The following is a 139,380-nucleotide window of genomic DNA, read 5'->3' on the forward strand; positions in this document are numbered from 1 at the left end:
CCAAGAAGTGTAAACACTTCTTGCCAGAATCGCGCTGTAAAGCGCGGATCCCGATCCGACACGATGTCGAGTGGCATACCATGGTGTCTAAACACCATGTCGACAAACAGACATGCCGTCTGTTTGGCTGTCACCTCGGCTGGTACTGCAGCAAGATGCACCATCTTGCTGAAGCGGTCAACAAAGACCACAATACCAGTCCTCCGCTTGTTGTCTTGCGGAAGACCAAAAACAAAGTCCATTGAAATGGACTGCCAGCACTCCGACGGAGTCGGTAGTGATTGAAGCGGAGCCTGCGAGTTGGGCGCAGGCTTCACGCGCTGGCATACCTCGCAAGCACGAACGTACTTGCGTACCCACTTGTACTGGTGACTCCAATAGAAGTCACGCGTGAGAAGCAAATATGTCTTCTCACGGCCAGGATGTCCCGATGTCGGGGCATCGTGGTACTCGTACGTGATCTTGAGCTTCAGCTCATGATCATCCGGCACGACAATGCGATCTGCGTTGTCGTCGACTGCGCTGTAAAGCAGCAGACCGTTGTGTACACGATAACGGTGTACACGGGCACGAAGGTGTTTGGCCAGCTTCTGACGAGACTTGTCAGAAGGTGTGGAGAAATACTCCACCAATTGCTTCGCATCCGCATCATGTGCGTATGCGGCCTTCACTTCGTCCAGCAAGGACGACGAGGGTGTAGTCGTCCTGACGACGCCAACTGCGTTGGCGTCGGCCTCTTGCACCGCATAATCTGGTCGACGCGAAAGCGCGTCGGCCACGACATTCAACCTTCCAGGTTTGTACTCAACCTGGAAGTTGTATTCAGCAAAGAATGACAGCCACCGTGCCATTCTTTGTGATATGTGCGGCGACTTGATCGCCGTACGCAACGATGCGTGGTCGGTGTAGACCACGAATGGTCTACTCCCAAGTAGATACACTCGAAACTTTGCGAGTGCATACTTCATGGCAAGGAGTTCCTTGTCATGTACCGGGTAATTGCGCTCAGCTGGCTTCAGCTGACGCGATTGGTAGTAAACCACACGATCACGACCTTCGTGATCGAGTTGCATCAGTGCGCATCCGATCGCGAAATCGGATGCATCGCACACCACGTGGAATGGGCGATCTTGGTCGGCCACCGCCAAGATCGGCGCCTCAGTCAAGCCCTTCTTGACTGCTTCGAAGGCCTGCTGACAATCAGCAGTCCATTCCCATGCAGCCTCTTTCTTTAAGAGCTGCGACAGCGGGCGAATCTTGCCCGCGTAGTTGCTCACGTACTTGCACAAGTACGTGGCGAGTCCAAGGAACTGCCGCAGTTCCTTTACGTTTGAAGGCGTAGGCCATTCATTGATCACTCTGACCTTTCCTGGGTCAGGGCGTACGCCGTTCTTCCCCACGAGACACCCAAGTACGGGTATCTCGGTTGCCCCGAAGATACACTTCTTCAGGTTCGCGTAGAGCTTGTGCTTTCGCATGAGCTCAAGCAACTTGCGGAGATGCTCTGTATGCATCTCCACATCCGATTTACCATTCACAACCCGGCTGTGAATGAACACGTCGTCGAAATAGCTCGGTGCGAAGTCGCGCACCGAGCGAACGTCGCTGGGGCGTTCTTCAGACCCTGCGGCATAACGAGCCACTCCCAGAGCATGCCGCTCGGAGTGCTTACCGCCGTGAGAGGGATATCACTCTCACGCATGAGGATCTGATAGAACCCGTCTCTCAGATCCAGAGTACTGAAGATAGTACTCGAGGTCATCGAATCGATGATCACATCTTTTCGAGGTATCGGCGTCTGTGCCGGTACCGTCGCATCGTTCAGCTTGTTGTACGCATGAACGATGCGCCACCCGCCCTGTGGTTTCTTCACACAGAACGTAGGCGCGCTGTGCGGGGACTTCGATTCCCGCACTTGTCCTGCATTGCGACGACTTTCAAAGAAGTCGTCGATTGCCTTGACTTGCTCACGCGGCAGTGGCCACTGTCGCGTGACGCAGTACTTCGTTCCCGGCACGAGATCAATCTCGTGCTGAACACCCTTGTCCTGCGGTAACTCCGCAGGAATGTCGTCCGGGAGTACATCCTTGTACTCACGCAAGACCTTGTAAAAGGGGCTCGCCTTGAGCGAGTCCCAGCCTTGCTCGTCGAAGCGTTCCTTCTTCGACTTCGCGCTGAGGGCGTCCGCGCCCTCAGAGATGAGCTGATTCAGCTCTTCTGCTTCACACGTCATCCTCTCGACGTCCGAGAGGATGCAGATCTGCTCGATGCGTCCATCGTGCAGGTCGCGAGCGAAACGCTTCCAGCTTGTGACTGGGAGCGACATCAACTCCGACGCTAACGTCGGAGGATTATTCAGCCTCATCTTCTTGTATTGGAGACCAATACTCGTACGCGTCAAGACATTCAATGTCTCGACGGTCGTCTCCAACTCCTGTGTCTGCCCGGCAGACACTGCTTGTAGCGTCTCGGTCCCTGACCGAGACTTGCGCAGCTTTTCTCGCTTGCGCCGTTCACTTCTCGTGCGGAGCCCGGCTCCGCGAGTTTCTTCTTGTCCAGGCCCGGCCGTGGACAGTTGTTCCTTGTATTCGCCGGCGGGTTTTACCCGCGGGCGCACGCGTTCAAGCCCGGCTTGATCGCGCACCGCTTCGTCGTGCAGCCCGGCTGCACGCGAGCTCGCAAGCATTTCCGGTGCGGGACGTTTGCAACCGTCCGCACTGCTTGCAGCGTCGGCTCCCAGAGCCGACGCGTCTTCTTTACCTCGACGCCTAACGGCGGAGTGTCTTTTGACCAATTGTGTGTCGACATTACCTGTCGACACTACCGCGTCGCCCCGGACGCTTCGAGACCCTCTCGAATCCGATTGAATCAGGCCCTGCTGATTCGTTTTACATCTTCTTCCAACGACTCTCGCAGTCGTTGGCGTTCGCTTGGGGTGACCGGAGACAGCCGCATTCCGCGCTGTCTCTGATGGAGGGCCGCATGCACCACGTGGTGCATGTGCTGCGCCGACAGGGCCATCGCTCTCTGTCGCGCTGCTGCTGCTCCCGAAGCGCACGATCGTGCGCTTCGTCCAGTCGATCACCGGATCATGCCGTGCAAGCCACGGCATGCCCAACACCATATCGAACTTATCGTCCAGTTCCAGGACGATAAGCTCGTCGACGAACTCCTTCTCTTGATAAGAGAAGCGTACGCGTACGATACGCTTCTCGGTTCTAACAACGACACCCGTTGCTAGCCTCACTTCCAATAGACTTCGAGGTGTTTTCACCTCCTCGAAGTCAAGCCTTGGAAGGCTCTGCAGTCGAACAAAGTTGCTCGACGCACCACAGTCCACTAGAGCACGAAGAGACTTCTCTCTCTTCGAGCTTACCTTCAGGATGACAAGGTTCGGCTTGTCATCTTGCTTCTTGCAGTGAGATTGACTCTCACTGGGGGCAGCGATCTTCATTGCAGCGTGTCCGATGTCGACACGCTCGATCGCATCACCAGCAGGGCGCCCCGCGCCTGCTGGTCCCTTTAGTTTTTTGATTGCCCGTGACGATACCCAGTATCGCCACGACGGCTCCTCGCCGCGTGCACAGGTGCTGTGCACTCGCGGGCGTAGTGACCGATGTTTCCGCAGCGGAAACAACGCACATTCGTTGATCCACGACGCTGCTGGAAACCAGCAGCGGTCGCACTCGAGAGGTCCATTGGTTCGGGACCTCCCGACGGCCTTGCCACCGGTCGTGGCATTAGCCGTGGGGCGTTCACATGCAGTTTAGCCTGCCGCAGGCTAAACTCTTCTTGCATTGCAAGCGCAATTGCAGCCTCGAGAGTATTTGGATACTCTCGGAAGAGATAGGTCTTCACAGGCCCATCTCTAAGGCCCTTCATGAACGTGACGACCTTTGTCGCCTCGTCAATCGGGTTGGTCACGATGTTCGAGACCAAGTACCGTGCCCTTTGGGCGTAAGCATGCACGTCATGCTTGCCCTGTTGCAGATCGAGGAACTCCGCCCTCGATCGGAACTCGTTTTGCGGGGGCTCAAACGCTAGTTTGAGCTCCTCCTTGAACTCTTCGTACGTGCTAAAGCACGTAGGATCTGTGAGTCGGCGTCCGTACGCCCAACTCCTCGCTCGTCCGCCAAGACATGACATGGCGAACGCAATCTTCGACAACGGGTCGACGATACGTCGAGCCGTAATGGCAGTGTCGACCTCGACAAGCCAACGGAGGAGAGGTTCGCCCTCTCTTCCAACGTAGCTGCTTACGTGGAGTTTTAATGACTCCACGCGCGGTGTGGCCGATGGCGACACCGAAGTTCGAGCAGCGGTTTCACGCTGTTCCTTCACGATGAAACCCAGAGCAACACCGTGTTGCTCCGTCGGTGATAGCGTTCGCAACATCGTTGCTACCGCCGCTTCCCCAATGACTGTTGACAGTCGTTGGAGGGCCTCCCACTCTGGTTCCGACAGGTGGGGGCAGTCTGCACGCGCAACATGCGTTGCAGACGTGTTTGGGCTACCCACGGACATGTTACTGTCCGAGGGCAGGTTCTCAGCCCCGCGTTCGTATTCCATACGAACGTGTTAGTCGGTCGTTGGACGGACTACAAAGTGCTACCAGGTGTAATGGGTCTGCTTAGACCCACTACTTAAGCTTACACGTGTGCGCACGTGTAGGAGGAAGCGTAGGAGTAAATTACTTAAGTTCAGTATACTTGTATCCACAAGTATACTTAAACCTAGATAAATGAACCAAACGGAAGCTTTGGTGGTAAATGAGAACTGTATTGATTGTAAATGGGGTTTCCTCCTAAAACTGATATTTCTAATGAGAGGTTCTGCCATTGGATGGCTGGCAGAACCCCTATCTATTGAATGACTCTCATTGGTAGAAAGGTGTTACTTTCTACCAGTCATATGCCTTTTGTTATGAATGTGGACCACCCTGTGGTGGTCACCTGAATGTATGCCTTAGTGCATGTTGCACTAAGGTAGGAGGTGAACCGAATGTGTAGCCCCGCTACACTCTCGACACCCATCTTGGCGATCTCGGCGATCCAGGTGGTCTCGACGTTCATTCGATCTGTCGGGGCGATTCGCTGCGTTCTGACGGGATCAGTATGATTCTCCGCGCTCATTGGACGAGCGGGGTCGATCGCTGGTATTACCAGCGTCGATGTAGTCGGACCCATAGTCAGATTCAGGCTCGTTGAGTTGGTCTTGATCGCTTCCGCCATTCGGCGAGTCGTACAGATCAGTGTCTCTCATTGCTCGGCGATTGTCGAGTGCGGCCCACAGGTCGTTCACAGAAGCATCTGCCAGCGTAACTCGGCGATCACGATCATCCTCTCGATGGCTTCGACGCCCACCGCGTCGATCACGTCTGTCTTCTCGGCGATCGTCGCGTCGGTTATCTCTGCGAGACTCGCTCCGGCGGCTTGGGTCGCCTTTCGGGCCCCCTCGCCGAGATTCTCAGCTACGAGTCGTGCTCAGGCGGTTGCGCCGTTTCTTGCGCTTCCCACCGAGTAGTCGCTGGTTGATTATCTTCTCGACTTTGTGGATATCTGTAATGGGTCTGCTTAGACCCACTACTTGAGCTTACACGTGTGCGCACGTGTATGAGGAAGCGTAGGAGTAATTTACTTAAGTTCAGTATACTTGTATCCACAAGTATACTTAAACCTAGATAAATGAACCAAACGGAAGCTTTGGTGGTAAATGAGAACTGTATTGATTGTAAATGGGGTTTCCTCCTAAAACTGATATTTCTAATGAGAGGTTCTGCCATTGGATGGCTGGCAGAACCCCTATCTATTGAATGACTCTCATTGGTAGAAAGGTGTTACTTTCTACCAGTCATATGCCTTTTGCTATGAATGTGGACCACCCTGTGGTGGTCACCTGAATGTATGCCTTAGTGCATGTTGCACTAAGGTAGGAGGTGAACCGAATGTGTAGCCCCGCTACACCATCCCCCCGTTAGGATTTGACGTGCCGGTCTCGACACGTCAATCCGTATTTTCTTCGGGAGAACACGTGCTCATTCCCAATGAGCACGCCAACGACGTCTTCGTCCAAGACGCCGGCCGCTTCGGCAAGAGCAAGTGCTGTCGTCGCCTCCAAGGCGACGACGGCCGCTGCCTCAGCCACGACCGCTACTGGCATCGCCTCGACGGCGATGTCGACAAGCGTGGCAACAGAGAGTCGCCTCTCTGTTGCTGGATACCACTCGAGATGGCATGAGAAACATGCCATCCGAAACAAGACAGGCAAGATCATTGCTGTCGAAACCGGAGTGGGCATCTACTCTCCGGGTGGAGAGGGAGTTCCCCTCGACTACGGTAGCGAAGTCGAGGAGGGGGAACTCGAAGGAGACAAGGACATCTTGTCTCCGGGCCACACTTACCCCAATGTGGGTCTACGTCGTCCACGCGAGGACGACTCGAACGCTTCGAGCTCGAAGCGTTCGCGCAGCGGCAGTGGAACACCGCTCGCTGCCGCTGGAGCCTTGACGACTCCGCGGGATGGAGATGACTCTGCTCCATCCGCTGTTGTTGCGGCCTCGCGCACTAAGCCAGTGCGCGAGCCGTGGATGCCGTCTCAGTCTGAGATCGGCAGCCGATTCGGTGCGACCGCGCCACCGAATCTGTACGCGCTGTACTCGTGCAACGCCATCGTTGACGATGACGTCGCGAAGCGAGTACACTTTGATCCGTTAACGAATCAAAGGCGCGACTACTACATCGGGCTCTTCCATGAGCTCCGATGGTTTGCGAGCAAGAAGACTTCTCGCAGAAGCAAAGTGCCCGAGTGGCAGGCACTTTGTCAAAGTTGGAGTGCCTTTGTTGAAAACTTCAACAAGAACCCCGCTGGCTATCGCGACCGGATTAGCCAGGCGCGGGAGCGCTACGAGAAGTTCTCGAAGCGTGGTAAACTTGAACGACTGCACCATGGTGCAGTCGGTATTGGACTTCCTTGCGCAGTGCCTTATGACACTGCTTGTGAGTACTGCTACCCCGGAGCAGTACGCATCACCGAGCGGGACGTCAACGGGTACACGTCCATGTGTGTACCTGACGAACTCAAGACCCTGCGCGCCAGTTTTCAGGCGCAGGCGTCTTCTAGTGCTGCGGATAATCGCAGCACTTATCCGAGTGCTGTAGGCGACTACAGCGCTCGCCCGAGTTTTACGCCCTTCGGCGGAGGTGGCGGTGGCGGCCTTCGTACGCCGTCACCATTTCCGGAATGTCCTCCATCAGGACATTCCGTGATTCCCACGTATCGTGTTGGGGAGGAAATCCTCTCCAACGAATACGAAAATGAACCGGACCTCGGGTCTGGTTCCGATGACCAACAATTCGCTGGACGATCCAGCGAGTTGCCCCGCGTGCGTCTCGCAACGGGGGTGGGTGGGGGGGGGGGGGGGGGGGGGGGGGCGGGAAGACGCCCCGGGTTTGGTCAACCAAACCTTGAGTCTCGCCTGGAGGCTGTTGAGCGTCTCCAAGCGTCGCAGTTCGCTGCTCTGCGTCAGGAGCTGAGCTTGTTGAAGGCTCAGCTCGCGGAGGTTGCGCAGACGACCTCGAACGTAAAGGTCGAGGTCGGGACGAGGCTCTCTGGCGCCTTGAAGCGCGTCGCCGCGCTCGAGAGCGCTTTGGCGAGTCACCAGACGTAGGTGACTCGTGCTGCACGTACGGCTTCAGTCGCCCAACGTAAAACGTTGGGTGCAAGCGCATGCTGGACGGTATGTCCAGTGTGTACGCGTTGCCATGCTTCGCCAACACGGTGAATGGCCCAATGAAGCGCGGAGCAAGCAAGCTTGCTCCGAAATCGGAAACTGCATGTTTAGCTAGGTTCTGCGTAGCTAACAGAACTAATGAACCAATTTTAAATTCATTTGTGTTTCCCCTGCCGGAGTTATCGGCATTCAGCTTCTGTCGATCGACAGAAGCTGCTATTGCATCTTGGACAAACCGAATTACGGCTTGTCGACGCTGGACAAAGTCCATTGCATCCGAGCTGAACCCCTGGTTCAGTTCGTGCTCCTTGTTCGCAGCAGGCCCGGCCTGCGCGTGATGTTCGTTGTCGTTTAAAGTGTCTACGCCCGTCGTAGACACTGTCTTGTCGTCGCCATGACTGCGCGCAGTACGTGCGCGGGTCGTCACAGCTGATACATTGCTTGTATCAGCGTGCTTATCCGGTTGTTTTGAAGTAACCGGATATCCTCCCCCACTTAAGGAAGGAGCTACCGCACCGAGTACGCTCGGTACGCGTGGGTGCCTCATGGCATTCACGTAGAACGGTGTGTGTCCTGTCGAGACATGCACCGAGTTGTTGATGGCGAACTCCGCCATCGGCAAGCAGTCGCTCCATTGATGGAACGAGTGCGCGTAGCTCTTCATGGTGTCAACCAGCACGCGGTTGACACGCTCTGTTTGTCCGTCGGTCTGCGGGTGATCCGCAGTCGACATGGACAACTGCGTCCCAAGAAGTGTAAACACTTCTTGCCAGAATCGCGCTGTAAAGCGCGGATCCCGATCCGACACGATGTCGAGTGGCATACCATGGTGTCTAAACACCATGTCGACAAACAGACATGCCGTCTGTTTGGCTGTCACCTCGGCTGGTACTGCAGCAAGATGCACCATCTTGCTGAAGCGGTCAACAAAGACCACAATACCAGTCCTCCGCTTGTTGTCTTGCGGAAGACCAAAAACAAAGTCCATTGAAATGGACTGCCAGCACTCCGACGGAGTCGGTAGTGATTGAAGCGGAGCCTGCGAGTTGGGCGCAGGCTTCACGCGCTGGCATACCTCGCAAGCACGAACGTACTTGCGTACCCACTTGTACTGGTGACTCCAATAGAAGTCACGCGTGAGAAGCAAATATGTCTTCTCACGGCCAGGATGTCCCGATGTCGGGGCATCGTGGTACTCGTACGTGATCTTGAGCTTCAGCTCATGATCATCCGGCACGACAATGCGATCTGCGTTGTCGTCGACTGCGCTGTAAAGCAGCAGACCATTGTGTACACGATAACGGTGTACACGGGCACGAAGGTGTTTGGCCAGCTTCTGACGAGACTTGTCAGAAGGTGTGGAGAAATACTCCAACAATTGCTTCGCATCCGCGTCATGTGCGTATGCGGCCTTCACGTCGTCCAACAAGGACGACGAGGGTGTAGTCGTCCTGACGACGCCAACTGCGTTGGCGTCGGCCTCTTGCACCGCATAATCTGGTCGACGCGAAAGCGCGTCGGCCACGACATTCAACCTTCCAGGTTTGTACTCAACCTGGAAGTTGTATTCAGCAAAGAATGACAGCCACCGTGCCATTCTTTGTGATATGTGCGGCGACTTGATCGCCGTACGCAACGATGCGTGGTCGGTGTAGACCACGAATGGTCTACTCCCAAGTAGATACACTCGAAACTTTGCGAGTGCATACTTCATGGCAAGGAGTTCCTTGTCATGTACCGGGTAATTGCGCTCAGCTGGCTTCAGCTGACGCGATTGGTAGTAAACCACACGATCACGACCTTCGTGATCGAGTTGCATCAGTGCGCATCCGATCGCGAAGTCGGATGCATCGCACACAACGTGGAATGGGCGATCTTGGTCGGCCACCGCCAAGATCGGCGCCTCAGTCAAGCCCTGCTTGACTGCTTCGAAGGCCTGCTGACAATCAGCAGTCCATTCCCATGCAGCCTCTTTCTTTAAGAGCTGCGACAGCGGGCGAATCTTGCCCGCGTAGTTGCTCACGTACTTGCACAAGTACGTGGCGAGTCCAAGGAACTGCCGCAGTTCCTTTACGTTTGAAGGCGTAGGCCATTCATTGATCACTCTGACCTTTCCTGGGTCAGGGCGTACGCCGTTCTTCCCCACGAGACACCCAAGTACGGGTATCTCGGTTGCCCCGAAGATACACTTCTTCAGGTTCGCGTAGAGCTTGTGCTTTCGCATGAGCTCAAGCAACTTGCGGAGATGCTCTGTATGCATCTCCACATCCGATTTCCCATTCACAGCCCGGCTACGTCGTCGAAATAGCTCGGTGCGAAGTCGCGCACCGAGCGCAACAAGTGCGTGACGCACCTGTTGAACGTCGCTGGGGCGTTCTTCAGACCCTGCGGCATAACGAGCCACTCCCAGAGCATGCCGCTCGGAGTGCTTACCGCTGTGAGAGGGATATCGCTCTCACGCATGAGGATCTGATAGAACCCGTCTCTCAGATCAAGAGTACTGAAGATAATACTCGAGGTCATTGAATCGATGATCACATCTTTTCGAGGTATCGGCGTCTGCACCGGTACCGTCGCATCGTTTAGCTTATTGTAAGCATGAACGATGCGCCACCCGCCCTGTGGTTTCTTCACACATAACGTGGGCGCGCTGTGCGGGGACTTAGATTTCCACCCTTGTCCTGCCTTGCGACGACGTTCAAAGAAGTCGTCGATTGCCTTGACTTGCTCACGCGGCAGTGGTCACTGTCGCGTAACGCAATACTTTGCTCCCGGCACGAGATCAATCTCGTGCTGAACACCCTTGTCCTGCGGTAACTCCGCAGGAATGTCGCCCGGGAGTACATCCTTGTACTCACGCAAGACATTGTAAAAGGGACTCGATTTGAGCGAGTCCCAGCCTTGCTCGTCGAACCGTTCCTTCTTCGACTTCGCGCTGAGGGTCTCCGCGCCCTCAGTGATGAGCTGCTTCAGCTCTTCCGCTGCACACGTCATCCTCTCGACGTCCGAGAAGATGCAGATCTGCTCAATGCGTCCATCGTGCAGGTCGCGAGCGAAACGCTTCCAGCTTGTGACTGGGAGCGACATCGACTCCGACGCTAACGTCGGAGGATTATCCAGCCTCATCTTCTTGTATTGGAGACCAATACTCGTACGCGTCAAGACACTCAGGGTCTCGACGCTTGTCTCCAACTCCTGTGTCTGTTCGGCAGACACTGCTTGTAGCGTCTCGGTCCCTGACCGAGACTTGCGCAGCTTTTCTCGCTTGCGCCGTTCACTTCTCGTGCGGAGCCCGGCTCCGCGAGTTTCTTCTTGTCCAGGCCCGGCCGTGGACAGTTGTTCCTTGTATTCGCCGGCGGGTTTTACCCGCGGGCGCACGCGTTCAAGCCCGGCTTGATCGCGCACCGCTTCGTCGTGCAGCCCGGCTGCACGCGAGCTCGCAAGCATTTCCGGTGCGGGACGTTTGCAACCGTCCGCACTGCTTGCAGCGTCGGCTCACAGAGCCGACGCGTCTTCGTTACCTCGACGCCTAATGGCGGAGTGTCTTTCGACAAATTGTGTGTCGACATTACCTGTCGACACTACCGCGTCGCCCCGGACGCTTCGAGACCCTCTCGAATCCGATTGAATCAGGCCCTGCTGATTCGTTTTACATCTTCTTCCAACGACTCTCGCAGTCGTTGGCGTTCGCTTGGGGTGACCGGAGACAGCCGCATTCCGCGCTGTCTCTGATGGAGGGCCGCATGCACCACGTGGTGCATGTGCTGCGCCGACAGGGCCATCGCTCTCTGTCGCGCTGCTGCTGCTCCCGAAGCGCACGATCGTGCGCTTCGTCCAGTCGATCACCGGATCATGCCGTGCAAGCCACGGCATGCCCAACACCATATCGAACTTATCGTCCAGTTCCAGGACGATAAGCTCGTCGACGAACTCCTTCTCTTGATAAGAGAAGCGTACGCGTACGATACGCTTCTCGGTTCTAACAACGACACCCGTTGCTAGTCTCACTTCCAATAGACTTCGAGGTGTTTTCACCTCCTCGAAGTCAAGCCTTGGAAGGCTCTGCAGTCGAACAAAGTTGCTCGACGCACCACAGTCCACTAGAGCACGAAGAGACTTCTCTCTCTTCGAGCTTACCTTCAGGATGACAAGGTTCGGCTTGTCATCTTGCTTCTTGCAGTGAGATTGACTCTCACTGGGGGCAGCGATCTTCATTGCAGCGTGTCCGATGTCGACACGCTCGATCGCATCACCAGCAGGGCGCCCCGCGCCTGCTGGTCCCTTTAGTTTTTTGATTGCCCGTGACGATACCCAGTATCGCCACGACGGCTCCTCGCCGCGTGCACAGGTGCTGTGCACTCGCGGGCGTAGTGACCGATGTTTCCGCAGCGGAAACAACGCACATTCGTTGATCCACGACGCTGCTGGAAACCAGCAGCGGTCGCACTCGAGAGGTCCATTGGCTCGGGACCTCCCGACGGCCTTACCACCGGTCGTGGCATCAGCCGTGGGGCGTTCACATGCAGTTTAGCCTGCCGCAGACTAAACTCTTCTTGCATTGCAAGCGCAATTGCAGCCTCGAGAGTATTTGGATACTCTCGGAAGAGATAGGTCTTCACAGGCCCATCTCTAAGGCTCTTCATGAACGTGACGACCTTTGTCGCCTCGTCGATCGGATTGGTCACGATGTTCGAGACCAAGTACCGTGCTCTTTGGGCGTAAGCATGCACGTCATGCTTGCCCTGTTGCAGATCGAGGAACTCCGCCCTCGATCGGAACTCGTTTTGCGGGGGCTCAAACGCTAGTTTGAGCTCCTCCTTGAACTCTTCGTACGTGCTAAAGCACGTAGGATCTGTGAGTCGGCGTCCGTACGCCCAACTCCTCGCTCGTCCGCCAAGACATGACATGGCGAACGCAACCTTCGACAACGGGTCGACGATACGTCGAGCCGTAATGGCAGTGTCGACCTCGACAAGCCAACGGAGGAGAGGTTCGCCCTCTCTTCCAACGTAGCTGCTTACGTGGAGTTTTAATGACTCCACGCGCGGTGTGGCCGATGGCGACACCGAAGTTCGAGCAGCGGTTTCACGCTGTTCCTTCACGATGAAACCCAGAGCAACACCGTGTTGCTCCGTCGGTGATAGCGTTCGCAACATCGTTGCTACCGCCGCTTCCCCAATGACTGTTGACAGTCGTTGGAGGGCCTCCCACTCTGGTTCCGACAGGTGGGGGCAGTCTGCACGCGCAACATGCGTTGCAGACGTGTTTGGGCTACCCACGGACATGTTACTGTCCGAGGGCAGGTTCTCAGCCCCGCGTTCGTATTCCATACGAACGTGTTAGTCGGTCGTTGGACGGACTACAAAGTGCTACCAGGTGTAATGGGTCTGCTTAGACCCACTACTTGAGCTTACACGTGTGCGCACGTGTATGAGGAAGCGTAGGAGTAATTTACTTAAGTTCAGTATACTTGTATCCACAAGTATACTCAAACCTAGATAAATGAACCAAACGAAAGCTTTGGTGCCAAATGAGAACTGTATTGATTGTAAATGGGGTTTCCTCCTAAAACTGATATTTCTAATGAGAGGTTCTGCCATTGGGTGGCTGGCAGAACCCCTATCTATTGAATGACTCTCATTGGTAGAAAGGTGTTACTTTCTACCAGTCATATGCCTTTTGTTATGAATGTGGACCACCCTGTGGTGGTCACCTGAATGTGTGCCTTAGTGCATGTTGCACTAAGGTAGGAGGTGAACTGAATGTGTAGCCCCGCTACAATATCTCTGAGTCGTTACGGGTACCGCAGGTCCTTGACGTCGTCATCTCCACAGCTTAGCAGGAAATGTTCGACATGGTCTGCGGCGTCCGCGCCCCCTTTCTCATACTGGATCTGTGCTGTCCGGGCGTAATCATTCAATCGCAGCAAGAAGTCGCAGACGTGTTCGTTCTCTCGACGCTTCGTTGAGTAGTAGCAGAACCTGGCGGACTGATCGAATTGCGAACAATAATATTGAGGGTATGGAGGGTTACCGGTTTGGTATCGGGTTGTTGACCGTGAACCGGTCAACCCGAACCGGTCCAATCCGAACTCACGACGATTACGCCACCGATGGTTACGCCACCTGTGGGTACAAGATTGTAGGTACAAGATGGGCTTCGACGTGGTACTCTCTCATTGGCTGAAGTAACTCAGTATCCAGTAAAGAATCAAGTAGCGTGTATCCAGTAGGTCTAGCGTAGCGAGAAGGCTAACGAGCTAAAGACCTCAATCAATCACTTTCGAATCTTCATTCTACCCCTCAAGTGGTTTCCAGTCTCCGCTCCGATCTCGCCCAGAGTGCTGCCCTCCCTCCGCTCCGTCAAGCCTCACGGTGTCCAAGATCCATACCTTCAATCAAATAATAATCCAGGAAAGCTTCGCTGAGTCTGTTTTGGAAGCTGGCGATACCATCCTTTAGCGGCCTTGCCCAGACTCAGCGAAAACGGTAGGCACCTCTCATCTTGCGGCTTGCACGTCCCTCTCATCTCGTAGACGAACCGCATGACCCATTGCAGCGCGTCGTCAGAGCGATAGCACTTGCCATCAAACGTTGCAATCTTTTCGAGCGGCGCATGCGTCTGAATCTCCAATACTTTCTCTCGGCTCCATCAAAACTGAGTTGGTGAAAGTGGTCGAACGGTGACTCGTCGAATTCGCGTCTGCCCGCCTAATTATCATCCTCTCTCAGTTCGTCGTCTCTGCCTAACGCCGCCATTACCGCATCAGCGCGTATCAAGCGCCTGACTTCTGCTTCTTACTCACCGTCAGGAATTCTGCCATCGGACGTCGGCCGCACTGTTCTCTAACCTTTCTGGGAGACGGCATGTGTGAGTCGGCGAAGTACGATGTGCCTTCAGAGCGTCGGAACACCCTGCCCTGGGTCTCGGGGGCCTTTGGTAGCGGAACCTTGGATGGGTCCTCACTGAGTTCCGGGAACACATACGGTTCCGTGACGTACGATTGTGCGGTCGCAAGTGGAGGTGCTCTCTGCTCGCCGAGTGGTTCACTTGCTCGGCGAGACTTCGGCACTTCTCCCTTAAGTCCACCTTGCATACCGAACAAGTTTTCAGCTTGCGCTTCCATCCATCACCTCATCCCCGACCGAACTCACATTTTAGGTCGTCAGCGCAGGTTTGCTGGGTTTGTGGCCGCATCGGTAGCCCATCGCTCGGAGTAGCAACACAGTGTCCTCGACAAGTTGCTCCAAAGTCTGGATGTTGATTGGTTGGCTCAAATCCTAACTGAGTTCCGGCCATTTCGCCTGGCACATGTAAATGAACGCGAACATGTACATCCACCAGCTCCCACTTCTCATTTCTTCGACGGGTCGGGCCAGGACTCGATTAGCTTTAGGAGTCTCGTCGTTCCTCGTAGACTTCGGAACCGGTGGCGGGCGGTCACCCGGGGCCAGGTCTTGTCCATCGTCGGCATCTTCGCCGAGTTTCGCCGCTAGGCTGCGCTCGACAGGTCGAGGGTTCCCTACGCGGCTGACTTGCAGCGACATTTCTTCCACTTCTTCATGGAGTTCGGCGGCCGTATTCACGTCGTCGTACTCCGTCATCTTTCTCTTCTTCATCATCATCTCTTCCATGGTCATCATCATCGTCGAACTCGTCGAACTGGACGGTCCGCGTCCATGGCGGCAACGCTTACTCTCGCCGAGTTCGACTCAACGAGCGGCGATCCTCCGACCGTCGCCGGACTTGCATCGCTCGGACTTGTCGATCCCTTGACCATCTTCTCTCACTTGTTGCTCGAAACTTGGTTACTTGGTACCTACAAAAACAAAGCACAGTTCTGAATCCCGGGTCGCGGCACCAATTGTGGTGTTGTGATTGACAGAAAACGTCGTTAGTGCGGCTTCCACGCAACAACAAAACAATTCGCCGAGCCAGGTCGGCGTTGTTGGGCTTGCACAGGGTTCTGTTGGTTCCCTTTGCGGTTCGGCCCAGCCGAGGCTCTGCTCTCGCTGAGTACCAATCCAAACTCCAGAAGCTCACCTGAGCGGGGCAACTTCCGTTCGTCAAACCCTGTGACCTCTACCAAAGGATGGACGTCGGCGCGCGAGCGCTTTTACGGATCATCGAGCGCAGAGTACGCTCAGCTAGAAGATTGCGGTGTTCTGGGTTGTGCAGACCCATCAACTCGTCGATTAGACGAGATTTGTCTTCGCTGGTAGCGAGAAGTGCCCACCCCGGGCCGACCTTGATCTCTTGGCGCTACCAGTCAATTCCCCTACAAGCTATTCCTCTCGGGGGACGACGGCAGACATAATCCAGCCCACGCAGGGACTTACCGGAAAGTGTACGTTGTTCTTGGACTTAGAAGATTCTGCTCTGTTTTGCTATCTCTGTGTCTTCGGGGGGGGGGGGGGGGGGGGGGGGGGGTCCTTTTGGGTTCCCCCTTTTGGTCTCCTATCAAACCTATACAAATACCTAGTGAAATGGAGTCATTATAGATCTCCCTGCGACTCTTCGCTCAGCTCCCTAATTTATCCTCGCCGAGTTGGGCCGCTATGGATTTCCACCGACTCTTCGCTCAGATCCCTGATTTATTCTCTCCACTTGGAATAACTCACAAATGGAATACGCTCGCGGAGTTCTGTCGCTCACTGAGTCTTGGCACTCGCCGAGTCCGGTCGCTCGCTGAGTTCTTCGCTTAAGTGCGCACTCCGATTAGGTACGATGTACCAAACTGGGCCAGACAAGGTGGTCCACCCAAAATACGAGTTTCCCTACACCACAGAACACACCATTCTGGTTCACTCAGTCCACGAGGCCCAACGCGGCCTCCTGTTGCCGAGATCCAGTGAGCTAATCTCTGCCACCGCTCTGTGGCCTGTGCGGCACTTATGTTCAACCCCGGTGCCGTGTACGCTGTATGACATGATTTCAATAGTCTCGTGCTGCTGGAAGCTGTGTCGTATCCTTCGTGATTCTGTCCATGATGACTGTCTGTTCGGCGAAGACTTCGCCCCCCCCCCCCCTCCTGTAGTTACGTGTTTCACCGTCCAACTTTTGCCTCCAGCTTGGGGTATGGGAGAAATGCAAATAAGTGCCTCTTGACATATTGATTGTCCAGTAGCCAGGGGTAAACCTCGCTAATCCGTCCCGTGCGCTTTTTTGTTGCCGATGCTCCAGTATGCCACCGTGTAGCGTGCACCATCGTTTGAACGCTTCTCGATTTGAAGCCCTCAGCAGAGACCAGTCCGCTGTCTGCACCTGGAGATCATCAGTCGAGCTCAAGATACGCGCGTAGGCAGCCTCAATAGCTGGTCCCGTGGCTGCTTTCCAGTACCGCCTTGGGAGGTCACCACTTTTTTCCTCTTCCTCATCGTCCTCCGTAAGTTCGGTAGCGTATCCGTCTGCCCCGTAAGCTGCGTGGATGATATTCTCCTTCTAGCGTAATAGGTTAGCAATGTCGTGCAATAGATTTTATCTGTCTAGGGTGGGGAACCCTCTCCGGGTGTGAACAACATCCAAACGATCCCGTTGAGGTAGTTTTTTCACAATCAGTGCGGTCACGTCCTCCCAGTCATCTAGCAAATTGACTGATGAGAGTTTGGGGCCCACCTCCTCCGGCCATAATCCGTTGATTGAGTGCTTCCATTCGTATGTGTCAGGCAACGCTACTGCATAACCCTAATCTCCGTCTGCCTGCCAGCGAGCATATAAGTCGCCGTGACCCACTCCATTATAATAACTTTCATTCCAGCGCTACAGGGCGGAGGTCGGTAGCACGTGTAGATCGAAGCAGGTGCGTAAGTACTCACTGACCGCCCAGTCCTTCAGTGATTCGAAGTATCCGCTCTAGTGGCTCTCCCCGCTTTCCAACCTGTAGTCTCTGTACAGGTACCGATGTACTTGCGCATCATTAGATCCAGCACTGTCAACGGCTCTCCCAGGTGCTGGGCCATTGCCCTGAACTCATGGGTTCCTGCCCAGAATTCGACCGGCTGGCAAATGTTCACTTCGCGGTCTCTGGCTTGCCCGTAGTGTACAAAGAGGCCCGCCATGGCCGCCGCGGTGGAAACGTGACGTGGATGCTGTGGGTAGATCCTCGCACACTCCTCAATCAGTCGTACTAGTCCAAATTCCACGTCGTTCCGCAGGTTTGCCTTCATAGTTGCATACATTTTCGCCTTCATATCCATGGTCGTTTCACCGACTTTGTTGCTGTTTGCAGCCGGCCCGGTGAGTGATTTTTGGTGGAGGCATATGATACCAAGAATCCACAGCCCGTTTGCTGCCACCGCAACTTTATGTCCGTTGAAGCTGCGCAGCCACTGCCCTACTTGGATAGGCAAATCGTCGTCTCCAATGTCGGTGCCCGTGCGGGGCCTCCCCATCATGAACTCTTCTTGTGAGTCAGGGGTAGCAGGCACTACATCGTCTAAGGTTGTTCTGCATTCATGCTCCTGCTGCAGCATGTATTTGTCTATACTGGATTATAATTAGCTGCGGCGGTCGGTTGACTCTCAGGCTCGCCCAAACCGTTACGGTTAGCATCATGTTGCATTCTACGCCTTTCCTTCGTGGCCGAGGCCGATTTGGCCATGTCGTCTTCACGCCGTTGCTCTGTTTGCTTCTTGATGGGAACTGCTACGGATTGTCTATTAGTCATTGAGGTGGCAGCGGTGGTAACTGCTCGCTTCATATCCGCTCCTGCTCTCGTTTACTGCTGCAGTTGTAGCTAGATCAGCTCATCTTCGACGTAAGCGTCTCTGCTTTTGTCGTTGATGCCCATCCATGTGCATTGCTCCCCCCTTAGGTCCGACTCCTGCATCTCCTCCTCTCTTCGTCGACCAGCGTCCATTGAGAGATTGTCGTCAAACTCGGCTGCGTCCGCTATGACTCTATAGTACCCCTTAACTTCATCTCTTCGAATCGCTCAGGCTGCTTGCCCTGTTTGCGCTGTCCATGATTTTGGAGCCCCTTTCCTTGCTTCCCTTTGGTAGACGGTTGGTCCGCCTTAGTTTGACCACTGGTCCGTGTAGGCGCCTCGGTCACCACCTTCTGCGCGTCCCGTTGGTCCCTCCTTTCGAACTGTTTCTCCTCGGCGTGCCTGACCGCGTCGAGTTTTCCTTTTTGTTCTTCTTCACTGCATGTTTTGATATTTTGGAGCGATCGGCCGTGGATCCCGCGGCATCCAGCTCCGCAGGTTGTTCCTCCACGATCCCACTAGTAGTTTCCACCACTGCCTCTACCTCTCTCTTTGGGTCCATGCTGTACCCTTACCAGCGGTGCAGTCATCCAGGGATCGCTCTTTGGGCCCGGTGCTGTGTGGTGCCTGGTAAAGTCGGCCTCCGGTGTCTGGGTTCGCCTAATGTGGCAATGCCCTAAGCATCTCAATTAGGTTCACCAAGTTACCGACTGCGAATATATCCCTTGTTACTCCATCCACTTTCGCCATGGCACCTCTGCAAAACCGCGAGTAGTCGCCGTCAGCTGTCCTTCCACCACCGTATATTTTCGTTTGCCGTGGCGAGAGCTGAAGCAGCGCCCACACGGTCTCCGCAGCTGCATTTGGTAGTGATGAAGTGTGATGGCGTTGCCATCCATCTTCACCTGCGTCACGTCGATGAGATTTATTGGGCATCCCGTTTGAGTAAATTTGACGGTGAAGTATCGGTTGCCATAAATTTCCGTTTTTGTGGCGCGTGCGTATTCCGCATCCAAGATGATTGACCCAGCGAACTGGTGAGCGTGTGGGTAAGCGCAGCCAGTCCGAGCGTTTCGGCGTCATACACCCTGATGGCAAACTGCAGTTCCGGTTGAGCCGGCGTGAAGGTTCCATGCCTGTCCGTTCCGGGTCGGTGGGCCGTATATTGCAGCACTACGACCGCTTTCTGGTCGGGCGCTTGGTCCAGCTATCTGTCCCTGCACAGGTGTAAAACACCAGCGCCAGCGCGTGCAACCCGTCGTAAGCGAACCTCTTCAGATCTGCTTGTAGAGTCCTCATCATCTCCAGCCACAACTTCTTGTCAGTGTTGGATTGAAAGAGTTCTTTAATGATGTTGGTATATGGCGTGCCAAACGAACCGTCAGCTGCAGGTTCACCGTCAGCGGATCATTCATGAATCTAGCATGAAAATCCACCATCAGTGATCTGTGGGCACCGATCATGACTTCCTTAACAAAATTGGGACGGTGAGGCAAGTCCAACTTGCCCCGCATATACGCGATCATAGTGTTATTTTCCTGTCCCGTCCAAGCCCAAATGTTGTCGTCACAGCACGCGTTCGAAGGCTTTAACGCAATCTACCGCATATCGGTCTCCTCCTGCGACCAGCTCCTTTCCGGCTTTCCCCCCATTCGGTTATCAGAGTGGCCGTCAGTTGCTTGCGGTGCATTAGGTTCCAGACTCCTTGGAGTATGCGTGCCCCTTTCACGTTTTCCGCCGTGTATCTGGTCGATGTTGTCGGTCTATGCTCTCGCACCTTATCGCTCCAAAATTGCACAGTCGTCATGCTCGGCTGGGCCGTGTCCGGTCGACCCCTTGTTCCAGCCCGCTTTGTTCATCCTGCCTGGTGTGACTGGCTCCCTCGTCTCGTGGCGGTGTATGGGCCAAGGTCTTCATCGCCTGTACGCCTCCATCTCCACGTCCCTCTTGCAGCGCGTTCGATGGTGTTGTCCCTGCAGTTGGTGTGACGGGGCACATAGCACCTTGCACAGAGGAAGTGCTAGAGTGCGTAAGCTCTCGGTGAACAACAAGTTCACGGTTCCCTGCCTAAGGGAATCGACTATGACGTAGACGGTAGGTTTAAAAAGTGAATATTATTTATAGGTGAGCCAAGCTTGATCTTTACAAACTCTAAGTCAACTATAGTAAAAGCTAAACAAGTGCCCAATATTTGGCTCACCGCCAACCGGTACCACACTAAAGAGAGACTTCCCGTCACTCTTTATGTAACATGGGTACACGTCGGTGTATCCCGTTACAGTTGGGCTGGGTGCTCGAGGTGTATCCTGTTCCTCCGCCATATGGTGTGGCCCACATTTCTGCAGACTGGACTTGGTTCGTCCAGGGCTTCGCTCTGGTTCATCCTACCACTCCGTCTCCAGGCCTTGGGCTCGTTTCCCTAGGTCACCTGGTGTATCGCCTTGTGGTCTCCCCACTCAGCGGAAATTACCTCATGCATGCCGCTGGCGGGTCAGTGGCGTGAAGCCACGCCTTCGTGGAGGTCGTCGTTAGCGCCGTTGGCTGACGTTAGTCTTCGCTGCAAATACTCTTCCCAAATCCGAGGTGAATTTGAGAGTGAAGGTCAACCTTTCTGGGCGATTAACTTTGCAGTTGTGGGAATTGAACCCTCACCACTCGAATTAAAACTGAAGTCGCAAACCGGTTGAGCCCCAGAGCCACGTTTTATTGGTACCAAAGTTGTTTTTGCTATGCGCTCTAAATTTACTCTTCGAGTTCTGATTGGTTAAATGTCAGGGTTGGCTACAAATGTCACTCTTTTGTGTCCACACCTTTCGCTATACAATAAAAGAATCTAGCGCGCCACATCTTTCCGTCCAAATCTGTACCTCCGACCGGATTTGACGGAGCTGCGATGGACAAACTGAGCCATTCAAATATACCTCTGGTTGGCCGAAATTCTGTGTCTTTCGTTCTCTTATTGGTCGAAAATTGTGTTCTCATACATATCTCAGTCCTATTGGCCAATATTAGCAATAGTCAATACAAGTATTACCGGAGAATTGCTTCCATTACAAGGATACAATATTAGCGACACAACGTGCGCATTTAGCGAATTTGTGTGCTAGGAAACGTGATGAGCAAATCAGCAACGCTTATCGCCACGCTTTCTGTATTTAATATGAAATCATCACGGATTCTGATATTTGCCCTACGCTTCTGTCGAACTTGATATTGTAGTACAGCTGTGTACACAGTAATTGAACACAGCAATTCCCGCCCGATCTCATTGGGAATCATCCTGTTTTAGTACAATCTCACAACGACGGACAAATCAAATGTATGTCCAGCTGTTGAGAGCTTTTCTCAAAATGAGCACCGATTTGCTTGCTCCCGAAGCTATTATTCTATAATAGTACTTACCACCCAAAAAAGAGTACCAACACGCTCCCGTTTGGCTTGCCTGGTATATTGAGCTTGTTTATTTCTCCTTCATATATTACAAAATATGATGCCTACTTGTTGAAAGTCGTTTAAATAAGTCAAAAAGAAAAAAATGGTTTTTCATAAAGGTAACTCGACGTAGGTGATTATTTAGCTTGACACATACCGAAATTGTCCACCTGCCCACATCGGAATCTCCAACTTCCGCAACACTCACGCTCAGAAAGTGGCAACACGCACAAAAAGAATATCGATGGATTGAGTGGGGTGCGTATTTCGTATCTCAGTCAGGCTGGGTGTACATGTATCAACTATTACCTTGTCGTTGGACGGCACCTTCCCAGACAAAGGCACCTCCACAAATATAAGTAATCGTTAATATTATACTGTATAACGTGGTAGGTCCTGGTGATTGACGTACCTCAGTACTTGTACTCTATTTGAGAAAGGCTTAGATTTTATTCAATGGATCCATAAAAAGAACAATAAACCGTTTGAAATCACTTCACGAGTTCCGACTTTAAAAGAACCTCATAGTTTAGCATCTGTCCATTTCCAAGTGACTTGGAAATGGGATATGGCAGTTGATCAGTTCAGTTAACTGTCCTGGATCGAACAAGTTGACCGGAATTCACAACACCGTATCCAAGTGAGCCACTGATGCATTATCTTTCGGAGCTTATTTGTCTGTATCTAGTCGACCAAAAGTGCTCCAAAATGTCGGTTTATACTATGAGTTCATACAGCTCGATTTCGATCTCGGGTACCTTAATCTCCTGCCTACACGTATTGTGCGTGCACACTTTATACGTGTGTTACATGGAATGTGCGTAAGTAGTGAGCTCCTGTTATTTATAAGGACTCCGAGTGTATAGAGAGAAATTGATTTGGATGCAGAAGTGTCTGTATTGATTTAAATTAACTGATCATACGCTTGCTTAGCCAGAGTGGTGCTAGCAATGCTATATGGTCGATGCGCTGACCTCTGACCATGCATCCTCGCACCACTTCAGTGCGGTAAGGAGGTCTACTTTGTACGGATTATCTAATCCTTCTCCTAGTCTATCTAAAGCAAGCATCACTTTCTCAGATAGTATATATATCGTTTGATGCCATGAATAATACCTTGGTCCATTGGTTGGATTGGGCAACTTTTCCACGCGAACGTTCGTCAGAGAATATTCAAATTCGATTCACTCGAGCGTGATTGGTCAAACGCATCTTGCTGGATTTTTAGTCCAGTACCTTTGCTCATCTCCATATTGTGACGTTGTGCCTCCTGACCTATACTAGTAAATTATACGAGGCTATACTATTATAGTAAGGTTGTAGACCAGTTCACAACTCACGCACATTACTGTACATGTTTTAATATATTGTGAAAGCCATGCAGGATGTCTTATATATTTGCAAATCAACCGATTTACATCGCTATAAAGAAACGCAACCCCCGACTTGCTATATATAAACGGGGTCAACTTAATGTTAGATGTTAATTCTTAGATTTGAAGTCTGTTTTATCAACGTCCTCTCCAGCCGATTTATAAGTAACTCCCTCAGAATGCCCATACTTGGTTGGACATTCGAAGCGTCCACAACATATATAAACGCAGAGAGTCGAAGTAAGAATTGGGAATTTTGACAGAGTAGCAGAACTTTTAATAGGATTGACAAGGAGTGTGATAGCTTTGAGAAGGTCCAGTCAATAGCTGAGGCGAAGGTGATCTCGGCTCTGAATAGCTACTCTACGAAGACGACTCGGCCCGACATGAAACTCTACATGAAGTCAAGCCAATACGCAAAGCAGGCACAGCTGGTAGCAATTAAGCTTAGTGTAGTGTTATTGCTCTGCAGGGGAAATCTGCCGAGAACACTTATGTAGGGTATTTTGAACAATGACTAGTGGCCGGTTGGGGCTCACATCTCTACCGCACTGCTCAAATGTCCTTATTAATGCGTGACTACCCCCGAATTAGACGTTGGATTATATCACGCTTGCCCTTAAGGTCCAATTAAAACGACATATCGGATGGACAAAGCAGCCGCCGATTACAATAATGCTCACTGTCTATAGCGTACCTTTGAGGCACGTTGGTGTTCTGGCTTTGAAATCAAATCTGTTTTCCTGGAACTCCAGCCCATTTTCTGACGAGCTGTAGCCCTCATTAAGTACATGTACATTTACCGGTACGATGCCGTATTTACCAGCATCAACCTAGTGGCAAAAGCACTACACGAAACTTTGGTCTATTGCCTGCGGGTGTTCCATACGAACCGCGCATTTCTAGTAGAACGCACAATTTGGACAAGGAATGTCAATAATAGCAACGTTCAGATACGCTGGAAAAGAGTTTTTAAATTGCACTATTAATAACGTTAGCTCTAAAATCGATAGTAGTTCATACGAAGTATACCGGTATTATACTTGAAGTAATATTATAGTACATGTTTTAAAGCTTCACATTGTGCAGCGACCATTATGTATTATCAACTTGCTCAATACTGTACTAATTCATTATGAATGGGATGGGACTGCGGGAGTGCCGCCGGCAGTTCTCAACATCTGTACACATGTATTGTGTGGTCGTTCCGCCTCAAAATCTGAAGGAGTTGGGTAACGCAATCCTCGGACTCCCAAGTCAGCGCAAAGGCATTTTTAATTGTTGCACCTGCGCTGGCGAGGAATATTCATGCGTCTGAAAGGTCATATCGTTGTGCAAACTGCGAGTACCAGATCGCTCTTCTGTAAGCTCTGTGGTCGTTCCGTACATGTACAGTGTGTGGTCGTTCCGCCTCAAAATCTGAAGGAGGTGGGTATACCCTATACACCTCCTCCACAGCGCTCCTGCTGTCGCAAAAGGATAAACACAGAGATGTGTGATGGTTACGCCGTGCATAATGCACCGCATTTGCCGCAACTTCCACGCAAACAAAGCCTGAAGACTCATCCTAGAGCGAAGCCTATAACGCGTAGGAGTAGCTGTACCTGTATAATACATACGGTACTTGTATTCAGCGAGTCGATATCGCACTACGCAATTTTCTCTGAAGCACTCAAGCCCGCCAAGCTCAAGTGTTCTACCATTCAAGTTCAACCATGCGACTAGGCTTCATTGTGCTTGTCGCTGCAGCAACCCTTGCTGCAAGCAGCGATGCAGCCACCAGCTCGGACAAGTTTTCGTTTGTGACCTCTACTGATGCGCAGTCAGTGGAAGCCACGCAGCTGAAACGCGGTGACAGGAGGTTCCTGCGCACGACCAAGATGGAGCAAGAGGTCGACGATGATGACGATGACGACGATGACGACGATGACGACGATGACAGCCAGGCTGCAGAGGACGAAGAGAGAGCGATACCGGTACTGGGAAAGAGCATTTCGTTGCCGGCGTCGCTTAAGAACTTCAAGTTGCCAAATTCTCTTCTGCAGTCTGCGGATAAGGTCCTGGCAGCCGCTAAAGCTCCAGAGATCAACAAGTCTTGGCTGGCTCTCATGAAGAAGGTGGACGATAACCCGAAGGCTAAGCAGTTCGTTGGTGATTTCACGAAACAGAAGTGGACCACAGAGCAGCTCCTGAATGCAATGAAGATCACAAGAAAGACGCCTAAAGATTCGGACGACATGAAAGCCTTCTCGCTCCTGCTTCAAGTTCGTACGTGGAACAATCGGCCCGGCATTAAATCTCCGCAAATCGACGATGCTGCAGTCAAATTCCTGCAGAAGGTGGACGATAACCCGGTCGCGAAAAAATTTGCGACTGAGTTTATGGAAAATGACTGGACTACGACGCAACTCATGAGCAAGCTGGGTATCACAAGCAAAACTCTGAAGAACTCGAACTCGAACGAGGTGCAAGCCTACTCGCTGCTGATGAGGCTTCGTGGACTAACCAACGTGCAATCGAAGACAAGTGGTGTCAAAACCACTCTGAAGTGGGTACCCAAGACTTCGTAACTCTTTGGTGGAAATTTAACGCAACGAACACGAATTACCAAAGTATCATTCTTGTTTTTCTTCTCTTCTTGAAAAGCTTTGATTGAATTTGGTTTAGCAAGACAATCCACTCTGCCGAATAAATGCATATTGAAAGCCTCCATCATTATTGTACGTCAACAGTACATGTATGTCCCTGAGCATTGATGAAAATGATCCTTGTGCTGATATGCTCTATCTTTTCTGTGGTGCTCTTTTGCATTTTTCAACGGTTGGGGACTGTGTGTTTCCTTGCAATAGGATATTGCAATACCCAGTAGCGATGCAATTGAGAAGACCCACGTTGCAATCTGGCGCTTGAGTTTCAATATGCCTCCGGCGTATAATCCAATACATGCATTAATAATACTTCGAGGTATATATTCCTATCACTGAACTAGTGGTATGGCAGCAACGCCGCTGGTCCCAGCTGTAGAAGACAGCTTCGATCTCAGTTTGCCCGGGCCATATTGGTATCCATCCAGTAGTGGAACGCCTGGAAACGTTTGGCGATAGCTTCAGGCAGCTCGGTATATGCGCTATGCCTGTCGTTAGCTCCTCCACTGAAGCTCTTTTGATTCGAGTGGGTTTGCTGGCATTCGCATATTTCCACTGTGGTGGTCTGCGTGATTTTAAAGATTTCTGCCGAGGATGGAGCCTTTGCAGTGGGTTGCTACAGCGCACAGAGTCTGCCCACCTCAGTAGGCATATCCCAAAAAGAGGGGGCTCCCAACTCGTGCAAGTCGTACCAAACACCGACGAACTTTTCCACCTGAAAGATTGGTATTTTATGTGTCCCACCCTACCGTTTTTCAGTATTTTCGAGCCAAGAAGGAGTCAGCCCAAGACCATGGCGGCGAACCGCACGGCCGACTTCGCACACCTGTGCCAACACTACGCGGCCACGAAAGGCAGCGTCACGCTCCAGGTATACCCCTCTGCCCAACGCGCCCTCTGCCGCCGCTGTACGTCGTCTGTAGCTGACAGTATTCCGTCGTCTATTATAGAAACTTGTGCACTCGCCACTGCAAGAGAACGCGCAGTTCAATGCCGCAGCCTCCGATATTTCCAAAGAAGTGTTCCAGGCCTCAAAGAGGTTGCAGCAGTTGACACAACGTACGTGTTAAGTTGCAGCAATTGCAGGTGGAGATGTTGACGTGTCTGTGGTTGTTATGTGAATGCAGTGGTGCGGCAGAACAACATGTTCAACGACCCGACACAGGCCATCAACGAGCTGGCGGTGCTCGTGAAGAAGGACATCACGGACATCAACATGCAGCTGGACAATTTGCAGGAGTACATGAATAGCAAGCGGCAGTCAGCCACGTCGAGGCAGGCCGCAAAACACTCGGATGCTGTCGTGTCGCTCATGAAGTCCAACCTGATGGCCACGACCAGAGGGTTCAAGGACATTTTGGAGGTCCGCCAGGAGAACATGAAGCTGCAGCAGAGTCGACGCGCCAGGTATGGCAAGACGGCGTCCAGTGCGCTGGGCAAGCCGCTGGCGTTCAAGGCCCCGCAGCCCCCGAGAAGCAACAATAGCCACACCGGTAGCGTGCAGGAAGTGAACCTGTCGAACACACTACCGCGGCCAGGATTTAGTACGGGTGAGTCTCCGAGCAACGGGAACGCGGAAATCCAGCCCCTCATCACCACGATGACACAGGAGCAAATCGTGGCCGAGCAGCAGAACTACACCGAGTCGAGAGCCGAAGCTGTGTCCCAGATCGAAAGTCATATTGTGGATATCGGACAGCTCTTTGGACGACTTTCAACGTTGATTCACGAGCAGGGAGACCTCGTTCGAAGGTACGTCCCCATGTATTATTGTCAAATTTGCTTGCAAGTGCTAACTGTGTTGTTTATTTTGCTATTGTGATTACAGAATTGATGACAACGTGGAGGAGTCGCTGGTGAACGTGAGCAGTGGCGAGCACGAGCTGCTCAAGTACTTCTCCAGCCTCTCGAACAATAGAATGCTGGCGCTCAAGATCTCCGCTATCTTATTGGTCTTCCTCATCTTCTTCATGTTCTTCTTAGCTTAAAATCAAAATAAACCACGAGTGTCCAACTACCGCCATCGGTGTATCCTTCGTTCTGTGCTTCAACGCGGCAGTTGTCTCTCTGCAGCAGCTCAGCTGTGCTTGCTCTTGTGCTCGTCCTCGTCCGGCTTGATGGCGATGAAGCCTCCGAGCGCCATGGCCACGACGGTTGCGCCCTGGGCCGCCACTCGCAGACGCATGAACTTCTGCTGCGTCACGGCGTCGGCAGCGCGGCGGAAGGAGGCCAGGCCGCCAATCAGGACGCCCGCCGTGGCCAGGCAGCCCAATGGTACCAGCGGCTCCTCCCGGCAGCGGCGCTTCATCTTCTGCCAACCAGTCTCCATCGGGAACCCGTTCATGGCGGCGTCAGCGGCAAATTGATCTGTGCGGTCAGCATACCGAGAGCTACGTACTTATGCGACGCCCCCGTTTTTCAGGGACAAAACCTTCATTTGAGCAAGGATACAGATTTGGTCTGAGCGAAATTAAACGGTTTCTTGTTCGAATGTATAGATCCTACGTCCTGAAAAGAATATTATTGGCACAGTTTAGACCAAAACAGAGCGTATGTTTTGGGTGGTGAACGTAACATTAAGTGACACACTCAATATATGAAATATTCGTTTCAACAGACCTCACACATTAACAATTCTACTAACCTCCTCAACTGCATGACAAGCTTTTAAGAGGGATATCGGATAATGCAGTCGCTCGCTCTCCGCCCCTGAATTTTAACGAAGGGGGGCTAAAGGCCGTCCACCCTACCGCTTTACATTAGCCAAGTGCACGAGCCCCTTATCGCCGCTAAGATGCTCCAGCTCCGCAAGCAAGTCGTGCGCCGCGCGCTGCAGACCCGCTCGATCGAGTGGGCCGACATCTCGCAGAAGCTCACGGACCCGCGCGCCCGCGCCGCCCTCGATAGCCTGCGCGACGTGCACGGCCAGATCGCGGCTGAAGCGCGCGCCTTCGTCAAGGAGCCTGAAGCCATTGACTTCGACTACTACCGCTCGGTGGTCAAGAACAAGGAACTGGTGGATGCTATGGAGTCCAACTACAAGAGCATCGCGTTCCCGACCATCACTCCCGAGGAGTTGGATGTCGCCTCCAAGTCGGAGGAGCTGCCGGACGAGCTGCGTCTGAACGAGCAGGAAACCGTGGACAAGCTCGTACGCAGCTGCAATTATTGTGGACTTATTGGTGGAGATAGAGAGCTCATGGTGTTGTTTTTGCTTCGTTGGTGCTGCAGTTCGCCCAGCTGAACGAGAAGGTGACGGACTCCAAGGCCCGCATCGAGGAGCTCAAGGAGCTCATCGGCCTCATGGAGGAGACCCGCACGACGCTGGCTACCACCATGGACGAGGTGACCGCCATGTACCCGGAGGTGGAGGAGGAGATCGACGACGAGATCGCCAACCTCGAGTGGGAGAAGGACACGCAGTAAGCGGTTCCCTTCTAGTCGACGACAGATCTTGGTTGCTACAGGAACAAACAGATGCAACGTGGACGAGGAAGCAAGCGAGCACGACTCTCACGCAAAGGTGAAACAGAGACGTCCGCCTTGGACTCTTAAATGCCAACTCTTCTCAACACGGAAATTGAAGTGGATTTATCTGTATCTCGCTCGCTCGTCTTAGTGTCTGCAGCTCGAACAATGTGCCGAACAAGAAGAAACAATCTATTTCATCGCGCTGCACATGCATTCTTAGACACGAAGATGTTGTTGTATTAGCTCTTTGTTGCGATCGCTTGTTTACTCGCGCGTGCGGTAGGCTTCCGGCACACGGAAGAGCTCCTTGGGATTCTTGGCCATCTCAGTGTCGACGCAAGCGTTGTAGGCGAGCATGACGTCCTTGCACATGTCCAGCGCACGGTTGCCCACCTCTGTGTCGGACTGGCCCTCCGGCTGCTTGCCGTGCTCGTAGAAGCACGCGAAAAACTTGGTCGCCACCCTCTCGCACGGCTTGGGCACGCGCGGGAAGTTGTCGCTCATGCGCAGCTCGTTCGTGTCCGCCATGGCCACCTACAGATCAAGGGGGTCGCTACGATGAAGGGTGGAGGTTGAATTTTGACTCGAAATCGAACGGCCTAGAACGCGTGCATACAAATATCAAGACTAGATTCAGGTCATAGACCGGTGCTCCGAGCCAAGTTGCGATGAAGTATTACTACATGTAATGCTGCCCAATGTGTCTTTGATTGTCCTGATTAGCTTGGATTGGCGTCCAACACGTGGGGCTCTATCTAACGTGTCGTGTTCGCGGTCTCTTGTGTCGCTCTCTCTGGCCAGCGCTTCATTCATTTCTCTTTCTGTTTGCTGGTGTCCTGTATGGCTGACCGGCCTGTTATCTAATTGCACGCAACCACAGCGGATATTAACTGCTCAGTCGTCAGCTCGGCGCCAAACTCGATCAGTAAAAAAAGTCAGCATTTGATGCGCCACGCCAACATCCTCTCCACTCTCTCACGAATGCAACAACAAGCAAGCGATGCAAATGAAAGGCTTCGAGCGTTCAACGTGGCGCATCAATTGCTGGGCACAAAAGACAATTGCAGAGCTCTTACGTTCCGTCGTCATCTTCTCCGTCGAAGAACAAGAACTCCGACGATGTGTTGAACGCGACGCCAGAGTCCAGGAACGTCGCGAGCGCGGCGCCCAACGGCCGACCCACCTGCACAGTCATTCAACTCTCTGTTAGCACAGCTTTGCACGTGTAAAAGTTCATTGTAAGCGGCTCAAACGGTCACGTACGGCGCTGCCGAAGCGGCTCTTGCTACTCTGCACCAGCTTCTCGATGGCGGCGGAGTTACGCTTGCCCGCGGCCGAACGCGCCATTGCCCTGGCCACTGCGCGCGTCATCTTGATCCGCTGCCCGAACCGGTAGTACGTCATGGCAGCCTCCTGTATCGATGATAGCTGCTGGGGCTGCTGGGCTGGATGGAGACACCAACGAATATTGGTGGCCCCATGTTCCCGTACGCCCATCAGGTACCATGAAAGAGGTACACGGGCTCGAATTGTGACACGTCATTGAAGTGATACTCTTAAGCAGGAATGCAGCCGTTTTCACGACGAAAAGATGGTGATGCCAACGTGAAAGGCTTGGGTACTGTATTGATACGGTGTACGTTTAAGATGTCCTGTGTGCTGGTGGCATGTTTGGGACGTATAAATATGACCTGTAGGCTTGAGCTCGACTCTGTGAGTGGTTCCCCGACTTAAGACTTGTCTTGGGACTTTCGCGGCTTACTTAAGTATGTGTTGGTGAAGCATGGGTAGCAGGAGCGAACCATCCCCAAACTGGATCGCTGCAGTGCTCTCCTGGTGGACATTCACCTTCGTGTAAACAAGACCACACCTGATCGACAGCGGGCTCCTGGAAATGAAGCTCCTAGATATCACGGAAAGGAAAACGTTAGCAAAATTGTGCTTGATGAAGCGCAACGGTTGAAAGTACCTCGTGGTAGGCCTTGTCGAAGATGGAGCTGGCACGAGAACGGAGCCCGCCCGAGCTTGCAAACGACGAGTCGGTACTCGCAGAGCTGTAGGCGCTGTGTCGTCGGTTTTTCTTGCTTGTGTCGATTTTAAGCAGCCCAAGGTGCAGAGCCGTCACGGATCGTGCGATCTCGTCGCGCGTTGCTCGTGGGCTGTCGGCAACATTATCGTCATTGTCTTCGTCACTCTCTTCGCTGTCCTCGCCGTACTCGTAGTACTTGGCCACAGAGTAGCTGGTGAGCCCCACCATGACGCCCGCTGCGATCGCCGGGTTCGCGCGCAGCCATCGCACACCGTCGAGCACCTCGGTCGGCGTCGGCAGGTATGATGGCGCTCCTATTTTTGTGAAGAGCTTCTCCATTGTCAGAGCTTCACGCTCGACTCGCTTCTTGTATCGGAGCCGTTGAATTCAGTTGTGAGGCGACTGCAAGCGCCGACTGCAAGCCAGCTGGCTCGGCGCGTGGCCGAGGTGCTCTGTTGACGCGCCGTCCTCGTGATGCAATTCGGTGCTAGAAACCGCAACTGCCCCGGCGATCCGGGTTGCCTATTTCAAGGCAGTCTCCGCAGAAGTTAGCTGCTGCTCTGGGGCACTTCAGCATCTGAGCCATGAAGTAAGCACCACCCAAATAGCTACAACTATAAAGTAAAAACTCACAATGACCGACCACGTTAAAGCCGGTTGAGCGATGACAGACGGTGTTTGAGTCACGCTGCGTGCTTTTGAGCTTGGGTCATGCACCTCATGAGGCAGAATCCCCCACAAGAGAGCAATCCGCACCCTCTCGACCGACGTACCGACCACCAAGGAGACGAGTCCTGCGTCCGTTTACTCGGGTGAGGTCCAACTGCAGCGATGACAAGCGTTCATCAGCGTACCCTACGGCAGATGATCGCTCGAAAAGGGCAACTTGCCCATGTTGAAGTTGAAGTGGTCCTCCAATCACGAGCGGGGGCGGTTGTTGCTGCCTGACTGGTATCAACGTTTGCCAGTGCAGCTCAGCACCGTGTTGAGGATTCGTCAAAGGTGTGCATTGCAAACAAGAGCTGAAGCTATCAACTTCTTCAGGTGCCGTCATCGCTTGTAGCTCCGCAAGCTGTAACGGTTCGAGCAGTCCCAACGCCCATCCTGAATACATACGACTGGCGAGTTCTCGATTGGTAGAGTGTCCTTCATAGCACAACATGCTGGCTGTACACCTGGATGAAAGGGTGGTTAAATGTCATCCCTCACCATTTGTCTCTCGGGTGTGAGCCCCACGGTGAAACTTGGCAGACTGGTTGACAAGCAATCAGAGACAACATGTAGACAAGCACCTGGACCGCCTAGCAAAAAAGAACTTTCGGGTCGGAATATTTCACAAAGCTATAATTCCGAGCACTTCAGGAGAAACCCTCTCGAAGCGGCGTTTATTTGAGAGCTCCTTGTCGCGATGACGGAGACGATAATGACACTCCTCTTTGACGAGGCGAAGCAGCAGACATGTTTTATTACAGAACGGCGGGAGAGTTCGAGAATGACGTTTGCAGATGAGAGTTCGTACTTTATTGACGTTGCTGAATCACTTCATTTCAATACTTGCAGCTATGCCAAAGTGACAGCGTGCAAGATAGCCGTAGAAACCTCACGTGTTATTTTGAAAAATGCACAAAATCCACTCGGATGTGCTGTTAGTTCTGCGTGCTCGACTGGCGTTTGCGTTCACAAAGTTGGACTGGCGAGGATATAAAGGCTAGCTGTTGGTGAAGGAGGCTGTCACGGAGAACAAGGCCAACCACGAGGCAACCGTCGAGACGCGCCATCGTCATCCGAGCAGCATCGTGCTGGACGAGCTTGGTGATGACTCGCAGAACCGATTGCAGGAGACCACGACGGGATCTGATAAAGCCAAGACTAGCCGCTTGGTGGTGATGATGATGGCAACATGAATAAGTGCACGTGGTGCTGATTGCGGCGCTGGGCACGAAGCGTAGGACAGGTAGGCGTTCGCAAGGAGGCACCTAGGAGAGATAGCTAGCGTGATCTGGAGTTTTCCAGAGTTCCAGCTGGGCTGGGTACCAGCTGGCCGTGACGCTGTATTATCACGGTAAGGAGTTCAAAGAGAAGTCAGCATGTCGAGTCGACAGCGAGAGCTGATAGTTCAACCAACAGCTTAACTCACCAAATATATTCTCAGTTTCCAACTAGCCACGTGCTGCTAGCATATCCTGTTGTCGCTTCGCGCGTTTGAGACACAGCTCAACCGCCCTCTCGTCATGACAATGAATGCGTGCATCGAGGAGGAGACGAAGAAATCAATTGCCATGTGGCATTTCGAACGCCATCCTACCCAAGTATCCGAGGACGAATGGGTCGCCTACTTCCTGGAAGCCAACCACCTTGCCTTCGAAGATTACGGGGCGGTCGAAGTGGCGATGAAGAAATTGGCAGTGGATGTTCAGCTTCCTGAAGCAGAGTCGAGGATTAATCGTCTGCAGAGAGATCTTACTCGAGTTTTGGAAGAACATAACTTGGCGGATGTCATGTTCGCCCAGGAGCAAAAACGCCTAGTGAAGTACATGGTGGCGGCATTGGCGCCAGCGACATTCAAGCCTAAGTCGTACAGAGGCTCGATCACGCTCAGAACAAATCGCTCAAGTCACATGTGATCAAGTTCTGCAAATGGATGCAAGATCTTCTCCAAAGTTATATGGTCTGGGAGCGAGTCTTGTCTCGCGAGTCGGGGAAGTCGCGGGGAAGAAACGACAAGCGCCCCTCGGCCCCGGATGCCAATTCGGGATCAGGAAACTCGTCTGGTGGAGGCGGAGCATCGCCCTCTGGTTCCGAGCGAACGCCCTCCGAATCGGGCCGAGAGCCTCAGCGTGGTAATCGAAAACGCGGAGGAGAAGGACGAGCAGCCACACGACAGAAGTACCCGTGTCTCAAGTGCGGTTCGATGGACCATCGTGTGAGATATTTTCCCCAAGTTCAACCTGGAGAGGCGGCGGAGCTCGTCGCAAAATGGCGGGCCGAACACGGCACGAGAGCTCCGGCACCGGCGCACATGCGTCAGTTAACAGGTTTGGCCGTTGATAGTCAAGATGTTTCTGGTATGCAGGGGCTGCTCGCGAAAAATGATACCGGGCGGGTGCCTGGAGTGGTTGAAGGTCTTGAGCTACCCGAAATCCTGCTCGACTCCAGAGGAGACTCGTCACTTGTATCGGGCGGTCTTATTGCAGAATTACAGAAGCAGGGCGCATGGATTCAATTTGCCGTCCCGCCGCAGCCTAAGCAGCTACTTCCTGTCGGCGGAAAGACAATTTTTGCCACTCGTCAGGCCAGGTTCCGCAAGATCGTGTTTGCTACATCGGCAGGTCCACTCGTTCTTCGAGACCTTGCGTGTTGGGTGGAAGAAAAGGATAAGTCCATCGCGTTAAAGATTGGTCGACCAATGATGGAAGCCATGCTATTCGACGGACGGATTGCTGGTGGCAGCCCTCACAAAGCAGGCAGAATGGACGGCACCACCGGAACCTGCTGAAGCCAGTTTGCCGTTTATACGAATGCAACGTCTTCAAGTGAAAGCCTGTTATGAGGATGGCACCGCCGCGGTGACTCATGATGAGCCCCATTTTACTCCTGACCTCAAGGCTGCAACAACGCGGTCCGTGAAGGAGATGTTGGTGGATATGCTGCACGACGCAGTAGATAAGGGCCTGAGTGAGCGAGGCGCGATTCGGCTCAAGGCGTCCCTAGACAAAGGAGAAGACAATTTCCGCATGCAGTTCGGGTCTGATCCACCCGTTAAGGTGAAGCCGCTGAAGGTCTGTTTAAAGCCAGGAGTCAAGCCCGTGCGTTGCACACCCTCCGCTGCATATGCGATTTCTGGAGAAACATTGTGCGGAATTGGCGTCGGCGGGGCTGATCTATCTGAATAATCGCCGTCGATGGTGTTCAGCGCCACGGATTGTGCCCAAGAAGGAGCCTAACGACCCTCGCATGACGGTCGACTCGCGCAAGGTGAACGTGTGTGCGGAACCCATGGTGTGGCCGATGCCGGTATTGGAGATTGCCATTACCCACGTTCAAGGCTCACGACTCTACTTCTCTTGTGATTGGTTCAAAGGGTACTGGCAATTGCCTTTGCATCCTGCTTCTCAGGAGCTCTTTACGTTCATCACCCACCGGGGCATGTGGACTCCGACACGCGTGCCAATGGGAGCTACGGACGCCGTCGCGTTTTGCCAGAGTGTGGTGGAGGAGATATTTGGGCCACTTCTCTATCAAGGGCTGCTTGCATGGCTTGATGATCTCCTTGGGTATGCGTCTACAGAGGACGAACTCTGCGCGCTCTTTGATAAGGTAATGGAGCTTTGCGCCCAGTACGGATTGAAATAGCACCCGGTCAAGTGCGTTTTGTACGCCACAGAAATTAAATGGTGTGGACGTATCATCTCTGAACGGGGAATTACACATTGCCCGGAACGAATCCAAGAAATGGTCGAATTGGCCTCTCCGGTGACCGGGGCAGATCTCCAGCAGTTTGTATGTGCGATAAACTGGATGAGAGCCTCAATCCCCGAATACGCAAAGCTCACGGCACCGTTGTACGTCATTCTGGGGCGTGCCATGCAGGAGACGGGGAGTCGCAAGAAGATCGAGTTGCAACGGTGCCTATTATCCTCCGTTGGATGGGGAACAACCGAGGAGGAGTGCCTTCAGTGTGTGAAGGACGCCCTGGTTAACATGGTCCCGCTAGCCTACCCTCAAGCCGATTGGGATGTTTGCGTTTACAGCGATGCCAGCGACAAGTTTTGGGGCGCCGCAGTTACCCAGTTGCCGCCTGGCGACGCCGATTTGCCACCAGAAGAGCAGCGGCACGAGCCCTTGGCTTTTCTCAGTGGTAAATTCGCTGGAGCGTCCAGTCGTTGGTCCACCGTGGAAAAGGAGGCGTTTGCTATTATCGAAACGTACAAGCGGCTGGACTACTTACTTCTTCGGCCGAACGGATTTCGCCTCTTTACTGCTCATCGTAATTTGACGTTTATCTTTGATCCGTACGGGGCCGACAGCGGTCTGCATCGGTACCAAGCCGATAAACTCCAACACTGGGCTATTGCTCTTTCGATGTTTCGATACGAAATCGAGCATGTATCCGGCGATGATAACGTATGGGGCGATTTATTATCACGTTGGGGTGCATCGTCTGCATCATCTGATTCGTTCCGGCTTCGGAGCGACGATGCCGTTCCGGTACCTAATGGATCTGTCCGCGATGTCCAGGATGAACAAGATGTGGCGGATGCCTCGCCTGTCCGGCTGCACCAACTGGCTGTCGTCGAACGCGTCTCACCTCTTCAGGAACCGGACTTTCAGTGGCCTACGGCAGTACAACTCCAGGAGCTACAAGAATCCGCTTTGACGAGTCACCCGAACCAACAGCCGGCAGGTCTGGCACGCTCTACCGTAACGGAGCTATACGAAACCTCAGAAGGTAAAGTGTGGATCCCGCACCATGCAGCAGAGGATTTGTATAATCGCTCATGCCGGCGCAAGTGGACATCGCGGCGTAGCCGCAACGACGGGTGCTGTCACGGCTGTGTTCGCGTGGCCCATATTGCGGGCAGACGTGGAGTCATTTGTCAAGCAATGCATTCACTGCCTGAGCTCCACCAAAGGCCGCATTCCCCGTCCGTTTGGACCCACGCTTCGCGCAACTAAGCCAAACGAAGCCATCCATTTCGACTTTCTAAGTCTCCCACGAAGTTCCAGTGGTTGCTGTTACGTTCTCGTCATCAAAGATGCAATGAGTGGATTTGTAGAGTTAATCGAGTGCGAGACGGCGACCGCGGAAGACGTGTACGGAGGTCTGTTGGATTGGTTTAAGCGGTATGGCGTGGTTCACACTTGGGTTTCCGATCGGGGGGGGGGGGGGCACTTCAAAAACTCAGTCATCACAAAATTGCAGAAGTTGCTGGGTGTTCACCACCACTTACTGTCATTGGGCTAATGGGACTGTTGAAGTCGTAAACCGACTGGTTTTTCGCTGCTTAAAGGCTCTAAGCAGTGAGATGAAATTACCTATTTCGGACTGGCCCACACTTTTGTCGCTGGTGCAAAACAGTTTAAACAATATGGCCGCGGATCGTCTGGATGGTATCGCACCCGTCACAGCATCCGCTGCTCTCCCCGCGTCCACGCAGCTCAACGCACTATTAGCACCTGGTTCGGTCGGGGATCATACAGAAGACAATGTTCGCCTGGCTCAGATCGAGTATTTGGCGGACATCCGCGCAAGTCTCGACACGATGCATCGTGCGGTCGTATTGGCCAGTGACAAACGCCGTGAGCAACATCGTGCGCGACGCGAGAAGCAGCGCGGTGTGAAGATGCCCCCACTTCGAAATTGGCAATTTCGTATTGGCGGTTAATGTCGTGCCGCGCGGCAATAAGCTGGCCTGCAATGGCGAGGCCCGAAGCGAATTGTGAGCGCTACCAATGATTACACTTTCGACATTCAAGATTTGGTCGCTCCCTTCGGTATCACGACGCACCACGCTTCCCGCCTACAGTTTTTTGCTGATGCCAGCCGGGATGTTACCGAAGACCTAATTGCCCATGTTCACCATGGCGAAGGGGGACATCTGGTGGAGGATTTGCTAGACTGTCGTCTCGGTGCGGACTCGCACCAATGGGAAATACAGGTCAAGTGGGTCGGCATGGATCTGCTAGAGACGTCATGGAACCTGCCCACATTATCTTCGAAGACCTTCCTGCGCTCGTCGATCGATTTGCAGCGGACCGTCCACGGAGCCGTACTGCGCAGTCAATGTGGCAGACACTGCGTCCAGAACCCCCAGTAACTCCGAAGCGTCCGCGTCAACCTGGCAGGTCGTCGCGAAAGAGAGGGGGGAAGTGATCTGGAGTTTTCCAGAGTTCCAGCTGGTCGCGACGCTGTATTATCACGGTATGGAGTTCAAAGGGAAGTCAACATGTCGAGTCGACAGCGAGAGCTGATAGTTCAACCAACAGCTTAACTCACCACATATATTCTCAGTTTCCAACTAGCCACGTGCTGCTAGTATCTCCCGTCGTGGAGGAACTCATTACGACGGAACATAGCGTGAGGACACGAGCTATCTGTTCGATCGATCATTCTACAATTTTCCGCGGGGGGGGGGGGGGGGGGGGGGGGGGGCACCCCGGGTTGTGTGACAGAGGCAAATATCGAAGTGAGTAGATTAACGTTAGCAAAACGTGTTTTACTTGTCCTCCTAAACGCTATCCCCCTCTTGTCCTTCTTGCCATCCGCTTGGTTGTACGTGTGCAAACACGCCGTCTTGCACACCCGATCCAACTAATACCGATCATCCAATCACTGAACGATTCGCCTGAACTGTTCCACGGTATGTGTCCGAGTATTATATAGCAGTGCAGCTTCAACAGAGAACGAGAGAAATAGCCCATTTTAGACTGCTATATTTATAGTTGCCTAGAAATTGTCCTGCAATATAACTTCTAAGTCAACTATATTTTATCCTTTATAGCTTATGCAGGAGTGGCTGTGAGCCACCACTCACGTGTTAGTGGTGTTGGATAAACCATGTACCCAACTCGGAAGAGTGGTGGGCACTCTTCATGTAACTTTGTTACATCCTCCCTCACTTTGAGGCGATTTTTTCGACCAATTGGAGCGAGCGGGAAGTTTCTCACACTTTTCTCGCTCAGTCGAAACCCATAGACAAGCGGCCGAACCTTTCCGCTCGCGTTCTCTCGCATCATTTGGGCATTCCCAAACGTCACCACGTCAGCTCTGGCAAGATACCCTCGTGGAAGACACCTCGCGAAAGCGAAAGCGTCTAAGACTAAGCCCGCAAGGGCGAAGTCTAAATCGGTCAAGCCTCGCGACAAGACCTCTGCGTTGGGGGAAACCCGTGGGTGCGGTTTCCAAGGCAATTGATTTACCTAGCGACGCGTCTGGGTCTGCGCGTGCTCGCGACGCCGTGATTCGCCTGATGTGCCGACGACGACCGTCCAACCCTCGGTTTGCTGTAGAAGTACTGCTCCTTTACGAGTTTCTGCCTACCTTCAAAAGCTTGGTCTTGCGTAAGCCAGTTTCGACCACCCAATCGGTTAACTTCGCGTACTGCAGCAGGTCAGCATCGCGCCACACGGGCAAAAACACAACATGTGAATTGTCATCATCTTGTTTCGCATCGAACTACCACGACGTTCCAAGGAAATGAAAAGGCAGAAGTCCGTTTTTTTCGTCAGCCACTACTTCTTGCTGATGACTATCGACAAAAACGATTGCGCCCTTAACTTGGGCGCGGGCAGCGAATAAACCCTTCGCTCAGAGATTTACTAGTCGTGCGTATGATCCTTGGCCATCTAAAAACATCACGGCGTTCACAATTTCGCTCAAGCGACGTATAACAAGCACTTTGTTTTCTTGATACACACCAGATAGAACGCAATAAGCATAGGAGCACACGACTTTCCGACACCCGATGACCATATTATCACACCGCACTCCGCACCAAGAGTTAACAGGAGTTTCTTGATCAAGCCCAAAACACCACTTATTCCTTCCGAGCGATATAATACGGTGGGAATTCGACAAAAATCCCCTCCAAAACTCGTGCAAGTCGGGAGTCTAAATAACTGGACTAGCATACTGGCGAGATGAACTGACACATCACTTGCACAAAACTTAGCGTAGTTCATTTGAAACTAAGCGCACGATCTCAGCATCACCACCAAAGGAATCGTTAGTTCGCAGGGGTTATAATTTCTTTGCCATCAGTAGCTCGGCGCCATTTCCCTAGTTGTCATGGCACACACTCAAAAACAAGAGAAGATGATGATTGTGCGTACTCACCAGTACTTCCTGGTCGAATCTCAGCAACGGCTGGACCCCCTTGGAAGAGCCGTACGCGAGCGTGTAGCTGAGTATTTGGGGGTACCGTTACACGCGTGGTGGTCCTCTAGAACGCACACGGTGCCGATGCCTTTGCTGGTCCAGTACCCCAAAGAGGTCGCCCGCCCAGGTCCGTAGTCGAAATTATCACGATTATACTACGGATATAATTTTAAAACCCGTAATATATCGGAGAGGAATAAACGGCAACCTCAAGAGCCATCTGTACAGCCATAAAAGATCTGACAGGGGTAGCCATTTCAAATAGGACCATGCGTGACGAGTTGACACACATGGACATTTGTGGCAGAAGGCGGGATCCAAAGGCTGCCTCTAAAGCCAATGTAGCTTTCAGGAACAAGTAACCTGGTCAATAAGGTAAAGAATCTTCCGGTACGTATGTATCCTAAGCTAACGGAAGTCTATTTAGACGAAAGTTATTGCAGTATGAATCATATGGTTGGTTTTACCTGGATACTGAAAGGATCATCGCGCTATGTGGCAAGCGGGGCAGGACAGCGATATTGCATCGTCAGTGCTGGGGCTGTCATGGTGACGAATGGCGGGCTTCATGCGGAGTGGGTGTCGGGGTCGATCCGGAGCTGGTCCTCGCACTTGAAGGGCGACGGCAGCTCGGGCTACTACGGCAAATTCAACGACGAGCTATTCGAAAAGTGGCTCGAGGAACTCTGTCAGGTGCTGCGGTGCAAATATGGGCCGTGTCGCATCTACATGGACGGTGCAGCGTACCAAAAGATCACTGAAGATCCCGTTCCGTCCAGATCCAAATCAAAGACCGTCATGTTGAAGTGGTTGCACGACCATGGCGTGACGGTGGTCATTACGGGCTACGCCAAAAAGCAGCTTGAGCAGCTCATTCTACAAGTAAGCGTTTGTCTATTTCTTTGCCGTGTACAAATGCTAGTTAACTATTGAGTGTTGATCTAAGTGAAACCCCACACCACCACTTACAGAGTCGTCACGCTCGCCCGCCATTACAGCCATGAGGTGCTGTATACGCCCCGTACCATCCCGAGTTGAAGCCGATCGAGATTATATGGGGGGAGGGGCTAAGAACAGGATTGCCATGGATCTATTGGCGTCTGCTGCAGACTTGGGGGATAAGATTTTGGGTGGCCTGCAGGCCATCACATCGCATGAGTGGTTGAGTGCGTACAAGAAGATGCGCAAGCAAGATAAAGCTTACATGGAACTCGCGTCTCCGCCATAGTCGATACCAGCACCTGGCCTCCTCCGAAGCACGTCGTAGGCATGGACACGACGGGAGGCAACGTGAACACGATCGAGGAGACCGACATTTCGTCTAATTACTACATTTTAGAGGATATCAAATGTCGTTTCGTTATGTATTTGGAGAGGCTTTAAATATTACTGTAGCGGGGCTACACATTCGGTTCACCTCCTACCTTAGTGCAACATGCACTAAGGCACACATTCAGGTGACCACCACAGGGTGGTCCACATTCATAGCAAAAGGCATATGACTGGTAGAAAGTAACACCTTTCTACCAATGAGAGTCATTCAATAGATAGGGGTTCTGCCAGCCATCCAATGGCAGAACCTCTCATTAGAAATATCAGTTTTAGGAGGAAACCCCATTTACAATCAATACAGTTCTCATTTACCACCAAAGCTTCCGTTTGGTTCTTTTATCTAGGTTTAAGTATACTTGTGGATACAAGTATACAGAACTTAAGTAAATTACTCCTACGCTTCCTCCTACACGTGCGCACACGTGTAAGCTTAAGTAGTGGGTCTAAGCAGACCCATTACACCTGGTAGCACTTTGTAGTCCGTCCAACGACCGACTAACACGTTCGTATGGAATACGAACGCGGGGCTGAGAACCTGCCCTCGGACAGTAACATGTCCGTGGGTAGCCCAAACACGTCTGCAACGCATGTTGCGCGTGCAGACTGCCCCCACCTGTCGGAACCAGAGTGGGAGGCCCTCCAACGACTGTCAACAGTCATTGGGGAAGCGGCGGTAGCAACGATGTTGCGAACGCTATCACCGACGGAGCAACACGGTGTTGCTCTGGGTTTCATCGTGAAGGAACAGCGTGAAACCGCTGCTCGAACTTCGGTGTCGCCATCGGCCACACCGCGCGTGGAGTCGTTAAAACTCCACGTAAGCAGCTACGTTGGAAGAGAGGGCGAGCCTCTCCTCCGTTGGCTTGTCGAGGTCGACACTGCCATTACGGCTCGACGTATCGTCGACCCGTTGTCGAAGGTTGCGTTCGCCATGTCATGTCTTGGCGGACGAGCGAGGAGTTGGGCGTACGGACGCCGACTCACAGATCCTACGTGCTTTAGCACGTACGAAGAGTTCAAGGAGGAGCTCAAACTAGCGTTTGAGCCCCCGCAAAACGAGTTCCGATCGAGGGCGGAGTTCCTCGATCTGCAACAGGGCAAGCATGACGTGCATGCTTACGCCCAAAGGGCACGGTACTTGGTCTCGAACATCGTGACCAACCCGATTGACGAGGCGACAAAGGTCGTCACGTTCATGAAGGGCCTTAGAGATGGGCCTGTGAAGACCTATCTCTTCCGAGAGTATCCAAATACTCTCGAGGCTGCAATTGCGCTTGCAATGCAAGAAGAGTTTAGCCTGCGGCAGGCTAAACTGCATGTGAACGCCCCACGGCTAATGCCACGACCGGTGGCAAGGCCGTCGGGAGGTCCCGAACCAATGGACCTCTCGAGTGCGACAGCTGCTGGTTCCCAGCAGCGTCGTGGATCAACGAATGTGCGTTGTTTCCGCTGCGGAAACATCGGTCACTACGCCCGCGAGTGCACAGCACCTGTGCACGCGGCGAGGAGCCGTCGTGGCGATACTGGGTATCGTCACGGGCAATCAAAAAACTAAAGGGACCAGCAGGCGCGGGGCGCCCTGCTGGTGATGCGATCGAGCGTGTCGACATCGGACACGCTGCAATGAAGATCGCTGCCCCCAGTGAGAGTCAATCTCACTGCAAGAAGCAAGATGACAAGCCGAACCTTGTCATCCTGAAGGTAAGCTCGAAGAGAGAGAAGTCTCTTCGTGCTCTAGTGGACTGTGGAGCGTCGAACAACTTTGTTCGACTGCAGAGCCTTCCAAGGCTTGACTTCGAGGAAGTGGAAACACCTCGAAGTCTATTGGAAGTGAGGCTAGCAACGGGTGTCGTTGTTAGAACCGAGAAGCGTATAGTACGCGTACGCTTCTCTTATCAAGAGAAGGAGTTCGTCGACGAGCTTATCGTCCTGGAACTGGACGATAAGTTCGATATGGTGTTGGGCATGCCGTGGCTTGCACGGCATGATCCGGTGATCGACTGGACGAAGCGCACGATCGTGCGCTTCGGGAGCAGCAGCAGCGCGACAGAGAGCGATGGCCCTGTCGGCGCAGCACATGCACCGCGTGGTGCATGCGGCCCTCCATCAGAGACAGCGCGGAATGCGGCTGTCTCCGGTCACCCGAAGCGAACGCCAACGACTGCGAGAGTCGTTGGAAGAAGATGTGAAACGAATCAGCAGGGCCTGGTTCAATCCGATTCGAGAGGGTCTCGAAGCGTCCGGGGCGACGCGGTAGTGTCGACAGCTAATGTCGACACACAATTGGTCGAAAGACACTCCGCCGTTAGGCGTAGAGGTAAAGAAGACGCGTCGGCTCTGGGAGCCGACGCTACAAGCAGTGCGGACGGTTGCAAACGTCCCGCACCGGAAATGCTTGCGAGCTCGCGTGCAGCCGGGCTGCACGACGAAGCAATGCGCGATCAAGCCGGGCTTGAACGCGTGCGCCCGCGGGTAGAACCCGCCGGCGAATACAAGGAACAACTGTCCACGGCCGGGCCTGGACAAGAAGAAACTCGCGGAGCCGGGCTCCGCACGAGAAGTGAACGGCGCAAGCGAGAAAAGCTGCGCAAGTCTCGGTCAGGGACCGAGACGCTACAAGCAGTGTCTGCCGGGCAGACACAGGAGTTGGAGACGACCGTCGAGACATTGAATGTCTTGACGCGTACGAGTATTGGTCTCCAATACAAGAAGATGAGGCTGAATAATCCTCCGACGTTAGCGTCGGAGTTGATGTCGCTCCCAGTCACAAGCTGGAAGCGTTTCGCTCGCGAACTGCACGATGGACGCATCGAGCAGATCTGCATCCTCTCGGACGTCGAGAGGATGACGTGTGAAGCAGAAGAGCTGAATCAGCTCATCTCTGAGGGCGCGGACGCCCTCAGCGCGAAGTCGAAGAAGGAACGCTTCGACGAGCAAGGCTGGGACTCGCTCAAGGCGAGCCCCTTTTACAAGGTCTTGCGTGAGTACAAGGATGTACTCCCGGACGACATTCCTGCGGAGTTACCGCAGGACAAGGGTGTTCAGCACGAGATAGATCTCGTGCCGGGAACGGAGTACTGCGTCACGCGACAGTGGCCACTGCCGCGTGAGCAAGTCAAGGCAATCGACGACTTCTTTGAAAGTCGTCGCAATGCAGGACAAGTGCGGGAATCGAAGTCCCCGCACAGCGCACCTACGTTCTGTGTGAAGAAACCACAGGGCGGGTGGCGCATCGTTCATGCATACAACAAGCTGAACGATGCGACGGTACCGGCGCAGACGCCGATACCTCGAAAAGATGTGATCATCGATTCGATGACCTCGAGTACTATCTTCAGTACTCTGGATCTGAGAGACGGGTTCTATCAGATCCTCATGCGTGAGAGTGATATCCCTCTCACGGCGGTAAGCACTCCGAGCGGCATGCTCTGGGAGTGGCTCGTGATGCCGCAGGGGCTGAAGAACGCCCCAGCGACGTTCAACAGGTGCGTCACGCACTTGTTGCGCTCGGTGCGCGACTTCGCACCGAGCTATTTCGACGACGTAGCCGGGCTGTGAATGGGAGATCGGATGTGGAGATGCATACAGAGCATCTCCGCAAGTTGCTTGAGCTCATGCGAAAGCACAAGCTCTACGCGAACCTGAAGAAGTGTATCTTCGGGGCGACCGAGATACCCGTACTTGGGTGTCTCGTGGGGAAGAACGGCGTACGCCCTGACCCAGGAAAGGTCAGAGTGATCAATGAATGGCCTACGCCTTCAAACGTAAAGGAACTGCGGCAGTTCCTTGGACTCGCCACGTACTTGTGCAAGTACGTGAGCAACTACGCGGGCAAGATTCGCCCGCTGTCGCAGCTCTTAAAGAAAGAGGCTGCATGGGAATGGACTGCTGATTGTCAGCAGGCCTTCGAAGCAGTCAAGCAGGGCTTGACTGAGGCGCCGATCTTGGCGGTGGCCGACCAAGATCGCCCATTCCACGTTGTGTGCGATGCATCCGATTTCGCGATCGGATGCGCACTGATGCAACTCGATCACGAAGGTCGTGATCGTGTGGTTTACTACCAATCGCGTCAGCTGAAGCCAGCTGAGCGCAATTACCCGGTACATGACAAGGAACTCCTTGCCATGAAGTATGCACTCGCAAAGTTTCGAGTGTATCTACTTGGGAGTAGACCATTCGTGGTCTACACCGACCACGCATCGTTGCGTACGGCGATCAAGTCGCCGCACATATCACAAAGAATGGCACGGTGGCTGTCATTCTTTGCTGAATACAACTTCCAGGTTGAGTACAAACCTGGAAGGTTGAATGTCGTGGCCGACGCGCTTTCGCGTCGACCAGATTATGCGGTGCAAGAGGCCGACGCCAACGCAGTTGGCGTCGTCAGGACGACTACACCCTCGTCGTCCTTGCTGGACGAAGTGAAGGCCGCATACGCACATGATGCGGATGCGAAGCAATTGTTGGAGTACTTCTCCACACCTTCTGACAAGTCTCGTCAGAAGCTGGCCAAACACCTTCGTGCCCGTGTACACCGTTATCGTGTACACAATGGTCTGCTGCTTTACAGCGCAGTCGACGACAACGCAGATCGCATTGTCGTGCCAGATGATCATGAGCTGAAGCTCAAGATCACGTATGAGTACCACGATGCCCCGACATCGGGACATCCTGGCCGTGAGAAGACATATTTGCTTCTCACGCGTGACTTCTATTGGAGTCACCAGTACAAGTGGGTACGCAAGTACGTTCGTGCTTGCGAGGTATGCCAGCGCGTGAAGCCTGCGCCCAACTCGCAGGCTCCGCTTCAATCACTACCGACCCCGTCGGAGTGCTGGCAGTCCATTTCAATGGACTTTGTTTTTGGTCTTCCGCAAGACAACAAGCGGAGGACTGGTATTGTGGTCTTTGTTGACCGCTTCAGCAAGATGGTGCATCTTGCTGCAGTACCAGCCGAGGTGACAGCCAAACAGACGGCATGTCTGTTTGTCGACATGGTGTTTAGACACCATGGTATGCCACTCGACATCGTGTCGGATCGGGATCCGCGCTTTACAGCGCGATTCTGGCAAGAAGTGTTTACACTTCTTGGGACGCAGTTGTCCATGTCGACTGCGGATCATCCGCAGACCGACGGACAAACAGAGCGTGTCAACCGCGTGCTGGTTGACACCATGAAGAGCTACGCGCACTCGTTCCATCAATGGAGCGACTGCTTGCCGATGGCGGAGTTCGCCATCAACAACTCGGTGCATGTCTCGACAGGACACACACCGTTCTACGTGAATGCCATGAGGCACCCACGCGTACCGAGCGTACTCGGTGCGGTAGCTCCTTCCTTAAGTGGGGGAGGATATCCGGTTAATTCAAAACAACCGGATAAGCACGCTGATACAAGCAATGTATCAGCTGTGACGACTCGCGCACGTACTGCGCGCAGTCATGGCGACGACAAGACAGTGTCTACGACGGGCGTAGACACTTTAAACGACAACGAACATCACGCGCAGGCCGGGCCTGCTGCGAACAAGGAGCACGAACTGAACCAGGGGTTCAGCTCGGATGCAATGGACTTTGTCCAGCGCCGACAAGCCGTAATTCGGTTTGTCCAGGACGCGATAGCAGCTTCTGTCGATCGACAGAAGCTGAATGCCGATAACACCGGCAGGGGAAACACAAATGAATTCAAAGTTGGTTCATTAGTTCTGTTAGCTACGCAGAACCTAGCTAAACATGCAGTTTCCGATTTCGGAGCAAGCAAGCTTGCTCCGCGCTTCATTGGGCCATTCACCGTGTTGGCGAAGCATGGCAACGCGTACACACTGGACATACCGTCCAGCATGCGCCTGCACCCAACGTTTTACGTTGGGCGACTGAAGCCGTACGTGCAGCACGAGTCACCTACGTCTGGTGACTCGCCAAAGCGCTCTCGAGCGCGGCGACGCGCTTCGAGACGCCAGAGAGTCTCGTCCCGACCTCGACCTTTACGTTCGAGGTCGTCTGCGCAACCTCCGCGAGCTGAGCCTTTAACAAGCTCAGCTCCTGACGCAGAGCAGCGAACTGCGACGCTTGGAGACGCTCAACAGCCTCCAAGCGAGACTCAAAGTTTGGTTGACCAAACCCGGGGCGTCTACCCGCCCCCCCCCACCCCCGTTGCGAGACGCACGCGGGGCAACTCGCTGGATCGTCCAGCGAATTGTTGGTCATCGGAACCAGACCCGAGGTCCGGTTCATTTTCGTATTCGTTGGAGAGGATTTCCTCCCCAACACGATACGTGGGAATCACGGAATGTCCTGATGGAGGACATTCCGGAAATGGTGACGGCGTACGAAGGCCGCCACCGCCACTTCCGCCGAAGGGCGTAAAACTTGGGCGAGCGCTGTAGTCGCCTACAGCACTCGGATAAGTGCTGCGATTATCCGCAGCACTAGAAGACGCCTGCGCCTGAAAACTGGCGCGCAGGGTCTTGAGGTCGTCAGGTACACACATGGACGTGTACCCGTTGACGTCCCGCTCGGTGATGCGTACTGCTCCGGGGTAGCAGTACTCACAAGCAGTGTCATAAGGCACTGCACAAGGAAGTCCAATACCGACTGCACCATGGTGCAGTCGTTCAAGTTTACCACGCTTCGAGAATTTCTCGTAGCGCTCCCGCGCCTGGCTAATCCGGTCGCGATAGCCAGCGGGGTTCTTGTTGAAGTTTTCAACAAAGGCACTCCAACTTTGACAAAGTGCCTGCCACTCGGGCACTTTGCTTCTGCGAGAAGTCTTCTTGCTCGCAAACCATCGGAGCTCATGGAAGAGCCCGATGTAGTAGTCGCGCCTTTGATTCGTTAACGGATCAAAGTGTACTCGCTTCGCGACGTCATCGTCAACGATGGCGTTGCACGAGTACAGCGCGTACAGATTCGGTGGCGCGGTCGCACCGAATCGGCTGCCGATCTCAGATTGAGACGGCATCCACGGCTCGCACACTGGTTCAGTGCGCGAGGCCGCAACAACAGCGGATGGAGCAGAGTCATCTCCATCCCGCGGAGTCGTCAAGGCTCCAGCGGCAGCGAGCGGTGTTCCACTGCCGCTGCGCGAACGCTTCGAGCTCGAAGCGTTCGGGTCGTCCTCGCGTGGACGACGCAGACCCACATTGGGGTCAGTGTGGCCCGGAGACAAGATGTCCTTGTCTCCTTCGAGTTCCCCCTCCTCGACTTCGCTTCCGTAGTCGAGGGGAACTCCCTCTCCACCCGGAGAGTAGATACCCACTCCGGTTTCGACAGCAATGATCTTGCCTGTCTTGTTTCGGATGGCATGTTTCTCATGCCATCTCGAGTGGTATCCAGCAACAGAGAGGCGACTCTCTGTTGCCGCGCTTGTCGGCATCGCCGTCGAGGCGATGCCAGTAGCGGTCGTGGCTGAGGCAGCGGCCGTCGTCGCCTTGGAGGCGACGACAGCACTTGCTGTTGCCGAAGCGGCCGGCGTCTTGGACGAAGACGTCGTTGGCGTGCTCATTGGGAATGAGCACGTGTTCTCCCGAAGAAAATACGGATTGACGTGTCGAGACCGGCACGTCAAATCCTAACGGGGGGATGGTGTAGCGGGGCTACACATTCGGTTCACCTCCTACCTTAGTGCAACATGCACTAAGGCACACATTCAGGTGACCACCACAGGGTGGTCCACATTCATAGCAAAAGGCATATGACTGGTAGAAAGTAACACCTTTCTACCAATGAGAGTCATTCAATAGATAGGGGTTCTGCCAGCCATCCAATGGCAGAACCTCTCATTAGAAATATCAGTTTTAGGAGGAAACCCCATTTACAATCAATACAGTTCTCATTTACCACCAAAGCTTCCGTTTGGTTCCTTTATCTAGGTTTCAGTATACTTGCGGATACAAGTATACTAAACTTAAGTAAATTACTCCTACGCTTCCTCCTACACGTGCGCACACGTGTAAGCTTAAGTAGTGGGTCTAAGCAGACCCATTACAATTACTGTTGAAAGTCATCAATTAGCAGCTGTTTGTACATAGAATCCATCGGTTTGTCTCAGCAAAGCTTGTTTCGAGTACACAAGCTTTTCGCTTACCGTATCGCAAATGTCATATCCAGCAACTTGTTGTATCCAACACGTCAAATTATCCAATAAGAATAGAGCAAATGTCATATCCGACACCAAATTAGTGGACAGCAAACCGGGACACTTTAATTGGACTGAAATGCAAGCTCCTTCAGACTTTGTTATCTCGATCTCACTACGCAATGGGCAAGGGAAGACACAAGCCTTGCTGTAGATTGACCACGTCGTCGAACGCTTAGACAACCTGGGACTGCTAAATAAGAAGGTGGGTGAAGTGACGGAGGACCAAGACTGTTGCTAACAGCATTGAATACGCCGACGTTTAGTTTGATACCAACCTTGTTGAGCATTTGATGTCTCCCTACCCACGCGGGTGGTCACATGCGCATGACTCGAGCATTATCTTGTAGGACTTCGCTGGACCCCCCCCCCCCCCCCTTCCTGAATTTAGTGATGCCATTAGACCTACTTCGCCTTGGCCTTTTGTCCGGAAGATCTGTCCCATTTGATGTCTGACTATTCCTCAAATCCGTTGCAAATGTTATTATCATATATGACAGGATAATCATGCAGGCAAGTATCCGTGAATTTGGCTGCTGGATATGACACTTGCGATACGGTAAGTGTATTGATCTTGAACCTTAACTCAGAGAAGAATTCATTAGTTCACTTAAAACAGAAGACGCTGAGCTTTGCGATGATTCCAAGCTTCTACTACACCTTTGCATGTCCAAGTTCGCAGTAGTGTAAGGCAAAATGGTGTGAAGTAGCTAAAGTAACCCATAAAAGTAGAGAGAGATTTCAGAAAAATAGGATTCAGACCAATGTAGATTTAGTGAAGGGCAAACTGGTGGTTAGTGGCAAACATCCTCCGTCGGTACCACGCCGAAAGAACCAAAATACACACTTGCAGCGCGAGCTCGCGTGCTGGATGCATATCTAGACGGCAGAGACTGGATGTTTGTAGCCGACTGCAACGACATCCCTCCCACTACGGGAGCAACATTGTCGATCGAGGGACATCTGAGCTGAAGAAGAAGGGTGGGGCGCGAGCACCAAGTGCACACCGGAAATGGAGGACGTGCTCGTGGAGTATCTGGAAGACAACTGCTAGTATACACTTGCTCAAATGCGGGACATGTTGCACTACGACTTCGGCATACTCGTCAGCACGTCCCTAACCAGCAAGAAGCTGTGCGACTAGCTTTACACGGTTAAGCAGGTAAGTTTTATTGAAGTTATACTGTTTTTGATAGTACTGAACTTATTTTCTCTGCTGCTTTGAATAGGTTAGAGTCGAGCCCGAAACATGCAACAATGCGGCAAACATTGAGAAGCCGAGGATGTTCGGTGAAGCGCTGCTAAACACGAACGTGAAGAAGCTTTCATTGTATATTACGATGAGACCAATTACAATCTCTATTGTAAACGATCGCAAGGGCGCTCTCATCGGTCGAGCGGTCGTCAAGCTCCCTCCCTCTAAGATTGCAAATCTACAGCTATAGTGTGCGGTCTCTCCTGAGATGGGTCTCGTGCACTATGCCAAGGTACGCGGGAGCACCAAGATGGATATCAATGCTGAATTTGTAGACTCCATTTACGAAACCGTCAAGCAGCACGATGTCTACGAGACGTACTTTGAGGGCAAGAACATTGTCATGTGCTGGACAATGCCCCTGTCCACAGTCAGACGGAGGCTCTTGTCCGCAGTCGGAGTGATCTGAAGCTGCTATGACTCGGCCCGTACTCATGGCGAGATTGCTGGTGAAGCGTTCACCGAGGTTGGCGATGCCGAGATCGTGTTCAAGTTGAAGATGACGATCAAGAAGAGGACCCAGCGGCGATCACCTGTGACACGAAGAACCTGAAGCTCTCCCTGGCGAATAAAGTTGTCAGGACGTGGCTAACGCAGCTTGAGGCGCTAGACGGTGCCAGAGGGTTCTGAGTTTTTCGGACGCTATGTTACGAGCTGTTGGGCTGGCTAAGAGTAAACTTGGCGAGGTGGGTGAGGAAGACGCTGTTGCTGGAAATGGGCCTGTGCACGTGCTGGTGGTGGTTCCGGATATCGTATTAAGACGCCTGGCAGATGCTGAACTTGGTAAGATCTTAACAAGAAGGAAACCCATCAAAACCGACATGCTGACCGATTTCATAGACCTGTCAGTGAATGAAGACGAGTTTCACCTCGACAATCTGTCTACGAAGAAAGCAAGTGATATAGTGCTGGCGAGATGAAGTGATACACAAACTTTAAGACCTTATATCTCGCGATCGACTGGGCAGACTACACCTTTGCCCGTCCAAATTCACAGCAGTGTAAAGCAAAATCGTTTCAGCACCAACTTTTGACGTTTTGATTTTTGGAGAAAAAAATCATATTTCAATCCAATGTGAATTTAGTGTAAAGAAAAAAAACACCCTAGGTCCCGTACTGCATGGGCTCACTGCGGATCGCTGCTGCTACAGCATGCGTGCAATGTCCAGCCATCTTGTTCACCAGGTGGATATCCATGCACGGCATGCAATGCTCAGCTACCTTCTCCAGCAGCTGCATTCGCAGCTCGGTCTTCTGGCCACGCGGCGCGTTGAACATTTGTTCGTGGCTCAACGCTAGGTAAGCTTTGATACGGAACTTGAGGACACTGAAGCAACCTGCACAGTATAACATTAATAACATTAGTGAGATCGTAATGGGTCAGCTCCATGCTACTGTATATACCCTCGATCGGATTGCACATGGGCCCCAAAAATAAGCTGTCTATATTGATCAAATATTACAGGTTAAACGATTTACATACCAGTTTATATAAGAATATTGTAAGCCTACGATACAAAACATACTAACTTGACAAGGTAAATGTGATGTTGCAGTTCTCCTGCGCAATCTGATCATGTTGTCCTCTCGCGATTCGTCACAACTCGCTCCGTTTTCGTCCAATCCTGTCGCTCCCCTCGTTGACTGGTGGTCAACGGCCTTATCGTAGCTCCCCACCACCGCGTGTTACGCACTTTTGGAATCTCTCTCCTCCTTTCCACCATGGCCGAGACCAGCATCTACCCCCGCGCCGAGCTTGACGGCCACAACGGCAAGGCCGTGACGGCCATCGCCACGACCCGCGAGAACCCCAACCTCCTGCTGACGGCCTCGCGCGACAAGTCGCTGCTCGTGTGGCAGCTGTCCAACGACGGCGAGGAGTACGGCTTCGCCCGTCGTCGCCTGCAGGGCCACTCGCACTACGTGGAGGACGTGGTGATCTCGTCGGACGGCCAGTTCGCCCTGTCCGGTTCGTGGGACGGCACCCTGCGTCTGTGGGACCTGAACACGGGCATCACGACGCGCCGCTTTGTGGGGCACACCAAGGACGTTCTGTCCGTGGCCTTCAGCGCCGACAACCGCCAGATCGTCTCGGGCTCGCGCGACAAGACGGTCAAGCTCTGGAACACCCTGGGTGAGTGCAAGTACACGATCACGGAGGACGGCCACACCGAGTGGGTCTCGTGCGTGCGCTTCTCTCCCTCGACGGCCAACCCGCTCATCGTGTCGTGCGGCTGGGACAAGGTGGTTAAGATCTGGAACCTTTCCAACTGCAAGCTGCGCACCAACCTGTTCGGCCACGAGGGTTACCTCAACACGGTCACCGTGTCCCCCGATGGATCCATCTGCGCCTCGGGCGGCAAGGACGGCACGGCCAACCTCTGGGACCTCAACGAGGGCAAGCGCCTCTACTCGCTGGTCGCGGGTGACATCATCCACGCGCTCATCTTCTCGCCCAACCGCTACTGGCTGTGCGCGGCCACCACGTCGGGCATTAAGATCTGGGACCTCGAGTCCAAGATCGTGGTGCACGACCTGCAGCCCGAGATCGAGGAGCCCAAGGGCAAGTACGCCCAGCCCCCGCACTGCATCTCGCTGGCCTGGTCGGCCGACGGTTCGGTGCTCTTCTCGGGCTACACGGACGGCATTGTCCGCGTCTGGGCCGTGGGCAACTAAGTTGTGTCTAGCAACCCAAGCTGTAGCTGGTGGAGGGAGGCTCACAACTGAGTTATTAGTGTAGAATGGAGGTTCAACATGATAGCATCCTGGAGAGTTTTCCACTATCCATTTTCTTTTTATGCCATGTTTGTCAGGAAAGTTGGCATTGCTGGCTAGATGCACAGCTTGCCAAACATTAGATGTCTCGCTCTGAACTTCCTTACACGTCATGGAACAGCTAAACGTTGAATTGATAACAGGACCATGCCGTCGGTGACTCGATAGCCGAGACAACAACATTCTCAGCACACCTCTTATTGCAAGGTAGGCTTTTGTGCTAATAAAATGCGCTTGACAGCCCAACCAGATAGAGCCATTCGCGCTCTAATGTCCTGTGCACACACGAAGACAACAGCTCAGAATACAAGACGATGGAGTCGGTACCAAAAGGTTGGAGAGGGGCCGAACGCAACGACAGTTGTGTATTGATTTTCTCAGCTGCGGGTCGTCGTTCACCGCACCAGGTCAGTAAAGACACTTCACAGACACCAGCAGCCTAATCGTCGAAAGCCAAGCACAAACAGCGTCGTGCATTCTTTTTGGGGGTGTGCCACTTCCGACCGCGAAGAGGGAACGCCAAAGAGAGCGAGTAATTTACTTGAGCTTCTTCTTGATGCGCAGCTGGTTGCTGTGGCCGCATTTTTTCTTGCGGCAGTTGGTGGCACGGGGCGGGAGACGCGCGTAGCAGATGCGGCAGATCTGCTTCTCGCAGTTTGTCTTCTTGGCCAGGGCAGCGAGCGTGGGCTCAATGGCACCACCACGCAGGCGCAGCACCAGGTGCAGCGTCGACTCTGAAGCAAGAAACCACAAATATTAGCGTCAGCAAGTGGAAAATTTTAAGATAATTCCACTCATTCTGCGTCTTTTGCAACGCACCCTTCTGGATGTTGTAGTCCGAGAGCGTGCGGCCGTCCTCGAGCTGCTTGCCGGCGAAGATCAGGCGCTGCTGGTCAGGCGGAATGCCTTCCTTGTCCTGGATTTTCTGCTTGACATTGTCAATGCTGTCGGACGGCTCTACGTCCAGCGTGATGGTCTTGCCCGTCAGGGTCTTCACAAAGATCTGCATGATTCCCTGCAATAACCAGCAAACGTCGCGTCAGCCCCGTAGTTCATCGCCTAATTCGCCGCTTTATCCGTCGCCTAGAGCCCTGTATGACTTGGTCGCGCAATTTCTCCGCCCACAGAGCGGATTGATGCCCGCAACTGGCACCGATCGGTAGCTAAGGCACTCAGGCACACGCAGCAGTGGAGCGGAGAAGCGGCGGGGCCCTGTAGACGACGGACGTTCAACAAGCCCAACGCACCTTTCCTCTCGCAAAATGAATGCCCACTGACCGACGTCGCAGAGGTTTGGGACCAACCAAGTGCCTCACTTGATCTTTGTATGTAGCACCCCAGCGCACTATCGGCCACTCAAATGCAAGCAAAATGGGGGAAGCCCAGCGGTTCGCGATCGGTTCGGACCGCGGTTAAGGTTTTTGTAGGAACTAAGACCTACCCCTACGCGGTCCAGGTTCCAAGCTACAATTGCTGCTGTTGAGTGGGTTTGTCAAGAGAGCTGCTACCCCCGGGATCCATCCACCGCCGCAACAATCGCCAGAATTATAGCGTAAAGATGAAGGCTACTCAGAGTGGAAATGGCGGAAATGCTAAAAGTGATAGCAACTACAAAGAGAGAGAGAGGCTTGCGTTTTTCAACAATTTGGTGCTATCCAGTACTGTGGATGGTATCGTATCTCTCCCTTGGTTTATTTCTGCGGCTTCAACCAGCTCCCTGGTACTTTGCCACTTTAAACCATTTTCAAAGTCCGTATTAGGTCTACTTTGCCTCTTCGACTTCAAATCAGTGCGCTCATGAACGCTTGCGCTCTCACAAACTGCAATTTAATGCCACTCGCACCGTGGCGCTTTGCTCGTGTTTAGTTCACCGCGTACAGTTTTAACTAACCCAATGCGAGCAGTTACCGCATCAATATTTCCGTGCCAAGCGTCTCGACCAACAACATATTATTTTAGCTTATGAACGACAGTGAAGAATTTTACAGCATACCTGCACCCAGCCCTTGGACTGGGTCTGGGAAGTAGCTGCTCAACTGGTCGTTATTCTTGTTATTCGCATACGAGATCGTGCCATCCAAGACTGCAAAATTACTACCAGAAGAATGTGATTTTCTTGCGGATGCTACTGTTTGCTCAAATAATCGGATCTCGAAGCAAGTGGAAGAAACGACCCCTTGGGCACCCTTCGGTAGCAGGGGCCTGGCTTCATCAATAGCCACAATCACCACTCATTCGTTATCTTCAACGTCATCGATCGACTCAAAGAATGTTCACTCTGAGCTTTCTGCACAACTTTATCAACTTTGGGTTTTGTAAACAGATTGGACCCAACCGTGAAAATGGTCTGTAGGTGGAAGCTAATTTGCTACACGACGCCATCTCTCGTCGAGCCATCAAGGAAAAAACAACCATTTACCCAAACTCTTCGTCGTTATGGAAAATCCAGTCAACTATCATATAAAATGTCGTTGAGGATCCAAGTATACAGCACCCGTATCGACCCATTTCCCGTCCATCGTCACTCGTGGCAGTTTCTGTAGCAATCAACTTCTCGAACGCAGAGCTCTGTCGGTAATCACTCCAGTAGACATTCAGGTACGCGCGAAATTCTTCAACTAGGCATTTCGCTCGAGATCTAACAGCAAGTCAGAGTTGATTTCTCAGCCTTTTACCACCCTCGTTTCGACATGCATTCCGAAACAATGGTATTGCGGTTCTACTGGGGCTCGCCTCCAGCAAAATGCCTGGTGTCGCTACTTAAATTATTGATCTACAATTACGGCTGTGATGTTGGAGACTTGCAACGAACCCACCAGAACTTGACGATGCAACAAGCCTGGCACGACTACCAACGAATCGAAAGCAAGAAACTAGTCAAGCGTGAAGGCTACGAGATACAAACCGTTAAGAAAAATCATCGAATGATTAGCAAGGTTTCTCTCGCACTGGAGTTTGACCGAAGGCAAAATGCTCACCCCAAAGCTTAATCTTGTCGTGTCGTTAACAGCCTGCGAGGATATTATCTAAAACCTGTTGTCGGTGCTTGATCGTCATCCCAGGGCACGACGGATCGAATAATAATGGAGAGCCATGAGGTATCGGATTTCAATTTCGATATCTAGATGTAACCCAATTCCGACGTTGGTACCAAAAGAGCATTTTTCACCAGGCAAAGTCCTCCCAGCTCTCGACTCCATCGATGCCAACCAACCTCGCTCTTTGCACTTCCGAGTTTTCTTCCCAGCAGAAAGCTGCCAAAAGACCCTGAGCTGTCACGTTCGCAAACTCAAAGTCGGACAGCGCTCCCTTCTCGACGACAAAGAAGATTTCAAGTATCTTGATCTCAAACGATGCCAAATCTTGTAGAGAACCGAGGAGCGTACTGAAGTATCCGATATGAACTTGTGGCGGTGAGTCTGTGCCACTTGCACGAAGCAGACAAGTCTTCGTTTCTTATCGATGTATGCAGCATCATAGGCTCCTTGATCGAATTTCAGCGGCTTGAGCCACCCACTAGTCGGCAGCTCAGGTAGATGGCGTGGATCAACAATCACGAATTCATTCAGTGGCCAAAGAATCGTCATGTCACCGTAAGAAAGAGACACCCCGCCGTTGCGTATGCGGGAGAAGAGATACGTCTCCAAAAGCCATCCGTCTGCCTCAATATCCGAGTGATATCTATGCATTTCAAGCCTTTTGGTAAGTGCAGGACTTGCAAACATGGCTAGGGCCGAATCAGGATATCGGCTGATAATACCCGCACGCAAGGATAAATCACTGTAAAGTTGATCGATCACAAACATCGAGCTGTACTCCTCGTCAGCTGAGTTGATGTTGAGCAGGGTAGTGACAGCTTCATTCAGTGACGACACAACCTCCGCAGTTGTATAGCGAAACATGTACCGAGCGCTTCCACCAGCAAAATAGTATTTCGCCTGAAGAAGCGATCGACGCCAAGTGTCCAGGGGAGCAGCGTCAGCAGGTTTTCCTTGATCTGAAGCGTCCAATCTCGGTTCAACAGCTTCAAACAGTTCTTCGTTTTCAATTACCTCAACATATTCATCCCATGCCCACGACGAGAGTGTGAACTCTTCAATCCTCAACTATTCATCTTCATCTGGATCACATTTCATGCAATATGGCATGGAAGCCACCACCACGACACGGCGAGTATCCCATTTTTGCCTGAGCCATTCAGTGCAGATCCGAATTATGCTGCTGTCAATATCCTCGTCCTCGCCATCCACGTAGCCATCAAGAAACACAATGTGGTGCTTTGTATCTCCAACTTCTTCCATGGTCAATGCCAGGACCTTGAAGTAAGGCTCTATCAGCTTCGCCGTTTTCCTTCCAGGCGGACAAAAACCGGAACTGCATCACGATTGAAATGAATCCACGTGACGACCCATGCACTGGTGCGAGAGAGCGCCAAAGCAAACGCAGCAGCAGTCGTGGATTTACCGGACCCACGCGCTACCACAATGTACCCAGTCCGACCACCTCGCACTGCTTAGTCTTGCAAGAAGCGGGCCAACCTAACAGTGTCAGCGCGACAGTACAAGCACAACTTCCTGCAAAACTCATAAATACCAAAACCAACCATAGCAGTCGGATCAATTCTCCACACTGGGCTTTCCTCACCGAGCGGCAGTGTGGAAGCAGCAGGGTCAAGTGTCACCGTCTGATGCCACACTGATTTCAGCCGCCTACTTGGTCGCGACGGCACTTTCACAACCAGCGCCTTCGCGGCTGATGCACCATACGTCCCAAGTCTGGCATCCACCGCCAAGGCGCCACTCGTTTCCCGGTCAGGATAAACAGTTACATGATGTGGCGCATATTCGGCGAGTAGCGGGCGACTCAAGTCCAAAACGTTCTTCTTGAAGTCGTCGATGCTGTTCAAGTTCGTTAGACGGACTGAAGATACTTGCCTGTCTGTGAAATCGAGACCACCGTCGGCAGCTGCTAGTTCGTAGTAGACGTCTCTTTCCCTCGGTGGTAGCGGTTCCTCGACAATGAGCGCACTAACTCCATCCTTTCTAAACCCGTTCAGGTGAGCTGTGAATGGTATCGACCGTCGCTTTGCATCATATGCCGCCCTGTTCCGGTGCACCTTCATCTGCATGAGCGCAACATTCGCTAGAATGTCTCTGCGTGGCCGTTGATGGTCGTCGGCAAGCTCACGAATCTTGATGCAGAGATCTTCAATATCCTGGACATCATCGACTCGTTTCACAGAAGCTGTCTGGGTCCCAGGGATCGCTTCGTGGGTCGCAGCGTCGAAAAGGCGATAACAAACTTATTTTACCATCACTTCACCTCCTAGCTGCAAGTATTGAAATGAAGTGAGTATCCACGAACCCTCGTCTGCCAGCATCATTCTCAAACTCTTCGGGTTTCTGCTTTTTCACCGCTTCTTTGAAGAGATTGCCGCTGCATTTGGATGTGATGGTGCTTGGCATTTGGGGGCTCCGGGACCGAGTGCTCATGAATTTCTCGTTGTTTGGCCGGTGATCAACTGTCATCGCGATCCTCAATTCTCAAATAAAACGCCGCGTTCTTTTTTCCAGAAGGTTTCTTCGCCTGTTGAAGTGTTCAGAGAGTGGATTCTGGGGACGTGCTTCTTTGTTCGGCGGCACTGCTTAAGCGAATGTTCGTTCCTGTCGAAACCAAGCATGGTCGAAGCACGACAAACGTGAATGATATCAAAGCCGTTGGTTGCCCCCGGTCGTGATTGGAAGGTCACTTCACACGGACAAGATGTTGAAGTCTTTGCATTCGCGTTAGAATGTTCGCATTGAACCCATCAGTATTGACGATGCAAATAAGCCCCAGATGATTAGGAAGGGTTTCTCGTCACACTGAAAACAAATCCTTCATCCCAAGCATCTTGCGATCAGGGGGATTGCTTGTTTGATTCCTACTAAGGTCTTCCAACGCCGAAGCCGCTTCCTCTTGATTTTGAGTATTTTGTTTCTGCAATAGGAGCTACAGTGATGCCTCGAGCCGGGCTCATCGTTGTTAGCGTGGGCTTCGTCTTTTGCGCCAACACGAACAGGTCTGACCCCGCGATCATGTTAGATACCGTTGCAGCCCAAGTAGCCCATTCGTTACGGGGGATAAACATCCGACACGTACGCTATGCGATTAACATCCGATATCTTGGCGTGAATTCTCTTCATATCCGTCAATCATTGATGCATTTACACAACTAAATGTATTACAGTCTTGTGGTAACACGTACCTTAGCGGTAGTACTAGTACATAGGAAGCATGCGTGAAGCATGGGCTGATCATACATGCACTACAATTTTGCCACAACTGTTTACTACCCTCCGAGTACAATTGGAAACTCGCAATCAACTTATAATGCTGCGGTAGTACATGTGCATGGCTTGCACTCTGAACGCAGTTACCACCTAACCAACAGCTTGAACCACACCATTCTTTTCACCAATGTATTGCATGGAGCGCATTGTTAGTACTGTACTTCGTAAGGATACAAGTTCGACCAGGGTGCCACTCAATTGGCAAGAACGCTTGCACTATCCACGCAATTGTATCTATTTTTCAGCCCCCCCACCCACCCACCCAGTGTTCACCGCCCACGATCTTTTCGACCTAACGCCGATGATTAGTGGCGTAGAATGGTATACGAGTGCGCTAGAGTGGCTATTCCGATACGTGGAGACAGATCAGAGATACGAAAGAGACCACCGAATATTCATGTCGATCCGTAATATATGCTGGAAGCCTCCACCCGGGTCCCAGGTGGGGCTTGCATTCGACATTGAGACCCAGATTTACCCGATACACCAGGAAATGTTCCTGGAGATCAGTTAAACGTATCTTCGAGTATTGTCAAGTTGAATTGAAAATGACTAGTGGTACTACTAATTCAAGGAGACGATTTTGCTCCACAGCAATTGTTGATTCGTAACATATTAGAAAGACTATGATCTCATACACATAACACATACCATAGTGCCTGATGTTATTTTGACAAGTGTTGGATATTGCCGCTAGGTCAGACAAATTAATTTGCAGCACAGTTGCGGTCGCATTAGAGACGAGCACAATATGGAGTGAGATGCGAGCATGAATCTAACGCAAGCCCATTCCATCCAGAAAGTTCAATTTGTAGGCTATTTAAGCCTGTCATGAGGCTGCAAGACGCTTTTTGGGTTTACTACATACTTCAAGTACATGCATATCAACATGTAGCGCAATTACCGCACATTGGCCCTGGGACAGCTTGCATCGATCCACATCTGTAGTTGCCAGGATGTTGATTCGGGTTTAACCCCCCATTCTCCAATGTCAGAGGGTACGACAAGTCTGAAATCCAGAGGCGACACGTAAATGGCGGCTATGGTTAGATGAACTTTCGTATATTTCACAGTGTAGGAAAGTGTAAAGCACTTTGAGAGGAGAGCTGGCCCTGCTGCCCAGTCCAGACATTGGTAAGGTCTGTCCGTGCAGCTCTCTCAAGTCTAACTGCACGCGTTGTCCTGCAGCCTGCACGCACTTCAACATTGTTCTCATGAACCTAGCGTCTGCATTCAATTCGACGGTGTTCTCGAAGGTGTTGTTGGGTACGCCCTGAGGCTTTGCTGGCAGCGAGTCGCTGCTCAGCAAGCTCTCACTCTTCACTTCGCTCCGTCAAGCACACTCGTCCAGTCTCCAAGATCCAGCGTTCAAGCGCCGTCCTCTGCGGAGGCGAGGAGGAGGATGCGGAGGAAGGGGAAGGGGAAGAGGAACGCTGAAGGAGTCCCGACAGCCCGTTGTTCGTTGCTGAGGAGCTACCCGCCACATCCAAAATGCTATGCTTGGCGGACCTCCCAGCGCGGATGTAAGGCTCGAGGAGAATGCTGCGTCGGCTCGAGAGCTACTCAACGGATGTCACGTCACGCGACCTGCATGACGAGGCTGAGCACCGTCCAAGTTTGCTTCTATACAAGACGTAAACAGAAAAGTTTCCTAGTGTCACCATGTGCCTATCTGGAGGTGGAGAGGGTTGCATGGTGATAGCCGGCTCAGGCATTAGCCCTCTCAGACTCTGTAGGCTACGTACCAATAGGACGCTCTTCGGGGAATAATGGGTTAAAAGCTGTAGTTTGTTAGCGAACCATCACTTGGGCTCTTCAATGGATATGATGTTTGAAGTTTAGATCCAGGCAATGAGGAAATGCTTCAGTACGATTCCATCCATAGCCCTAGTAGTCGTCGCCACGGGACACAACCTCCTTGCAGGTCGGGCGTAGGACGAATGTGTGTTCGTACTGCGCCGAGTAGCTGCCCCTGATGTCGACAAGCGGTGGGTACGCCGTGACGATGCCCGTGTCCACCAAATTCTTGAGCGCCAAGAGGTACTTCTCCTGCTTGGCACCCTTCGGGTTGGCCGTAGCGGACCCACCGTCCTCCCGCTCGAGCCATCGGCGGCACCACGGCAGCGTGCCAAACGTGCGGGTGATGTGGTCCAACAGCGTTTTAGCACGAGGAAGATGCAGCGGCACATTCGGAGCATCAGCGGCTTTGGCGTAGTGCGAGCACTCGCCGTCCTCAACCACATACCCTCGGCCAGTGGAGCCAAACGTCTCAATCGCGAAAATCTCGCCCTCCTCCATCTTGGTTTGGTCGTTCGTTTTGACAATCGGCACACACTTGCTGCCGTGCGTCTCGTACACCCCGATGGAGTGGCCATTTAGGTTCCGAATCGACTTGACAGGGTACGTTTTGCCCTCGATAGTCACCTCGAACGACTCCATCACCTCCTGAATCTCGCCACCGATCTCGCCCAGACGCGCGTCGACCCCCGCACAAGCAATCCCAGCGTTTGTCGCCGCTCTAGCAGCTTCCAAGAGCGGGTCAAATTGAGGATCAAACGCCACGGTCCACGCACTGTCGATAATGCGGCCATTAATCTGCGTGCCGAAGTCCACCTTCATCACGTCGCCATACGTCAGCACAGTCTGGTCGCCCGAGTTGGGCGTGTAGTGTCCTGCTACATGGTTCAGCGAGCAACCCGTCGGGAATGCAATACCCCGCTACAGCACGAAAAAAAGAGCGGTAAGACAGTATTTGAAGCTGCGGACAGCGAAGTACGTACAGCTAGAGCAGACTCCACCACAAGTTCACGGTTCTTGGTTTCGAGTTGCGAGCACAGATCGACGAGTTTGAGGCCTGGTTTGATGAGACCTTGCGCAAACTTACGCACTTGGCGGTGCACCTCAGCGGCGTGACGCAGTGTCTCGTACAGATCTTCCTGTTCACGGTCCAGTGCGCGCTTTTCGTCACTTGTGGTGCGAAAAGTGTTGAAGTCTCCCGGGTGGTCCTGAATCTCACCAACAGGAAAATGCCCGTCCGGGAAAAGTTTCTCGACGGGGATCGTGGGCGGATCGGTTTGCCCCACCGCCACGTAGCTGTCCGTGAACCCGTCGACGCCGCGGAATTGTGGCAGCTTGGAACCCGCTTCGTGGAGAGTCTTGAGCTTTTTTCTCTTTTGGTTTTGTTTCTTGTTCTTGTTGCTGGCTTCGATCTCGCAGACATTGGTCACCACTTGAATATGCTCCATCACTACGGGAGTCTCCGCCGTCCTCTGCTTCTTTTGCTTCTTCTGGTTCGCCATCGCTCACCTTCTTCCTTCTTGTCCCTTTTGACTGTGGGAAAGAATGCCTGATCCGCTTTAATGAATGGTTGTCATGCGCCGTTGACCCGACGCAACTAAAGCTGCCATAATAACGTCGGCGATGACATGGAGAGGTTGAAAAGGAACGAATTGGTTTTGAAAAGGGGTTGATTACAAGACACAACAGAACCCATTGCTTGCTCCAAATTGACTGTCCGTGGTTGTACGCTGTGTAGGCTCGACTTAGTGGCATAAGAGTTTCCAGTACACTTCCACCACAGAAGTCACAGTAATACTGGAGCTGTGCATCTGAACACCTCAACTCTTAGCGCAGTTCTACCACACTAGCCATTGACGCCCACTGAGCGGCGAAAGCGAAAGGCATACATCTCCATCACCTCTCTGCCACGACGCCGGCGAGCTGCTGCTAGCGACATCGCCCCGTACTTGAAGAGACTTTGCTACTCTTTGCGCTTGCGTCCGTGCGCTGATTTTGTCCAATCCCTGGCGACTTTCACATCACTTTTCAAACGCGATTTTCCAGCCCAGTTCCAGCACCATGGAGACGGCCGCCGAGATGGTATCGCCACGCTCTCTGCGTCCAACACGCGACTACAAGAGCCCCTCTAACCAGATATTCTTCTTCTCCATCAACTACAGAGTCCTATTCTCCAGGAGAAGCTCAATGACGTGCTGAGCAGGTGCCACGAGACCTTCCACTAACAAAATTAACCACTCCTTAACGTTAAAATGTGGATTTATGCTGCAGATACGACGCGCTGGAGGCCATTCTAGTGTGCACGTCCGAGGGTGTCCCCCTCCTCAAAGGTGGACAGTCAAATAGAGCTCTTATTCCTCTCTATTTAGTGAAAATACTAACTTGTATGCAGTGTCTGCGGAGGAGAAGTCGGAGCTGTCGTACGAGTACACGGAGACGGTGCTGCCCACAGTCTTTGCCGGCGCGGCAGAGCAGGTGAGGATACACTGGAGGTTGGAGCCTGAGAGGCTCAGGAGCGGAGGCTGACGAAGCTTTTTTTCAGGTCGGGAAGCTCAAGTTTGGCGCCGTGCAGAGCGTCACGGCGTTCTTCGACGACGTGGTGCTGATCCACATCAACCACGCGCCGCTGGTCATCACACTCGTGGCGCCCAACTCGCCGCACACCGGAGCGCTGCATGCGCTCGCTAGCGAGCTGCGTCCGGCTCTCACACCGCTCAAGAAATGCGTGGAGAGCGCCGATGTGCATTAGTTTGGATTGCAAGCTCGGGGGATTGAACGAACGCGAGCAGAGGAAGTCTGTGCAGCTTTTTGTATGGGACAGGCCAATGGACCAATGCATTTATCTCGTACTTCCAGGTGGCTCGCCACCGAGGTGGCAGCAGGCGCAATGATTTCACCTTGCTGCGCATTAACTGCGTACCTCGTCGCTTTACGCTGCGTTCTCCTCCTTAGCGGCCTCTTCTCAAGGATGTCGTAGAATTCCAAAGCTCAGCAGAGAGCTTCTTGCTGCCGAGGATTTCCATTGCAATCCGCAATGCAATCCTACCACTTGGCTACGATGAAGCGTGAGAACTGCGAAGGCTTCTACAAGAACTGGCTGAATCCACTTGCGTGACTGTGTAGGTGCCTACGACCAAGGCTGCTCCTCCATCTTGGCGGGGGGGGGGGTTGAGAATTTGGGACGCCCGCGTACAAACATTGCGGCAAAGACTGTCGTAGTGCATGCTAACATTAACATTAGGTGTGTTAGTCTATGGCAACCGAGACTGGCGCGACCGGGTCAAGGCCACTTGGGAAGGAACGATGTGGTGCAGCTCTAGATCAGTTCGCTACTTGCGCACGTGCACGGCGTCGGCCTTGTTGATGAGCTCGATCATACTCGCGTGGATGTCGCCCTTGTTGTTGGACACGACGATGTTGCGCGTGCTGAGCGAGAAGGGCGTGCCGTCGCTGTTGCTCACGTGGCCGCCAGCCTCCTTCACCAGCAGCGCGCCGGCCGCGACGTCCCACGAGTTCAGGTCCAGCTCGTAAAAGGCCTACACAATCACAACAATATCAGCACTCACGAACACCATCCCTGCAGCACTGCAAACGTACCGATTGGCGTCCTGCCGCGGTCCAGGCCAGCTCGATAGCCGCCGCGCCCTGCAGACGCAGGCCTCTGCACTTAGCCGAGAACTCGCGCGCGCAGTCAAGCATGGGCAGTCGCACGCTGTCCTTGGTGCCGATGCCGAAGCCCACGAGCGCCTCCGAGAACGAGGCCTCGAGGCTCACGTGCACGGGCTGGCCGTTCAGGAACGCGCCCTTGCCCTGCTGCGCCGTGAAGAGCTCGTCCCGGTACGGGTCGTAGATGACGCCCACCACCACGTCGCCCAGATGCGCGCAGGCCACCGACACAACGCTGGCCGGCCGGTGGTGCACGAAGTTCGTTGTGCCGTCGATGGGGTCCACGATCCAGAGCCAGTCCTTGCTCACCATGTCGTGCAGCGCGCGCGCCGAGGCCTCGCTGCCGGGCGCGACGCTCTCCTCACCCAGGAGCTCGTGGCTCGGGAACGTCTGCTTGATGGCGGCGAACACGAGGTCCTGGCACTGCTTGTCCACGACCGTCACGAGGTCATCCTTGCTCGACTTGGTCTTCTCCACGCGCGACGTGCTTAGGTGCGACTTCATGTGGGCGCCGGCGGCGCGTGCGGCCGCGACGGCCACGTCCAGCATGGCGTCCACGTCGGTTGGGGCGGGGGCGGCCATGGCTTGTTGCGTGCAATGGAGACTTTGGGAATGACTCTTGAACTAAGCGATTGAGTGTCAATAATACGCAGATTACGGTACCTGTCGCCACGTCACACGATCGTCTGATCGCCACTTCAATCTCGATGCTCGAAACGTGGCTTGGGCTCGTGTGTTTTCTTAAGCTTTGGTCGAGTTTCTTTCTGTTTCTGGAAGTGAACTATGACGTATATGTCGTCGAAGGCTTTGTACCGAATGGCCCGCAAATGTGTTGCTGTGAGTTTATTTTATTTGGGAATGATGGATAGCTGCTGGTCACGAACATACAATACATGTATAAGCTACATGTAGCAGATCTAGACCACGTGTGGCAAGCCCCCAGCTTCGAACCAGCATCACGTCCACCGAGACGTTTGGTCGACATTCGGCGTACTCAACGTTAATGATCACTGCACATATTTTTTTCCAAACTCAGCACCGCCATAAGTGGTAGAGAAGGAGAGTTGGTGATGGATGATCCACCATCCTCTGTAAGATTGACGCCGAGTTTTTAACCCGAAGTGTTCAAGTGAACTCACCTAGCACAAGTGCCTCAGAGCCCAGAGAGCTGAAATCGTACTGCGATTCCGTTGGGGGTTGACCAGCAAAGGCTACAAACGCCGACCCCTTCCGATGAAATTGCTAAGATTCGCACCGTTGAATCTGCGCTATCTGTCGACACGATCGATCAGTATTATAGCCGCTCTTGCACGCTTGACGACCGCCTTGCATTCCATACCCACTTTTGATCGCGAATTATCTCGAAAAAACTTGTCGACGTACCAATTCCAAGCTTTCGTCATCCAAAATGCTTTTTTATCTTAGCCGTTTACATTTGTTGCACTAGGCCACCGGCGTCACCCCATTCAAATGATGGTTCTCCTTGCTTGCCGTATACCACGTGCAAGACAATGCGTGCGTCAGCGTGCCCGTTCTCGGATCTAAATACCAGCGTAGAATAAGCACGTTGAACGTGCGAAGGAGTTTTCGAGGCAACATGCGCGCAAACACAAGCAGCATCACAGACCCCGCTTGATAAATATGCTCGCCATAATAGAGATAACCTGTTAGCAGAAGTGCCTCCACTGTAGTACAGCGCTTCCCATTGTACGTCACGTAGGCAATGTCGTCACAGTCGTGGAACAGTTTCTTGAAAGCCGAGCCAAGACAGTTTTCTTCGAACGACGTGAGGGGAATGGGAGCGGGAATCCTGTTGATCGGCAGAGTTTTACTTCGCTTTTTCATACTCAAGCGAATTGTTGCGATTTTTCGAGACACCACACCAGCTCGAGTTGGGTTAACACCCTTGAAGCTACCCATCGAGCCCCGAGATGGCAGTATGACTCGTTTTAACTTTGGGCTCAGCTTTTTCACAATTAGTGATGTCGTCACTGCGAGGAGGCCCAAAACCGCAGATAGTATTGCAACGATGGTAGGTGCGTTGATGGTGAAAATGATGCAGGCGTCGTTAAGGCCGCAATATTTTGCACCCAGAGTCGACGTCTTGCGCAAAATCTCTGCGTTCGTCGAGATGATTGACTCCAGTGGATTGCGTTGCACCACGCGAAGCACCGTCACCACACACGCAGTGATGACAACTTGAGTGGCCTCCCACGTAAGCCGAAAGTGGCGATCTAGTTGCTGGTCTCCCGAGCGTGACTTGGCCAAATTGATGAACGAATAGGAAAAGGCGTAAAAGCAGCACGTGAGGTTCGCGAGCGATTCCGTCGTCAAAGTCCCTGTGGAAAACCCGATCAAATACAGATCCGAGTTGTAAATGAGGTGGTACGCCACCTGCGCAAGGTAAACCACCTGAGTCTTGCCATTCTGACAACGGTACGCCCATATCTGTGTGAACAGAACTGACCGTTTGTGCGACATCACTTCGTAAAGACTAACGATTCCCATGATAAAGATCTGCATGACAACGAAACCAGGCAACACGCTAATCCCAACCGTGTCGGCGTATCGACTTCGAAACGTGTTCATGTACATGGCGACGCGCTTTGGCTTCGCCGCTGCGATCTCGCTCACCCACTCCCACTGCGAGTTGTAGTAATTATGGATACACACACCACCTTTGCTGCACAAGGGCATGTCGTCTGGAGACTGCACCATTAACCCATACGCCTCCCAATGCTCGATTGCTTCGCACGTGTCCTCGACGTAAATACCTGTCGTGTTGACTTCGTGTACTCGGCAGCCTCCAAAGTACGCATGCAGCAAAGGTTCCAGGACGGAGTCGACTTGATACGCTGTCTCGATGGCTGAAACTACACGTGAGACCGGGTTCATACTGCTTTTGAAGCTGTAAGGAAACAGTGTCAAGGCCTCGGGAACAACCGCCAGGAGATCTCGGCCATCGGTGGAAAACGCCAACTTGGAGGCGACGAAAGTGCTGTCTGCAGGTACGTCAGGCCGACATTCTGTCAGGTCGGGAGCGACGTTGATAGCCACCGCAGGGATTTCGCCGAAGTCGGAGCTGTTCACATCGGTCGGGAATAAAAACAATCGCGGGAGCGCCATGATACTCCACGTCGTAACGCAGTCTTCAGCTCGTTCGATCCCCAGTTCAAGCTCTCGTTTGGTCTGCAACGGGATACTGAGGTTAAGCGTTGTGAGCACATCCATGACTTCCTGAGGCGTCCCCGTCACGACATTCATCGCGGATCCCCATTCGTTGGGGCTGCTTTGACACAGTGCGTCGCTGGCATCCAAAGACGCTGCAAGTGTGAGCGCCTCAGGACTCAAGGTGCTGAAGTTGTACAGCGATTCTGTTGGTGGTTGGCCAGTGAAAGCAGTAAACGGAGGGCCACTCGTCAGCGCCTCTCTATTGTACAGCGCGTATGTTAGCAGTGCGACCTTGCACGGACCTAGGCAATCGGTGCATCCGCCAGCCATCGACAAATCTTTCTCGGTAAACGCGAAGAAGCTGTTTTCAGACGTGATGAGGAACGTGGCATTCGGTGAGAGGTACTGGGTCGCGGTAAACAGCAGCACCAACACAATTGGCCCCACGATAGTTCGTCCAAAAATCGCTAGGCAAGCACCGAAGACAGAAGGATGAAGCACGCTTCTCCAGCTATGCTTTTTGCGGCGCCGTTTTTCCTGTTGATAGTAGTTCGTCGCCCAATTCAGCGAATAATCGTGGCACGCAGTCGAAACTCTGTTCCGTGACCGACAAACTCTTGACGATACTTGGTTGAACGCGTGAAGGAGGCCAGCAGGGGCAGAGCAAGCGCGCATCGCCAACCTCGTCACCTCCTGTGCCGCTCTGAATTGCAACCGACATCTTCCAGTCTAATCCTGGGAGCCCAAACTATTCGTGCCAGACATTAGTACAAGGTGTCAATACCAGGAGCAGGACCAGTAGACGCATTTCAAGCGGTCAGCTCCACAAAAATCGCTAGAAGTTGCTCAAGCACTTCACATACTCTCTCGTATCGATGTAATTGAAGAATTCGACCCCGTGAAGCAACTTGGAGCTCAGCTTTTCCATGTAGAAGGATTAAAGGTTAAAAGTCCGACAATAGTGAATCAATTTCAACGATTTCTGTGTCCTTTGCCAAAAAGCTAAGGCCATTCCGTACCAGTCATTAAGGTCCTTGCTCACCAATTCAATACATTCCAGGTCTCGACCCCTTCAACGGCTACACGCCTCACTTTGCCTGTTTCCTCGCCCTGCTGCCATCCATAATGTATCACGTTTCCTTGACCGGTCACCACGGAAAACTTGAAAGGGAGCAGCTTTTGCCTTTCCACAACGAAGAAAATTTCCAGCGTCTTGACCTCAAAAATCGCTGCCGCGAGCGAGTCTAAAAGTTTCTTGAAGTAACCGATGAGGAAGCTGTGTTTATACGCTCCCTCAATGGGGTCCCCACTGCGGCTTGGACAGCCTCATCCAGGGGTTTTATCACTTGCGCTTTTGGATAGTGAAACATATAGCGAACATTCCCGCCAGCGAAGTAGTATTTCGATAGCAGAATTACCTCGCGCCAATACAAACACGCACTGCCTGGTCCTGTTCCTGCGTAACCCCATCAAGAAACACGATGTACTGCTTTGTATCTTCAACTTCATTCAGAAGTAGGTCCATGTCATTCAGTAAGTTTGTTTCCTCCTGTTAAATTGTTATCTTCTCGTTTCCTTCCAAGCGAACACACACTGGAGGTGCTACCGCAAAACAATGGATCTGCAAGAAGCGGGTCAACCTAACAGTGTCAGCGCGACAGTACAAGCACAACTTCTTGCAAAGCTCATAAATACCAAAACCAACCATAGCAGTCGGATCAATTCTCCACACTGGGCTTTCCTCACCGAGCGGCAGTGTGGAAGCAGCAGGGTCAAGTGTCACCGTCTGATGCCACACTGATTTCAGCCGCCTACTTGGTCGCGACGGCACTTTCACAACCAGCGCCTTCGCGGCTGATGCACCATACGTCCCAAGTCTGGCATCCACCGCCAAGGCGCCACTCGTTTCCCGGTCCGGATAAACAGTTACATGATGTGGCGCATATTCGGCGAGTAGCGGGCGACTCAAGTCCAAAACGTTCTTCTTGAAGTCGTCGATGCTGTTCAAGTTCGTTAGACGGACTGAAGATGCTTGCCTGTCTGTGAAATCGAGACCACCGTCGGCAGCTGCTAGTTCGTAGTAGACGTCTCTTTCCCTCGGTGGTAGCGGTTCCTCGACAATGAGCGCACTAACTCCATCCTTTCTAAACCCGTTCAGGTGAGCTGTGAATGGTATCGACCGTCGCTTTGCATCATATGCCGCCCTGTTCCGGTGCACCTTCATCTGCATGAGCGCAACATTCGCTAGAATGTCTCTGCGTGGCCGTTGATGGTCGTCGGCAAGCTCACGAATCTTGATGCAGAGATCTTCAATATCCTGGACATCATCGACTCGTTTCACAGAAGCTGTCTGGGTCCCAGGGATCGCTTCGTGGGTCGCAGCGTCGAAAAGACGATAACAAACTTCTGTAACCATTTCCTCACCAAGCCCTCGAACCACTTGGCGACGCACTCAGAGACTTCCGGCACGACTAAAATCCAGTTCTTTGACCCCGAACACCATTCGTTCGTCGAAGCAAAATTGGATTAGCGAGTTGAGAGTATTCAACGAGAGTATTCAACTCCAGAGCCATAAGCTGCGAAAACATCAAGATTCTCACATTGTATGGTATCAAACAGAACAAATTTGACCAGCTCCCAAACACCACTAGATTTGTGTCTATGGGAGGAGGTATTGTCATATTGGTAGATCACTTACGTCTCGTCCAGTACCAGGTACACCACGCAGTCTGGCGCTGGGAGCTCCACCTTTGCGTATTTCCACGACACCCTGCAACACTCCTCGAATATGTCCTCGAAAGTCTGATTCTCGGACATCCCCAAAACCGAAAAATTGAACTCAACCGCCTTCTTCTGTTCCTCCCTGCGTCTAATGGCCAAAGCGAGCTCACTAACTTCGCCGGCGATATTTTCCCAGACATTGGCGGACTTTTGACAAGCACAACATAGACCTCTTTGAGTCGGTCGATGATATTCGCGAGAGAGCGTTCGTTGGTCGTAGAGACCAATGCGATCCCTTCACGACATACCAGACGACACCCTCGCATACGACGGTATTCACTTGTTGCAATAACGTTGGACCTCCAACACCCTCCGGAACCACCACCAGCACGTGAATCGTCTTCTTCGTCAGAGCATTCGCAAGCAAGACGCCAATCTCTCTGCTGGGTCGATTTCTTCACTCAGCAGTTCTTCACTCGCTTACAAGTGGCTCCACTTCGCATACTACTCACATCAGGGTCATCCGACATCAACCACGCGCCACCCGTCGTCTTCGCCAGGAAGAACTGCAGCTTGTAGTCCTGCCCCGTGTACTCCAGCTTTTTTGCCATCACTTTCTTCAACAAGCCCACAACTTGCTTGACTCGATCTCAACGGGGCCACGTCCCCATCTCCAACGATGCAACAGACAACGGTCACGGCCACCATTACGGCAGATTCTGGGATGAGAGAGACTTTGACCAGCGTACCGTCTATTGCAATTCCCTAATCTGTGAGTCGACGGCCTTGAGCTCATCTCGTAATGCAAGCAAACAGTCCTTCGTGAGGTCTGCACCTTGAGACCCAGTAGCTACGCTTTGCATCGCCCCAAAGTTTAGCACAAGTTGGGCACTTGCCGCCTGGATGTCAAGGCAGAGTTGCCTCCGACGCTCCTGTAACTCTTCTACACTCAAACCGCTGAGACCAGGAAACCTTGCTGTTTGATCGTGCTCCTCAACAGGAGCGCTGGCAGATTGAGCAAAGTTGTCGCCTGTCGCTCCATCAGAGATCGATAAATTAATTTTCGCGCCTTCATCATCAGAATTTAAGGAAGGAAAGTCCATATTTGATGCTGGGAAAAGCTTCCTCGCTAGCACCGGTGATTGCAGGCAAGAGTCGTGCTCTGATACCTTCAACTCGCGACGGAAGCGCTGGAAAGCTCGAAGAAATGAAGCGTCATTGAGCTCGACACTGGTAACGGTAGATCCACCGAGGAAGCTCGGGATGCTCTCCTCGTCTTCCGTCTTCTCCTCGAAATCATCTTCATCGATCGACGGGTTGTCGAAATTGAACTTACGGGCAAGCACTGGAGTCGAATACGCATCATCTCCAAAGCGAACCTGTTTCGATGACGCATTGGACTTCTGATCACTCCCAGTCGTCGGGGTAGTCACACTACTACCGGTGGTGGGTGTCCTGTGAATCTCTTCGTCCCGGGCTTCGGAAAGCTCGCCTTGCGCGTCGCTCCCTTGCGCAGCAGCATCTTGTGCGCTTGGCGATTCTTGAGGTGATAAAGTTGTCGTGGAGGATGCAGGCGCACCTCCACCTGTCGTGTCCAAGCTAGGCGAATGAATTGCGCACGACGAGGAAGGTGCAAGTGTTTCAGCCGTGGTTGCTCTTGATACTCCGAAGTTCGGGTACCTCACTCGAATGGTCTCGCCACGTCGCGGCGTTGAATCCAGTGACGAAGGCGAATACACGCTGGAGCTGTACGATTCACTACGATGCGTTTCTCTATACATGACGCTAGAGTCGCTGTTGGAACTGCCTTCAAATGATGCTCTGCGTTGTACAGACTGGTGACCATGACGACGACGTGCATGGCTCTCTTGTCGAGTATTGTATGCAGCTGTACGATGCTTGGACAAGGCTCCACCATGATGCAGCAGCCGATCACGCATCTGCACCGACTTCTCAAGCTTGAGCATCGTCTCCGCAAACTTCAGCTGCAGCGAAAACACGTCACTCAATGCGTCCGGCGTGTTCCTGTAGCGAGGATAAGCATCCAACACCGACACCATCGCTGGTGCTGATACTGAAGCTTCCGTTGGCGACACAGCTGCCGCAGTAACAACGGTCGGTCGCATCGAAACCCCACTTCTCGAGCTTGCCAGCCCTGGCACCTGCTGAAATGAAGCCAAAGGCTCCAACGTCACCACACCGCCAATCGAGTAGTGGGTCTCTGATACAGACTCCACCGTCAGTCGTCTGTCAGTCACTCTCTCACTCTGGTCCTCAGCACCAGAAACCTGCTCTTCCCGCTCCCTCTCCGCTGTCTGATGCATCTCCTCTGCTGTCTCTGCCTCCATTTGCCTCTGAATCTCGGCGCGTTGCTGCTGCAACTCGAGGATCGCCGCCTGCCACGCGCTTTGGCGTCTGCTCTGTTCGTCGCTGACCTGTTGCTGCTGCCTGTCGCTCTCCATCTCGCGATGCAATTGTGTCTCCAGCTGCCGCCTCCTACTGGATGCCGCAGCCAACTCGTGCACCAATCGACGGCGGTTCCAGCGCGTGATGGGCCGATTGCGGCCAGAATTCCGCCGCCTTGGTCGCGTTTCGGTCGATTCTGCGGCGATTTCCAGTACCGACAGGGCGTCTACGTGATGCCGAGCGTCTGTTTCATCATCAGAGCTGACTGTGTCGATACCTAGACGCGCCAGTGTGCTCTGGAGCTCCGCCTTCAGCGCGTGCAGCTCCAGCGCGTACGACGCCGACATGATTGATGGCGTTTTGAATTTGAACCAATTGGGAGGCGAAAAAGCGCGGGAAGCTGAATGAGAGGTCTATGGTGTGGACTACATTTACCCGACCTGTGCTACGTCATGAAGGACTTCAACGCTCATGTGATGAACTTTCCTCTGTTCCACAACGTGTAGGAACGTATAAAGCACTAACCAGTCCAGACTTGGGAAGGTCTGTCCGTACAGTTCTCTCAAGGCTAACCTAAAGCTCTGCACTGCCATATTGTACACCATCCACGCAATTTGCCTCCCTCGCATTGCTGCCTGTACGCACTTCAACACTGAACCCAGCTTCGCTGGCAGCGCTTCACTGCTCCAGCAAGCTCTCACTCTTCACTTCGCTCCGTCAAGCACACTCGTCCAGTCTCCAAGCTCTAGCGTCGCGCAAGCGCCGTCCTCTGCGGAGGCGAGGAGGAGGATGCGGAGGAAGAGGAACGCTGAAGGAGTCCCGGCTGAGGAGCTACCCGCCACATCCAAAAATGCTATGCTTGGCGGACCTCCCAGCGCGGATGTAAGGCTCGAGGAGAATGCTGCGTCGGCTCGAGAGCTACTCAACGGATGTCACGTCACGCGACCTGCATGACGAGGCTGAGCACCGTCCAAGTTTGCTTCTATACAAGACGTAAACAGAAAAGTTTCCTAGTGTCACCATGTGCCTATCTGGAGGTGGAGAGGGTTGCATGGTGATAGCCGGCTCAGGCATTAGCCCTCTCAGACTCTGTAGGCTACGTACCAATAGGACGCTCTTCGGGGAATAATGGGTTAAGATGAAAATCCGCTGTACTAACTTACATATGCATCTCCACGTTGTCCTTCCGCTGCTCGCTCGACTTGGTCATCTAACTGGTTAGAGTCGAGTGGAATCTCTCGACTCGAAACTCGCTCGCTGCGATCACAACCTCAGCAACAAACCGAGAGCGCGTCTATAGTCGCGGGTAGAAGGGCTTGATGCCGAACTGCACCACGGACATAAGTCCGGCGCCGAGCGCGCCAGCCAGCACCATAGCCTTGGGGCCAGCCGTCGACTTGTAGAACACGCCCGTGGCCGCCGACGCAAGGATTGGCGTCACCTGGTCGAACTTGACGATGTTCTCGATCTCGGCCGAGTCCGCCACCTGCTCGAATGCCTTGTAGATCATGGCTGCAGCACAAAAAACACATAACTTCAGTAAAACTGCTCGGAAAACACTCATAAAGGCCGCAAATCCACGCACCGATGCAGCCGAGCGCGTTGCCGGCCTTGGACCCACGTGTGGCCGCGCCGTTCATGAGCGAGTTCATCCGGATTTTGAACTTAGTGCTGGGCGAGCGCGCAAAGCCCTTGACGGCTCCGTACGCGCCGCCGCCGATGATGCCCGAGAAATAGGCCGTGCCGCACGAACCGCTCATCTGCTCCATGAAGGGGCGGCCGGCCTTGTCGTAGTCCAAATAGTCGGCGTCGTCGTCGTACGAGGCCACGCCGAACACGGGCGCGATGGCTCCCAGGTCGATGCTGCCTGACGGGATCGTGGGTAGCACAGGGAACTCGAGGCCGCTCGTGGCCGACGAGTCAAAGCCAGAGGCGGAGCCCGTGGCTGACGCGCTCGAGTCCTGCCACCGGTCGTCCGAGTTCCAGCTGCTCATGGCTAGAGGAGGCGAAGCTACTACAGAGGGGAAGACCGCCGCTTTGCGCTTCTGAGGCTGACGAGGAATGGGATTTTTGACTGGCGATTGCGCAGGACTAAATTTAGAGATTCTGGACTGAAAATAGAGAAATTGTGTGCGAGTGATGTGCGCTCATCAAGGGACAGGAGAAATGGGACGCAGAAGTCCCCTAACTTGGGAAGTTCAACGCATGGCCGATACGGCGAGAGCTCATCGATTGTCATTGACCTGCCCATCGACTCCTACCGTAACCTAGCAGACCAGCCAAAAGTGTCTCCATCCCCGTTGCCTCACTTCTTCTTGCCGTACCTGCAACACAGTCACACAGTTAGCTAGCAATCCAATGGGGAGAAGGCAACAGTACAAGGAGGGCGCGTACGACTGGGCCGTGTCGTTCAGGATGTTGAGCAGCAGCGAGTCCGAGGTCAGGTAGACCTTGTTGGCCGAGCGCGAGATGACCGTGGCGATCTCCTTGGCAGCGTCCAGGCGACGCAGCTGCACGAAGGCCGGGTTGTTCTTGATGGCCTCGCCCACGAGCTCGGCCGACTTTGCCACACCGAGGGCGCGGATGACCGTGCTCTTCTTCTCTTGAATGGCGCGCTCCACGACGAAACGGGCACGCTCGGCATCCTGCTGCGCCACCTGCTTGGCCTCAATGGCCGCCGTGTACTCGGAGCCGAATGTCAGGTGGATGATCGACACATCCTCCAACATGATGGCGAAGCGGTCCGCGCGGCGCTTCTGCTCAGTAGCAAATAAAACAATGCAAAAATGTCAGGTTACTGCACTGCATCCCCTTCAGTTCTCTCCAGTACGCACCAGGTTCTCAATAATGAGACGACTGACGTGGTCACGCTGGAAGATGAGCTCGGCGGCCGTGAACTGCGCCACAACCTGCTTGGCCACCTCGTTTACGATGGACGGCAGCACCTTGTCGTCAAAGTCTGTTGGACAAACAGTTGCATCAGTCATCTGCGATCAACTGTAGCCATTGCAGCAATTGCGCCACATACCGAGGCCGAGGTTCTGGTAGATCCACTGCAGACGCGCGCGGTCCGGCTTGGACAGCACACGGATCGAGATGTTGATCATCTGCAGGTCCTTGGTGCCCGTGAGGGACGCGTAGGTACGCGGACGCGTGCGCACGTCCATGATGAGCGGCCGCTGCAGCCAGGGCACGAGGAAGTGCGTGCCCTGCTCGATCACCTGGTGGCCCACACCGTCGAGTCGGCTGTAGACCACGGCGCGGTGTCCAGGCGGCACGTTGTAGATGGACACGTACGCGCCGTAGATGGCCGCTCCCGTGAACGCCGCCACCTTGATCAGCGCCGTCGCCGGACCCTTGCTGCCGGGCGGCATCTTCATGTTCTTCATGTTCTCCATCGCGGCCTTGCCCTTGTCCATGCTTGAAAGTCAATGGTGGCCAGGGGGGCGAGCCTCCCGCCAGCCGCACATTTTCAGCCTATCCGGTGATGGATACAACATTCTTCTGCACGCAGACTGGCTGAAAACAAAACCTCCCAGAATTGTGTATTTATCATTTCCCACAGGTATATATATTGATTCTTACAGGTCAGTGTTCATTGGTCAAAATGAGATCGTGCCGGGCCGCGATTGGCTGACAGATATTGGTGGTTGGCTGGCTGCAGGCGGCGCTCGCCATGCCCGCGACGTGCCCCCGACGTCTCCACTCCCATCGCATTCGCCTGAAAAAGAAGTCTCGAAAATGCCGAAGATTTCTCGCCACCGCAACTACCGCAAGACGTACCGCACGCCGTCGCGCGCCTTCGAGAAGGAGCGCCTCGACCAGGAGCTCAAGCTTCTGGGCGAGTACGGCCTCCGCTGCAAGCGCGAGATCTGGCGTGTGCAGTTCGCGCTCTCCAAGCTGCGTAAGGCCGCCCGTGAGCTGCTGACGCTGGACCCCAAGGACCCCAAGCGCCTGTTCGAGGGATCGGCGCTGCTGCGTCGCCTCAAGCGCTTCGGTGTGCTGGCTGAGGACGAGAACGAGCTCGACTTCGTGCTGCGCCTGAACGTGCAGAAGCTGCTGGAGCGTCGTCTTCAGACCAAGGTCTTCAAGCAGAACCTGGCCAAGAGCATCCACCACGCGCGCGTGCTGATCAAGCAGCGCCACATCCGCGTGGGCAAGCAGCTCGTGGACGTGCCCTCGTTCCTCGTGCGCATGGACTCGGAGAAGCACATCGACTTCGCCGTCACGTCGCCGTACGGCCAGGGCCGCCCCGGCCGCGTCGCCCGTCGTCGCGCCGCTCAGCGCGCTGCTGCTGGCGGTGAGGAGGACGAGGAGTAAGTTGACTGGACGTTGGACTGCTTAGCTCTGGCTCCTGTTTAGGTTGCTGGCGAACGGATCGAGTGGCAGTAAACACTGGAATCGGATCACGCGCGCAACCGACTTCGGAGTTTGTTTTTCGGGGGGTCAGCAATGGCTGCCGATAAATAAAATATCATGCGAATTTGGGGACTTCACCGTTAGGAGGTTTGAATTTCTTGTCAGGGAGATGGCGTCGTACAGAGCAGGAAGGTGGAACGCAGGTGCAGGTCTGTCATTGCAGTGTTGAGCGAGGTTCTTTCAGTTCCATTCACGGTTACGGAAGTGGAGGATCGCTGTTATCGTTGAACACGCAGCAACTTTGGGAAACGTACACACCACCAAAAAGTGTAGATTTACAGACACCTTTCAACGCAAACTTCTGCTGCACTCAATACCCTGGCCTTACTCCGCCACACTTGCGAGGAGGTTGTCCTTCGCACGCTGCAGCTGGTCCTCGGTCACGCCTCGCGCGGGTGGTGCGGTCAGCGATGCGATCTGCTGGCTGAAGTCGCCTGAACGTGCGTACGCGCGTGTGCTGTGGTCGCACACGAAGCAGCCGAGCGCGCGGTTTAAGTCGCCGGACTCCACGGCCTCGGCGCTTTTCCACATGCGCATCTTCTCCTCAAGGCACGGGAGGTGGTAGCAGTGGCCGCACTCGAACACACACGCGTGGACCGTTTCCATGCCGGTGGACGGTGCGCGCAGCAACTCGTTGCAGATGGCGCACGCTTTCTTGGCGGCCACGCGCCGACCTCGCTTGTGTGCAGTGACTTGTCGGTGCAGAAGCTCCACGCGGTCGTTGTCAAACACCTTCCGAGAACCTACGCACAGGTTTTGCTGTAAGGCAAAGGCACAGTGATCAGCAAATGAGCAGCTTGATTTGTTCCATCAACAAACACAATCGCCACCTACTTGAACGCGATAGTTGGCGATGATCGCGATCAGTTTCTGCTTGAGATTTACAATCTCCATGTCGTCAGGAATCTGTCAGGTGTGTACGATAAAAAGCGTTAGCAAATTGAGGCATCCCGCATACCATCACGACTGCGCTGTGTACCTTGCGAATGAGCTTGATCGGGTCAATCTTATGCTGCGAAGCGAACTTCAGCAGCTCCTCCACGTTGTCCTTGCTCGTGAGGCTTAGATCGATGAGGTAGTCCCACAGACCTTCATCGTGATCCTGCACGAACTGGATGGCCTGGTTGATATCACCACGCTGTGTCAAGATAAGGTCGAGTGCCTTCTTGTGCTGCCCCATGCGACCCAAAATGTAGATCATCGTGTCCCAGAGCGGAGGAGAATGCTCGCTGCAGTACTTGTAAGCCTAATAGCAGCAAAAATGAATCAGTTAAGTACCAGAGCTCACCTAACGGCATCGCAAACACCCCAAATTTACCTTCTCCAGCGGCACAAAGTTGCTCGTCTGCAGGAACTTGAGTAGGAAATCCGGTGCAAACTCGGCATATAGTGCAACCTGTTTCTCGTGCAGTGCCGAGTAAATCTCCGAGTTGTATTCACCCAATCGGTGGAGGACGAGCTCGTGCAGGTAGGTGTGCAGCAGTTCGGGCTCGCCTTCAAGTTGAGTAACAATATCGCTGATCTTGAGCTGTTCCGTCTGATTCACGAGCATCCGCACAGCAATTGCCTTATCGATGCGCATGAGGTTGGCCACCTTGTTCGCAACCAGCGACCACAACTGGTGCTCGGTGATAAGCTTGAATGCGAAGTCCTTGTTGGAGCAGAACTCACCTTGGCTTAAGTAAATACGCAGCGCGTGGTCATACTGCTCTGTGGCTGTGTACAGCTCCGCGAGAGCCTCCATCAGGTACATTGTCTCCACACTTAATCGCTCTGCGTCCGCCTCAGCAATGCGTCGGCGACGCACAACCGTCTCTAGCTGGTTAATCCATGCCTGAGCGTCATACAGGGGCTCAAACACATGCGTTGTTTCGGTGTATTCCGGTGCAACAGCGGAGGCGTCGCCTTCCGATCGCTGCTTTGCTGCTAAAGTGTCCTGTCGTCGGGGCTTCGGCCATTTCCGAATGAGCTCGAGGAGCTGACCCGGATCTGAATCCAAAAAATGCTTCAGAACCATCTCGTATTGCACCTTGGGCAACCGCGGGCTGGCCGTTGGCATGTAGCAGGCAATAGCACTCAGTTGCCCACGCTGGGCAAACACGTAGACGTATTTTTCCCACAAATTTGCGTAATCTTCGCCGCCACCGATAAAAAGCCGATGGATCTCCTCTGCAGTTTTCTGAAACTTCTTCTGCCGCAGCAGATCGCCAAGGTACGTCTCCATAACGTCAGTGAGCACCACGCGTCGAAGAGCACGTGGGTCGTGAAGGGCCACGTCAAGGGCTCTGGCATACTGCTTTCGTGCCAGCGCCCACTGCACGCGGTCGTCAGCGTCACGCAGGCGACAGATAACAACATCCTTTGGAGTACACACGTATGCAAGCTGCCCGTAACCAGCGTCATAGATGGACGACGGATCGGTTGACTCCAACTCTGACTGATGCGCATGTGCGTAGCGAAGCGTAGGCATCATGTAGTCCGAAGCACGCAGCCGCTGATAGCCCTTGAGATTCAACAAGTCTGCACTAACTTGCTTGCCATCCAGCCGCACAACGTGGACTTCAGGGTACGGCATCTCACCGCTCTCGCCTTCGCCTTCCACTTTCGTCGATTTTCCTTGAGACGTTGGAGGCCCAGTGGACGATGACCCGGAGCCAGGTGGTCGGAATGCCAGCACCGAGACGACGGAGCCACCGCCCCACGGACTAATTCCAGCAACGAAGAAGTCGAACGTAAGCAGCGCCACAACTTCAGCCGTAATGGCACCATTTGAGTGCTCCACAGCGTCCAGAGCTGCAGCTGAAGTTGGTGACGCTGGCTGACCTGAATGTCCCTTTTTGAACGTTACTACACGCAGCGTATGCGCCCACGCCACGAGCAGAACATCGTTGCCCTGCCACTCGAGATGGCAGCGACACAGCTCCATCGGTGGGCAGTTCGGAGGTCGCTCAATGTACGTTACGCGCTGGTCATTGTTCGAGTCGTACACCTTCACCCCCCAATCGTTCGCCCACGCAACGAGTCCATCCTTCCAGCGGATAACCTGCACAGGCCCTTCCCCCTCATGCACCGTACTCTCCTTATCAATGATCCAGCCCTTCCTGTTGATAATCAACTGCCCCCCAACTCCGCCGCACGCAAAGCTCTTCTCCCTCTTCATGGCATATCTGTCTTCAAGCTGTACAGCGTACACTGCACTGAAGTAATTGTAGATGTTCACCTCTCCTCCGGTGCTCGACACGGAGATCTGTCGTGCCACGTCTCTGCCTTGATTGCTAGCATGCTTGTGTCCACTGATATCAGCAGCCGCCGACGTCGTAGAAGCTCCCGGGAACAGCGTATACACGGCCACCGTGCCGTCGTCCGAGCACGACGCGATAAACTGCACAAAAAAGACTCAGAAACCCCGGAACCCGGCCCAAATTGCACCCTTTGTGTCATACCTGGCCCGTTTCATCGATGCATACTTGGTTCACCTTCTTGTAGTGCTGATGCAGCCGGCGGATGAACCTCCCGTCCAGCTCCAGCAGCAGCACGTTGCCCCCGTACGTCCCGGCGCACACAAAGTTGACGTGCAGTGCGATGCAGCTCAGCGAGTCGTCCTTGAAGACAGCGTGGAAATGGCCGCCCACGCGCTCGTACTTGAGCAGCGGCTCCTGAGGCAGCGTATCTTCCTAATAAAATACACATTTTAGATAAAATAGGGATATTTCGGATTAGCTTTCACAATTTCTGTATTTGCTCGGGATGCAGAGCCCTGCTTCGAGTGTGGGTTGCGGGGGAGATGTGCGGGATGTAGGGGGAGGAGAACGGCGTACCTTGGTCTCCTGACTGTCGCTCTCGGGCGCAGACGACGCCATCCGTCTCAGCGAAGATCCGCTTCTTGGTCAAAAGGAGCTATGATAAGTATTCTATTTGGTGGTGCAACATATTTGCACGGGGAGGTTTTCACTTCAAGTTGAAGTGAGCGTCGTGCTGTAGGCTTGCATTGCAAGACGAGTTCAAGTTGAGCTGCTCAACGCTAGAACTGAAACCAAAATTGTATATTCCGACAAAATGTTGTTTGGTGTTTGTGGAGGAAATCTTGTGGACAACGATGTGATTGATGTCAATTGCAATACTCACGAAGGCACTAAGAGGTTCTGCCTCGAACTCTCTTGATGGGATTGAAGTGGACACTCACATGTAGCTGCCGACTCCGAGGCCATAACGCGATTTGCCTTCAACCAAGCAAGTTGAGTACAAAGCCTACCGACGCAACCATGAAGTTCAACATCTTCCTCCTCGCCGCCATCGCCATGCTCGGTATGATCACCGCTGCTACTGTCGACCAAGGTGCCGTCAAGACTCCCGCGGAAGCGCTGGAGAAGATTCAGGCCTCTGACTTGCCTGCTGGTGTCACGCTCACGGGGACGACCGAGAAGATAGACCCACCTGCTTCCGCTTCAGCTGTCGCTACGAAGGAATCCGACAAGGACGACAAAAAGGAGCAATTCGGCTGGGGCGTCGGTGGTCTCGGTCTCGGTCTTGGTGGTGGCTGGGGACTTGGTGGTTGGGGAGGGTGGGGTGGTTGGGGAGGCTACGGACCCTACCGCTTCGGCTTCATGTGCGGCGGCTACCCTGGCTGGGCGTACCCGATGGGCTACTGGAACATGTATGGTGCTGGTCTGTACGGCGGTGGCTGCGGTCTGGGCACCCTTTTCGGCGGTCTCTACTACTGCTAAGTTGTAGCTTGGGACTGCGTGCAGTTGAGCCTGCGGTCGGAAGCAGGGCCCAGAGGAGCATTGTGGTTGACTTTGAATATATTTTACTGAAAATTTACTGAAAATAAAATCTACAAAGTTTGCAGCTTCCTATATAATACTAGTCAATGCCTACATTTGCGCCAGTAAAGTGTGGCAAAATGTTCTGTAGGCTAACCAACGAGACTGCGTTTAGACGTTCGAGCATGAATGATATGAATTGATCTTAGTGTGAAGACGCTCTCCAATAAGTAGGACTAGATACGTCCGATGCATGAGTACAAGTCTTCAAGCCAGCAGGCTTGCATCCTGCGGAAGGGTTTCCTAGCACATGCGGGCACATTACTACGAGCACCAACCGGGACTCACTGCACCGCATACGTTCTCTGGCTGCGGCAGCATTCAACTCGACAACCACCAGGAGGTAGCGGATCACTTCGATGCAAAATCGACACTTCACGTGGGAGGTGGTAACTCTAAAAACAACGGATATTATCTTCTGCAGGCCGAGCGCGAATGCGCGGCTCACCTCTATACACGTTTGACACATGTGCAGAGGACAATAGTGACGAGGCGAAAAGCTCATTGTCCCATGGCAAGATGCTCGCCAAGGCCGTGCTTGCCAGTTCAGTGGAGCCTTGACAATTGCTACTCCTTTTGATGAATAATTCAATGGCTCAACAAGCTAATTGCAGTGTGTATTGATTGTTATGCAGCGAACGTAGAGGTGGCACTATCATCCGCAGCGACAAAAGATAAGTGACGCTGCTCTCTCGGACCCTGCTTCGACCGCAAAGCACCTCGACGCAGCACCACTGATTCAACTGCACGCAGTCCCAAGCTACAACTTAGCAGTAGTAGAGACCGCCGAAAAGGGTGCCCAGACCGCAGCCACCGCCGTACAGACCAGCACCATACATGTTCCAGTAGCCCATCGGGTACGCCCAGCCAGGGTAGCCGCCGCACATGAAGCCGAAGCGGTAGGGTCCGTAGCCTCCCCAACCACCCCACCCTCCCCAACCACCAAGTCCCCAGCCACCACCAAGACCGAGACCGAGACCACCGACGCCCCAGCCGAATTGCTCCTTTTTGTCGTCCTTGTCGGATTCCTTCGTAGCGACAGCTGAAGCGGAAGCAGGTGGGTCTATCTTCTCGGTCGTCCCCGTGAGCGTGACACCAGCAGGCAAGTCAGAGGCCTGAATCTTCTCCAGCGCTTCCGCGGGAGTCTTGACGGCACCTTGGTCGACAGTAGCAGCGGTGATCATACCGAGCATGGCGATGGCGGCGAGGAGGAAGATGTTGAACTTCATGGTTGCGTCGGTAGGCTTTGTACTCAACTTGCTTGGTTGAAGGCAAATCGCGTTATGGCCTCGGAGTCGGCAGCTACATGTGAGTGTCCACTTCAATCCCATCAAGAGAGTTCGAGGCAGAACCTCTTAGTGCCTTCGCGAGTATTGCAATTGACATCAATCACATCGTTGTCCACAAGATTTCCTCCACAAACATCAGACAACGTAATGTAGCATTTTTGGATGGGCGGGTATCCCTCAGCAATCTTCAGAGGACAGCGCTTGTGTGACGCTGGAGCTTGGACGAGTGCGCTTGACGGAGCGAAATGAAGAGTGAGAGCTTGCTGGAGCAGTGAAGCGCTGCCAGCGAAGCCTCGGGGTGTACCCAGCAACAACATCTTCGAGAACACCTTTCGAATTGGCTGCGGATGCTGCGTTCATGAGAACAATGTTGAAGTGCGTGCAGGCTGCAGGACAACGCGTGCAGTTATACTTGGGAGAGCTGCACGGACAGACCTTACCAATGTCTGGACTGGGCAGCAGGGCCAGCTCTCCTCTCAAAGTGCTTTACACTTTCCTACACTGTGAAATATACGAAAGTTCATCTAACCATAGCCGCCATTTACGTGTCGCCTCTGGATTTCAGACTTGTCGTACCCTCGGGCATCGGTGGATGGGGAGTTAAAGTCTCCTAAGCTTCCTGTAACGAGCAGCTTCAAGGTGCTTCTGCCTGACTGCGGATTGGTAATCGCACCAAGACGAGCACCCGTATCGATTTCCTCGTGCTAAAGGAGGCAGCACGTGTCATTACGGACAACGGAGCAGTGTTGACTTCTCACGCTGGCTTCAAGGAATCGAAAGCTGGGTTCTGCTAGATCCTGCTTATTACCACACCTCATTACAGCGCTGCACGATTTCCGTTCCCGGGGTGCGAACCAGCGTCGGCGATGATGCCGAAGCAGGAGACTCGAATCCATGCAGCTCTTGAGAGCCATCGCAAGGCGCTCGACAAGCACCGTGAGACGCTCGACAGTCTGACGCTTAGACACGTTAACACCGTCCCGGGCAACCAAAGGGAGGTACTCGAGAGGCACCGACAGTCCCTCAGCCAGCACCTCGATACTCTGGACAAGTATCGCAAGATCCTTCAAGAGCGCCGAAACGTGGCCGTTTGAAGCTGCACTTTGGTAAGATGTCGGAGACAGCGCCGCCGGATGGAGAGCGTACCCGACGGCCCGACCAGCCAAGCCCGTGATTGTTACAACGACTAGATACAATCTATGCTTACGGTTAACAGCATTACTACAGTTCACTCTCTTTCTTGGTAACAACGGCTCGGGTTTGACCGATATTCTTGGCCGCGTGACAGCAGGCGAGGCTGATGCTCCAGTGTTCCAATGGATGACCGACAACGGTGGCCATTGCAAATACGGCGACGACAGCGAGGAGGACGATGTCGGGCTTCAGTACTTTAGAACAGCTTGTGTCGCTGGCTGATAGATACTTCAAAGAATCCGACAAATTAGAGGCAATCGCTAGACCCCTGGCGCGAACCGCGTGCGGTGCAGTTGCTTAGCATATAGTGATCCAATCTCGGCCTTCGTCTTCGGACTGAGCCACCTGGTACCCATGCGCAACGAAAAGCTCAAGGTCGGCGGAAAAGCGGCCTGGACCTGGTACCAACCTACACCATCAGATTCGAAACTACACTATTATCAGGAAACAACGTCGTCGAGTAAGTAGTTACGTGCAGACTAAAACTTTTCCTCCTCTGCTTGCTCAAAGTACAGGATCATAGAAACACGTCTGTACCCCGTTACCCTAGGTTACGATGGTCAACGACTGGTTACGGTCTACCAGCCGCGAGCAGCGTCGGCATCTCATTTCTCAAGACTCGGTCCAGGACTCAAGACGATGGCGAAGCTTGAGGAGCAGGAAGCGGCGGCGGTCCCGGAGGCCCAACAGGACGTCAAGATGATGGACGCCGAGCACAGCGGCGAGGTGGCAGCAGCCGATGGCGAGGGCGACACCAGCGCCAAGTCCAAGAAGAAGAAGAAAAAGCACAAAAAGAAGAAAAGCAAGGCGGCCAACGGTGGCGCGTCAGCTGGCTCCAAACTGCCGCCGTTCCGCGGCGTCAAAGGCTTCACGGACAGCTACGTGGGCGTGGGCCAGACGGAGCCGCCCACGATCCCCATCGAGAAGCTCTTCCCGGACGGCCAATTCCCCGTGGGCGAGATCCAGGACCACCCGGGCGATTTCAACACGTTCCGCACCACGAGCGAGGAGAAGCGCGCGCTGGAGCGTGCGCAAGAGGACCTGTACGAGACCGTGCGTCACGCCGCTGAGGTGCACCGCCACGTGCGCAAGTTCTCGCAGAGCCTCATGAAGCCCGGCGTCAAGCTCATCGACATGTGCACGCAACTCGAGAACAAGAACCGCGAGCTCGTGGTCGAGGCCGGCTTTGCTGTAAGTACCCTGGAACGGTGTCATGTATCGTTTGCAAGACTATTTTTCTGATAATCTGGTGCCTTGATATATGCAGCGCGGCATTGGTTTCCCGACGGGTTGCTCGCTGAACCACGTGGCGGCGCACTACACGCCCAACTCGGGCGACGAGACTGTTCTGTCGTACGGCGATGTTATGAAGGTGGACTTCGGCACGCAGATTAACGGACGCATCATCGACAGTGCGTGGACCGTTGCGTTCGACCCGCAGTTTGACCCGCTTCTGGAGGCCGCTAAAGCAGCTACCGAGACTGGTGTGGCTAGTGCGGGTATCGACGCACGCCTTGGCCAGATCGGTGCTGACATCCAGGAAGTGATGGAATCCTTCGAGGTAACCATCGAGGGAAAAACGTACCCTGTCAAGTCCATCCGCAACCTGAACGGCCATTCGATTGGCCCTTACCAGATCCACGCCGGCAAGAGCGTGCCCATCGTCAAGACGGAGGACCAAACAAAGATGGAGGAGGGCGAGATTTTCGCCATTGAGACCTTCAACACCACTGGCCGCGGGTACGTGGTTGAGGATGGTGAGTGCTCGCACTACGCGAAGGCATTCGACGCCCCACACGTGCCTCTGCGTTTACCGCGTGCCAAGAAGCTGCTGGGACACATCACCCGCACGTTCGGCACGCTTCCGTGGTGCCGCCGATGGATCGAGCGCGAGGACGGTGGCTCGGCCACCATCAACCCGAAGGGTGCCAAGCAGGAGAAGTACCTCATGGCACTCAAGAACTTGGTGGACACGGGCATCGTCACAGCGTACCCGCCTCTTGTGGATGTGAAGGGCAGCTACACGGCGCAGTACGAGCACACGATCATTCTGCGCCCGACGTGCAAGGAGGTTGTGTCTCGTGGCGACGACTACTAAGTTGCCAGTGTTCCATAGCTTAGCTCCTTCGGCGTGAAGCTGTTGAGCCAGGAGATCCTGCAAGTCGCTTTTCCAGTTGGCGCTTATCGCGAACCGCTTGAGCGTATTTGTACTTGAGGTCTTCGATTTCCTCGAAGAAGTCTTCGTCAAACGCCGCTAATTCATTGGTTAGCTTTGTGTTCTCATCCTCGAGCTCCAGTATTTGCGCTTGCAGTTCTGTCAAGCGCTCTTCTTGTTCACGCTTGCTTTTCACATCTTCCTCAACGTAAGAGCTTTGGTCGATCTGGAGCTCCAGCTGAAGTACCTGGTGTCGTAATTCCGCTAATTCTTGCTCTGCGTCTAGGAGCTGTCGATCCTTATCCTTCAGCTGCAGCTCAAATGCGTTGCTCTCGGTTTTTGCCGAAGAGGAAGAAGCTGTTTTAGCACGCAGCTTTTGCTGAAGCCTTAACTTGTCTTTCTTCAGCTCGCCGCTTTCATGATGTAACTTCTCCAGCTGTCCCTCCAGCCGTTCTCGGGCATCCTTTTGTTCTTTCAACTTGCGTCGCAGCGAGTCCATTCGCTCGGGAGACACCAGCGTCTGCTTCGCCGCCGCCTTCTTCAGTTTCTCATTTTCTGTGCGCAGCTTTTCAATCACCTTTTTCATGTTCTCTATCACCTCTTCCAGTTCTAACCGCTCTTGTGCCGCCCACGTTGATCCTCGGCCCCCACCTTTAGCGCCCCGACGCTGGCTTGGTGTCTCATCACTGCTATTGACACCACCAAGTTGATTCTTCCGCTGTAGTCGTTTGTACTCTAGACGCATACTTTCGACCTCCAGCTCCAGCTCCAGCAACTTCGTGTCTTTTGCCACCATATCCTGCTCTTTGTTACGCAGCTCGTCACCAAGAGCTAGAAGCTCCTCTTGAACTTCTTGCCCGACAAGGAAGCGCTGCTCTTCACGCCGCAATCGTGAATTGGCTCCTTGTCCCTTTGCCCCATCGACGTCGTCGTCATCATCATCAGTCGAGGGTATACTATGTTGCATGAGTCGTCGACGCAGACGCTGCAACTGCGCTTCGTACTTTTCCATTTGCGTGGTAAACGACTCTTCCCATTCCTTGCGCTTCAGAGCCAATGTCTCCTGGAGGAAGGAGTTCTGGCGCTCCAGCTCCTCAAGTTGCTGTTTCACAGACACAGGAGCAACTGCTGGCGCGGAAGTTGCTTTTGCCAACCGCTCCTTCTCAATCCTCGTTTGATGTGACTGCAGCTCAGACTCTAACTTTGATATCCGCTCATTGCAACGTTCGATCTCGCTGTCTTTGCCGGACACATCCGTCTGCTTTTCCTTAAGACGTAGCATCAAAATGTCGATACGATGTTGAAGCTTCCGCTCTCCTTCCAGTTTTTCGCGCTTCGACTTCTCATCGGCTACATCTGCCGACGGTTTTGTTGTATGGGTGGATGCCTCACGAAGTGCAAGGTTCTGGGCCTGTAGGATCTTGATTTTCTTCTCAAGCTCTTCTACTGCCCTCGCTTCATTTACCACCTTTTCTTTCAAAAGCCACTTCAAACGTTCGATCTCCTCCCTCATCACTTGCAGTTCGGCCGTTGAAGAGCTCTCTTTCCCTTCTTTCTCTTCGTTTTCGATCTGCTTTCTCCTCCGTTGTTGTTGATCTTGTCTTTTCTTCAACATGGCTACCTTTTCCTGAAGCATTTGCACCTGGCTTTGCAGTCGTGTCTTTTCCTCGCGCCGCTCGTCCTCTTCTTCCTCTCGTCGCTCTTTCTCCTTTCGTTTCTTAGTGTGAAAGTCTTGGTTCATCGCGTGTTGTGCCTTGGCTATCTCAATAGCATGGCGATCTTCAGCTTTGAGAAACTCTTCCTTCAGCTTGATAATCGCGTCACGCAACAACTTTAGCTTCTCTTCCTTTTTGACCACATCATGTTTGACGAACGCGACCTGATGCTCCAATTTCTGGCTGTGTTTTTCGCACTCCATAACCTTCTCTTTCAGCAAAATGATTTCCTCTAGTGCTTCACCCGCTCGCGCTTCAGCAAGGTCTCGTTCATTCCTCAGCACTTCTCGCTCCATCTGGAACTCTCGGATCGTTTGCTTTGCACCTTCCAATGCAACTTCAGCTTGCTTCCACTCCTGCAGGGCATGGTCATGCCGCTCTTGCGCAGCTTGCAAAGCCTGCTTACTCTTGCCAGATCGCTCCATACTGCTGATAGTACTCATGGCCTCCTTGAGTTGCCCAATCATGCGTTGGTTTTCTTCATAGAGCTTTTTATTGAGCTGCGTGGTTTCCAGTCGATCCTGTGCCTTGTCCTGAACACTTGAAGCACGTACGACCGCAAGCTTCCGCTGATATTCGTTGATGAGGGTATTCTTTTCTCCTACGAGCTGCTTCAGACTCGCTATTGTCGCTTGGGCAGCTTGCTGTAACTGAGCTTGATCCTTCTCGTACAACCCAACTTTCTGCCGCATTAACGGAGAGTGACTTGAGCCGTGCTCCAAACCTCGCTGATTATCGTGCTCTCGCCTCTCCCCATCCGTGAGACCCGAACGAGCGTATTGTAGTTCCAGCTCCAGGTCCTCATATTCACACCGTAGCTCACGTTTTCCCGATTCGAGCTCGCCATTTAGACGCAGCAGTTCCGATACACGAGCTTGAATTGTCTCCAGCTGGCGCAGTAGGTCTTCATTAAGCGTTTTCGCTTCACGAAGTTCTGTTTGCAGCCGGGTTTCCTTCTCCCTGGGCCCTGACGCCTTTGTCGCCGCCTCAAGCTGACCCATGAGTAAGCGCTCACGAGTTTCCAGCGCGTCTACCCGGCTCTTTAGCCGGCCAACCTCGCTTTGATTGCCACGTTGCTGCTTAAGCTCAAGTAGCGGTAGTTGAGTCTGCTTGTCTTCCAAATCTTTCTCCAGTTGCTTTCGGCGCTGCTGTTCGACCAATATCTCGTCTTCCAATGAATCTAAACGTTTCCGGAAAGCCTCCCACTTCGTGTTTCGCGCGGTCCAGTCACGCTCTTTCATTTGCCCGATCGCATTCTCGAGAATTTGGACTTTATCGCTTGACTTTTCACGAACTGTAGATAGCTCCTGGGCCTTTTTCTCCATCTCCAGCTCAAGTCGCTGATTTTTCAGGAGTGTTTGTTGTTGCGTCTCCGTTACTAGGTCGTACTGCACAAGGAATTGCTGGTAGGTCGTCTTGATTTGCATCAATTGATGCTGGAGCTCGCCTACAATTGCGTGGTCTTCTGAGGAAGCCATCAAATCACGAAGTCGTTCCTCTTGCTGCTCTCGGTTGCCCTGCTCTTGGACAGCGCGCGTAGTGAGAACGTTGGCTTGAGAAGCCGCCAACGTAGCGATATCCTTATACTTTGCACATTCGAGTGCAAGGCTCTCATAGAGCTGCTCCACCTCGTTAATTCTCTCGTACAACAGCGCGTTCTCATTTCGAAGCTCATTGTCATCTCCAGAACGTCTTCTGAGCGGTGGCAACTGCACTAACTCGTCAGAATCGACTAAAGCCTTTCGATCAGCTACTTCAAGCGTCTTCACGCGCTCCGTTTGCGCCTGTAGCTCGTTCTCAAGTTGATCTATCCGGTCGTGGAGGATATCTGAATCGCAACCGGTTTCCCCACTTGTATTTCCTGCACCACTTCTTGCACTCTTTTCGGCTTGAAGAACCATGAGACTATGCTGTGTCTTGGTTAATCGTGCTGGTAGTTCATACATCTCTAAGTACTTGGCATGCATTTCTGCGTAACTTTCACCCAGTGCGTTGTACTTCTTCAGCACGCCAGTCATTGCACGTTGTTGCTGATCAGCAAATTCACGAAGCACGCTCTTCTCCAGAGTTTTTTCCATGCGGTCAATCATCTCGTCGGCACCCTGCTTCCACGTCTCTAGGTACAAGACCCGATACTTAAGCGTCTTTTCCATCTCACTCCACTCACGCTGCAGCAGTTTGTTGTGTTCCGTGCTGCTGCGCCATTCATTATGAAGCTGTTGATACTTTCGTTTGAGTCGAGCTTCGTTCACTTCGTAAGCAGCAATATTTCGCGTTTGTTCAATTACCTCCGAGCGGAGTCGGGCTTCATTTCCACTTACAAATGCACCAGCGGTCATTGTAGAACTTTGCTGGTTTTGGACACCGAGCAGATGCAATCCAGCTTCATAGCGCTGGCACTTGACCTTGTTGTCCTTGTTTTCTTGTGTCATTTGGTCCAGTTCATTTCGAAGTCGAATCTCAGCGTTGGAGTACTGTGCATGCATCTGGAAGAAATGTTGATATAAGACGGTGTGCTGATCCATCAAGGATTGAAATACTTCTTCATGTTGATGCAGCTGCAGCTGAAGTTCATCATTGCGTACTTCCGTCGCCACCAACTCGTCGAGGCACACGTTCAGCTCCCGCAGAAAGTCAACTTGCTGCACCATTTCATCTTCACTTTCAAAGGCCAAGTTATCTACTATTCCACGGGGCATTGGCGAACATGGAGACATTAGGCCACTCGAGTTGGGTGGTTTTATATCACGCTCATCTTTATTGTGAACAGGTGCAACAGTAGGAGAAGCAGGTTTGTCCTCAGCAGGAACACGAGGGGGTATTGGGGTCAGCTGTGGTCGCGTTTGTGCTTGCAGTAGCGCAAACTGCATCTCAATCGCTTTTGCCACCACTAACGCGATGTTATCAGCGTGATTGTTCCAGTCTTCCCCGGCTTTTCTGCTTGCAGTTTCATGTGAAAGAGAATGCTCTGCAGGTAGGTGTTTACTCGTGGAGTGCTCATATTCTTTTTGAGTCATCACTACGCAAGCAGATCCTTCCTCATTTGAAGCTGACAGCGACAAATCGTCATCGTTGTCTTCGGCACTGCAATCTTGTGTTTGGATAAAAACCTTCGGTTTCTCATTAAGGTTGCGAGTTGACGTCTGCATTTCTGTGTACGCTTGGCTGTGCAGTTCGGCTATTGCTTTCTCTTTCACTGCATCTGGCAATCGTTCAAGACCCACTGAAGAAATGCTTTGAGGCACCCCCTCCTTTTTGCCACCCTTTTGCTCACGCTCCTTTCGTAGCGATGCAATTTCTGCTCGGAGATGATAAATCACCCCCTCCTGTCGTTGTGATTTCACTTTAGCAGACTCGAGCGCGCGCAAAAGTTCACCTCTAATACCATCGGTAGTCCCAACTGGTTGTGCCACTGTAAGAGCTACAGGTGCTAACTGCGCTACTTCCAACTCATTATGAAGTCGTTCGATATCGTTCAGCAAAAGCGCATTTTCCTCACTTCTGATATCAAGTTTTCTCTCAAGCTCCTCAACGGCGTCGTGCTGATCCTTTGCTCGCCGCGCTAATTCCTTTTCGTCAGAAGTACTCACAGGTTCACACCCTGTCTGCAGAAGACGCTTAACCACTTCCGGTGTGTGCTTAACGCGATCAATAAACTCTTCCACGGCACCCCATTGTTCAGTGGTCAGTCCATGCTGCTCATAAAGTTTGTGACCCGCTAACCGCGCTTGGTCTCTCAACTTCTGCAGGAACCGCAGCCGTTCAGCCTCGAGTTCGTGAATTTGAATTTCCATTTGCTTCATTACTGCCTCGTTGATTGCTAGTTGGCCCTTGAGGTGATCTGCGATAGCAAAGTCATCATACTTGAAATCTGCAGGTTTGCCAACCTCAGTTTTCAAACGCTCAAACGCAACATACAGCTTCCCAGCTGCCTCAACTTGATCATTTAGATCTTGACGCAGCTTAATATTTACTTGCTGCTGCTGTCCCAGTTGTGCACGCAGCTTTTTCTGGTACTTCACCACATCCTCCAAACCAGCTTGCTCTTCATACTTTGCATTCCAATCTTCAGCCTCAACTAGCTGTTTCTCCACGATACCTTGACGCAGCTCCAGGTCTTGCATTACCTCACGTTGCTCTTTCATGCGTCGCTTCAAATTCAAATTCTCCTGCTCTAACGATTCCAGCCTCGATTTCTGTTTTTGCACTGCAGTCTGAACAGCGCTTTCGACGACAGCGTCGACATTAAGATGCTCTGCAAGGCTTTCCAGATCGCTTTGCTGCTGGAGGATGCGCTGGTTCAGCTCCGAGATTGTGCTTTTATCTCGAATGCGCAGCTCTTGCAACATTCCGAGTTGTTTCTCCAAGTCTTCCATTGCAGCACTTGTGCTGCCACGAGCAGTATCCTCCTCCTCTACCTCTTTTACGACTTGCTTCGTCTCCAAGAACTGCTGTTGCTGCTGTTCGCGAAGCATCTGCTGCTGTTTCAACTTTCGTTTTAGTTCATCCAGTTCGGCCATCAGTACCGCCTTCTCCATCGCAAACTTGGCCTTGGCATCGTTCATCAGAGCGTCCACGTCACTTTCCCTCTCGTCCATCTCGATCAGCTTCGCTTCCACACTCAATTTCTCCTGTTCAAGCTGCTCCGCCTTGGTATGCAGCTGCGTAATCTCCAACGTCTGCTCGTCCACCGCGTCGCGATAAGCTTCAAGTTGGTCTCGCATGGTCTGCATCGACGCTTGGGACTCCTTCACCTGCTCCGCAGTCTTCTTGATGACTTCCTGCAGCTCCACGACCTCATCCCGCAGCAGTTCGTTCTCTTTCAGCGTCGTGTAGAGCTCGCTGCGCTTGTCCTTGCTCTCCTCCGACACTTGGGCTACCTGTCTCTGAGCCTTCAAACTCGCTGTAGCTTCTCTCTCCGCCTGCGCTTGCAGCTCCTTCAATCTCGTCTCCAGAACCTCATTTTGCGTCTGTAACGCCTCGAACGCTTTCTCGTTCACGGCAGTTTGAGCCTTCTCGGGAGACGTCTTACGGTTCTGCGTCTCGCTCTGGAGTTGGTCGAGCCGCTGCTGCAGCTGCGCCGTGAGCGCCGTCACCGTCTCATTCAGGCGGACGATGTCGTCGTCCTGTGTCCGTATTTTCTGTTGGGCCTGCACCTCGCGCGCGCTTGCGTCGGACTGCAGCGTGGCCAATTGCTCGTGCAGCTGCTCGTTCTCGCCCTCGAGCTCCAGCAGGTCGCCACGCAGCAGCTCCAGCTCCTCGCGCAGCGACGTACAGTCCGCGCGTGAGCAGCGCGTGGCCGTGGGGGCCTGCGCTTCTTCGTCTCGGGACGCCATACACGCAGCTTCCTATAGTGTGGACAGGCGGCGCATCGGATGCGGAATGCGGAAACGGCGCATCCGAAAGGAAACGTTAGAGTGATGGTCGTTTAGGGCTAGGCTCCATAATAGGAGAAAAACGATCGAGCGGATTTGACGGGATTTGGGCAGCTCGGGGGAGCCGCAGGTTCGGCCACTCATTCGTTGGGGTTTCTACAGGTAAGATGCGTGTGTCTTGCAGGCGCGTGGTCGGAGCTGGGGATTGAACGCCGTTTCTTGTTGCTGCAGCTGCATCAAGGAGGTAGTTAGCATGCTGCAGCGCTTCGCTGTGCGATCGGGAGCGGCCGCCGCCGTGCGCCAGCAGGGCCGCAGCGCCGCCGCTAAGCTACAGGTGGCGAGCTTCTCTTCGGACGACGACTGGCGCATCTCGGACGACGACTTCGACGAGGGTGTGGACAAGATCATCGACAAGGACCGCCGCGACTCCATGCCGCGCCGCCAGATCATGCCCGAGGCGGCCAGGAAGAGCCGCTTCATGGTCGTGGCCCCCGAGAACCGTGGCAAGGTGCGCCGCCGCCTCCTGGACGAGTTCAAGAAGGACGGCGTAACGCTCGTAGACCCGGACCAGCCTGGACAGTACCTGACGCCCGACGCCGGCGTGCTGCGCGACATGCGCGCCATGAACGAGGAGGGCGACGAGATGGAGTTCGCCGAGGACGAGGACGAGGGCGAGCTCAACCTCGGCCGGATGGGCATGCTGCGCCAGATCGTGCACGTGGATCAGGTGCAGAAGGTCACGACGCAGGAGCGGATCGTCAACTTCCGCGCGCTGGTGGTCGTGGGCAACATGCGCGGCGTGGCAGGCTACGCCGTGGGTAAGGGCTCGTCCCCGCCCATTGCCATTCAGCGCGGCACCAAGCTCGCCATGAAGCGCTTCACGTACATTGACCGCTTTGACAACCGCACGCTGTACCATGAGGTGCGCGGCAAGTGGAACAGCTGTACGCTGTTCCTGCGCCCGGCGCCCAAGGACAAGGGACTCACCGTGAGTGACACTGTGGCTTGCGTGCTCGACTGCTTCGGCATCACGGACATTGTGTCCAAGACCCATGGCCAGCGCAACCCCTTCACGGTCGTCAAGGCTACGTTTGATGCGCTCGCCAAGCACGAGACGGCCGAGGAGATGGCTCTCCGGACCGGCCACTCGCTCGTGGAGCTTAGCACCCTGGCGCGCAACCGCAACCTGTAGGTAACTGGGATTTAAGGGAGGAAAGGCACTTCGTTGCCCCGTTGCATAGAGACAGAGAGTGGCTTAGGCCAACGTTTGTGATTGTTAGGCTGAGAAGAACGAGGCAAACGCGGGTTAATGCTTGTCAGTTTTTGCTTAGAACGAACATGCATCGCTGCCATAATTTCAGGTCGAGCTAAAGGCAGTGGCGCTTTATCTATTGTGCTGCGTACTGCGTGCCAGCTCCGCTTCAATGGCCGTAACATGCTAACAAACAGCACTGTTGAATCTAACAAGTGTTTGGAGGCTCACGTGCTGCCGGCGGCTAACTTTTCGTAGTATCTGTCGCTAGATTTTACAGCATCAACCAGCCAATTCATCGCGCCTTCAATGCCCTCCCTGCACACATGACGGCAACAGTGAGCGGACAGCAAAGGCAACATCGCCAACGCCTATAAACGTACCTTGTCAGAGCGCAGATGGGATAGCTCGCCACTGCTCCTTGGTGTCCCTCCAAATCCAACGTCCCGGATATGTGGTTTACTGTTCGTGCATTCTCCAAGTCCATCTTGTTGGCGAGGACTAGCAAGGGCACGCCAGCCAACTCTGTGTTCGACAGCATTGCATCTGCAACCATCACCACCACGAATGTCAATTGCAATGCCAAACTTCCATACACACTGTATCAATCCACGTACGCAGCGTCTCCTTGGCTTCCTGGAACCTCCCTTCATTGGCCGAGTCGATCACGAACACGATACCGTGGCTCTCGCTGTAATATTTGTTCCAGATCGCTCGAAGACGCTCCTGCAAGCACGCATCCACCAGCTCCATTAACCACTTTTACTAGCCCCGTCACAGCACCGCAGCCCACCTGGCCTCCTAAGTCCCAGAAAATGATCCGCGAGCGACTGATATCAACTCGGGCGACTACAATTCCAGTAACATGATGTTAAGCGATTTCCTTCCTCCTTCTCTACACAAGCGACGTACTATTGAGCCCCACAGTGGGTGGAATTTTGTCCAGCGGAATGCCAGGTTTCTTGCCGAAGATGCCTTTAAGCTGCTCCAACAGTGTCTGGAAATACGAAAGTCCGAGGAATCAGATCGTGCAGTTTCTCTCTCCACGCCACCTACAGCAGCCCACGCACTTACCTACCGTTTTGCCCGCGTCGTCCAGCCCAACAATCAGCAGGTGCAGCTCCGCCTTGGAGAATAAATAGTTCCACAGGCCCCAGACGAGCGAGAACATGGCGACGTCGTCCTCGGCCTCGGTCAGGGCTGTAAATTGGGGGGCCGGTGTTTTTGGGTTATGGTTTATTCACTCGACCCACCCACCAAAATACCCATAAATTCAAAGCGGTGCGCTTTGAATTTACGGGTTTAAAAGAATTGAAACCAAATTCATGTTCACGAAAACAGTTTCCAGGCATGAATCTGTTCCGAGTCATGCAACTCGCCCAGACTGGATATTGGCTGGGTTCCAGCTCGTGGGTGGGGTTTCCTTACGCAGTGAGTGACCGCTCCCGAACAGCCATTCATAGCCTAAGAATTGATGCACGATTTTATCATTGCTGTTCCAGCATTCCACCGCCGTCTCAACATTGTACATTCATTTAATGAATGCATTTGTGTTGGAGAATGCAATCCAACAAGGACCAATGCAATTGTTGCACCATGCATAATTAATTATGCGCTGTGAGGACGCTGAAACCACAGGCTTGAATGGCTATACCTGCTCTAAGGGTAGATTTGAATTTGGAACAGATACGGAACGGATCAGGTTTTGGATCGGGCCGGTCGATCTGAAGGCAATACGTGAAGAACACACTCATGACAGCAGGCAAAGGGCATTGGCAAATTAATGCAAAGCTACTAGCTAGTTGCTAGATAGCTAGACTACTACAACACTACAGCAGCAGCACCGTGCTGGCAGGCATCTTCATGATGCAGTGGCTCATCGCCATCTGAAGTCGTAGCTGCCGACGCTGGCGCAGAATCCGTGTCAAATGTGGTCGCATCCTCGAGCGCCTTGGGTAGATCGATGGCAATGGGCAGCTCAATGGTCTCTCGCGTTACGCGCTTGCTACGGTCACGAGGTATATCACCCAGCTGCTGAACATACTCGGCTGACAGTTGCTTGATCACGGTCACGAATGTGGCCATGGAAGGGTGTGGAGTGGGGAAGCGCGTGTTGAGAATGCGATTGAAGCGATCGAGCGGGTTATTTGTGCGCGCAACAAGCTCATTATCAAGACTGTACACGTTCCAAAGCTCCACCGAGTATCCGTCAATCCAAGTACGCTTAAAGTACACCCAAAACTCCTGCCACTTTGCGTTTGAGTACGCAGTTCCTTACTTCTCACAGCGTTGCTTGATTTCCGTCTGAGCCGAAGCAATCCCACGCGACTTCACTTGGTCCGGATTGGCCACTATCAACATATCGATGACGCCTCTTGTCATCGCTATACTGCATTCTGCATCAGGTATAGCATACCGCTTCATCGCACGCCGCAGCGCCTGCTTCAGGTGGAATAGACAACCCAAGACAATGGCGTCACGGAACTGGGTTTGCATTGCTTCCACTAAAGCCGATTCAAAGTCGCATACGACTTCGGCTGGACTTAGTTGCTGGTCAGTAGCTTGGAGAACAAAGTGCATCATATCCCAATATGCATCAGCACTGCGCGATGTACTTAGGATATAAAACACGGGGATGTACAGGCCTGATGTAATGGGTCTGCTTAGACCCACTACTTAAGCTTACACGTGTGTGCACGTGTATGAGGAAGCGTAGGAGTAATTTACTTAAGTTCAGTATACTTGTATCCGCAAGTATACTTAAACCTAGATAAAGGAACCGAACGATAGCTTTGGTGCCAAATGAGAACTGTATTGATTGTAAATGGGGTTTCCTCCTAAAACTGATATTTCTAATGAGAGGTTCTGCCATTGGATGGCTGGCAGAACCCCTATCTATTGAATGACTCTCATTGGTAGAAAGGTGTTACTTTCTACCAGTCATATGCCTTTTGCTATGAATGTGGACCACCCTGTGGAGTGGTCACCTGAATGTATCCCTTAGTGCATGTTGCACTAAGGTAGGAGGTGAACCGACTGTTGTAGCCCCGCTACACCATCCCCCCGTTAGGATTTGACGTGCCGGTCTCGACACGTCAATCCGTATTTTCTTCGGGAGAACACGTGCTCATTCCCAATGAGCACGCCAACGACGTCTTCGTCCAAGACGCCGGCCGCTTCGGCAACAGCAAGTGCTGTCGTCGCCTCCAAGGCGACGACGGCCGCTGCCTCAGCCACGACCGCTACTGACATCGCCTCGACGGCGATGTTGACAAGCGCGGCAACAGAGAGTCGCCTCTCTGTTGCTGGATACCACTCGATATGGCATGAGAAACATGCCATCCGAAACAAGACAGGCAAGATCATTGCTGTCGAGACTGGTGTGGGCATCTACTCTCCGGGTGGAGAGGGAGTTCCCCTCGACTATGGAAGCGAATTCGAGGAGGGGAAACTCGAAGGAGACAAGGATACCGTGTCTCCGGGCCACACTGACCCCAATGTGGGTCTGCGTCGTCCACGCGAGGACGACTCGAACGCTTCGGGCTCGAAGCGTTCGCGCAGCGGCAGTGGAACACCGCTCGCTGCCGCTGGAGCCTTAACGACTCCGCTCCATCCGCTGTTGTTGCGGCCTCGCGCACTGAGCCAGTGCGCGAGCCGTGGATGCCGTCTCAGTTTGAGATCAGCAGCCGATTCGGTGCCACCGTGCCACCGAATCTGTACGCGCTGTATTCGTGCAACGCCATCGTTGACGATGACGTCGCGAAGCGATTGCACTTTGATCCGATGACGGACCAAAGGCGCGACTACTACATCGGGCTCTTCCATGAGCTCCGATGGTTTGCCAGCAAGAAGACTTCTCGCAGAAGCAAAGTGCCCGAGTGGCAGGCACTTTGTCAAAGTTGGAGTGCCTTTGTTGAAAACTTCAACAAGAACCCTGCTGGCTATCGCGACCGGATTAGCCAGGCGCGGGAGCGCTACGAGAAGTTCTCGAAGCGTGGTAAACTTGAACGACTGCACCATGGTGCAGTCGGTATTGGACTTCCTTGCGCAGTGCCTTATGACACTGCTTGTGAGTACTGCTACCCCGGAGCAGTACGCATCACCGAACGGGACGTCAACGGGTACACGTCCATGTGTGTACCTGACGACCTCAAGACCCTGCGCGCCAGTTTTCAGGCGCAGGCGTCTTCTAGTGCTGCGGATAATCGCAGCACTTATTCGAGTGCTGTAGGCGACTACAGCGCTCGCCCAAGTTTTACGCCCTTCGGCGGAGGTGGCGGTGGCGGCCTTCGTACGCCGTCACCATTTCCGGAATGTCCTCCATCAGGACATTCCGTGATTCCCACGTATCGTGTTGGGGAGGAAATCCTCTCCAACGAATACGAAAATGAACCGGACCTCGGGTCTGGTTCCGATGACCAACAATTCGCTGGACGATCCAGCGAGTTGTCCCGCGTGCGTCTCGCAACGGGGGTGGGTGGGGGGGGGGGGCGGGTAGACGCCCCGGGTTTGGTCAACCAAACTTTGAGTCTCGCTTGGAGGCTGTTGAGCGTCTCCAAGCGTCGCAGTTCGCTGCTCTGCGTCAGGAGCTGAGTTTGCGCAGACGACCTCGAACGTAAAGGTCGAGGTCGGGACGAGGCTCTCTGGCGCCTTGAAGCGCGTCGCCGCGCTCGAGAGCGCTTTGGCGAGTCACCAGACGTAGGTGACTCGTGCTGCACGTACGGCTTCAGTCGCCCAACGTAAAACGTTGGGTGCAGGCGCATGCTGGACGGTATGTCCAGTGTGTACGCGTTGCCATGCTTCGCCAACACGGTGAATGGCCCAATGAAGCGCGGAGCAAGCTTGCTTGCTCCGAAATCGGAAACTGCATGTTTAGCTAGGTTCTGCGTAGCTAACAGAACTAATGAACCAACTTTGAATTCATTTGTGTTTCCCCTGCCGGTGTTATCGGCATTCAGCTTCTGTCGATCAACAGAAGCTGCTATCGCGTCCTGGACAAACCGAATTACGGCTTGTCGGCGCTGGACAAAGTCCATTGCATCCGAGCTGAACCCCTGGTTCAGTTCGTGCTCCTTGTTCGCAGCAGGCCCGGCCTGCGCGTGATGTTCGTTGTCGTTTAAAGTGTCTACGCCCGTCGTAGACACTGTCTTGTCGTCGCCATGACTGCGCGCAGTACGTGCGCGAGTCGTCACAGCTGATACATTGCTTGTATCAGCGTGCTTATCCGGTTGTTTTGAATTAACCGGATATCCTCCCCCACTTAAGGAAGGAGCTACCGCACCGAGTACGCTCGGTACGCGTGGGTGCCTCATGGCATTCACGTAGAACGGTGTGTGTCCTGTCGAGACATGCACCGAGTTGTTGATGGCGAACTCCGCCATCGGCAAGCAGTCGCTCCATTGATGGAACGAGTGCGCGTAGCTCTTCATGGTGTCAACCAGCACGCGGTTGACACGCTCTGTTTGTCCGTCGGTCTGCGGGTGATCCGCAGTCGACATGGACAACTGCGTCCCAAGAAGTGTAAACACTTCTTGCCAGAATCGCGCTGTAAAGCGCGGATCCCGATCCGACACGATGTCGAGTGGCATGCCATGGTGTCTAAACACCATGTCGACAAACAGACATGCCGTCTGTTTGGCTGTCACCTCGGCTGGTACTGCAGCAAGATGCACCATCTTGCTGAAGCGGTCAACAAAGACCACTATACCAGTCCTCCGCTTGTTGTCTTGCGGAAGACCAAAAACAAAGTCCATTGAAATGGACTGCCAGCACTCCGACGGGGTCGGTAGTGATTGAAGCGGGGCCTGCGAGTTGGGCGCAGGCTTCACACGCTGGCATACCTCGCGAACGTACTTGCGTACCCATTTGTACTGGTGACTCCAGTTGTAATGGGTCTGGTTAGACCCACTACTTAAGCTTACACGTGTGCGCACGTGTAGGAGGAAGCGTAGGAGTAGTTTATTTAAGTTCAGTATACTTGTATCCACAAGTATACTTAAACCTAGATAAAAGAACCAAACAGAGGTTTTGGTGGTAAATGAGAACTGTATTGATTGTAAATGGGGTTTCCTCCTAAAACTGATATTTCTAATGAGAGGTTCTGCCATCGGCTGGCTGGCAGAACCCCTATCTATTGAATGACTCTCATTGGTAGAAAGGTGTTACTTTCTACCAGTCATATGCCTTTTGCTATGAATGTGGACCACCCTGTGGAGTGGTCACCTGAATGTATCCCTTAGTGCATGTTGCACTAAGGTAGGAGGTGAACCGAATGTGTAGCCCCGCTACACCAGTAGAAGTCACGCGTGAGAAGCAAGTATGTCTTCTCACGGCCAGGATGTCCCGATGTCGGGGCATCGTGGTACTCGTACGTGATCTTGAGCTTCAACTCATGATCATCCGGCACGACAATGCGATCTGCGTTGTCGTCGACTGCGCTGTAAAGCAGCAGACCATTGTGTACACGATAACGGTGTACACGGGCACGAAGGTGTTTGGCCAGCTTCTGACGAGACTTGTCAGAAGGTGTGGAGAAGTACTCCAACAACTGCTTCGCATCCGCATCATGTGCGTATGCGGCCTTCACGTCATCCAATAAGGACGACGAGGGTGTAGTCGTCCTGACGACGCCAACTGCGTTGGCGTCGGCCTCTTGCACCGCGTAATCTGGTCGACGCGAAAGCGCGTCGGCCACGACATTCAACCTTCCAGGTTTGTACTCAACCTGGAAGTTGTATTCAGCAAAGAATGACAGCCACCGTGCCATTCTTTGTGATATGTGCTGCGACTTGATCGCCGTACGCAACGATGCGTGGTCGGTGTAGACCACGAATGGTCTACTCCCAAGTAGATACACTCGAAACTTTGCGAGTGCATACTTCATGGCAAGGAGTTCCTTGTCATGTACCGGGTAATTGCGCTCAGCTGGCTTCAGCTGACGCGATTGGTAGTAAACCACACGATCACGACCTTCGTGATCGAGTTGCATCAGTGCGCATCCGATCGCGAAATCGGATGCATCGCACACCACGTGGAATGGGCGATCTTGGTCGGCCACCGCCAAGATCGGCGCCTCAGTCAAGCCCTGCTTGACTGCTTCGAAGGCCTGCTGACAATCAGCAGTCCATTCCCATGCAGCCTCTTTCTTTAAGAGCTGCGACAGCGGGCGAATCTTGCCCGCGTAGTTGCTCACGTACTTGCACAATTACGTGGCGAGTCCAAGGAACTGCCGCAGTTCCTTTACGTTTGAAGGCGTAGGCCATTCATTGATCACTCTGACCTTTCCTGGGTCAGGGCGTACGCCGTTCTTCCTCACGAGACACCCAAGTACGGGTATCTCGGTCGCCCCGAAGATACACTTCTTCAGGTTCGCGTAGAGCTTGTACTTTCGCATGAGCTCAAGCAACTTGCGGAGATGCTCTGTATGCATCTCCACATCCGATTTCCCATTCACAACCCGGCTGTGAATGAACACGTCGTCGAAATAGCTCGGTGCGAAGTCGCGCACCGAGCGCAACAAGTGCGTGACGCACCTGTTGAACGTCGCTGGGGCGTTCTTTGGACCCTGCGGCATCACGAGCCACTCCCAGAGCATGCCGCTCGGAGTGCTTACCGCTGTGAGAGGGATATCACTCTCACGCATGAGGATCTGATAGAACCCGTCTCTCAGATCCAGAGTACTGAAGATAGTACTCGAGGTCATCGAATCGATGATCACATCTTTTCGAGGCATCGGCGTCTGTGCCGGTACCGTCGCATCGTTCAGCTTGTTGTACGCATGAACGATGCGCCACCCGCCCTGTGGTTTCTTCACACAGAACGTAGGCGCGCTGTGCGGGGACTTCGATTCCCGCACTTGTCCTGCATTGCGACGACTTTCAAAGAAGTCGTCGATTGCCTTGACTTGCTCACGCGGCAGTGGCCACTGTCGCGTGACGCAGTACTTCGTTCCCGGCACGAGATCAATCTCGTGCTGAACACCCTTGTCCTGCGGTAACTCCGCAGGAATGTCGTCCGGGAGTACATCCTTGTACTCACGCAAGACCTTGTAAAAGGGGCTCGCCTTGAGCGAGTCCCAGCCTTGCTCGTCGAAGCGTTCTTTCTTCGACTTCGCGCTGAGGGCGTCCGCGCCCTCAGAGATGAGCTGCCTCAGCTCTTCTGTTTCACACGTCACTCTCTCGACGTCCGAAAGGATGCAGTTCGCGAGCGAAACGCTTCCAGCTTGTGACTGGGAGCGACATCAACTCCGACGCTAACGTCGGAGGATTATCCAGCCTCATCTTCCTGTATTGGAGACCAATACTTGTACGCGTCAAGACACTCAATGTCTCGACGGTCGTCTCCAACTCCTGTGTCTGCCCGGCAGACACTGCTTTGAGCGTCTTGGTCCCTGACCGAGACTTGCGCAGCTTTGCTCGCTTGCGACGTTCACTTCTCGTGCGGAGCCCGGCTCCGCGGGTTTCTTCTTGTCCAGGCCCGGCCGTGGACAGTTGTTCCTTGTATTCGCCGGCGGGTTTTACCCGCGGGCGCACGCGTTCAAGCCCGGCTTGATCGCGCATCGCTTCTTCGTGCAGCCCGGCTGCACGCGAGCTCGCAAGCATTTCCGGTGCGGGACGTTTGCAACCGTCCGCACTGCTTGCAGCGTCGGCTCCCAGAGCCGACGCGCCTTCTTTACCTCGACGCCTAACGGCGGAGTGTCTTTCGACCAATTGTGTGTCGACATTACCTGTCGACACTACCGCGTCGCCCCGGACGCTTCGAGACCCTCTCGAATCGGATTGAATCAGGCCCTGCTGATTCGTTTCACATCTTCTTCCAACGACTCTCGCAGTCGTTGGCGTTCGCTTGGGGTGATCGAAGACAGCCGCGTTCCGCGCGATGGAGGGCCGCATGCACCACGTGGTGCATGTGCTGCGCCGACAGGGCCATCGCTCTCTGTCGCGCTGCTGCTGCTCCCGAAGCGCACGATCGTGCGCTTCGTCCAGTCGATCACCGGATCATGCCGTGCAAGCCACGGCATGCCCAACACCATATCGAACTTATCGTCCAGTTCGAGGACGATAAGCTCGTCGACGAACTCCTTCTCTTGGTAAGAGAAGCGTACGCGTACGATACGCTTCTCGGTTCTAACAACGACACCCGTTGCTAGCCTCACTTCCAATAGACTTCGAGGTGTTTTCACTTCCTCGAAGTCAAGCCTTGGAAGGCTCTGCAGTCGAACAAAGTTGTTCGACGCTCCACAGTCCACTAGAGCACGAAGAGATTTCTCTCTCTTCGAGCTTACCTTCAGGATGACAAGGTTCGGCTTGTCATCTTGTTTCTTGCAGTGAGATTGACTCTCACTGGGGGCAGCGATCTTCATTGCAGCGTGTCCGCTGTCGACACGCTCGATCGCATCACCAGCAGGGCGCCCCGCGCCTGCTGGTCCCTTTAGTTTTTTTTATTGCCCGTGACGATACCCAGTATCGCCACGACGGCTCCTCGCCGCGTGCACAGGTGCTGTGCACTCGCGGGCATAGTGACCGATGTTTCCGCATCGGAAACAACGCACATTCGTTGATCCACGACGCTGCTGGGAACCAGCAGCTGTCGCACTCGAGAGGTCCATTGGTTCGGGACCTCCCGACGGCCTTGCCACCGGTCGTGGCATTAGCCGCGGGGCGTTCACATGCAGTTTAGCCTGCCGCAGGCTAAACTCTTCTTGCATTGCGAGCGCAATTGCAGCCTCGAGAGTATTTGGATACTCTCGGAAGAGATAGGTCTTCACAGGCCCATCTCTAAGGCCCTTCATGAACGTGACGACCTTTGTCGCCTCGTCGATCGGGTTGGTCACGATGTTCGAGACCAAGTACCGTGCCCTTTGGGCGTAAGCATGCACGTCATGCTTGCCCTGTTGCAGATCGAGGAACTCCGCCCTCGATCGGAACTCGTTCTGCGGGGGGCTCAAACGCTAGTTTGAGCTCCTCCTTGAAATCCTCGTACGTGCTGAAGCACGTAGGGTGTAATGGGTCTGCTTAGACCCACTACTTAAGCTTACACGTGTGTGCACGTGTATGAGGAAGCGTAGGAGTAATTTACTTAAGTTCAGTATACTTGTATCCGCAAGTATACTTAAACCTAGATAAAGGAACCGAACGATAGCTTTGGTGCCAAATGAGAACTGTATTGATTGTAAATGGGGTTTCCTCCTAAAACTGATATTTCTAATGAGAGGTTCTGCCATTGGATGGCTGGCAGAACCCCTATCTATTGAATGACTCTCATTGGTAGAAAGGTGTTACTTTCTACCAGTCATATGCCTTTTGCTATGAATGTGGACCACCCTGTGGAGTGGTCACCTGAATGTATCCCTTAGTGCATGTTGCACTAAGGTAGGAGGTGAACCGACTGTTGTAGCCCCGCTACACCATCCCCCCGTTAGGATTTGACGTGCCGGTCTCGACACGTCAATCCGTATTTTCTTCGGGAGAACACGTGCTCATTCCCAATGAGCACGCCAACGACGTCTTCGTCCAAGACGCCGGCCGCTTCGGCAACAGCAAGTGCTGTCGTCGCCTCCAAGGCGACGACGGCCGCTGCCTCAGCCACGACCGCTACTGACATCGCCTCGACGGCGATGTTGACAAGCGCGGCAACAGAGAGTCGCCTCTCTGTTGCTGGATACCACTCGATATGGCATGAGAAACATGCCATCCGAAACAAGACAGGCAAGATCATTGCTGTCGAGACTGGTGTGGGCATCTACTCTCCGGGTGGAGAGGGAGTTCCCCTCGACTATGGAAGCGAATTCGAGGAGGGGAAACTCGAAGGAGACAAGGATACCTTGTCTCCGGGCCACACTGACCCCAATGTGGGTCTGCGTCGTCCACGCGAGGACGACTCGAACGCTTCGGGCTCGAAGCGTTCGCGCAGCGGCAGTGGAACACCGCTCGCTGCCGCTGGAGCCTTAACGACTCCGCTCCATCCGCTGTTGTTGCGGCCTCGCGCACTGAGCCAGTGCGCGAGCCGTGGATGCCGTCTCAGTTTGAGATCAGCAGCCGATTCGGTGCCACCGTGCCACCGAATCTGTACGCGCTGTATTCGTGCAACGCCATCGTTGACGATGACGTCGCGAAGCGATTGCACTTTGATCCGATGACGGACCAAAGGCGCGACTACTACATCGGGCTCTTCCATGAGCTCCGATGGTTTGCCAGCAAGAAGACTTCTCGCAGAAGCAAAGTGCCCGAGTGGCAGGCACTTTGTCAAAGTTGGAGTGCCTTTGTTGAAAACTTCAACAAGAACCCTGCTGGCTATCGCGACCGGATTAGCCAGGCGCGGGAGCGCTACGAGAAGTTCTCGAAGCGTGGTAAACTTGAACGACTGCACCATGGTGCAGTCGGTATTGGACTTCCTTGCGCAGTGCCTTATGACACTGCTTGTGAGTACTGCTACCCCGGAGCAGTACGCATCACCGAACGGGACGTCAACGGGTACACGTCCATGTGTGTACCTGACGACCTCAAGACCCTGCGCGCCAGTTTTCAGGCGCAGGCGTCTTCTAGTGCTGCGGATAATCGCAGCACTTATTCGAGTGCTGTAGGCGACTACAGCGCTCGCCCAAGTTTTACGCCCTTCGGCGGAGGTGGCGGTGGCGGCCTTCGTACGCCGTCACCATTTCCGGAATGTCCTCCATCAGGACATTCCGTGATTCCCACGTATCGTGTTGGGGAGGAAATCCTCTCCAACGAATACGAAAATGAACCGGACCTCGGGTCTGGTTCCGATGACCAACAATTCGCTGGACGATCCAGCGAGTTGCCCCGCGTGCGTCTCGCAACGGGGGTGGGTGGGGGGGGGGGGGGCGGGTAGACGCCCCGGGTTTGGTCAACCAAACTTTGAGTCTCGCTTGGAGGCTGTTGAGCGTCTCCAAGCGTCGCAGTTCGCTGCTCTGCGTCAGGAGCTGAGTTTGCGCAGACGACCTCGAACGTAAAGGTCGAGGTCGGGACGAGGCTCTCTGGCGCCTTGAAGCGCGTCGCCGCGCTCGAGAGCGCTTTGGCGAGTCACCAGACGTAGGTGACTCGTGCTGCACGTACGGCTTCAGTCGCCCAACGTAAAACGTTGGGTGCAGGCGCATGCTGGACGGTATGTCCAGTGTGTACGCGTTGCCATGCTTCGCCAACACGGTGAATGGCCCAATGAAGCGCGGAGCAAGCTTGCTTGCTCCGAAATCGGAAACTGCATGTTTAGCTAGGTTCTGCGTAGCTAACAGAACTAATGAACCAACTTTGAATTCATTTGTGTTTCCCCTGCCGGTGTTATCGGCATTCAGCTTCTGTCGATCGACAGAAGCTGCTATCGCGTCCTGGACAAACCGAATTACGGCTTGTCGGCGCTGGACAAAGTCCATTGCATCCGAGCTGAACCCCTGGTTCAGTTCGTGCTCCTTGTTCGCAGCAGGCCCGGCCTGCGCGTGATGTTCGTTGTCGTTTAAAGTGTCTACGCCCGTCGTAGACACTGTCTTGTCGTCGCCATGACTGCGCGCAGTACGTGCGCGAGTCGTCACAGCTGATACATTGCTCGTATCAGCGTGCTTATCCGGTTGTTTTGAATTAACCGGATATCCTCCCCCACTTAAGGAAGGAGCTACCGCACCGAGTACGCTCGGTACGCGTGGGTGCCTCATGGCATTCACGTAGAACGGTGTGTGTCCTGTCGAGACATGCACCGAGTTGTTGATGGCGAACTCCGCCATCGGCAAGCAGTCGCTCCATTGATGGAACGAGTGCGCGTAGCTCTTCATGGTGTCAACCAGCACGCGGTTGACACGCTCTGTTTGTCCGTCGGTCTGCGGGTGATCCGCAGTCGACATGGACAACTGCGTCCCAAGAAGTGTAAACACTTCTTGCCAGAATCGCGCTGTAAAGCGCGGATCCCGATCCGACACGATGTCGAGTGGCATGCCATGGTGTCTAAACACCATGTCGACAAACAGACATGCCGTCTGTTTGGCTGTCACCTCGGCTGGTACTGCAGCAAGATGCACCATCTTGCTGAAGCGGTCAACAAAGACCACTATACCAGTCCTCCGCTTGTTGTCTTGCGGAAGACCAAAAACAAAGTCCATTGAAATGGACTGCCAGCACTCCGACGGGGTCGGTAGTGATTGAAGCGGGGCCTGCGAGTTGGGCGCAGGCTTCACACGCTGGCATACCTCGCGAACGTACTTGCGTACCCATTTGTACTGGTGACTCCAGTTGTAATGGGTCTGGTTAGACCCACTACTTAAGCTTACACGTGTGCGCACGTGTAGGAGGAAGCGTAGGAGTAGTTTACTTAAGTTCAGTATACTTGTATCCACAAGTATACTTAAACCTAGATAAAAGAACCAAACAGAGGTTTTGGTGGTAAATGAGAACTGTATTGATTGTAAATGGGGTTTCCTCCTAAAACTGATATTTCTAATGAGAGGTTCTGCCATCGGCTGGCTGGCAGAACCCCTATCTATTGAATGACTCTCATTGGTAGAAAGGTGTTACTTTCTACCAGTCATATGCCTTTTGCTATGAATGTGGACCACCCTGTGGAGTGGTCACCTGAATGTATCCCTTAGTGCATGTTGCACTAAGGTAGGAGGTGAACCGAATGTGTAGCCCCGCTACACCAGTAGAAGTCACGCGTGAGAAGCAAGTATGTCTTCTCACGGCCAGGATGTCCCGATGTCGGGGCATCGTGGTACTCGTACGTGATCTTGAGCTTCAACTCATGATCATCCGGCACGACAATGCGATCTGCGTTGTCGTCGACTGCGCTGTAAAGCAGCAGACCATTGTGTACACGATAACGGTGTACACGGGCACGAAGGTGTTTGGCCAGCTTCTGACGAGACTTGTCAGAAGGTGTGGAGAAGTACTCCAACAACTGCTTCGCATCCGCATCATGTGCGTATGCGGCCTTCACGTCATCCAATAAGGACGACGAGGGTGTAGTCGTCCTGACGACGCCAACGCAGTTGGCGTCGGCCTCTTGCACCGCATAATCTGGTCGACGCGAAAGCGCGTCGGCCACGACATTCAACCTTCCAGGTTTGTACTCAACCTGGAAGTTGTATTCAGCAAAGAATGACAGCCACCGTGCCATTCTTTGTGATATGTGCGGCGACTTGATCGCCGTACGCAACGATGCGTGGTCGGTGTAGACCACGAATGGTCTACTCCCAAGTAGATACACTCGAAACTTTGCGAGTGCATACTTCATGGCAAGGAGTTCCTTGTCATGTACCGGGTAATTGCGCTCAGCTGGCTTCAGCTGACGCGATTGGTAGTAAACCACACGATCACGACCTTCGTGATCGAGTTGCATCAGTGCGCATCCGATCGCGAAATCGGATGCATCGCACACCACGTGGAATGGGCGATCTTGGTCGGCCACCGCCAAGATCGGCGCCTCAGTCAAGCCCTGCTTGACTGCTTCGAAGGCCTGCTGACAATCAGCAGTCCATTCCCATGCAGCCTCTTTCTTTAAGAGCTGCGACAGCGGGCGAATCTTGCCCGCGTAGTTGCTCACGTACTTGCACAATTACGTGGCGAGTCCAAGGAACTGCCGCAGTTCCTTTACGTTTGAAGGCGTAGGCCATTCATTGATCACTCTGACCTTTCCTGGGTCAGGGCGTACGCCGTTCTTCCTCACGAGACACCCAAGTACGGGTATCTCGGTCGCCCCGAAGATACACTTCTTCAGGTTCGCGTAGAGCTTGTGCTTTCGCATGAGCTCAAGCAACTTGCGGAGATGCTCTGTATGCATCTCCACATCCGATTTCCCATTCACAACCCGGCTGTGAATGAACACGTCGTCGAAATAGCTCGGTGCGAAGTCGCGCACCGAGCGCAACAAGTGCGTGACGCACCTGTTGAACGTCGCTGGGGCGTTCTTCAGCCCCTGCGGCATCACGAGCCACTCCCAGAGCATGCCGCTCGGAGTGCTTACCGCCGTGAGAGGGATATCACTCTCACGCATGAGGATCTGATAGAACCCGTCTCTCAGATCCAGAGTACTGAAGATAGTACTCGAGGTCATCGAATCGATGATCACATCTTTTCGAGGTATCGGCGTCTGTGCCGGTACCGTCGCATCGTTCAGCTTGTTGTACGCATGAACGATGCGCCACCCGCCCTGTGGTTTCTTCACACAGAACGTAGGCGCGCTGTGCGGGGACTTCGATTCCCGCACTTGTCCTGCATTGCGACGACTTTCAAAGAAGTCGTCGATTGCCTTGACTTGCTCACGCGGCAGTGGCCACTGTCGCGTGACGCAGTACTTCGTTCCCGGCACGAGATCAATCTCGTGCTGAACACCCTTGTCCTGCGGTAACTCCGCAGGAATGTCGTCCGGGAGTACATCCTTGTACTCACGCAAGACCTTGTAAAAGGGGCTCGCCTTGAGCGAGTCCCAGCCTTGCTCGTCGAAGCGTTCTTTCTTCGACTTCGCGCTGAGGGCGTCCGCGCCCTCAGAGATGAGCTGCCTCAGCTCTTCTGTTTCACACGTCACTCTCTCGACGTCCGAAAGGATGCAGTTCGCGAGCGAAACGCTTCCAGCTTGTGACTGGGAGCGACATCAACTCCGACGCTAACGTCGGAGGATTATCCAGCCTCATCTTCCTGTATTGGAGACCAATACTTGTACGCGTCAAGACACTCAATGTCTCGACGGTCGTCTCCAACTCCTGTGTCTGCCCGGCAGACACTGCTTTGAGCGTCTTGGTCCCTGACCGAGACTTGCGCAGCTTTGCTCGCTTGCGACGTTCACTTCTCGTGCGGAGCCCGGCTCCGCGGGTTTCTTCTTGTCCAGGCCCGGCCGTGGACAGTTGTTCCTTGTATTCGCCGGCGGGTTTTACCCGCGGGCGCACGCGTTCAAGCCCGGCTTGATCGCGCATCGCTTCTTCGTGCAGCCCGGCTGCACGCGAGCTCGCAAGCATTTCCGGTGCGGGACGTTTGCAACCGTCCGCACTGCTTGCAGCGTCGGCTCCCAGAGCCGACGCGCCTTCTTTACCTCGACGCCTAACGGCGGAGTGTCTTTCGACCAATTGTGTGTCGACATTACCTGTCGACACTACCGCGTCGCCCCGGACGCTTCGAGACCCTCTCGAATCGGATTGAACCAGGCCCTGCTGATTCGGTTCACATCTTCTCCCAACGACTCTCGCAGTCGTTGGCGTTCGCTTGGGGTGACCGGAGACAGCCGCATTCCGCGCTGTCTCTAGTGGAGGGCCGCATGCACCACGTGGTGCATGTGCTGCGCCGACAGGGCCATCGCTCTCTGTCGCGCTGCTGCTGCTCCCGAAGCGCACGATCGTGCGCTTCATCCAGTCGATCACCGGATCATGCCGTGCAAGCCACGGCATGCCCAACACCATATCGAACTTATCGTCCAGTTCGAGGACGATAAGCTCGTCGACGAACTCCTTCTCTTGATAAGAGAAGCGTACGCGTACGATACGCTTCTCGGTTCTAACAACGACACCCGTTGCTAGCCTCACTTCCAATAGACTTCGAGGTGTTTTCACTTCCTCGAAGTCAAGCCTTGGAAGGCTCTGCAGTCGAACAAAGTTGTTCGACGCTCCACAGTCCACTAGAGCACGAAGAGATTTCTCTCTCTTCGAGCTTACCTTCAGGATGACAAGGTTCGGCTTGTCATCTTGTTTCTTGCAGTGAGATTGACTCTCACTGGGGGCAGCGATCTTCATTGCAGCGTGTCCGCTGTCGACACGCTCGATCGCATCACCAGCAGGGCGCCCCGCGCCTGCTGGTCCCTTTAGTTTTTTTTATTGCCCGTGACGATACCCAGTATCGCCACGACGGCTCCTCGCCGCGTGCACAGGTGCTGTGCACTCGCGGGCATAGTGACCGATGTTTCCGCATCGGAAACAACGCACATTCGTTGATCCACGACGCTGCTGGGAACCAGCAGCTGTCGCACTCGAGAGGTCCATTGGTTCGGGACCTCCCGACGGCCTTGCCACCGGTCGTGGCATTAGCCGCGGGGCGTTCACATGCAGTTTAGCCTGCCGCAGGCTAAACTCTTCTTGCATTGCGAGCGCAATTGCAGCCTCGAGAGTATTTGGATACTCTCGGAAGAGATAGGTCTTCACAGGCCCATCTCTAAGGCCCTTCGTGAACGTGACGACCTTTGTCGCCTCGTCGATCGGGTTGGTCACGATGTTCGAGACCAAGTACCGTGCCCTTTGGGCGTAAGCATGCACGTCATGCTTGCCCTGTTGCAGATCGAGGAACTCCGCCCTCGATCGGAACTCGTTCTGCGGGGGGCTCAAACGCTAGTTTGAGCTCCTCCTTGAAATCCTCGTACGTGCTAAAGCACGTAGGATCTGTGAGTCGGCGTCCGTACGCCCAACTCCTTGCTCGTCCGCCAAGACATGACATGGCGAACGCAACCTTCGACAACGGGTCGACGATACGTCGAGCCGCAATGGCAGTGTCGACCTCGACAAGCCAACGGAGGAGAGGCTCCCCCTCTCTTCCAACGTAGCTGCTTACGTGGAGTTTCAATGACTCCACGCGCGGTGTGGCCGATGGCGACACCGAAGTTCGAGCAGCGGTTTCACGCTGTTCCTTCACGATGAAACCCAGAGCAACACCGTGTTGCTCCGTCGGCGATAGCGTTCGCAACATCGTTGCTACCGCCGCTTCCCCCATGACTGTTGACAGTCGTTGGAGGGCCTCCCACTCTGGTTCCGACAGGTGGGGGCAGTCTGCACGCGCAACATGCGTTGCAGACGTGTTTGGGCTACCCACGGACATGTTACTGTCCGAGGGCAGGTTCTCAGCCCCGCGTTCGTATTCCATACGAACGTGTTAGTCGGTCGTTGGACGGACCAACAAGTGCTACCAGGTGTAATGGGTCTGGTTAGACCCACTACTTAAGCTTGCACGTGTGCGCACGTGTAGGAGGAAGCGTAGGAGTAATTTACTTAAGTTCAGTATACTTGTATCCACAAGTATACTTAAACCTAGATAAATGAACCAAACGGAAGCTTTGGTGGTAAATGAGAACTGTATTGATTGTAAATGGGGTTTCCTCCTAAAACTGATATTTCTAATGAGAGGTTCTGCCATTGGATGGCTGGCAGAACCCCTATCTATTGAATGACTCTCATTGGTAGAAAGGTGTTACTTTCTACCAGTCATATGCCTTTTGCTATGAATGTGGACCACCCTGTGGTGGTCACCTGAATGTATCCCTTAGTGCATGTTGCACTAAGGTAGGAGGTGAACCGAATGTGTAGCCCCGCTACACCTGACGCACAGTCATGAACCATGAAAACCACACATTGCTGAAAATTGCGTGGAACGCACCGAAAGGTGCCATCGATAAAGAGCGACACGTTGTGGTAGCGAAGCAAGTTCACCAGCGCTGGATGAGCCCACCCTAGCAAACGTGTTGGACTGTTCACATCGTGGCGGTTTGCTGAAACAAAGTGAAATTGGAAAAATGACACCGACTCATTGAGTGCAAGCGAGAGTGGTGGAATCTCCACCGATCCGTGCACGTTGCCACTGTAGTGAAGAGATCTTGCTCTGTAAACGCGGTTGACCACTTGCGACTCAGACAACCCAAGCATGACATTGTTGTCATTGCCGTAGAAGATGCTGCGCAGCTCCTGCCATATTTCTCTAACCAGTCGAGCGACGTCAGCAATAGCCAAGCTGTCTGCCATGGCCTTCATATCCTCGTTGACATCGGACAGTCCACTAGCAACCTGCGCGACCTGGCATGTATGCAGTTGCGCATTGAAGTAGCCCATTGTCGAGATGCGGAATTCCATAGTCCCCTTGCACTTTGTGCGTCGGAATGTCGAACAACGATACACGACCTTCTTTGATGAAGTCCATGAACGCGTGTACTTGTAACCTTGAAAGTAGCACGTCGTGCGCTCTTGACGATGCTTCTTTGGCAACCTAGCATCTCCCTCGTCGTCTTGCTTCGGTGACAGTGACTCTTGCTTAGCACCCCGCCCCAGCGACTCAGCTCGTCGTTTCAGCGACCCAGCACCTCGTTCCTGTGATCCAGTAACGCGCACTCCACCTCGCGTCGGTGACTGAGCACTTGTGTCTGCCATTGCCTGCTGCAAACTGAGACCTACCACCGACCCGCATTAGCAGCAGCACATGCACCAACTCCCATGTTCACATCCTGAAGTCTATCCTGGAGTATCTAAACACCTGATCCAAAACCGGATCCGTTCTGTATCTGTTCCAATCGACAGGCAACCGCTCTAAGAGTTCACACTGACCCAAGTTTCGCAATTGAAATGCCCCGCTTCGACGATAGGTTACCATTCGTTCCCGGGGGTGGACTGGTAGTCTGTCGACCGCTACATAGTGATTCGCACTCGCTATTGTAATGAAACACGATCATTTACATACCCTAGATTCGCGTTCGAGAAGACTGCAAGGCGGAGAAAGAAGATGTTTTGAAGCAGACAGCGATCACCAGTACTTTAAGCGGATTTTAGTGTCAAATTCACCAATGCCCGAGGGTACGACAAGTCTGAAATCCAGAGGCGATACGTGAATGTCGGCTATTGTTTGATGAACTTTCGTGTTCACAAAGTGTAGGAAAGTGTAATGCACTTGCGAGGGGGTGCTGCTCAGTCCATACATTGGTAAGGTCTGTCCGTGCAGCTCTCTCAAGTCTAACTGCACGCGTTGTCCAGCAGCCTGCACGCACTTCAACATTGTTCTCATGAACGCAGCATCCGCAGAGGTGAATAGATGCCCTTCGGGGAATAATGGGTTAAGTGTCAAATTTTACTATCAGATGAGGCATAACTGGGCCAATTATGTGACGGGAGTCACACAGCACCTTGCGCTTGAGGAAGCGCTAGGAGTTTACAAACTCCAAGTGAACGGCAGTTCACTAGTTCCCGGTCTTGGGGAACGGTTGACTTAGACAACGTAGTTTTTAGACTGATATATTTATAGTTAGTTACCTAGAGATCGTACAATTCCTAAGTCAACTATAGTTTATCCTCTATGTTTTATGTATGGGTGGCTGTGGGCCACCACCACGTGTCAGTGGATCATGTACCCAACTCGGAAGAGTGACGGCCACTCTTCATGTAACCCCGTTACATCCTCCCCCACTTAGACTCGATCTTATCGACCAATTGGGGCGAGCGGGAAGTTTCTCTTATCTCCTCGCTCAGTCGAAAACCATCGACCAGAGACCGAGCATTTCCGCTCGCGCTCTCCGCTCTCCCGGAGCACTGGGGCATTTTCAAACGTGCTCCCTGGCCTCCACGTCGGCCTGGCAAGATGTCTCAGAGGAAGACACCTCGCGACGCGAAAACGTCCAGGGCTAAGCCCGCGAGGGCGAAGTCTAAATCGGCCAAGCCTCGCGGCAAGGCCTCCGCGTTGGGGGAAGCCGTTGATGCGGCTTCCCAGGCGATTAATTCGCTTGGCGACGCGTCCGTATCCGCGTCTGCGAACACGCGCTCGCGACGCCGTGGTTCGCCCGATGTACCACAGGACGACCGTCCAAACCCTCGGTTTGTACATCGGGACCAAAGTCCTGGGTCGCCGAGCGACCTTGAGCACTGCTCCTCTCCTGGAGCAGTCTCACACGACGAAGGTGACGCGCCAAGTCACAAAGGCGAGTCTGAGGACGTGTCCTCGGTCCATGGGGACCTGAATGGAGATGGGGACAACGTGTCCAAGTCTCCTGCGGACACTGTGTCCACGAATGACAGCGCCGCGGGTGGCCAGAAGGACGGCGACGCTAAGGCAGCGTCGCCAGCCAAGCGCTTGACGCTCGGCGAGGGTCTCCAGCGAGCCCGTGACGCCAAGGCCAAAGAGGCTGGGTCGAAGAAGCGAATCGCTTCTCGGCCCCCTCCTCAGGGCCGGACTAGAGGGCTTGATGTTATCAAGTCCCTGTTTAACTCCGAGGAGTCAAACTCGGAGGATGAAGAGGGACAGGTACATGTCCCGGAGGAGGTCGCTAATGCGCTCGACGAGCAGCAGGAACGCCTCCAGGAGGCCCGGACGCGCCAGTGCCTCCCGCCTCCGGCGCTGCAGCCGACTGCTGGTGGGGGTGCTTCAGGAGAGAGGGTCCAAGCACCACAGGGGCTACTTCCCGCCCGATGAGAACACGGGTTCTCCGTTGTTCCTTGAGAGGCTCGTCGTCCCTCGTGGCCTCATTGGAGGCCCCACATCCAGAGGCGCGTATGAGCGCGACTTGATCCAAAAGGTGGACATGTTCACCGCGGATATTGAGGCCGTTCGGTGCGTCCTCCTGGATCCGCATCGGATGCCGCTGAAGGAGTTCACCACCCTTTGCAAGAAGGGTGAGAACAGGGGTGGTCTCCACTGCCGCTGTGCGAGCGCTTCGAGCCCGAAGCGTTCGAGTCGTCCTCGCGTGGACGACGCAGACCCACATTGGGGTCAGTGTGGCCCGGAGACACGGTATCCTTGTCTCCTTCGAGTTTCCCCTCCTCGAATTCGCTTCCATAGTCGAGGGGAACTCCCTCTCCACCCGGAGAGTAGATGCCCACACCAGTCTCGACAGCAATGATCTTGCCTGTCTTGTTTCGGATGGCATGTTTCTCATGCCATATCGAGTGGTATCCAGCAACAGAGAGGCGACTCTCTGTTGCCGCGCTTGTCAACATCGCCGTCGAGGCGATGTCAGTAGCGGTCGTGGCTGAGGCAGCGGCCGTCGTCGCCTTGGAGGCGACGACAGCACTTGCTGTTGCCGAAGCGGCCGGCGTCTTGGACGAAGACGTCGTTGGCGTGCTCATTGGGAATGAGCACGTGTTCTCCCGAAGAAAATACGGATTGACGTGTCGAGACCGGCACGTCAAATCCTAACGGGGGGATGGTGTAGCGGGGCTACAACAGTCGGTTCACCTCCTACCTTAGTGCAACATGCACTAAGGGATACATTCAGGTGACCACTCCACAGGGTGGTCCACATTCATAGCAAAAGGCATATGACTGGTAGAAAGTAACACCTTTCTACCAATGAGAGTCATTCAATAGATAGGGGTTCTGCCAGCCAGCCGATGGCAGAACCTCTCATTAGAAATATCAGTTTTAGGAGGAAACCCCATTTACAATCAATACAGTTCTCATTTACCACCAAAGCTTCCGTTTGGTTCCTTTATCTAGGTTTAAGTATACTTGCGGATACAAGTATACTGAACTTAAGTAAATTACTCCTACGCTTCCTCCTACACGTGCGCACACGTGTAAGCTTAAGTAGTGGGTCTAACCAGACCCATTACACTGTGCCCTTTTAGCTTTTGAATCCAATCGGTGCTACCGTCTTTTGTTTCTGCCAATCGGAATGGAGGGTACAGGCGTATGCGGATAAATGGCCGTAAATTATCGTGTCACGTCGCTGGAATTAGCTTTATTAACGACCATAAACGGGGGATCCCCATCTCTTTTTTTTTCTTACCAAACTAGACCTCGCTCCCAGCCACTCAGTGCCATTCTTTTGGTATACAAACATTCATATATTTGCACCAGTTTGTAGCCGCAAGGCCATAGTAATTTCAAGTCACAAGCACCTGTTCATGCCTGCCCCATGGGCACCAGCTTCCTCGACTGGGAGGACAAACAGCTAGTTCAGATAGCACTGGAGTTCGAGAACGAAGGAATACGAGTGACATGGGCGTACATGGCGCGGCGGATGGCGAGGTCGAAGCGGACAGCGAGCCAGCTCCGGTTGCGGATTATAAGTCTCAAGCGCACATACGGAAAGCAACTAAAGAACTTCCCGCGCTGTTTCTTTAGTGGACCTGCGCCAGGACGGCGTTTGCTTTCATCCCGAGGATGTCCTCCTGTGTCTACGACCCGTCGCTCGCGGCAAGTTGCTGCAGCGATGGAGCATACGGCTGGGGCAGTGGACGATGCGATGGCGAGTGCAGTAACGAAGCCTTCGGCAAGAACACCAGCGCAGGCGCTGCCTGCTGCAGCGATGGAGAAGATTGTGAAAGCAGCGGCGTTGCTCGAACGGCATGATGTAACCCGCGTCCTCGCCTCCATTTTCAGCGAGGTCACGGCCAATGACATTCGCCAAGCTGCTGGGAGAACACATAATAATGCGGGTGAACTACTGCCGTCTGGTGTCCACAAAATGCTTGACTCAATGCAGCCGCTGGACGAGCGTGATGTCTTCCTGGATATCGGCGCCGGAATTGGCAACATTTTGGCTCAAGCTGCACTGACTACAAAAGTGCGCCGGTGTATAGGCATTGAGGTCAGGAATCAGTTATGCACGCTTGCAGCACGTTGTATTGGGCAATATACAGCTGTCTATCCGCTTCTTCGCAAGGTCTGCAGATGTACGGGACGTGCCGCTTTCACACCAGGCTCTTGTGTCGGATGCAACGGTTGTCTATGCGAACTTCTTTCTGTTTGAGGAAGCTGCCAAACTTGTTGTTGCTCGTGAGATAAGCGCGCTGCCAAAAGCTCGCTACATTGCATCTGCTTCTCTCTTTGTCCGAGACACATAATGAGGTGCACACAGCCATTTTGCGCTCGCTAGAACTTGGCGCACGAGCTAAAGGTAGAATATAGTTGGAAGTCAGCTTTAACGCCTCTATACATATATGTAAGATCTTGACAATTCTCAATGCAAGTCCGGCAGCAGCTTCACCGCCACGTCCAAGTCCGGCAGCAGCTCCGCCCCTCGTCGAAGTCTGGCAGCTGCTCCACTGCCACGTCCAAGTGTAGCGCACAACCCAAACACTCTACAACAAAATTTGGCGCACGACGCCTGATCTGTCTGTTGTAACTGCGCTCGCTAAACCAGTCGTCACTGTGGTGTCCGAAACCGTGGTGGTGGTCACAGTAGTTGCCACGGTGATGTCAGAGGCCTTTTTCAGCTGAGCAAGTGTGGAGCCCCTCCGAATCACTCCTTTCTCCGTAAATAACTTGTTGGACAAATAGAAACGGTGAAATTTGTCCCAGCAAGTCCACGAAACACGTGGGCACATCCATGCTGCGGGAGCTTGGCCGTGAACTTCTCGACGTAGGCATACCCCATGCGTGAGACAATAGGTCGTCAACTCAGTGGGGTACCGCTCGTCCCAACGGCATATTATGCAGCGACGCCGCTTCCTGCTCTTTTTGTCATGGATCTGGTTGGAAGCGACAGCGCTATATCGCCGAATAGGACTTCCTTCGTCACGACCGTGCCGCTGGGCCGATGGTGTGCATGTCAGGTTGACTCCGCCGCTCTACGAATGTCTCCATCTTGTGCTCCATACAGCATGTGACCGTCAGTAGGAGCTTCAGTCCATTTTCCATTCATTAGCTCACTCGCCAGCTCCATCACAAATTGGCGGTGGGGTCCCGAGCTGTGGGGTCGGGATTCGCCAGTCTGCGAGACAGATATGCGTTCGCTCGCGCAATATCGATGATAGCTAAACCAAGCTTTTTGTGCCATCGCTTGAAAGGATGGCCATCGGCAATCGAAAATCTACCCCGAATTGGATCCAGCCTGTCGACGCCTTGCATATTCTTGTTGTACTCGCCAAGGCACGTAGGAGCTGGATATTCGCGCGACTCACTGCCAACCATACGTGTCACCGTGGAAGTTGTCGATGGATCCGCGTTAGTGAGCATGTTAACGATGTCGCCATCGCACGAAGACGCTGCAATCATGCTGTAGTCGATAGATATGGCCTGGAGACAGTCACCGCGAGCGCACTTGCTCTCGTCAAGAATTGTATGGCGGGGGAAGTGCTTGCTATTTTCTCTGATCGTTCCTCGGCCATACAGGCCCTTGATTTTAAGTTCTTGCAAGAGTTAAACAGACGTGTAATAATTGTCCATATTGACGACACGATTAGTTGCGTACAATGGTCGCGTAACTTCCAGCACGTGTTGACGGATCTTCGAGACTTGATCAAACTCTTCACGTAACGCCCGAGCCTCTTGAATCCCAACGACACCGTCCAAACGATCAGCAATATCGCAGCGACTGCAGTGAAGCTTGTACTTCAGTGCAACCCATGTAGACGAACAACAAACAACGCAAAGTCGAAAGTGGTATTTTCCAGTGGGCTTCATCGGGTTGAAGACGATCATATGCCGTCCTTGACGTGATCGGCAGGTCACACTCGCCTCGTCTAGTGCAACATTTCGTCCTACATCAACGTAAAGTCCTCCAGTGACCTTCAGCAAGTTGATCAGCGGTCTGATGCGGGCAGCTGCGTCACGCGCTAGCGTCGTTGGGACAGCATTGAAGCTAAAGCACCGTCGCAATAACTTGAGCCGACTAAGAGTCATAATAACATCCAAAGATGTAGAACTCCCGCCAAACACAAGCTCTTCGAGTTGAGATCCCCAGTAGTTCGCGTACTCCCCCTTCTTGTTAAGCGCCATGTAGAACATGATGCCGAGGAATGTCATGAGCTCGTGCAACGTGAATGGCCGTGAAATTCGGATGTCATACGTAACAGCGTACGTGTTGGTTTCGAACAGCACTTGGCGCCAGAAGTACATGGGCAAGTAGGCGAAAAAGCTCGAAGTAGCAGAGTGCTCAAACAAATGGCTGTACTCGGGTCTCAGCCTTGTCGTTGCCGATCCATTCGGGTGCTCAAAAAGATCTCCCGGCTCCTCTACCTCCCCACCAGGCGCAAAGCGCATGTTTTCAATAGCTTCAACATCTTCAAAACTGGTTGGAAGTAGCACGCCCGGGTCGAACACATCGTAGCCTTCCAAGACATGAAGATCAGCGTCACCGTCAACTTCGAGCTCATCGTCAATATCACCCTTCACCAGCTCCTGCCAGCCTGGGCTGTCCTTCTGTCTTGTAAGTAGCTCGTAGTTTTCGACGCCTCGTTGCGCCACACCAGCACTCACATGCTCGACAGTCAGCTGGAATTGGCTGTCAAGCCACCGAATCTCAAACAGAGAAGCGAATTTTCCTCTTAGTGGTCGGAGACACAACCGCCCAAACAATATAGGTCGTCCCAACAGGACGATAGTGCTTGGATTTCATCCAGGGTTCTTTTTCAGGTGAAAAGGCGACCAGCTTACCCAGATATACTTATTGGAGTAAAGCTGGAGGTGTTCGTTGTGGTGGCCCAGACGATCTTGTCGTGACAGCCGTCGTACCGGTCTGCAGTGTACTCACGTCATACACCTCCGATCGATTTTGACCACTTGGACTTGCCGTCACTGTGTATCAATAAAATCAGTAAGCCTACATATTTGCAACAGCAATGACAGTTCAAAGGGTGAGCTCTATTCCTACCTGGCGTAGAGGTTGAAGCTGGACTGCGACCTGTGCGTCGTTCTCGTCCACGTCCACCGATGACACCGCTCGGACTGGATGCCGCCTCGTTTGATGCTCCCACAACACCTTCCTGCGCACTAGACGTCGTCGTTACGCTCGTACTCAATGCCGACATGCGTCCACGTCCAGATTCGGCACCTCCACGGTCGGCGTATCGGTCACCGGCAGTGCTGCGCGGTGCAGGCTCTGACTGCCTGGCTCTCGGGTCGCGCGCTGGTGCTTGGGGTTCGTCGCTGCCGACGTCACCACCGACCGATCGGGTTGCTGCGGCTGTCACATCACACACGGACAGTATTAGCCCCAAATCACGAACTTGTACGCAAACCCGGCTTGTACCTGTCTTCTCGGCAGCATATTGTAGAACAGCTCTCTCTCCTAGAAGAAAATCGACACCTTCCACGCCTTCTAGGTCACCTCCCGGTCGAATGTAGCGGTGACGCAGGTCAAAACTTTTTCTGGGGGGGGGGGGGGGCGATTTCGAGTGCCATCCGAAGCTTCTTAGCCACGCCCACGCATCGTTAAACGCCACTACACCACCTAGATCCCCGGCAGCGCTAGCTGAATACAGTTCCTCTCGCCGCCTCCGCTTCCCTGCGCTTCCACCGGCATCGTCACGAGCCCTTTTTGGCATGCTGCCGAGGGGGCAATTTCGGTTGTGTGGTTGAATAGCGTGTGGTATCGCATGTCTCACAAATATCAAATCAAACAGGGCTGATTTGCGACGCAAATGATCTTTAACTATTATATGATATCGATCTTTTCAGGAGGTAATCTGTTCATAGGTCCGCGCCAAAATTTTGCACCCAGATCTGTGGATGAGAAAAACAGTACGTCAAATAGTAAATTCAAGATGTATGCACCTATCCGTGTTTGCCAAAGAGCGGGAAAGGATCTGTGGATAAGAAATACAGTACTTCAGATAGTAAAACAAAGGTTTTTACACCTATCCGTGCTCACATAATAGCGGCAAAATACTAGCATACGCAAGGCCAATCACATGATTGAGCTACATCCTGTAGGAAGTCTATGAAGTCGACAAAATGATGTTCTAAATGCGAGGTGTGGTCTGTATAACATACTCGGCTTCGTATTAGCGTTTGATTCTGGCTAGTCTGCCTACTCGACTCGGCCAGACAGCCTTTCCGACCCAGCACTTTAGCTGGTCCGGTTTAGCGTCGCTGATCTTGCGTGCACGTCACGAGGGGCGCGTCATCGTGCGGAGACAGGGCACATGGTAAAGTACGAAGGTTGCTGGTTTATGACGGCAACAAATACGCTGGATTTCAACCAATGAACATTCAATTGTCTGACCAACGCACAGAAAAAAGATATTAGCCAATCAACAGTGCGCTAAAACAACTACCGTGAAAAGTTAAAAGGGCGCATTTTGTGCCCTTTTAGGACTGGTGCCTTTCTCCATCCCGCATCCGAAGCGATTGTGAGTAGACATCGAACCTCGAGCGAGTACCGTGAAATATTAAAAGGGCGCTTTTGGCGTCTTTTTAGGTGTAGTATCTTGGCCTTGTATACCATACTTAAGTGGAGGGACTCGCGAAACGGTTAATACCACCAAAAGGTACAATCCTACCATCATCAAACACAGCATCATACTTCTTGGTTTTTCGAGTTGAGATACGAAACCTGTACGAGCCCATTTTCTATATTTATCCAGAGATAGATGCCTCCAATTCATTTAGTTTTGATCTCGAGTTCAGCCTGCTGACGAAGGACAAGCTTGTGGAGCAAGCATGTCATTTTGTTGTACTCAACTGAGTAGGATATGCCCTCCATGTCCGTCTTGGGGTCCTCAACCGCTAATCCGTCGCTCTTGTGAAACGTAATGCAATGCGGTAAGCCAGTTTTTAAAAGATCCTGTGCTCTATATCCAAGCTGAAGCAGTACCGAATCGTCATCAGTTTTGTATCTAAACAGCAATGGTTCAATTGATAGCATTCTATCACAAACATCACTCTTTAATGGAGTGAAGTCTTTTTTGAGGCGCGCATCCGACCAGCAATATAGGCCACTCGAGGCTACGAGCGCTCCGCTACAGCAAATACCTGCAGCAACACTCGATATAGGGCCCACAGTACTTACCAAGCCCCCTGATGTCCGGAAATATGCTACTCCAGAACCCCCAGCATCGATGGTCGTGGATACGGTACTAGTGCAATGAAGACCGTGCAATGGGGTTGTCGTTCCAATGCCGACGCGTCCAGCTGACGTTATCGTCATTCTCGTGGAGTTGCTGGCCATCATTCTGAAATCATTTGCACTAACAGTGCCCATAACGACCGAAGTTGTACTAGTTGAAGCCGGTCCGTTGTTCATTTGAAATGCAAAAAGTAGTTCAGAGGCATTGCCATTGCGCATGCACAGAGGCATGTTCCAACTGGTGCTTCCATCGTTAAACGAGTTGTTAGATTTAATAAACATATTGCCATTGCATGTAAATCCTGCAGTACCATAGCTCGCGTTCGTGTATGGGGTATCGGTAGCGAATAGAAGTTTGTCAATATTGCTCGAACCTGTTCCGCTTGCGCCAACTAGGTGCAAGCACCCACTGGATGGATTAGCATTCGTGCCTAGGGTGTTAAAACATATGGCGTCAGTACTACTAGCTATTGTTAACCCTTTCGCGATACGAGGGCGCATTTTTCGCCCTTTAAGGCATATCCCAAAAGTGGGTGAGAAATGGCCTTCTTAAAGGGCGAAAAATGCGCCCTTTGAGCTTTACAGCTGTTTTCATCTACCTGGTTTTGTTACTACCAATCAAAATGCACGAGTCGGCAGGGCTAGGCCTAATTATTGGGAAGCCGTCGGATATATTCTCCACTGGTACAAAAATATCGTAAGATATCGTGCCACGTCGCCCACATCAATTGATTTGCCTGCCATAAAACGTGAGTTTCCCCATCCTTTCTTCATCATTCTGAGCATAAATGTGGAGATCAGATCTCTGCTGTCCGCAATGGGGGGCCACAAGTGGCCCCCAGTAGCATATAAAGGCTATGATGTATGCATCCTATTTGATCGCCAGCCCATACAAAATCAAAGAGCAATGCACATTTGCTTTCCACCATGAGGACAAGCTTCCAAGACTGGGAGGACAAATTGCTGGTGCAGATAGCACTGCAGTTTGAACAAGATGGAATACGCATAACATGGGACTACGTCGCGCGCCGCATGGTGAAGACGAAGCGCACAGCACGCGCTCTCCAGCTACGTTTGATCAGCCTCAAGCGCACTTATGGCAAAATAGTAGGCAACTTCCCGCCTTGCTTCTTTGGAGATATCAAGTCCAGGTCTCTATGGGCAACGACAAGGAGTCCCTCGACTACAGCGCCGCCTGCGAGATCAACGGCGGCCCCAACTCGTTCGAGCCCTGTTTTACCAGCGCGACGGCTGGCAACGCGGAGCCACTCCAGTTCTGGCCAGACAGCGAGATCACTGACGACCCCAACCGGTACGAGCTTCACGACACTAGCGCGGGCTCTAGCAACACGGCCCTCCATTCCTTCACAGCCACCAAGACTAAGGGCAGGACCGAACCCTGCGGCTTCTGCAGTACCAGTGACGCCTCCAGCACGTAAAGATGAGCTACTGGGGCAACCCGAAGCTGCACGAGCGATTGCAGCTATTTTTGATGGTGTAAGCGCAGGAGATGTGCGCCAACATGCTGGGCAAATGCATGGAAATGCCGGGGAAGTTCTTCCGGCGGGCGTTGCAGCGGTGATCGAAGCCATGGGACCATTCAACAGTCAGGACACCTCCATCGATATGGGCGCTGGTATTGGCAACGTGCTTGTTCAAATTGCACTGACTTCCAACATCAAATCGTGTACTGGACTGGAGGTGCGGGTGGACTTGTCGAAACTTGGCATAGCCCGTATCCAAAGTCATGCGAGCGAGTATCCTCTCCTCCGAAAAGTGACAATGGTAATTGGTGACGTGGCAGACACAGCTCTATCTTCGAAGGCGCCGATGTGTGATTCTACGATTGTATACGCTAACAACCTCTTGTTCGAGGAGCCTGCTAACCTCGTGCTATCACGAGAGCTGAGTAGCATGCCAAGAGCTCGAGTTGCCGCCGTAAGTAGCCAATTTTGTCCGAGGCATCGCTCGACATGTGTGCAACCGTTCTGCGCTACGTGGAAATTCATGCAAACGCGTGACGTACCGTGCAGCTGGAAATGGACAGCGCACCACATATACATTTATCGACGTCTCCACTAACCAATACATGGCCATTTTTGCACTTCAATTGACGCCTGCACTTCAGCTCCACGTTCTCGTCGCCCGCCAGCGCGCTCCTGCCGACGCCACTACCACGGACCGCAGCAGTCCCTCCTTCTCGTCCACCTCCGCGCCCACCTTCGCGTCCAACTCCGCGTCCTCGGCCACCGTCACGTCCTCGGCCACGACCACGGCCTCGTTCACGACCACGACCACGGGCACCAGCATCACTGGCATCTTGGGCCACTGGTGTCGCTCCACCACCTACGCTTCTGGGTGTCGCATCGAGTGGCGTCGTACTCGCCGCCTTCCCGTTCGTCGCTCGCCCTTCTGGGGCTACACACACGCAGCCACAATGAAAGTTAGTGTAAGTCACCACTCAAACGGGAGGCATACCGTGTACAACCGACCTTGCACAAGTACCACGTCGTCGTCGCCCGCCAGCGCGCTCTCGCCGACGCCACTACCACGGACCGCAGCAGCCCCTCCTTCTCGTCCACCTCCGCGACCTCGGCCATGGCCATGAGCACCAGCAGTGTCTCCAGTCTGTATCGCTACACAGACGCAGTCAACGTATACCACAATGTGAGTCACCGCTCAGACACCAATAATGTATGCAGCACGTACGTCGCACGCGCCTAGGGGCTCGCACCTGAGCTGCAAACCGCAGGAGCAGCTGTACTTTTGCGAGTGTAATCGCCCCCACTACCAGGAGCGCCTTGTACGATGTTGGCGACAGCATCGATGGCCATGATCTCCATCGTGGCCGTCTCCTCACTAGCATGCGCGATCTGTCGTGCGGCTGTCGGCCCTGCCACATTGGTTGATGCGAGTCGAATCTTTGCGAGTCTCGAACCCCGTCGAACGTTGCCTTTGTCGCTAAATATTTGGTTTGGCAAGTAGAATTCATGGAATTTTTGCCAGCATGTCAAAGTGGTGTTCTGGCAGCACCACGGTTTGGGGACATCGTGAGACACTACTTGGCATAGGCATACCTGGTGGGTGTGACAGTAGTTGGTAACCTCCGTTGGGTACCTCCCCTCCCACCTGCAGATAATGCACCTCCTTCGTTTTCGGTTCATGTCTGGGTGTATTTGCCTCGACGAAACGGATGAGCATCTTGATACTGGTCTGGCGATTTGATCGCAGCTAGATCCAGAGGGCGTGGCCACTCCATTAATTTCAGTGCCGTCCGGTACATTCCTGCCGTAAAACATGCGGCCCTCACTCGGGGCATGCGCCCACTGCCCACTAATAAACTCACCGACCAGTTCAGTCATAAATACTCGGTGGGGGTCCCGGGATGTTGGCTCTGGTGTGGCTAGACGCGAGTCAAATAGGCGTTTGATCGTGCGATGTCTATAAGGGCAAGCGCCAGTTTCTTGTGCCAACGTTTGTAGCTGTGACCATCCGCAATTGAGAATCGTCCGCGGATCTGGTCCAACCGATCTACCCCTTGCATGTTTTGGTTATACTCCCTCACGCAGGTAGGTGCTCGAAAATCTCGTGACTCGTTCCCGATTGTCCGACTCACAGACGATATTGTTGATGCGTCCGCGTTGGTTACCATGTTTACGATGTTGCCATCGCACCATGATGCAGCTACTATGTTGTGCCGACTGACGCATGTCACCACGTGAGCACTTGTCATCCTTGCTCAGCATTGTATGACCGGGGAAATGTTTGCTCTTATTGCGTATGGTACCTCGACCATACAGACCTTTCACACGAAGCGCGTCAAGCACTTGCACTAAACCGTAGTAATTATCCATGTTTACCACTTGTTTCGTCCAGAAGAGAGGCCGCACTACTTCGAGAACATGTTGACGGATCTTTGATACCGAAGCCAGCTCCTCGCTCAGTGCTTGAGCTTCTTCAGTCCCCACAACGCCGTCCAGGCGATCCTCAATATCACTGCGGTTGCAGTGCAGTCTATAATTGAGAGAAATCCATGTAGACGAGCAGCACACCATGTACAACCTGAAGTGATACTTCCCGGTTGGCTTGGTCGGATTGAACACGATCATATGTCGACCTTGGCGTGATCTACAAGCGATACTCGCCTCGTCGACAGCAACGTTCCCCCCGACCACGACGTACTTATCCCCAGTCGCCTTCAGCAAGTTCAACAGGGGTCTAATCCTCGCTGCCGCATCCTTGGCCAGATTCGTGGGAGACGCGTTGAAACTTAGGCACCGCCAGATTAGTTGTACCGGTTTAGAGGCATAATGCCATCAAACGAAGTCGAATTTCCACCAAATATGGTGTCTTCGGGTTGAGGGCCCCAGTAATTTGCGTACTCACCCTTTACGTTTAGAGCCATGAAAAACATGATGCCCAAAAACGACATCAACTCGCTCGTCGTGAAGGGTTTCGAGACCTTGATGTCGTACGTGACAGCGTACAAGTTCGTTTCATGTAGCACCTGTTTCCAGAAGTACATCGGAATATAGGCGAAGAAACTCGAGCTGGCTGAATGCTTAAAGATGTGTCTGTACTCAGGGCGGAGGTAAGTTGACAGCGAGCCGTCTCCATGTCGGTACAGATCTTGCGGGGCATCTGTGGATGCTAATGGGTCGAAGCGCATATTTTTGACAGCCTCAACTTCGGACAGGTTCGTCGGGAGTACGCCCATTGGGTCGTAGGCGTCGTACGATTCGGTTTCAAAAAGATCGGACGCGTCATCAAGCTCGATACCTTCAGACTCATCGCACTCCAGAAGATCCTGCCAGGCGTGTGTGCTCGTTTCCTTCGTCAGAACGCTGTAGTTGTGGATACCCATCTGGACAGTGCTCATGTTCAGGTTCTCAACGCTGCTTTGAAATTGGGTATCTAGCCACTGGATCTGGAGTTTGTCCTTGCATTTTTTGGCGCGGCGGCACACTCTACCAACGATGTACGCCGTTCCAACAGGGCGATAAACTTTGTTTTGCATCCAGTGCTCCTTCGCGGGACAGAAGGCCACAAATTTGTCGATAAACATTTCATGGAGAAGAACCGGTGGAGTCGCCGGTGTTGAGACTTGACGTTGCACCGCTCTTCCACTCGGTTTTGGCGAGAGCATCCCAACGCTAAACACTGCGGCATCAAACATAATACCAAAGTCAATAAGTCAACGCGCCAAGAAGATACCACGACGACCAGGATTTTCCAGATCCTCACCGCCGACACTGTCGTCTGCTTCAAGTGTAGCTGCTGAAGTTGCACTCCCATGTTCGCGGCCCTGGTTACGGCCTCGCCTACCAGAAGCAGCGCCACTTTCGTGGCCACCACCACGCCAGCCAACTGTAACACCGTGTTCACGTTGGTTTGCTACAGACATACAGGTAACATCCAAAACACTGTGAGTCACCTATCAAACGGCGGGTAGTCCATGACGTACGGACCTCCCACCAGCACCACGTCATCGTCAGCACTGTCGAGGAGCAAGCTCTCATCGCTGTCACTGGCGGCTAACGCTAGTGCCGCTGCTACCGCCGCTCCTCCACGTCCTCGGCCACGGCCATGGCCACGGTCACGTCCTCGGCCACGACCACGGCCTCGTTCACGGCCACGACCACGGTCACCAGCATCACCGGCATCTTGGGCCACTGGTGTCGCTCCACCGCCTACGCCTCTGGATGTCGCATCGAGAGGCGTCGTACTCGCCGCCTTCCTGTTCGTCGCTCGCCCTTCTGGGGCTACACACACGCAGCCACAATGAAAGTCGGTGTAAGTCACCACTCAAACGAGAGGCATACCGTGTACAACCGACCTTGCACAAGTACCACGTCGTCGTCGCCCGCCAGCGCGCTCTCGCCGACGCCACTACCACGGACCGCAGCAGTCCCTCCTTCTCGTCCACCTCCGCGACCACCGTCGCGTCCAACTCCGCGACCTCGGCCACGGTCATGAGCACCAGCACTGTCTTCACTCTGTATCGCTACACAGACGCAGTCAACGCATACCACAATGTGAGTCACCGCTCAGACACCAATAATGCATGCAGCTCAGACCTTGTATATCGACCATTGCCTTCAAGGTCTTGCGTGTACCATCAGCACCTTCGTAGTCGCAGCAGCTTCCTCACGACACACAGCTAACATCCGAGAGCTCTGTTACGCTTGGCTCTCCTGCTACAAACACGACGTAGGTCATACCTTGAGTCTCAACGTAGCGCAAAGCAGCATCTTCGCCCAGCAGGTAGTCCTCGCCTTCGACGCCCCGTGGATTACCGCATGGTCGGATGTATCGATAGCGGCAATCTAGGCTCTGACCACCTGAAGGAGGCTTTGAAGTCCAGCCGGCTTTGCGCAGGTTTTTCCACGCATGTCGGAATTGCAAAACTCCGCCGTATGCGTTTGCGGGTATCGCAGCACCATCTACACTAGCGGATGTGAGGCGCCTGCGTTTCCTAGCTGTGGTGGGGCCGCCATCAGAGTTCCTCTTCGTCATCCACCGCCGTCACTTCCGCCGCTGTCGTTGCTTCCGTTCTGATTTTATTCTGGGGGGAGGGAATCTGGAGGCCAGCAGGCACCGTCATATCGTGATTTGATTATAAAGGTCTGTATATCAGGCTATTAACTACTGTATCAAAACTGATCATCATATTAAATCGTAGGATATGATTTTTCAGAGTGCTGGAATAGGCGCGAAACGTGGCGCGCGTACGCTGACATACAATTTTTAGTACTTATGCTGGTATCAACAGCCACGAATACAAATTTTATAGTAGAAATACCTTTGGACGCATTTCATGCCTCGTGTGTCGCACGCGTACACGCGAGTCTCATAACTGTATGGCTTTGCAGCTCTACTGAATGATCTGTTGGGCGGAATGCATACAACACTATAAGCGATTCGAATCTAGCCCCCTAAAATGTCCGCCGCGGCATCCAGCCATATCGCAACCGTTCCGACTTTCCTACACTTTCCGACACTCAGGATCTAGACAAAGACGGGATGGTAATCGGAAATAAGTGGGATCGGAAATAGGTGGGATCGGAAATAAAAGAGAAACTAGTGTGAGAGGGGGTCAGTCAGCTTTCGAAAGAGAACTCACAGCAGCAAGGAAATGGGCTGTAGAGGCCTCTGGGCCGAAAAAATCGACTTTTTCATATATACATGCTTTTAGGCCCCATAGCAATGTGCACGAGGGCCGGCAAATTCATTAGTGAGGGCTGCATCTCACCAGGGGGGGCCACAATTAGGAGCGATTGGTTTCAAAAGAATGGCACAACTCTCGCAATAGTGACATAAGATCCCTAAGCCACTCATTTATAAAACCTCACCGAGGTTTTACTTGGCCAATGACGGAGCAACACGAGGACACTCACAGCTCACTTCGGCGCCGCACCCCAGTATGCTCTCAGTCTCTTTTTTTCGTCCAAGCTCCGCAGCCAGCTCGCCCCCCTCTCCCCCCCCCACACACACACACCTCACTGCTTTTAAGGACGCGGCCAAGCTTAGCCAACACTGCTGGTGCAGCCGCTCGGATGGTAACGAGCGGGGGGTCCAATTCCCTACTGTTGGCATTTCCTATCTGTTTTGCTCTACCTGCTGCTACTAACTTCTCACAGTTTTACCTGCGTGTGCTGCCTGCTTCTGCTGTCTGAGTGTGCTGTTGTCTGTGTGTGCTGCCTGCTTCTACCGCCTGTGTGTGCTGCCGACTTCGGTTTCTACAGGTGCGAGTTTTTATATAAAGTCAATCAAAGCAAAATGATTTTCCTATTCACTTTACAGCTACTTGTTTCCTGAAGAGAGAAGGTTTGTGACTTCCTTTCTGAGCATTGCAGGACTAAAGCGCGTCGATCTGGACACCGTGCAGATTTTGTCGATGTCAAGAAGAAGGAGCACGTCACCTTGCAGGAAGGCTTCAATAACACGTTTCATGAAGTAGAGAAGAAACACTCCGCAGTCGTCCGTGTTTGTCTGCTTCGGGCTTGTGTGAACGCCTCGCATGATGAATGCTGTTGCGTCCTTATCTGCGTACTTCGATTTCAGTTCTTCATCGAAGTACGCACCCACAACTTTCTTGACTGTTTCAATCTTCGAAATACCGAGCGAGTCCACGTGGACAATACATCGTCGTAAACCAACGACTGCGTGCACTGGGTTCTGTACAACAGCAAATGTCCAGTGATATCCCATGTTAATCGGAACAATCACGTGATCGTAGCTATCGTAGGGAAATGTACTCGTAACTCCACAGCACTCCTTGTACGCCGACTTCATGCTTCGCCCGGAACTTTTGAACGCAGCAAATATATATCCAAAGAAATTCGCGTCCATTATATAGGCTCTCCCATACACTGGTATATGTTCCCTGATGTAGTACGTGATAACAACATCATTTAGCCAATTATCACATTCCAATGTCTCCAGATCGGTTCGCTGAACAACCAAGCGAATGTTGGTTTTTCCAGGAGCAAAGCTGGGAGTTCGAGTCTCACAGACAATATTGGATGGGTCCACATACGCGTTATCATATTCTCCACCAGAATCATATTCCATCGCCTCTTCAGTGCTGTCGACCAATGATATAATCTTGGGCGGTTCCGTCGATTTATCAATCGCGGATGGCATTTCCAATGGAGAATGGTGAGCTCCGATTGGCGATAAAGGCACCTCCAATTGAGAACCTGGGATCGCCTCAAAGCTTTTAGGCGACCTTTTCAGCGGCGCTGGAGGGACTTTAGCGGGAGAATCCGATACCGCAGGAGGGGAGACCTTGAACTTCTTCTTCTTGCTGGGCTGCATGTGGAAATCGTAGGTGGCGATAAATTCACTAAGCTTGTGGCGCTTGATAAATCTATTTAACCACGACAGTTGTGCTCCTCTCGTACGGGTAACGAACCCAGGAACTTTTACTGCACAGTCGTCGACGATAGCAGCTCGCGTCATCTGGGCGTCGATATCGCTAGAGAGCTTTATCATGTTCACGAGGTCCTCTTCATAACCGTGTGTAGATGATGGGTGACCGGATCGAGTAGTGGTGGCATTGTTGACGCCTGCTATGAGTTTCTCTTCAGCTGCGCGCCATCCCAGCAGCGTTGATCGAGAAACCCCCAGGTGTCTGGACGCTTCAGTGGTAGTCCACCCCTCCAGCTTCCATAGCGATACAGCCTCCAACTTCTGTTGATCAGTGATCGTGGTGACCGTGTCCATCGCTCGTCGCTTTCCAAAGTGAGAATGTTCGTACTATACGGGTTACTCGACACATGTACGGGATAGTCGACACATATACGGGTTACTCGACAACCACATATATCACCACGTATACGGGTTACTCGACACATGTACGGGTTAGTCGACACATATACGGGTTATCCGACACATGTACATGGTTACTCAGCAGCCTATCGCATTTCTGTTTTCTGGTATTCTTGCTCACACTTATCACACGTGACCTGTCACTGAGAGTATGTCTTGTGTGTCCACAGGAGCTGGATCTTGGATTCGCTCAGTCGCGAGGAGAAACCTGTAAGCGATGATGCGCTCGTCAAGATCACCAGATCGAAGCAGCTTCCGCATCTCGCGAAGCACGCTCCCGGCTCCCTTGGCGTTGATGCCATTACCCCGCAAGTACTCGAGCACGTTGCGCTCAGCGAGACGACCAATTTCCAGCACGTGATCCTTGAAGTCCACCGTCTTGGCGTCAAGGATGAAGCCCTGATCGAGGAAGAGCTTCATAAAGGCGACAACGTGGCGGGATTCCGACTTCTTCTGGCGATCGGCGGAGTCCCAGACGCGCGGCAAGCACGTGTACCACTCGAACCACATTGACGACAGGTTCGTAGCTTGTTTCTTTCTGCGTTTAGGCTTGGGTTCTTGATTTGACGCCTCATGTGATTGTTCTTCTTCAGTCGTTTCTGGTAGCCCCTTAGACTGAAGCAGCGCAGCCTCGACAATTGTCATGCGCGCAGCCATGGCCTTGTTCGAGGCAATAAGCTCATCAATTACATCTAAAAGGTGATCGATTCTTGGGCTTGTGTACTTGCTTGTACCTTGCTCTGATTCTTGGACAGGTTGAGAGGCATCGTCATTCAGGGCGACAGACCACGCGAGCATGTCGGCGGTCTGGATGCCAACAGCCACCATGCACTCATCCACACGCATCACGATGGGGGCAGTTGGAGAAAGCTTCTTCAACCTCGGGTAGTACCGGATCAGGTATGCAGTGAGAACACTGAGAACCTTGTTGCTTACGTTGAGTCGTTGATCCTTTAGACCCGAGCAGGAACTGAATAGGAGCGTTTGGAAACGTCCAAGTTGTTCCTGAGTCGTGTGGTCCAGCTTCACGATGTCGATGATCGCTGGATTGTCATCAGCGCTCCAGCCGCTCAAGACTCGAGCAACCTTCCTGTCCTCCCGCGCTGTGTTCGTGATGTACGCGAAGGCTTTGTTGGTCTTCGTCATATCCCATGCACCGCGGTCAAAGATCCACTGGGCAGCAAGACGGTCGTCTCCGTTCGCGTGCTGGGCTCCACCGCGCCGGAATGAGTGCGAGGTCAAGTCGGCGGCTGCTCCAGCCGGCTCAGCAACACGCTTCAGCATCCTGTTCACATACACCTGTACACTGTCTTCTCCCCGCTTGGGTGCCTTCTTCTGCGTTGAAACGGTTGTGGTCTGTGTCTCTGTGCTCGTAGGCGGAGTGAAGACGGCGGTAGCTGGGGAACAGCTTGCGTCTAAAGATACCGGCAGCGATGCCGCCGCGGGCACCACAGACACTTGGAGGGAGGCAAGTTCGACAGACAGTAAGTCATGCAGCGGGGCACCCAAGTCGAGCGGCATCGCGCCTTCCGACACTAGTTCTGGGAGCTGGTCGAGCAGCGCTGCATACGGAGCGTCCTGCGTCGCCAGCGCTATAGCCAACGCATGCAGAGGACACGTCAGGAAGTCGTCCTTGTCCGGGACCAAGGTGAGTCCCTGCTCTTCTGACGTCTTGACGCGGAGTAGCCGAAGGTAGAAGGTGCCATCCGCTGACACTGACACGTGCTGCTTTCTGATGTAGCCCAGATCCGAAGATCGTCCAAAGCAATGCCACATCAAGCATGCAAGTGCAGCGTCTTGGTAGTCAGCATTGACTCGTGCTGTGCTGTACACATAGCGGATCAAAGACTGTAAATCCTCCTTTGTACAAGGAGGAGCTTTGTTAATTAAGCCGCCCTTCTCTCGTTTTAAGCAATGCTTATCTAGAGTTTTTCCTTGCTTCAATAAGATCAACTCAGTAGGCACACACAGGTGTGGATACTTGTCGAAGAGCCATAGTTTTACATTTCTATGATATGACGTCGCAGTGTTGCGAGCAAGCTTACCTTTCTTACCTTCATTTGTAGCGAGATAGAAGCCGAACCGGTCCATTGTTACCGCTAAACGTTTACCGGAGGTGTCAAGGAGAAAGCTAGCATGGAGAAACTCTACGCTAACATCATCTTCCTCCAGCATCCGCTCGAAAGCTGCAATCGCGGTGGTACGCGCTTTCTGAGTGTTCGTAGGGACGAACGCCGTGAGACTCATGGCTCCTTTTCTTCTTTTTCGCTACTGTTAGAAATGCTTGTTAAAAGGACTATATGTGCGTCGACTAATCCGTACAAGTGTCGAATAGCTCGTACAAGTGTCCAGTAACCCGTACAAGTGTCGAATAAACCGTATAAGTGTCGAGTTTTCCGTATATTGACTGTCCTGTCAACATGTTCCTACTCTAGGACTGCACCTAATCGTATGAATGGCTAGAATATTTGCAAAATATATTTTACCTTGGTATTCGCATGTAGATATTCATATTTTGGCTGTACTTCCGACAAATATTTGTCGGAAAGTGTCGGAATGGAAACCCTAACCCTAATACTTTTAATTGGACAAAATAGTGGAATAACGTTATGTAATTGGTCAAAATAAGGATGCGTAACAATCCTGCCTTGTTAGCTGTCGGAAAGACGCGTATATTCATCCATATCCGCGTCGAGCTCACTGCCGATTCCGTGCCACCATCAATATCGCGCGCATTTGCAGACCTTTTTCTTCGCAGCTCCCGAAGCCATGTCGTCGACGTCGTCGCCCAGAAAAGGGGGATGTGTTGCGGTAAACTTGCGCCGAAAATATTTATTTTGCTTGATAACTTACGACAGCGGTACATCGTACCTTTTTGTTTTAGCCAATAAACACTTGGTTTGACTAGTCGCGCAAGCATTTTTGAATATTAACCAATCCACTTCGACCGGACAAAGTACCGTGAGATCCTAAAAGGGCGAAAAATGCGACCTTAAAGTTTTAATTCACATGAATTTGTATACTATACAAAATGGAGGTGGCTCGCGAAAGGGTTAAGGTCATTGGATATCCAGTTTTATATGGACGAGTATTGCTGAAATCGAGCATATGTTTAACAGTTTGCGAGTTCCACACTGATACCGAGGATTGTTTCCAATCGATTTGAAAGAGAGCTTGTGATAATGACGATGCACTATTTTGAGAAATGCTCTGGGCATTTTCCGAATATACGAGACTGAGCAATGGATAACAGATATTGGAACTGATTGTACTGCAAGTACTTGCTAATACTAAACCAGCACTATCTGACTATCTGAGGCTCTGTATAAATTGACTGACTGCGTGTTCAGGGTCGATCCCCACCACTGGACGTTGCTGCTCGTTGATGACTGACTTCCTGACGAGCCAAGTCCCATCGTGAGCCCATTAGCGACTAGATTTGAATTAATCTTAGATGAAGCTCCAAAGTAAGCGCCTCCCAAACATTGAATCGCCCCAGTACTTGAACTAGTTGATGCAGCTGTACCCAAAATGGAGAGAGTACCGGAGATATTTACACTACCACTTACATCCAATTCACTCGCTGGTGTGGTTGTTTTCACACCAACGAAGCCATTACCGCCGACTACAAGCCGATTCAAGCCGTTCGTGCCAAGTGATAGATAGCTATTATTAGAGTTAGATGAATCCCACATATAGTTGATGCGGCCATTAGTTGCAGTTGAACGCCCAAGCAGCAAATGACATATGCTGCCAGTTGATAGTGAAGGCATTGCGAGGAGTGCTATCCGTCCATTGGCTCCACTAGCTGAAACATTTAATGACGTCATAGATAGAGTATTAATACCACTGAGATTGGATAAGCTATCAAGCACTAGAGCTTTAGAGGCGGCTGCTGTGCCTGCTGCAATCCCTGAGAGAGACTGAACTAGACTGATATCGTACGTGGTTCCTGATTGGCGGTATTGGGTAGCATCGACATATGCAGAGGCACCCGTGATGCTCAATACTGATGATGCACCGCTCAATGACAGTGAGCCAGCGAACCGGCCTCCGCCATTTACATCTAATTTTGTCTCCGGGGTGTTAGTGCCGATCCCAATATTGCTATTATTGCAAATGACTAGCTGATAATCATTCAAATTTGTGGCAATGCAGAGATACTGGCTAGACGGCGTGGCGCTATTGTTATACGCGATATATGATCCATCATGAATAGATGCCGGTCGACCGATTCTAATAACGATATTACCATTCGATGCCAAGTTTGGCTGGACTACATTGAGGAGATTGACGGAAGCGGTTCCGGAATTAGAGATATTCAGCGATTGAAGAGTACCTATGCTTGTTATATTCGGCTGAGCTGCTGTCTGTAGAGTACCTGTAAGGCTGGTTGCTGACAGAGAGCCGATACCAGAGATATTGCTCGAGCTATCAAGCACTAGAGCTTTAGAGGGAGCAGCGGTGCCTGGCGTAATGCTTAGGACATACGATGGTGAGGCCGATACGGATGATCCATTCACAGTCAGGCTAGAGCAGCTCAACGCACCAATGCCACTAATATCACCGGCAGCTCCTGGAATAAGGGCAACACCAGGTGTCGCTGCCCCTTGGGTAATTCCAGTGATGTATCTGAGTCGATAATCGTTTTTATCGAGATATAGAGTTTGTGCGTAATCGTAGGTGAGGAAACCGCTTGCATCCAGCGTGAGATAGAATGCAGGGTTTAGATCGGTGGGGGATAGCTAAAAATCCGTGTATGTTTGTTTTGTCTCAAGCTATATAGATAAAGCTATTTTCAATCTTTTGAGTACTATTCCAGATTTCGGAGCTTCACTCCCGAAAAGTTCAAATCAGCATCCATGGGTGATATCCCTGCGCTTGATATCAAATCGCTATTTAGAATGGTTGTGTTGGGTCCATCGTTCATATATATATACTTCCTCAATAGGCTTGTTCTTGTATTTTCCAAAAGTAAGTTCGAACGACATGGTCTGTTAGTGGTATCTATATACATACCCCTTTAATTTTTTTGAGAAAAAAATAATAAATGTAAAACTATCGGCATAATGTTCTACTTCAAGTATTTTTTTATTATTATTCTTATGACATCCAAGGTATCAAAAAACGTTGCGTCTACTAACGTGAAAAACTTCACTTGAATTAATGAGGGGGGGGGGGGGGGCGGGGGTTAATGAGGTCCTCTATTCGTGTTTAACTAGAAACTATAGAGCCCTGAAAGTCGCTGGGGGCGTCGAAGCCCAATATCTCTGTGGGACTTTAACCCAATGTTGATGTATCGAGGCCGAGGTGAACGGCAGATGAACTTTACGGAAGCAGGAGGGTCACCAAGGTCTCCCGCCACGGTGGATCACGATAATCGTGCAACACGAAGGCTCCACCAAGTCCTCCGCGTTTTGGTGGGCAGACTTGAACACTTGAGGGTCACCACGTCCTCAGTGGTTTGGTGCTGGATCAGAATCGCTACGGGGCACCAGGTCCGTCGCGATGTG

The 139,380-nt window shown here is 53.0% G+C and overlaps 22 protein-coding genes across 24 annotated transcripts; 9 read left to right on the forward strand and 13 right to left on the reverse strand.

Annotated features, from left to right (window-relative positions):
• Positions 1 to 24,954: 24,954 nt before the first annotated feature.
• On the forward strand, positions 24,955 to 25,809 carry KRP23_10348 (uncharacterized protein; the record flags this gene model as incomplete). Its single annotated transcript, XM_067880786.1, has 1 exon — positions 24,955 to 25,809. One exon carries the CDS (start codon positions 24,955 to 24,957, stop codon positions 25,807 to 25,809), a length of 855 nt encoding a protein of 284 aa, XP_067742178.1.
• Positions 25,810 to 26,677: 868 nt separating this feature from the next.
• KRP23_10349 (Syntaxin-32) lies at positions 26,678 to 27,872 on the forward strand (the record flags this gene model as incomplete). Its single annotated transcript, XM_067880787.1, has 4 exons — positions 26,678 to 26,755; positions 26,835 to 26,943; positions 27,012 to 27,636; positions 27,713 to 27,872. 4 exons carry the CDS (start codon positions 26,678 to 26,680, stop codon positions 27,870 to 27,872), a joined length of 972 nt encoding a protein of 323 aa, XP_067742179.1.
• Positions 27,873 to 27,961: 89 nt separating this feature from the next.
• On the reverse strand, positions 27,962 to 28,228 carry KRP23_10350 (Respiratory supercomplex factor 1, mitochondrial; the record flags this gene model as incomplete). The annotated part of the gene is made up of 1 exon (XM_067880788.1): positions 27,962 to 28,228. The coding sequence occupies one exon, from the start codon at positions 28,226 to 28,228 to the stop codon at positions 27,962 to 27,964; it is 267 nt and encodes an 88-aa protein (XP_067742180.1).
• A 450-nt stretch (positions 28,229 to 28,678) lies between these two features.
• On the forward strand, positions 28,679 to 29,310 carry KRP23_10351 (ATP synthase subunit d, mitochondrial; the record flags this gene model as incomplete). Its single annotated transcript, XM_067880789.1, has 2 exons — positions 28,679 to 29,035; positions 29,116 to 29,310. The coding sequence occupies 2 exons, from the start codon at positions 28,679 to 28,681 to the stop codon at positions 29,308 to 29,310; spliced, it is 552 nt and encodes a 183-aa protein (XP_067742181.1).
• Positions 29,311 to 29,619: 309 nt separating this feature from the next.
• Positions 29,620 to 29,883, reverse strand: KRP23_10352 (uncharacterized protein; the record flags this gene model as incomplete). Its single annotated transcript, XM_067880790.1, has 1 exon — positions 29,620 to 29,883. The coding sequence occupies one exon, from the start codon at positions 29,881 to 29,883 to the stop codon at positions 29,620 to 29,622; it is 264 nt and encodes an 87-aa protein (XP_067742182.1).
• A 328-nt stretch (positions 29,884 to 30,211) lies between these two features.
• KRP23_10353 (uncharacterized protein) lies at positions 30,212 to 31,723 on the reverse strand (the record flags this gene model as incomplete). 2 transcript variants are annotated; one of them, XM_067880791.1, is made up of 5 exons in its annotated part: positions 30,212 to 30,215; positions 30,432 to 30,538; positions 30,619 to 30,800; positions 31,204 to 31,258; positions 31,325 to 31,723. In XM_067880791.1, the coding sequence occupies 5 exons, from the start codon at positions 31,721 to 31,723 to the stop codon at positions 30,212 to 30,214; spliced, it is 747 nt and encodes a 248-aa protein (XP_067742183.1). The 2 variants fall into 2 exon arrangements, with proteins under 2 accessions (XP_067742183.1, XP_067742184.1); XM_067880792.1 differs by lacking the exon at positions 30,212 to 30,215 and adding an exon at positions 30,242 to 30,245.
• A 9,085-nt stretch (positions 31,724 to 40,808) lies between these two features.
• Positions 40,809 to 41,490, forward strand: KRP23_10354 (uncharacterized protein; the record flags this gene model as incomplete). The annotated part of the gene is made up of 2 exons (XM_067880793.1): positions 40,809 to 41,144; positions 41,404 to 41,490. The coding sequence occupies 2 exons, from the start codon at positions 40,809 to 40,811 to the stop codon at positions 41,488 to 41,490; spliced, it is 423 nt and encodes a 140-aa protein (XP_067742185.1).
• Positions 41,491 to 52,708: 11,218 nt separating this feature from the next.
• On the forward strand, positions 52,709 to 53,662 carry KRP23_10355 (Guanine nucleotide-binding protein subunit beta-like protein; the record flags this gene model as incomplete). Its single annotated transcript, XM_067880794.1, has 1 exon — positions 52,709 to 53,662. One exon carries the CDS (start codon positions 52,709 to 52,711, stop codon positions 53,660 to 53,662), a length of 954 nt encoding a protein of 317 aa, XP_067742186.1.
• Positions 53,663 to 54,298: 636 nt separating this feature from the next.
• KRP23_10356 (Ubiquitin-60S ribosomal protein L40) lies at positions 54,299 to 55,996 on the reverse strand (the record flags this gene model as incomplete). The annotated part of the gene is made up of 4 exons (XM_067880795.1): positions 54,299 to 54,495; positions 54,581 to 54,776; positions 55,009 to 55,034; positions 55,990 to 55,996. The coding sequence occupies 4 exons, from the start codon at positions 55,994 to 55,996 to the stop codon at positions 54,299 to 54,301; spliced, it is 426 nt and encodes a 141-aa protein (XP_067742187.1).
• A 5,984-nt stretch (positions 55,997 to 61,980) lies between these two features.
• KRP23_10357 (Methionine aminopeptidase 2B) lies at positions 61,981 to 63,338 on the reverse strand (the record flags this gene model as incomplete). Its single annotated transcript, XM_067880797.1, has 2 exons — positions 61,981 to 62,811; positions 62,874 to 63,338. The coding sequence occupies 2 exons, from the start codon at positions 63,336 to 63,338 to the stop codon at positions 61,981 to 61,983; spliced, it is 1,296 nt and encodes a 431-aa protein (XP_067742188.1).
• A 613-nt stretch (positions 63,339 to 63,951) lies between these two features.
• KRP23_10358 (Ragulator complex protein LAMTOR3) lies at positions 63,952 to 64,639 on the forward strand (the record flags this gene model as incomplete). Its single annotated transcript, XM_067880798.1, has 5 exons — positions 63,952 to 63,972; positions 64,053 to 64,093; positions 64,162 to 64,220; positions 64,283 to 64,365; positions 64,433 to 64,639. The coding sequence occupies 5 exons, from the start codon at positions 63,952 to 63,954 to the stop codon at positions 64,637 to 64,639; spliced, it is 411 nt and encodes a 136-aa protein (XP_067742189.1).
• Positions 64,640 to 65,219: 580 nt separating this feature from the next.
• KRP23_10359 (putative Nus factor SuhB) lies at positions 65,220 to 66,138 on the reverse strand (the record flags this gene model as incomplete). The annotated part of the gene is made up of 2 exons (XM_067880799.1): positions 65,220 to 65,426; positions 65,488 to 66,138. 2 exons carry the CDS (start codon positions 66,136 to 66,138, stop codon positions 65,220 to 65,222), a joined length of 858 nt encoding a protein of 285 aa, XP_067742190.1.
• Positions 66,139 to 66,681: 543 nt separating this feature from the next.
• On the reverse strand, positions 66,682 to 69,057 carry KRP23_10360 (uncharacterized protein; the record flags this gene model as incomplete). Its single annotated transcript, XM_067880800.1, has 2 exons — positions 66,682 to 66,695; positions 67,647 to 69,057. The coding sequence occupies 2 exons, from the start codon at positions 69,055 to 69,057 to the stop codon at positions 66,682 to 66,684; spliced, it is 1,425 nt and encodes a 474-aa protein (XP_067742191.1).
• Positions 69,058 to 72,200: 3,143 nt separating this feature from the next.
• On the reverse strand, positions 72,201 to 74,201 carry KRP23_10361 (uncharacterized protein; the record flags this gene model as incomplete). The annotated part of the gene is made up of 1 exon (XM_067880801.1): positions 72,201 to 74,201. One exon carries the CDS (start codon positions 74,199 to 74,201, stop codon positions 72,201 to 72,203), a length of 2,001 nt encoding a protein of 666 aa, XP_067742192.1.
• Positions 74,202 to 75,148: 947 nt separating this feature from the next.
• KRP23_10362 (Mitochondrial import inner membrane translocase subunit tim23) lies at positions 75,149 to 75,848 on the reverse strand (the record flags this gene model as incomplete). Its single annotated transcript, XM_067880802.1, has 2 exons — positions 75,149 to 75,366; positions 75,440 to 75,848. The coding sequence occupies 2 exons, from the start codon at positions 75,846 to 75,848 to the stop codon at positions 75,149 to 75,151; spliced, it is 627 nt and encodes a 208-aa protein (XP_067742193.1).
• A 311-nt stretch (positions 75,849 to 76,159) lies between these two features.
• KRP23_10363 (Prohibitin-2) lies at positions 76,160 to 77,273 on the reverse strand (the record flags this gene model as incomplete). Its single annotated transcript, XM_067880803.1, has 4 exons — positions 76,160 to 76,178; positions 76,249 to 76,610; positions 76,689 to 76,813; positions 76,883 to 77,273. The coding sequence occupies 4 exons, from the start codon at positions 77,271 to 77,273 to the stop codon at positions 76,160 to 76,162; spliced, it is 897 nt and encodes a 298-aa protein (XP_067742194.1).
• Positions 77,274 to 77,595: 322 nt separating this feature from the next.
• Positions 77,596 to 78,174, forward strand: KRP23_10364 (40S ribosomal protein S9-2; the record flags this gene model as incomplete). Its single annotated transcript, XM_067880804.1, has 1 exon — positions 77,596 to 78,174. The coding sequence occupies one exon, from the start codon at positions 77,596 to 77,598 to the stop codon at positions 78,172 to 78,174; it is 579 nt and encodes a 192-aa protein (XP_067742195.1).
• Positions 78,175 to 78,597: 423 nt separating this feature from the next.
• KRP23_10365 (Vacuolar protein sorting-associated protein 41-like protein) lies at positions 78,598 to 82,133 on the reverse strand (the record flags this gene model as incomplete). Its single annotated transcript, XM_067880805.1, has 6 exons — positions 78,598 to 79,032; positions 79,108 to 79,179; positions 79,253 to 79,519; positions 79,592 to 81,655; positions 81,717 to 81,947; positions 82,092 to 82,133. 6 exons carry the CDS (start codon positions 82,131 to 82,133, stop codon positions 78,598 to 78,600), a joined length of 3,111 nt encoding a protein of 1,036 aa, XP_067742196.1.
• A 4,085-nt stretch (positions 82,134 to 86,218) lies between these two features.
• On the forward strand, positions 86,219 to 87,677 carry KRP23_10366 (Methionine aminopeptidase 2B; the record flags this gene model as incomplete). Its single annotated transcript, XM_067880806.1, has 2 exons — positions 86,219 to 86,770; positions 86,847 to 87,677. The coding sequence occupies 2 exons, from the start codon at positions 86,219 to 86,221 to the stop codon at positions 87,675 to 87,677; spliced, it is 1,383 nt and encodes a 460-aa protein (XP_067742197.1).
• Positions 87,678 to 87,696: 19 nt separating this feature from the next.
• On the reverse strand, positions 87,697 to 94,785 carry KRP23_10367 (the record flags this gene model as incomplete). 2 transcript variants are annotated; one of them, XM_067880809.1, is made up of 2 exons in its annotated part: positions 92,880 to 92,888; positions 93,040 to 94,785. In XM_067880809.1, 2 exons carry the CDS (start codon positions 94,783 to 94,785, stop codon positions 92,880 to 92,882), a joined length of 1,755 nt encoding a protein of 584 aa, XP_067742199.1. The 2 variants fall into 2 exon arrangements, with proteins under 2 accessions (XP_067742198.1, XP_067742199.1); XM_067880808.1 differs by having other exon boundaries at positions 87,697 to 94,785.
• Positions 94,786 to 94,831: 46 nt separating this feature from the next.
• Positions 94,832 to 96,016, forward strand: KRP23_10368 (30S ribosomal protein S5; the record flags this gene model as incomplete). The annotated part of the gene is made up of 3 exons (XM_067880810.1): positions 94,832 to 94,860; positions 94,939 to 94,986; positions 95,056 to 96,016. 3 exons carry the CDS (start codon positions 94,832 to 94,834, stop codon positions 96,014 to 96,016), a joined length of 1,038 nt encoding a protein of 345 aa, XP_067742200.1.
• A 287-nt stretch (positions 96,017 to 96,303) lies between these two features.
• On the reverse strand, positions 96,304 to 97,247 carry KRP23_10369 (ADP-ribosylation factor-related protein 1; the record flags this gene model as incomplete). Its single annotated transcript, XM_067880811.1, has 6 exons — positions 96,304 to 96,394; positions 96,460 to 96,622; positions 96,694 to 96,802; positions 96,870 to 96,925; positions 96,989 to 97,073; positions 97,155 to 97,247. 6 exons carry the CDS (start codon positions 97,245 to 97,247, stop codon positions 96,304 to 96,306), a joined length of 597 nt encoding a protein of 198 aa, XP_067742201.1.
• Positions 97,248 to 139,380: the final 42,133 nt, after the last annotated feature.

This window comes from Phytophthora ramorum (assembly GCF_020800215.1).
Source record: "Phytophthora ramorum isolate Pr-102 chromosome Unknown Phyram_PR-102_s0009, whole genome shotgun sequence".
Taxonomy (NCBI): domain Eukaryota; phylum Oomycota; class Peronosporomycetes; order Peronosporales; family Peronosporaceae; genus Phytophthora; species Phytophthora ramorum.